General features: G+C 35.2%; 14 protein-coding genes, 2 long non-coding RNA genes, 2 other non-coding genes and 3 pseudogenes across 25 annotated transcripts in view; 12 read left to right on the top strand and 9 right to left on the bottom strand.

Moving 5' to 3' along the window:
- Window positions 1–3587: 3587 nt before the first annotated feature.
- Window positions 3588–4360, bottom strand: LOC125221357 (uncharacterized). Its single transcript, XM_048123477.2, has one exon. It carries the CDS (start codon window positions 4334–4336, stop codon window positions 3764–3766), a length of 573 nt encoding a protein of 190 aa, XP_047979434.2. The 5' UTR covers window positions 4337–4360; the 3' UTR covers window positions 3588–3763.
- Window positions 4361–7932: 3572 nt separating this feature from the next.
- LOC125219051 (uncharacterized) lies at window positions 7933–9344 on the bottom strand. The gene is made up of 2 exons (XM_048120909.2): window positions 8267–9344; window positions 7933–8176 (listed from the first exon to the last, which is right to left on the bottom strand). Exon 1 carries the CDS (start codon window positions 9306–9308, stop codon window positions 8283–8285), a length of 1026 nt encoding a protein of 341 aa, XP_047976866.2. The 5' UTR covers window positions 9309–9344; the 3' UTR covers window positions 7933–8176; window positions 8267–8282.
- A 19005-nt stretch (window positions 9345–28349) lies between these two features.
- Window positions 28350–29150, top strand: LOC125219676 (uncharacterized). Its single transcript, XR_007176177.2, has 3 exons — window positions 28350–28544; window positions 28661–28739; window positions 28855–29150. It is a non-coding gene; the product is annotated as an uncharacterized LOC125219676 (long non-coding RNA).
- Window positions 29151–31146: 1996 nt separating this feature from the next.
- On the top strand, window positions 31147–39489 carry LOC125221563 (PH, RCC1 and FYVE domains-containing protein 1-like). Of its 2 annotated transcripts, XM_048123699.2 has the most exons (9): window positions 31147–31709; window positions 32612–32698; window positions 34555–34644; window positions 34797–34883; window positions 34960–35079; window positions 35786–37885; window positions 37980–38126; window positions 38498–39045; window positions 39120–39489. In XM_048123699.2, the coding sequence occupies exons 1-9, from the start codon at window positions 31662–31664 to the stop codon at window positions 39277–39279; spliced, it is 3387 nt and encodes a 1128-aa protein (XP_047979656.1). In that variant the 5' UTR covers window positions 31147–31661; the 3' UTR covers window positions 39280–39489. The 2 variants fall into 2 exon arrangements, with proteins under 2 accessions (XP_047979656.1, XP_047979657.1); XM_048123700.2 differs by lacking the exons at window positions 31147–31709; window positions 32612–32698; window positions 34555–34644; window positions 34797–34883 and having other exon boundaries at window positions 34981–35079; window positions 35786–35827; window positions 35928–37885.
- An 8183-nt stretch (window positions 39490–47672) lies between these two features.
- Window positions 47673–49198, top strand: LOC125219114 (U-box domain-containing protein 28 pseudogene; annotated as a pseudogene).
- Window positions 49199–50896: 1698 nt separating this feature from the next.
- Window positions 50897–52541, top strand: LOC125218152 (protein MITOFERRINLIKE 1, chloroplastic pseudogene; annotated as a pseudogene).
- Window positions 52542–53300: 759 nt separating this feature from the next.
- Window positions 53301–55422, top strand: LOC125221358 (L-type lectin-domain containing receptor kinase S.6-like). The gene has a single exon (XM_048123478.2). The coding sequence runs from the start codon at window positions 53301–53303 to the stop codon at window positions 55368–55370; it is 2070 nt and encodes a 689-aa protein (XP_047979435.2). The 3' UTR covers window positions 55371–55422.
- Window positions 55423–55789: 367 nt separating this feature from the next.
- LOC125219362 (uncharacterized) lies at window positions 55790–56890 on the top strand. The gene is made up of 2 exons (XR_007176119.2): window positions 55790–56600; window positions 56759–56890. It is a non-coding gene; the product is annotated as an uncharacterized LOC125219362 (long non-coding RNA).
- Window positions 56891–60939: 4049 nt separating this feature from the next.
- LOC125222885 (protein BYPASS1-LIKE-like) lies at window positions 60940–62760 on the top strand. 2 transcript variants are annotated; one of them, XM_048125752.2, is made up of 2 exons: window positions 60940–61167; window positions 61377–62760. In XM_048125752.2, exons 1-2 carry the CDS (start codon window positions 61164–61166, stop codon window positions 62534–62536), a joined length of 1164 nt encoding a protein of 387 aa, XP_047981709.1. In that variant the 5' UTR covers window positions 60940–61163; the 3' UTR covers window positions 62537–62760. The 2 variants fall into 2 exon arrangements, with proteins under 2 accessions (XP_047981709.1, XP_047981704.1); XM_048125747.2 differs by having other exon boundaries at window positions 61362–62760.
- Window positions 62761–67291: 4531 nt separating this feature from the next.
- On the bottom strand, window positions 67292–69071 carry LOC148933185 (putative late blight resistance protein homolog R1B-14; annotated as a pseudogene).
- Window positions 69072–71763: 2692 nt separating this feature from the next.
- LOC125221359 (uncharacterized) lies at window positions 71764–74838 on the top strand (the record flags this gene model as incomplete). The annotated part of the gene is made up of 6 exons (XM_089059420.1): window positions 71764–71779; window positions 71938–72053; window positions 72674–72774; window positions 72924–72983; window positions 73118–73715; window positions 74020–74838. Coding segments are annotated over 5 exons (381 nt in total), but the record flags the coding sequence as incomplete, so codon positions are not given.
- Window positions 74839–75953: 1115 nt separating this feature from the next.
- QQT2 (P-loop containing nucleoside triphosphate hydrolases superfamily protein) lies at window positions 75954–79742 on the bottom strand. Its single transcript, XM_048126331.2, has 7 exons — window positions 79556–79742; window positions 78868–78951; window positions 78654–78765; window positions 78325–78551; window positions 76981–77271; window positions 76526–76731; window positions 75954–76445 (listed from the first exon to the last, which is right to left on the bottom strand). Exons 2-7 carry the CDS (start codon window positions 78916–78918, stop codon window positions 76202–76204), a joined length of 1131 nt encoding a protein of 376 aa, XP_047982288.1. The 5' UTR covers window positions 78919–78951; window positions 79556–79742; the 3' UTR covers window positions 75954–76201.
- A 2310-nt stretch (window positions 79743–82052) lies between these two features.
- Window positions 82053–84269, bottom strand: LOC125219760 (Cupredoxin superfamily protein). Its single transcript, XM_048121814.2, has 4 exons — window positions 83906–84269; window positions 83706–83821; window positions 83276–83635; window positions 82053–82255 (listed from the first exon to the last, which is right to left on the bottom strand). The coding sequence occupies exons 1-4, from the start codon at window positions 84033–84035 to the stop codon at window positions 82199–82201; spliced, it is 663 nt and encodes a 220-aa protein (XP_047977771.2). The 5' UTR covers window positions 84036–84269; the 3' UTR covers window positions 82053–82198.
- A 3269-nt stretch (window positions 84270–87538) lies between these two features.
- On the bottom strand, window positions 87539–87611 carry TRNAE-CUC (transfer RNA glutamic acid (anticodon CUC)). Its single transcript has one exon. It is a non-coding gene; the product is annotated as a tRNA-Glu (tRNA).
- Window positions 87612–87885: 274 nt separating this feature from the next.
- Window positions 87886–90365, bottom strand: LOC125185613 (Sphingomyelin synthetase family protein). The gene is made up of 4 exons (XM_048082172.2): window positions 89983–90365; window positions 88783–89177; window positions 88514–88710; window positions 87886–88422 (listed from the first exon to the last, which is right to left on the bottom strand). Exons 1-4 carry the CDS (start codon window positions 90297–90299, stop codon window positions 88018–88020), a joined length of 1314 nt encoding a protein of 437 aa, XP_047938129.2. The 5' UTR covers window positions 90300–90365; the 3' UTR covers window positions 87886–88017.
- Window positions 90366–91677: 1312 nt separating this feature from the next.
- Window positions 91678–95648, top strand: LOC125223113 (protein LAZ1 homolog 1-like). Of its 2 annotated transcripts, XM_048126100.2 has the most exons (9): window positions 91678–91980; window positions 92424–92657; window positions 92804–92860; window positions 93023–93131; window positions 93549–93733; window positions 93808–93896; window positions 93998–94253; window positions 94868–95116; window positions 95212–95648. In XM_048126100.2, exons 2-9 carry the CDS (start codon window positions 92442–92444, stop codon window positions 95404–95406), a joined length of 1356 nt encoding a protein of 451 aa, XP_047982057.2. In that variant the 5' UTR covers window positions 91678–91980; window positions 92424–92441; the 3' UTR covers window positions 95407–95648. The 2 variants fall into 2 exon arrangements, with proteins under 2 accessions (XP_047982057.2, XP_088918654.1); XM_089062528.1 differs by having other exon boundaries at window positions 91679–92657.
- Window positions 95649–95664: 16 nt separating this feature from the next.
- UGT80B1 (UDP-Glycosyltransferase superfamily protein) lies at window positions 95665–101500 on the bottom strand. 2 transcript variants are annotated; one of them, XM_048126096.2, is made up of 15 exons: window positions 101102–101500; window positions 100261–100620; window positions 99962–100107; window positions 99357–99599; window positions 98938–99049; window positions 98567–98737; window positions 98292–98355; window positions 97930–97987; window positions 97670–97847; window positions 97137–97267; window positions 96825–96927; window positions 96496–96572; window positions 96353–96400; window positions 96123–96272; window positions 95665–96036 (listed from the first exon to the last, which is right to left on the bottom strand). In XM_048126096.2, the coding sequence occupies exons 2-15, from the start codon at window positions 100577–100579 to the stop codon at window positions 95830–95832; spliced, it is 2007 nt and encodes a 668-aa protein (XP_047982053.1). In that variant the 5' UTR covers window positions 100580–100620; window positions 101102–101500; the 3' UTR covers window positions 95665–95829. The 2 variants fall into 2 exon arrangements, with proteins under 2 accessions (XP_047982053.1, XP_047982054.1); XM_048126097.2 differs by having other exon boundaries at window positions 100261–100603.
- A 4619-nt stretch (window positions 101501–106119) lies between these two features.
- Window positions 106120–107849, top strand: LOC125219731 (putative mediator of RNA polymerase II transcription subunit 26c). Of its 2 annotated transcripts, XM_048121781.2 has the most exons (8): window positions 106120–106611; window positions 106685–106753; window positions 106830–106912; window positions 106988–107067; window positions 107142–107173; window positions 107244–107304; window positions 107411–107498; window positions 107612–107849. In XM_048121781.2, coding segments are annotated over exons 1-8 (690 nt in total). In that variant the 5' UTR covers window positions 106120–106335; the 3' UTR covers window positions 107613–107849. The 2 variants fall into 2 exon arrangements, with proteins under 2 accessions (XP_047977738.1, XP_088914552.1); XM_089058426.1 differs by having other exon boundaries at window positions 107411–107849.
- Window positions 107850–109130: 1281 nt separating this feature from the next.
- TRNAH-GUG (transfer RNA histidin (anticodon GUG)) lies at window positions 109131–109202 on the top strand. The gene has a single exon. It is a non-coding gene; the product is annotated as a tRNA-His (tRNA).
- Window positions 109203–120245: 11043 nt separating this feature from the next.
- Window positions 120246–126165, top strand: LOC125221846 (cellulose synthase A catalytic subunit 2 [UDP-forming]-like). Its single transcript, XM_048124139.2, has 14 exons — window positions 120246–120584; window positions 120902–121097; window positions 121197–121408; window positions 121498–121594; window positions 121672–121846; window positions 122648–122914; window positions 123000–123345; window positions 123499–123636; window positions 123721–123846; window positions 123935–124147; window positions 124238–124508; window positions 124650–124846; window positions 124932–125282; window positions 125367–126165. Exons 1-14 carry the CDS (start codon window positions 120504–120506, stop codon window positions 125946–125948), a joined length of 3252 nt encoding a protein of 1083 aa, XP_047980096.2. The 5' UTR covers window positions 120246–120503; the 3' UTR covers window positions 125949–126165.
- A 64-nt stretch (window positions 126166–126229) lies between these two features.
- Window positions 126230–133807, bottom strand: part of LOC125221845 (uncharacterized) — a 9429-nt gene continuing 1851 nt past the window's right edge. Inside the window, exons 2-14 of one of the 3 annotated variants that reach the window (XM_089066421.1) lie at window positions 133124–133807; window positions 132867–133034; window positions 132244–132777; window positions 131766–131927; window positions 131424–131648; window positions 131152–131355; window positions 129554–131068; window positions 128878–129183; window positions 127964–128494; window positions 127822–127875; window positions 127435–127731; window positions 126766–127341; window positions 126230–126597 (exon numbers count right to left, since the gene is read on the bottom strand). The exon at window positions 133124–133807 is cut by the window's right edge and continues 1537 nt beyond it. In XM_089066421.1, the coding sequence (XP_088922547.1) occupies window positions 126377–126597; window positions 126766–127341; window positions 127435–127731; window positions 127822–127875; window positions 127964–128494; window positions 128878–129183; window positions 129554–131068; window positions 131152–131355; window positions 131424–131648; window positions 131766–131927; window positions 132244–132777; window positions 132867–133034; window positions 133124–133807 (5477 nt within the window). In that variant the 3' untranslated portion in view covers window positions 126230–126376. The remainder of the gene's footprint in view (window positions 126598–126765; window positions 127342–127434; window positions 127732–127821; window positions 127876–127963; window positions 128495–128877; window positions 129184–129553; window positions 131069–131151; window positions 131356–131423; window positions 131649–131765; window positions 131928–132243; window positions 132778–132866; window positions 133035–133123) is intronic. The other 2 variants (XM_089066422.1, XM_048124137.2) reach the window with 2 other exon arrangements.

The raw sequence follows: 133807 nt of genomic DNA, 5'->3' as shown, positions 1-133807 counted from the left end.
AAAGATGATAGCTGCTCTTTCTTCTTTACTTACCCCAAAATTTTCGATAGCACAAATGCAACCAAGTTGTTAGGATATTTCTCCATCTTAACTAAAAAAATTTAAAACTATACTAAAACATTAACAAATTAAATTAGAGAAGATATTGGAAACAAATTAACAAGTCTTCTCAATGAATTTTATTTTGTAATTATAATATCCCAATTTGTTTAGATTTTTTTAACTGCACATGTACTCTTAACACATTTTTTATTGTTATTACCGAAATAATTATGAATGTATAGTTATAACATTCTTGATATATCGTATAAACACATACTCATTGTGTCATTTTAAAACTCGTTAGTCAATAAAATTGTTTTGTAATTGTAATATCCACGGGATTTCTCTTTCTTGTGGAATAAGAATAACTTTATTTCAAAATAGTTAGTCAATAAAATTGACAATCCGAAGTTATACTACTATAAATTTCAACACGGTTATATTTGTATATTTATACATATTTGTTATTTAGTCTTTTTTCTCCATGAACATTAATTGTCATGCAATAGGTCCACGTAGTCGATGTAGACTGTAGTCCAAATATTTAATATTTTACCAAACAAACTATTACTATTATTCAACATACACTACAAATTACTCCTATTGATTATGACTCAAATTAACTCCTGCAACAAGTCTTTTAGCTGGACTTTAATGTCTCGTCGCTTACTGGTAATATTGTGAGCTTAGTTAGTCATCACATCTAACTTCCATAAATCTTTGCTTCTTCAATGGCGTAACTAGGGGTGACAAATCGTGCGTGTTGTGTCGTTATCGTGTCGACACGATAACGACACGACACGATAACAACAAACACGAACACGACTCGTTAAGAAAACTCCAAACACGAACACGAACACGAGCCGCTACCCTCAGACACGAACACGACACGAACACATTAACAACATGAACCACTTCGGGTCAACACGACACGATAACAACACATACACGACACAACACGATAACAAAACAATAATAATAATATTATAATATATTAATATTATTTCTAATATGAAAATTTTAATTTTAATTTTAAATTTTAAAATTTTAAAATAAATAAAAATAAAATTAATATTATATATACTTAACGTGTAACACGAACACGACACGAAATAATATTATAGTATACTTAACGTGTAACACGAACACGACACGAAATTTTCGTGTCCTTATCGTGTCGACACGATAAGGACACGAACTCAATAAGCTTTGATACATACCCATTAATTTCGTGCGGGTTCGTGTCGTGTTATCGTGTCGTGCCAAAAATTGTCAGCCCTAAGCGTAACGGTTTCAACATCACATCACTTATAGTTCATACTGAGAGTTCCAAGAAGGATCTTGGAAAGAATGACTCATTTTACTATTTTAGAACAATCGCGGGTTAAAATTTTCTTTATTTTTTATTTTTTCATTTTTGATAAGCAAATTCAAATTCCATTAAATCACTATACTCATATTCTATTATCAAACTAAAATATAAAAGTGAGATCCTCATTCCATTAACTTTTTATAGCCATTTTTCTTTATAGAGTCACAATTTCTTAAAACTCGTGATGAGTCAAAACATATCTTTAAATCGTGGATGAAGAGTATTATACATCATAAATATCAATTACAATTGTTTAAAAAATAGACGGAACATCTTTTAAGGTCCACGAACTTTGCCAAAGTATCATTTTAAGTCCGTGAACTTTGAAAATATCATTTTAGGTCCGTCAACTACAAGTTAATATCATTTAAAGTATTTTGAACTTTTCTGGACGAAAATACTCTTAATGCCTTCAAAGGGCAATTTGGACAATTCTTTCGCCACTCGTTTTGCATCAAAGACCTAGAGTCCAACAATTTTTTCTACTACTATTTAATTCAATTGCCATCCAAATTGAATTTAAATATAATTAAATTTGCCGTAAAAAATCTGTGTTAGTTTTTCAATTATTAGATGACCAATTATTCAGGGATAGTGAATTGAGACTTGATTTTTTATTTTATTTTTTCAATCTAAACTGCATTTTAAGAACTTACGTACTATAGGTGATTTGTCAATTACATTTGGTTTATTTGTATTGAAATTAGATAGCTATTAATTTGGATTGTCATTCGGAGTATTAATTATATGAATTTCAGAATGGAGATTAATTACCATCCAAATTGAATTTAAATATAAAAAATTGCCATTAAAAATTGTTGGACTCTAAGTCTCTGACGCAAGATGAGTGGCGAAAAAATTGTCCAAATTGCCCTTTGAAGGCCTTAAGGGCATTTTCGTTCGGAAAAAGTTCAAAATACCTCAAATGATATTAACTTGTAGTTGACGGATCTAAAATGATATTTTCAAAATTCACGGACCTAAAATGATACTTTGGCAAAGTTCGTGGATCTAAAAAAAATGTTTCTTTCAAATATGCGTTATTGTGGATATGACAAATCTTTGGCTATTTTGTTGTTTGTACGGATGTAGTCACTATATCAGTGCCTTCGGCAATTTTTGCTTTTGTATTTTGTCTAGTTTGTTGTTTTACCATCGATTCCTTGGTTCTCCATAGACATATTTTACTGAGCAACTTTTGTTACATAAAAGAGTAATTATAGTCCCAATTCTTTTACTCATTTTCTAGTTTACAATGTCATTTATTAATTTTGAATAAAAAACAAGACCTTAGTTAGCTACATTTGGTTTTTTGAATTACAATTGACTGTGGTACATAGGAAGTTAAAACAATTGCAACGACATTGTTTAAAGTGGCCGGATCAGCTTTAATTTAATTGAAAATATATTAGAAAAAATGCAACGGCGATGGCCGACCGTGTAGTTTATATCAACTTTAATTTAATTAAAAATTGACTGATCGATCTTGTTATTACACTGATTTTAAAAGTCATGTTATAAACTAGACAATGCGTAAAAATGATATTGTTATATTGAATTAATCTTCAATATAGTATTCCTTAATTGCTTTGAATATTCAATATGATGGGTGTAGAAGGTTTACAAGTGGATTTGAACTAATGAGAGGTGAATATTTCTTCTTTTTGATCGTGTGACAAATTTCACCCTGCTTTCGAGAATTGAATCAAGTACTCCCGTATATTTAAAAGGTTTTCATCGGCAACTAAAAACAATGTGCTATAAAAATTGTAACACCCGTACATTTAATTTATGGGTAATTAATCGTACTTTTCATGAAAGTTACATAATAGTACGATTAATTACCTATAAATTAAATGTACGGGTGTTACAATTTTTATGGGTAACTTTCATGAAAAAAAAATCCCTAATATGTAACTTTCATGAAAAAAAATCCCTGAAAATAACATCCATGCATGCCTTTTAACAGCCGTTATGTAATTATCTAGGAACCGTCATCTATATATAGTTCGAGAATAAAATTCCAAGTTACATTTATGCTTAGTAAATTCATCTAAATTAACTAGGAACCCTCATATAAATTACATCGATGGTCCTTATTTAATAGGAGTAGTAGGATAAAATTATTTTTATATGAGCCAGACCCTATAATACTAAGTAACTAGAAAAAAGATGACATGAAATTATATTTATTCAGGAATATGATCATGCATGAAAAACATTACAATAACAACAGCTCACACAAAAGAAACACACCATGCAACAACACTACATTACATATGAAATAAAAAGTGTCCCTTATTTTCACAAAACATATTAAGTAAAATTCCAATGTATCTCCCTCACTGCCTAGTAGTGAGGCGGCGGTGGGGACTTGTACTTGTAAACTGGTGGTGGTGGCGGAGGGGATTTGTATTTGTAAACCGGTGGTGGCGGTGGTGGAGGGGACTTGTATTTGTAAACTGGTGGTGGTGGTGGTGGAGGGGACTTGTAAACGTATGGTTTCTTAGGAGGTGGTGGAGGAGGACGTGATTTGTACTCATAGTGCTTCTTTGGTGGTGGTGGAGGTGGTGGTGATTTGTATTCGTATTGCTTCTTAGGAGGCGGTGGAGGTGGTGGTGATTTGTACTCGTAGTGTTTTTTAGGAGGCGGTGGTGGAGGAGGTGATTTGTATACGTAGGGTTTCTTGGGAGGTGGCGGTGGAGGAGGTGATTTGTAGTAGTAGGGTTTCTTTGGCGGTGGTGGAGGTGGTGGTGATTTGTAGACGTAGGGTTTCTTTGGAGGCGGGGGCGAGTATTTCTTCACCGGTGGCGGTGGAGAAGCATACTTATAATCATCGGCTGTGGTTTGGGAAGGGAAGCTAATTAGAGACACTAATACCACTAAAAGAGTGGTGATTAGTGAGGCCATTCTCTTCTCCATTTTTAATTTGGTTGTAATGAAATTTAACTTAGATTTCACCTCTTTAAATAGATTTAGATTTCACCTCTTTAACTCAAGCCTACGTCAATAAATTGCCTACATAACATACATTTTTCAACATTTGGAAAAAAGTACTACTACATATTTTAATATTAATCGGTGTGGAATGACTTAGTATACAAATTAAACAGGGAAACATTAATTCTATGGGTTTTTTTCTCACACGCATCAAAATCAACCGGCAACTTTGTCAACAATTAGCAATAATTGGAAATCTTGGGGTAGATCTTGATTAATTTAGGCTGATGTTTTTTTTTTTTACAGTTTAGAATTGTTCAAACGTCTTTTTAAATCAAGTAATTTGTTATGCAGGAAAAAAAAACATAATAATTGAAATTATGCTAATCGTGAACTATTCATAAAATTTAGTGGTATTTTATTTTGTTAAGTTTCTCTTGATATGAAGTAAATTATATATTCTTCGTTAATAACACTCCAATAATTTCTTGTTTGATCATTTTTGAATCAAAGCACGTAATATATCAACAACCAAGATATATAGTTGGTATTTGACAAAATAAGTAATATGAGTATTAAAACATAAGTTAAATATCGATTTGTTTACGTTGCGCATAGGTAACAAAATAAGCTTGGATTTAGAATTGATAAAAAACAACACAGAAAGAAAAAACTCACAAACTTTAGTAATTAATCATATAAAATCAATTAAACTAAGTAAGTACGTACATATGAACTTGAATTGATCATAATATTATAAATAACAAAACTAATTAACTGTAGTTATCCTACTTGCCAGTTTTATAGTGTCGTCCACTTTCAAAATTGCTGGTAGTTGACAGAATAAGTAATAGGAGTATTAAAACTTAAATTTTAAATATTAAATTGTTTGCGTTGTGTAGGTAATATATTAAGTTTGGATTTTAGAATTCGATAAAGAATAAAATTTGAATAAAAAACTCAACAAACTTGATTAATTATCATAAATTCAGTAAAACTAATTTTTGTGCCTGAATATTTTATTAAAATAAAATATAATTTGATAAAAACTAGTAGTACTTAATAATATTCCTAGACGGTAAAATTATTAACTATGTATATACAGTATGATATTGATATGGGATACTATAATATTAAAAATAGTAGTACCAAGATTTTTTTTTTCTCTATATAAACGTACCTGTAGTGCTGGTGACTTGAAGTCAACAAAGAATACCTAATCTCAGTAGAATAATTCAATTTGTTAAAGGTGCAGTCTATTTACGTACCTTTATTTCTGTCATGTAATTTAATGCATTTTTATTTTCGCTATATATTTTTTTGAATTTTAATTTTACTAATTCTTATCTCATCTAGAATATTTTTGTTCGGTGGCATCAAAGCTTGACTACGATAATTATTAATCAAAATTTCCGAGATCAAAGTAATGTATTTGAAAGTGTAAATTACTGTCATAAAGATAATTTGAGAAGCTTTGCAACTTGTATGTTTTATAATAGGAACCGCGCGTTTATATTGGAATCTTTAAATTTTATCAAAATTCATTTCGCTGTGTCTGATTATTTAATCATAGGTAGTAAAACTGGCTATATTATCATGATCCAATCAGAAGCTAGTTGCCCAAATAATTTCTTCTTCTCGATATAATTGAGTCAATTGACACTTTCAATTAAAATAGTTGTGTCAGCAGACAATTTCAGCAAGGTCACTTTTCTAATTGACAATTTCCTTAATTAGGTACGCATTCTATTAATTTATTTTGGGAAAAGGAGGGAAAATAAAACTCGCACTTATACTTAATTTGAGTTCCACCTTTATTTTATCTCCTTATCTTTAAACAAGAAATTTCATTGGTTTTTGTTTGATGTTTCTTATTTTCACTCCCATAAGAACAAATTATATGGAGTAGTATATAATTTTTTCTCTACGAATAAGAGAGGAGATCAAACTGTATATTTGTAGACGTTTTATTTCATTAATTTTAGTCCATGATTTTCATTTCATTGGGAGAATATGTTGTTAAAATATATAAAAAACTTTTTGTGTTTGTTCTATTTACTTGTATTCATATAAAATAATTGAAACTTTGTGATGGATCCATGAAATGAAATATGAAAAGTTAGAAATGAAAATAGAAATGTAAAGTTACCAATGACACACATCCACACCCACACAATGACATCCAACCAACTCGTAGATTTTCATGATCAAAGAGCTAAAACTGTTTCGATATCTTAAAATAGAAATTAGTACTTCGTGTATATTTATTCAATAGAATAAAATTATCTTGGAAACACTTTAATGATTATTTTAAAGTGGATGGGTAAACTACTCTGTATTGATATTTGTTTTATATTATATAGCACTATTCAGGAGTATCTAATTTTCAGTCAATAATTTCCCACCGTTAGTTTTCATATCCTCCAATTTAAATCATCTTGTATTTATTTAGCCAATTGATATTTCATTATTGTCGTACTTTTGGGAAATATCCTTATTAGCTTCTTTGATAACAATAATCCAAGCTAATTTTCAGTTAATTTTAAACTTATGTACCTTCTTATTCTTTAAATTTTTTATTTTATATTTACTTGTCTCACTTCAATTTTGCATCATTTGATAGTATTATATTTATAATTAGCTAGATCTCACAGTTTATTAACACATTCCATAATTTACTACATTTGTTATAAAACTAGTAGTAATATATAAAATGGATACTCATATTAATTTTATTAATTTGTTTGCTAACTATTCTTCATATGTGTAGCATGTATCGATTCAAATTGGACATTTAATGCGAGGAAGTAATTTGTATGGAGTACTACTATTTAATTTATTTATCCCTTATTTGTTTTCCACTTGATGACCAAGGAGGGGACTGCTCATTCTATCAGGAAATTTTATTATTTCCACGTGTACAAGTGGACTGAGTAATTTAAAGAATAAATTAAACGTTGACGATGTGTTCATTAACAAGCCATGAAGCCATAATAATGATATTATGGAGCCGGCTTGCAAACAAGCCACTTGAATCAAATTTTAACAAAAATTCTAGTGTATGTAAAGAAGCTTATATATTAATGAAACCAGTTTAGTCTATATATTTATTACTCCATGAAAGTAACGTAATTCAATATTTATGTTATTTGTCAATTTTTTAAATATATTTCAAATATATATAAAATTTAAAATTCCTATAAATTAGATTTATGATTTATTAATAGCTGTGGACTTAGTACTACTACTACTTAATAGACAAAATTTGAAGTTCTGTTTATTTCATCACTGCTAGTAATATATATGGAGCAACTTTTTTTACGATATACGGTACGTATGTAAACTGTAATCCACTAAAATCAGAAGAAAAGGCTTCGTAATATTGAAAATTGTGAATTAACTTTATACTCGTCTTCCACCGATATATCTGTTATTCTAATGTCTAATATTTTCATCATTATAATTTAGCTTCGTATATTTATGGATTAGACGTTTATTAATTTTCACTGATCAGTACTATTTAATACTAATAGAAATCGATTTAATAGAGAGAGAGAGAGAGGGGGGGGATTGAGAAAAGTAGAAAAGGAACACCTTTTATAGAATTGATGAACAATATAGCAAAATATGAAATTACAGAAAGATGGGAACATTTTGCGCTAAACATCAAACAAACACACAAAATAAAATCTGGAAAGAGCGTCTGCCTTTGGCTTATTTTCTAATAATATAATTTTCCTCATTTAATTTTTCTTCTCCTCATGCATGGATCCATCTCTTTCAGTCCACAGCCACGTTGTCTTATTCAGACATTCCCATTTCCTGCATAGGTAATAAATTAATCCTTTCTTAAAACATCAGCTTTTTTAAAGATATACTCTATTATCTTAATTTATGGTAAAAGCAACTTACATTGGAAATGCGCTGATCAGTAGTGGTGAGGAGGAGGTGGAGATGAGTAGTAGTATGGCTTGTGCTCCGGCGGAGGAGGAGATTTGTACTTGTAGACCGGGGTTGGCGGTGGTGGTGACTTGTATTTGTATACAGGTGTTGGTGGTGGTGGTGATTTGTACTTGTAAACTGGAGTTGGTGGAGGAGGAGACTTGTATTTGTACACTGGGGTTGGGGGTGGGGGTGACTTGTACTTGTAGACGGGTGTTGGTGGAGGAGGGGACTTGTACTTGTAGACGGGTGTTGGTGGAGGAGGGGACTTGTACTTGTAGACGGGAGTTGGGGGAGGAGGAGACTTGTACTTGTACACCGGGGTTGGGGGCGGGGGTGACTTGTACTTGTAGACGGGTGTTGGTGGTGGTGGTGATTTGTACTTGTAGACTGGAGTTGGGGGAGGAGGAGACTTGTACTTGTACACCGGGGTTGGGGGCGGGGGTGACTTGTACTTGTAGACGGGTGTTGGTGGAGGAGGGGACTTGTACTTGTAGACTGGAGTTGGGGGAGGAGGAGACTTGTACTTGTACACCGGGGTTGGGGGTGGGGGTGACTTGTACTTGTAAACTGGGGTTGGTGGTGGTGGTGATTTGTATTTGTACACCGGAGTTGGGGGTGGTGGTGATTTGTACTTGTACACGGGTGTTGGTGGGGGAGGAGATTTGTACTTGTACACGGGTGTTGGTGGTGGTGGTGACTTGTACACGTAAGGGTGCTTAGGTGGCGGTGGGGATGAGTAGTGGTATGGAGGTGGAGGGGAGTGCACTGGCGGTGGCGGGGACGAGTAGTGGTAAGGAGGCGGGGGAGAGTGCACTGGTGGCGGTGGGGACGAGTAGTGGTATGGTGGTGGGGGAGAGTGCACCGGCGGTGGCGGGGATGAGTAGTGGTATGGTGGTGGAGGAGAAGTGTAGTAGTAGTTAGCATTGGCTATTGCCGGCAAGAAGATGGCAAGAGCTGCCACCACCAAAGTGGTGGTGAGAGAAGAAGCCATTTTTGCCTTTGTTCCCATCTTTAGGATTTTGGAGTTTGTTGGTGTTTCTACTTCACCACTTCCACCCCTTTTTATAGCTTCGGTTTAACCATTGTTAATTTTATTTTTATTAGGTGAATTGAGAAAATCTGGGTGATACTTTATTTAATTGTTTAAGTTAATTTATTGATTGGCTGTCGATAAATTATTTTATAAATTGACTAGGAATAGTTTATGAAAGTTCCTTGCGTTTGTTTGTTAGTTAGTGACATTTCCAATAATTCACACGGAAAAGTCTTCACATTCTTCTTTTTATACATATATCACTTGCTCTATTTTATTTTCTTTATTATGCATATTCGGAGTATGTACTAGTACTACTATATTATGAGATTAGATATTCATAGTTGAGCATATACATCGTTGAAAATAAAATTGAAGGGAAATTTGGCTGATCATGTAATTTAACTAAATATGTGGGAAGGGGGACCAAATTGCCAGTGGGTCGTGCTATTCATATTTGCAGGAATTTTCTCCATGGAATAATGAGAAAAAAGTTTAAATTTAAACAGCTTTGTACTTCCATTTCTTTTTATCAATATTAATTAGCGGAATAATTCATTTCGGGATTATTCTCAAAATCATCCTTGCTTAAAAGATATGTATATTGATAATTATAACCCTATACTAATTTTTAGTATTGTCATAGAGCAATCAATATACTAGCTATATATTGAGTGAAATTGATCATATATAGATTTTTTTTATGCATAAAGAGTCGGCTCAAGCCATCTTGGCGAGCAAGAAGTCCAAAACAAAAACAGAGCTGAAAAATAGACAAAAGATACAAACAAAGAAGCTAATCTAATCTAAAGGAAAAGCCAACAAAACTAACCTACCAGAAAGCTAACATGAGCAGCCCCTATCACAGAAGCAAACCACCATGCAAAATGAGCCAAGACTCATCACAAGCAGCTACAAAAAGAACAGAAAGCAAAATACCCACAAAAACATTTGTAGGAGGAAAATCAAAAACCAAGCCAAAGTTAAAAGAGTCATGCTCTGTACCTCAATCTCTGATTATTCCTTGCACTCGTCCACTCCCTTATATCACCCAGGTTATAAAACAAATATCCCGACGACAATGCAAAATCTGGGCACCATCCTTTATAGCCCACTTCCAAGGTGCCAAAAAAATCTTTCTCTTTTCTCAAACTCCCAATTGGGTTCAACATCATGGAACACAATCTTGTTTCTTATTCCCCACATAACCCACAAGACAACGTAGAACATGGAAATCCAAATTGTCTTATCAAATCCTCTAAAGGGAGTATCACACCAAGATTAAAAAAAAAACACGTCATCGGCTCTTTGGGTATGCAAAAGGACATACTCCATCGATTGTAGCAGTAATGCCATAGTCCACACCGAAAGAATAAATGTTCAGTGGTCTCTAGTTCTTTTTTGCAAAAGGCACATCGATTGTCACCAAGAGTTTCTCTTTAGTGTTGAGTCTTCCTTGCAGGATGAATAAGTGCAGTTGTGCTCATTGTGAACCATAAATGCCTTGGAATATCAAAAGGCAAACGTGTTTTTCTTGAATTTCTAGTGTTGGTAGTTTTTCTACAATTAATTAAAGTAAGCTTTTACATTTCAAGAATTAGTTAAGTTAATATTAGAATTATGTCGTCTTTTAGAATCCATTATTAGATAAAGTGAAAGTGGAATGCTTTTTCTTTTGATATAAATATACGATTTGTCTCCTTTAGAGTTTTTGTGGCCAAACATAATGTACTACATACATGAAAAAAATTGGTCTTGTTACATGTCCGCGTTATTCTTTTCATATTTCTTTAATACATTTATTGAGTTATTGGTATTAATTATTTTCCGCATGTAATCTACATAAATGTGGAAACAAAGCGATCAAAATAAAATCACATATTTCAAATTTATATATGCAATAACTGTTCGAGCATAAAATCATTCTAGTTCTAGTTTGGTTTCAAACCTTCATTTTTAGTTTATGTTTCTTATGGTCGAAATGAGAATGTGTTTGCACAAATTTTTAATTTAAAAAAAAGTTGTGCTTAGTGATTTACTAATAAGGTGGGGTGGCTTTTCTAAATTTGGGGGTGATGCGACGGAAAAAAATAGTGTTTATAGTTTCCTTACTATTGTATGAGGCTTAAAACTCTAAAATAAAAGAAAATAATAAAATGGAAATATGAAATAAAAGATTTTAAAATACAATAACAAAATTCGGAAAACAGTAAAATGACGTTCTCGGAGTGTTCAGTTCTACCCTTTAACCTGTTTTGCAAGTCACGTGCGAATTTAAAGTAATTTAGAGTGTTCAGTTCTATTCTTTAACCTGTTTTGCATGTCACTTGCGAATTTGAAGTGATTTTAAGGTTGTAACCTTTTCAACTTCGTCGACTCGAAAAACTAATTACAAATTGATTAGTTGGTCATATAGGTCCTATGGATAATTGGGATGCTTGGAATCTTGAATGCCGGTTAATATTATATTCTCACACTTTCATGACATTCGATTTAACTAAGATATAAGGCTATTGATCAATATTGATATCATTACAAAGATTAGGTGTATTATGTACCAAATCATATTAAGCTTCTCACTCCCGCAATAAAATAATAATAAGGTCAAAGCTTGATTAATAAACTACGCTTACAATAATAACCGAACATATCCCATGCTTGACTAATTAATCATAAAATAGTAGAATAGCGTTTGATAATGTATTGAATGTTCTACTGCAATTTATATTATATACGTAATTAAGTCTTACATAGTGAAAATATTTTGACTGTGACGCATATTTGGAATTCATGGGTGAAATTTCCACATATGACAGAACTGATATGCTAGCTAATTAGTTGTAGATTAAATGATTAAATAAACAAGGTGATGTATTGAATGACGTTGAAAGCAGCCCTTTTTTTCTAATTAGAAGAATGCAAATGATATTAGAGTAGGAAAACAGTTTCACTAAAACAATCAATTTTATCGACAGATCATTTTTTACGATAAATCGCAAAAATCCATTAGCTTTTTATCAACAGATTATTCGGTCAGCAAAATTCTACCCTGTAATAGTTAATACAGTGTCCGATTGGTGCCAACATATTATCAACAGAAATTTCCATTGGCAAATTTCATATAATCATATTTTAAAAAGTTTAATTGAGGAAATATATTTCCCTCACTAAACTCAAAGGTGAATTTGACGCGAAACATAAACACTAGCGTTTGTCGGAGATCTGTTAGAAAGTTTACCAATAGACAATCTGTCGAACACTGAAAAATGTATATGATTGAATGGTTGAAAAAAGGACATTGAAGAAGATTTGTGTGTTAGGTTCTAATTTACGAAATAAATGGTGTAATTGTGTTTTTAATTGGAATATTTGCACGTTCATCCAAAAACATCCCTTTTTGTAACATGATTGCATTCAATAGTCAATGCTTATTAGATCATGTATGCACGTTAAATTTAATTTTATGAGAGCAAGATATTTTTCTAATTAAATGTGATAATCCTAAGAAGAGGGTGTGTGAGTTGTAAAAAAAATATCTTCATACTATTCTGTAAAAGAATTAGGGCACTTAATAAGCTCACATGGATCTTTTTAATTTGAGAAGATTTTCTAAATTTGAAAAGATTTATGTAAATTATGTGTGTGTAATATTATTTATTTGTAGTCATTTGTTGATATCATACAGAATATACAAACTTCATACTGCGTAGTTTGTTGTAATGTGGTACTCCTACAATGGAAATAGCATAGTAATATTACAAAAGCAATTACTTCACCTTACTTAAATACTATGTCTGCATATGAAAATGGGAAAACTTAAATCATAATATTTCGTTTAGTAAACCCACACTCTACCAATTTACCAATAATACTCAATAATGATAATGTTTTTTCGAATTTTAATTCGATTGTATACTATGCATACATGGTAGATCTCGTGTGAATAGAGGGGGTTTGCTCTTAAGCCATTATTTTTGACCAATTTTAATAGTATTCATTTTCACTAATTAACTAGCCGCTGATTGTAATTCAGATATGTACGCTACAAAAAGTTTATCTATTAAAGAACACAAAAAATTGAGACGCAATTACTTGCGTTTGAAAATTTTAAAAATAACAATAATTTAGGACGCAACAGAAAGCATTTCTAAACTAATAACAATTTAATTTAACATTTTTCTTTTTATGATGCTTCTATTTGCGTTCTCTAATTTTAGTTGGGAGACTAACAATAAAAGTATTTTTTTAAGCGTTTGGGGTATATTTGAAAACACGAATTAACGTTCTTAATAGCATTTAAAACGTCCTTAACGATATTTTCTGTTGTGGTGATAAATTGTTTAAGATTTAAAAAATAATTCATTCTCATTTATCAATGTGACTGATTGTTTATAGTTGGAGTTTACAATTATTAGAATTGAATTTGATTTCTGCATTGACTGATTACATTAATTACGCTTGATTTAATTTCTTCATGTTTCTTTGCTTTGATCCAACACAAATATCAGTCTACATTCATTCTTTAAAATAATCTTAGTAACATAACATAAATCAGAACAATTAAGTAGTACAAGTGCACGAGATCTTTCGACAGCTAATCGATACTCCAGGATCGAGGCATTAGTCATCTACTTCAGGTAGATAAGATAAGTGAGAGTGCACGATCTGTTGCTGCCTAAGCATTTATATCAATAGAGCTTTGGCTCTCGTCTTGTAAAAAAAGAAAAGAAAAAAAAGTAGTATAAGGGCACCATAATTAAATATGTAATTAGCAGTGTATTGCTGAAGAAGTAATTGATTAGTGAATTGAAGATGAAAGCGAAAGATCCAAACATCGACTTTTTAGCAGTATATGTGTATGTAGAGCTGTAATTAAGACAAAATATGAAAACATTAAAGTAATTAAACATCAATCACTTTTACAAGGATTAACACGAAATTTAATTTCCTCCGTTTGACAAAATAAAGCATCCAAGAAAAAAGGACATTGATTCTTGTACAAGTAATAAAGCATCATCGACCGACAGGCTCTTCAATTTAATTTAGATTCTGCATTCTTTTTTAGTACTTAATTGATATTGGATCCAATAAAACTTCTAAATATGCCATTATAAAAAATTTTAAAAATTTATATGAACACGATGTATATATTTTACTTGCCTCATTGTGCTTGTATTGTCACTCCACTTGAATCTATATATATCGATAACTAATTGTTGAAATTCAGTCAAATTCTAATTAGATAATGAAATTTGGTAAAATTCTCTCATATCATAGTACGTTTAAAAAAATTGTATTGTAAATGATGAAGTGATAAAATTAAAATTTAGTCAAATTCTAATTAGATAATGAAATTTGGTAAAATTCTCTCATACACGTTAAAAAAATTGAATTGTAAATGATGAAGTGACAAAATTATTTAACTATCCAACAACTAATTACGAGCAAACGTAGAAGTGTACAATTTTGGCGACGTGAATGAAATAGTGGTACAAATGTGTTAATGTCTCAATATAAATAACTAAATGACGTTACAAAATAAAAACTATGCTGTAATAAATAAATAAATTCATTTCTCCACACTATAATAACCTATATGTTGTCGGTTGTCTCCTCCATGCTCCATGTTGCTACCTACCCACCGCTTCACTGACGGACCCAGGTGGGGTCGGGTGGGGTCGGTCGACCCCACCGTCGTCCGCCGAGAGCTGCCGGAGACTCCATTAAAGGACCTTCGATGCGCAACTCAACCTTCGACCCTCGGAGCTCCGCCTTGACGCCAAGAGACATAGCTCCACCGCAATTCTTCATCTTTTGAAATAAAAGAGAGAGATAGGTGAGAATAACAAAGAGATGGAGAGGAAGAGGGAGGGGTTGCCACTGTGGAAAGGAGCGATGGTGAAAAAGTGTTCTAAAGTAATTCTTACTTTTGAATGAAATGGGCTGAATAATTGAGTCTACTCTTAAAAGTGATAGTTATAGATTAATTAGAGTAATTATAATTATAATTATAATTATAATTATAATGTTCATTTTATTAATGACAATTTCATCATATTTTTTATTTATTTATTTTTTTGTAAAATTATTGATAAATATCAATAAGATTATTAGTTTTAAAATTAAAGATAACTTAAAAAATTAAGTCAGAAAATAAACTATTTAAAGTAAATATTGTCTTAAAAAATAATTATTTAAATATCATATTTATTATTATTTTCTAGTGTATTCGATCCCACGAGTTTTAATTCCTGCATCCGTCATTGCACCGCTTTCATGAATTTTTTTTTCTATCAACGCAACTTCAATTTTCTTAGATTTGGATGAAGGAAAATTGGAAAATTTTAAAGTTCAAATTTATCATTTAAAATTATCAAAAGTTGTAAAATAAATTGAAAAATAACTTAGTTTTTGTGATTTTATACTTAACTCAGTTTTTAATAATATCAGCGTTAGATTGCCTTAATTAAATATTTATATTTCTAGATGCAAGGATAAAGACTATGGAAGCCCTAAAGCCGTAATTGACTATTTAGGGTAAGTTAGGCAAATGTTTAATTAGAGATATCATAACTTTACATGATAAATTAAATTGAAATTGCAAAAGTTGAAAGAGAAAGAAAAGGATGGATGATCCACCAAATCCACTTTTTTTCACGAATTCATGAAGTGATTTCACACGTACTCCATTTTTTTCATTTTAAAGTACAATTAAATGATGGGAGAGTACTCGTAATTTATTTTTTTCAAAAAATTGAAATTGATGATGATAATGATGAGTACTTTAGCGAGTAATGATTTTATGTCGAATAAAAAATGATTTTTCACATTAAATCCCTAAAATCTGTACATCATTAGAATTACAAGTTGAAGATCATTACTATATCTTTAAGACAAATTATATAAGATGTGAGCCATGTAGTAGACAGTATGTATATTGCCCATAAATCGTCCAAGTTCAATCATTTTTTTTATCAATCTGAGAATTTTAAAAGATACTAGTAGTCAACTAGTATATCATAATTTTCACATTAATATTGTTTAAACAGCTGAGCATTTTATCTAGTATACTTATTTTTGCACTTATCACATCATACATAACTCCCCCATATCCAAGATTAGAAGACATTTAAGAAAAAAGTATCAAAATTATGATATAATCAATCATTGTTGAAACTTATGAAAATGATTAAATATTGAATAACTTAATGATTTTCTGATTGCCTAAATATTATTTATGACATTAGAATGGTCAGTCTAAAATTATAAACTTTCCAAATACTATTGATGAGATGGTTGTCCTCTTAATTACCATTTGTTAGTCCACCTTCAGTTCTCTTATTTATTCACAAGTTAAAGAATTAATTAAAGACTTCTCTAACAAACATGACAATATTAGTAAATAATTGCAAATATTCGAGTTGTGTTTTAGCATAACATGGGCGATGATAAACTTAAATCGTGGAGATGGAATACTGTTTAATGGTAATTTTATACTATAAATTGCGGAAAATTGGTCGACATTGAGAGCGACCAAATTCAAGGTTTGTTAGGTGCAAAAAAGGAGCTATCATCAATGATGTAGTTTGTCTCTCTATATAATTCAACTAATTAACACATTTAAATAGCTAATTAACCTACTAGCAAGATTATATTTAAAATTCGAATTTTAAGGAGTATTTGAATTCAACTATGCGTGCATACCTTTGTATAAACATTTTTTTCACATATTACTATCATATAAGTCGAGATTGAGGGCATCCGCGTCACGCCCCCCTTGAACGTAATGCTCGTAGAACGCGTTGCAAGCTCTTGGGGTACGGGCACTTAGGCATCACTAATGCAATTAATAAAAATTTTAGAAATGAGATCCGTGAATGAAAACATCATTATCATGAAAAATGAGATCCATGAATGAATACATTATTATCTCATAGTACTTTAATTAGTGTTTTTTTTATTATAGGCTCTCTCAATTTTACTAATAAAATAAAACTGCGTAAAATCTTATGCTGAATAGAAAATGTTTCATCTAAAGTGGGACATAGTACTTAAATAATGTCGATTTTAATGTAATAGACCATCATTTTCAATCAAGTATTAAGAATTTTCGTCTTGTTTTGCAGCCTGGAAATTTTCATTGACCTTAAGGTTTAATTAATTTTGTCACAATTATTTATATCGGCGAAACAAAAAAGAAAATAGAGGTAAGTATATTTTCTTTTTTATTGAATATATTTGCTCTCAGTGGTTTCCACGTACTCTAAGAAAATAGACAGATTTTATTTTTTTGTCACTGAATATGATATATTGCATTTAAAGATGGAAGGATAATGTCTAATTATTGTTGCATATGCGTTGAAGTTACCTAATTTTTTTTGAATATGATTGATTAATATCATGTGGGGCTTATGATGAGACTTTAATTTATAGGTATTAACTTTATTAATTATATAAAATAAATAGGGTTTTAATTGTTGTAAAATTTATAAAATTAATGATGTTAATGATAATTTTTAAGTTATCTGTATCACACTAAATATTTAAAACAAAAACAAATAGTATCAATATGAACTTGCGGATATTGCTAGCTCACATAGTATTGCCTAATACTCCATTAATCTATAATTATATACGGAGTATTACAGAAAATTAATTTTTCTCGTTCTAATATTATCCTATAATTATATACGGTGTACTTGGATGTAATTTAATTATATTATGTTAGTACATAGTAATTTACTTTTTCTCCACAATCCGCTAATATCCCTTTTTTATGTTTGAGACTCATTAAATTTCAGAAGCATGCATCTATTGAAAAAATTATAGTAATGAATTATTATGAACTTTTTGATGGTCCAAACAATGGAAGAAAATAAATCTCTAGATTTTACCTCTAACTTTACACATTGGAAAAGTAACAAAGCGCCTTACTTTTTTATTTTTCTGCATGCAGGTTAATTAGAATAATTGTGTACTACTTGAGACTTCTAAGTCTTAAACTGTTTCTGATTGATTGACGAGTAGTACATGATAATTTTCAACAATTTACTAATAATTGGTGATTACTGATTAGGTATATTCAAAGGCTAGTTGATTATTACTCGATTTTGTTGATGATGAAAGCACCTAATAAAAAAAATATAAACATTATTAAAAATATAATTGTTTTAATTCATGTTCAAACGCATCGTTAATCATGATCAGTCATGTAGAGACTTAATATTGTGATTTGTATCTATAAATATGTCACGGAATATGTCTACAATATGGACGACAGTATAAATGGAACTATTTATATATTTTATTTCATATTTATCCTCCACAATTCAAAATCTAGGTAAAACATAATATTTCAGGTCATTATAGAAGAACTACTCCAATTTACTCTTTAAATTAGTACTCCATATAAATGGTCTTACATTAATGTAAGACGAAAACATCAAGAATATTCGCTTAATTTACTCTTTAGTTATTATTAAAATCGGGAAATATCTTTACAGTTATAATTCTTTACTAATATATATAGAGTAGTGATATAGGACAATCACTACTTAAATACGTAATTAAAGAACACAAATTTAGTTCACTATAAAAGCAATTTAGTTCACTAGCTATAAGACATTTTTGTTCACAACCCAATTTTGAAAACACAAAGTGAACCAAAATGCCATTATAGTGAACTAAATATGTCACGGAGTAAATATTTCACTATAAATTATAATGAACTAAATCTCTCTTATAGTGAACAAAAACAATTATTATAGTGAACTAAATCCGTGTTAGTTATGCATTTAAGATTAGTTATACTTTTATCTATCTCGTATATATTTTATTCTAATTAAAATATCTTCCAAAGTCAGTAGATCTACTCATCTACTTACCATACCGCGTGCTATACATAAAATTAAAATTAATAAAACAACATCATTTCTTTAAAACAATAAAATAAACTACTACTAGTCATCTTGAAAGAAATAGATACAAACTTTCTTATAACAATAAATCATGTAGTATGTATTTTTTAAAAGTGTTTCATGTCTGATTTGATTCCTTCCAAAGTCTATGATTAATTACACGAATATTTCAAGTGTGGGAAGCCACCACCAACATGCAGATCATACACATTTCCTCACAATTTCCCCTCGTCAAAAATATGGAATATGTCACTGAGATTCTGCATTGTATTAATTATTATCATACTATAAACATAACAATATATATTAATAACAAATGTTTTTAAGACTCTCGAACACGTAGTAATCTCTATGTGACTCAAATCTTCGATCTAGAGGAAAAACGTATTACCATGACTGAGTTGTGCTTCGTTGCTAATTCATTTAGTTGCTATTATTCCATAAGTTTGCCTAGCAAATTAGCCAGCGTGAAATTATTTGTTTCTAGGATCCAAGTTGAGAAATTTAATTCAATTTTTGAATATCTATTTCTTAAGGCAATTATTTTGTATATTATAAAAAAATAGAAAACCCGAATTTAGAATGTGACAATCACGTTGGTATCGTATTCCAATGTGCATTGCAGTTGAGAGGAGACTTCAGACTTGTAGGTTGTAGCCACATTCTAATAAATCGTAATTAAATAATTAATAAGTTAAATTGTTAATGAATTAAGTAAATGATTTGAGAGGTTATCACATTTGGTCCTTTTTATTTAAGAAAAATGTTCCTCACCCTTTTCTATATTTCAACCTTCCAAACTGTGCTTATTTATCCAAAAATTACTCCATTTTTTTTCTAGGTACAGGGAATAATATGTTTCTGCTAAAGAGAACAGTGCCGACTTTACCCACATAAATGACTATTGATCCAAATCCATTTGGATTAATGGGTTTGAAACAGTTGGATTTGATGAGATTATCAATTTAGGTAAAGATTTTATTATTTCTTCCTGTTTTTAGGCCTATTAATTTGGATTCGGATTTTAATGAGCTTTACATTGAATTTAGCCCAAATGTAGAGATGTACATATTACATATTGGGCCACACAATTCTTTGAATATTCTTGATTTTTGTGTAATTGATTTCAGACTCAATTAGGGTCAAGTCCATTGCTATCTGGTAAATAGGTTGTTAGATAACGTTAAGTTGTGTGTTGTTTATTTATTTCTGATTTTTGGGGTTCATGAAATCTATACATTGATCGTATTGTTATTTAATTTTGTCCCGAACTGGTTGGTTATTGGTATATAATGCTACTTTGTTGCTTATCAATTTTAGGCACTAAAAAATGTTTATACAAAAAGGGCTAATTATTTTGTGACAAATAGTCAAAAATTAATTTGGTAATTTTCTATTTGTTTTGATCTTTTAGCTACTGAAATTCTCAGATAATGTTACTACATTACTTGTTAGAACATGTGACCCATTTGGCAAGTCGTCACTGCTATATATCGCAATTAATGGGATAACGATAGGTTGTTGGTAAGTAATTCACTCCTATATTTAATTATATTACACAACTGATCGACATTATTTTAGAATATAGTGAAATGATTTTTATATTTATTTTTTTCAATGGAGATAATATTTTATTTTAACGTATTTTGGCTAGCTATTTTTCGGATGCCTAAATAATATATATAGTCCTAAATATAATAAACTAAGTGGTGACAGACATATATAACAACATTTGATTTGATTGAGATTTTAGAATATAAACTTTTATTATTAAAAATGTAACAGCATCGCATGAACTGTACGTTGCATGTGTCGTATTAATTCATATACATGTAAAATTAATATCTACTATTGTAATTAAATACTATCATAATTGCGTGACAGCTTAAGTGGCATGAGCACAACATAGATGTAAATATTTGGGGCAATAATTGTACGTGGATGGAATAAATGGGACAATAAATGTACCAAGGATTATATGTGCATAGATTAACAAAAGTATTTTAATAATTTTTTAAAAGGAGAAAAAAATTTAATTTATTTACTTACACCTCCGGAGGCTAAGGTTGTTGGACTAAAGGATGATAGTGTTCGGAGTTTCCTTTAGCCCAGATAAATGTGCAAATATGTGATGACTTGCTTAAAGTTAGAAGATGAATGTTATATAGAAGAACCAATTAGCTATGTGGCATTTTTTGCATCTTCTTCCATTTTGCAAGTTTTTACTTTGAAGATTCTGATGAGGGTTTATTTTGTTTTAACTCTTATGTTTTGTTTGGAGGGTATCTCTTTTGGACTTGTTCGTTTGGCTACATTCTGATTAGTTTTGTTTGGTTTGCTTTGATTTTTCATCACCGTATCTTTGTTCTTGTACGTCTAATCTTTTACTAAATTTCGTTTTTCTTTGATTATCGTCTTCAAAATGGAAGGAGACTCTCTTTTTTATAAAAGAAATGTCTAATATGGAGTAGTTAATTAACCAATAGATAATTCGTTTGCATATTTAGGAAAGCACACTTACACAAATAAACATAGTGGGGCAATATAGTTGGTAATGTCATTTCAAAAATCCCTTTCGAACTTTAAAATTTGGCTTCTTTCTCCAACAAAGTTAGTCTTTGTGTATGTCTTTAGATTGCTTTCTTCTTTACATTTCTTTACTTTTTCTCTTTCTTTTTCATCACATATAGACATATAGTGTTATTTTGTCTCTGGTTTTCTGTTTATTAATCATTTCGGCTATTTTTCGCACTTTATATATATAGCTCTCTTTCATTACTCATGCACAAATCACAATGATTGCAGAAACACAAGGCAAAGGCGGCTTTCAAATGAGGGATAATTATATAATGACAACTATGATTGCCTTATGCTATCATTTACTTAAATCCCTTTCCCATTATATTGACATGTAACTTTTCATCATTATATTTTTATATAATATACTTGAACAGTTGAATGTGTTTAGTAATTTTCTATCGTGAAAAATAGAAAGTAGAAATACCATAAAGATTGAATTGAATGTGGAAAATCATTTCATTCGTAATGAAATTAAATGCATTTGAAATAGTAATTTAAAATGAAATTTCACTGTTCATGGGTTTCAGACCGGCGATCTATGCACTATACTCATCAAGTGAAGAGACACATCATACATCAACCTTATATTTTCACAATTAAAGAATATCTTTTTAAGTTTCTATAAATGCAACACATTAAAAATATAAATTTTATTTTTATTAGCTAGTCTCTTAATAATTGATTTTATGCGTTTGTTTGTGGATTTTATATGTTTGTTTGTCATTCGTTGATATCATCAATAGATTGATCCGGTACAAACCTTTTCCCTACGTATGTAAATTATAGTAGTAATACACAATGTGGTATGATATAGATTTATATAATGTACGGAATAATTTATAAAATGCATATTTTGATAAAGATTGTAAATGATTACATATGAAAAGAAAAATTTTATTTATCTTCTACAATATCAGTTCTTAACTTCTTATATTCACGAATAACTATGAATTATAATAACATACTAGTAGTATTTATCTTGAAGAGAATATAAGTTGGAAAAACAACGTTAAGTCCATTTATTTTAATATAACTATCACACACAGGAAGTATTATTATGTTCCTCAGTTCCACTTTATATTTACAATATAATAAAATTTAATTAATAGTATACATATTTTGGTACCTTAAAGCATCAACCAAAAGGTAGTCTAAAATTAAAGCAAAGATTATTGCTAGGAATTTCAAGGTACGTATTATGCTTTAAAAGCGTCGATATATATACTTCTATTAATAAATAAAAACCAAAGATAATATTTTTATTCCGAAAGCTGCATTTTCTTGTTCTATGATTATTCTTTTTCTCAAGCAATTAGTTAGTGGCTACACTTTTGTATTCGAGTACTTTAAAATTTATGTCAAAAGTTACAAACTCCCTTTATTTGGTCCAACACTTTTGTGAGATGGTTTTTCCCATTTCATGAACAAAAGTGAGTGCTCTAATTAACCTCCTCGAGTTCAAATATTCATCAGATGTAACCAACAAGGTCAAACAAAAAAATCAGTGTCACACTGACAATCCATAAGTTAAAAAATCAACGGCAAGATAATAACCCACAAAGTAAAAATCAACAGTAAGTTTTGGACATCCCAGATAGGGCATGATACAATATAACACATAGGGATCCAAATCGCTTGTCAAAATCTCTAAAGGTGTACTACACCAAGAGAAAATACATGTCTTCGGTTTATTAGAAAGACATATGGATATATTCCATCGTTTGAAACAAGAGTACCGAGAGTTTTTGATATATTTTAAGTGAAAAGAGATGTTCGATAGTTTCTGGTTCCTCCTTGCACAACACACATCAATCATCATCAATATATATCCGAAATACTCCATACATTTGTAGCATGTTTTTAGTATTGAGTCTTCCTTGAAGAATAAACTACATTTGAAGTTGCGCTCGTGGTATCTATGCAAATTTTTCTAGTGTGGTAAAGAACTAATGATCTCCCGATAGCAGTTAGCATGCAAAATGACGTAGTAGGAGATGAAGAAAATAACACCAAGTTTATCATCACATCAAATCCCCGCATCAGCATTTTTAATTCATAATTTTAAAAGTTGGAAGAGAGGATGGTGGAGATTGTAACTTTAATCTGGCCATCAATACATAGAATATTCATATTTGGATATCCTAAAAGTGACTGTGATATCTTTAATTTAAAAGTTGCATTGAAGAGTATCTGAAAAACCATTAGTAAAAATTAGATATTTAACCTTTTGACCACAGATTATTCACACGAAGTCATTTCCTTGGTGATTTACTACTATAATTATAGTATATCTAAAAACATTTCAAAATCAGATATTTCGACTATTCCAAAAATTGAGAAATAAAATTCAAATATAAATATATTAAATAAATTAATAAAATCAAATCAAAAATAAAAAGTCAACCAAATATGCGGCTTAGATTTCATAGCATTTAAAGAATATTGGAACTTCCTGTCTTCAAGAAGTTCACATTATAGGCCCTATCTGAAGAATGGTGTTTTATAGCTACGCTGTTCCCTCACCTACCAAATCCTAACACTCTGACACAATTGTTTAATCATGTTCATAATATTATGTGGCATTTTCAATATTAACTTCTTGTTCACAATTTTAGGAACTTTGCCAAGTTCATTCATATCTAGTGCATTTGATTTGAATTTATACCATATGAGAAAGTCATTTTATGTTTGGGTACAGTTCATACTATTAGATGCATAATTTGTTTTTTAAAACAAAATTTTCCTTAATTTAACTTGTGAGTGTGTTTAGTGTAATTTTTGTTTTCGTCATTTTCTTCAAATATAATTGATAGAATAGTGTTTATGTTGGAATCTATGCCCGGTCAATGGACTTTGACCAATTATAATTTCAACGAGACATTTAATTTTGTGAAATTAAATGATATAGCGTCGATCTACGTTCGGAGTAGATGACCGTGGTATATTCATTTTCTCAAATCCGATTCCCGGTGAGTGAGAAATAAGGGATTAAAGTTGTGCAAAATTGCAAACTTAATGAGCTATGAGAGAAGCTTAGGGAATAATTAAGAGAGTTAATTATCCCACATTGGAAGTTACAACCTTATTAAACTAGTATTTAATAAGAAGGATTATTACATGGAATAATTATAGTGGACTAAGATGGGCTGTAGAGCCCACATGCGCGCGCCCCCCCCTCCCCCGCCGCGAGCCTGCGCCCTTGTCCTTGTCCTTCGGCTGTTCTTTGGGCTTAGTTGTGGGCTTGGCCCAAGGCTAGTGGGTCTAGTTCTTTTTAGACCACCACCGTTTCCACGTCAGCGAGCCAAGCGGGATGCCACCCCGTCAGTATGACGCGGTAAGCCAACGTGGCTGACACGTGATAGTCCACGTCATGAACGAATCTAGAAGCTTCTAGATTCAGACTCTCAGCTCTGTAACGTTTTGTAACGCTACGTAACCGACGACCGTTACGGTCTAGCATGACAGTCATTATAGGCCCTATCTGAAGAATAGTGTTTTATATGCTACAACATTATAGGCCCTAAGCCATTCTAGCATTCTACACTCATAAACTAGAATCCACACTTTGCATCATACACTCTCTCCTCTCTCTGCATTGTTCTTCTTTCGAAGCTCTGCCCTCTCCTCCATCCAGTTCGCCGGAGCTCTGTTGATAGCGGTGCTGCTTCACCAGAGACGCAGCCGTTTTATCTTTGGGGACGAAACGCCAATCCGAAGAGCACTACCGGGGCGTATCTCGTCTTGCGGAAAGAGGCCTCCTCGACTCGGCTAAATTCCTTTTCAGTTTACTTGTTTCGAATCTTCCTTGGTAATTTCGATTCAGTTAGTTCTTTGTATTCCTTCTTTTGGGTTGTATTACACCCGGCTTATATCTTGTAAATCCAGAAACCAACTGTTTATACACGACTTCAATGTTCCTATATTTCTAGGGGGTGGTGTGGTGCGATTGTTGGACCTTCTGAGAAGTGATGGCGGAAGTAAATGGTGTAAGGGAGGCAATGAAGCTCACATGGTCTTGAGGCTCTAACACGATAATTTCAAATATTACATGTTTCTATCTATGTAAACTAACAATGCAAATTGACAGACAACCGATCAAAAGGATCAACAATCCTAGATATGCTCTTAGAAATTCAAAAATATATGTTTATAGATCTTCTCTTTGTAGATGAGAACATGCAACACAAATCTTCTAGCCACTTCCTTTATTTTAGGTTTGAATAATGTGTCTACAACATTCTATCAGATCCTAAGTTTATGAAAAAAGAAAATGTCACAATTAAAAAAAAAAAGAGAGATGAGAGATTGAAAGCCTGCAAGGTAGTAGGAGCATCAATTTTTGTGGGTGCAATACTACCCTACTTATAGAATATTGATGAGCTTGGACTATAGATCTGAGGAGATTTTAGACTCGACCTTCTTTAATGATTTATAACTTTATAAATTGAGCTCAATTGAACTAAAGTTCATTAAGACATTAATGTTAATATAGTATTTAATATTGACTTACTTTCAAAACTGAATTTCCAATAATCTAGACTCTTTTTGATTTACTTCATTTATCATGTTTAAGATAGGGCGGGGGAAAAATATCGAAATACCGAAATGTTGGCCTTATCGTACCGAAAAATACCAAAAATATCGAATTTTTGGTATACTGTGACTTTCGGTACGGTATGATACCTTACCGAAAGATTCCGGTAAGGTAACGGCGTGAATTTTAAAATACCGTGGTATACCGGTGCATACCGAAAATTAAGATATATACCGTAAACTAAGGTATATACCACAAAAATATAAATACAATTATATATAAAATATATTTTATATATTTTTAAAGTATAAAATCTATTGTGAAATATACATATAATTATGAATAAATTATATTTAATAATATTCTAAAAACTCTGATTTTCTATTTTAATTGATGTTGAAAGTCAGGTATACCGCAAAAGTAAGGTATACCAAACTTCAGTACGGTATACCGAAAATGAGGTACGATATCGGCATGAAAATTCGTCATACCGAAAATAAGGTATACCGAAGTTCGGTATACCGAAAACTTTGGTAAGATAAATACATGACTTTTTCGCATACTGTATTATCGGTAAGGTATACGTATGGTGGTTTCGGTAAGATATACCGTACCTTCCCACCCTAGTTTAAGATATTCTATATCTATTAATTTTTTTCTAAGAGTATTAAGCTTTTGAAGTTTTGATTATTATATTACATTCCATGTTTCCAACTAACTATGCTTCGTGTAATAAATTTGTTTCCAAAACATCTATTGTAGATATTATAAACTCTATTGTACTGCGATACGATTCTACAAAGTATTCCGTCCGTTTCACTCAAGGTGTCCACATTCTTGAGTGACATGAGATTTTAGGAAGAGTTGTTAGGTGGAATAAGTAGGGAGAAAAAAGACAGTTAAATATTTTAATAAAGAGAGAGGAGAGGTGATTTATTTCCAAATATAGAAAGTGGACGTCTTGAGTAGGACAAACTAAAAATGAAAGGTGGATATCTTGTATGGGACAAAGGGAGTAATAATATTAGCCTTTCTCGAATACTCTACTATCTAATATACCAAGAATATTGGGTTACAAAAATCTACGCCCTCTAATATATCATAGTAGTGCATAATCAGTACTATATATTTAAGATTATTTATATAGATTTTAGAAATAAGGTATTGATAAAAAAAAAAAAAAACTAAATTTATCTAGATGTCAAGTCTCAACCATTTCATAAAAAATGAAAGTATGAGATTAATTAATAACATGGAGATCATGTTGAGATCCATTTAGTTCATATAAGGGGTATGTATAAACTAAAATAATATAAAAATTACCTCCGTGTTATGAACGAAGTCGATTTAAAATCATTTGATTGGTATCTAAAAATGATATAGTTTGTGTTTTGTTATTTAGTTATGCATTAGTATTTGTTTTTTTTAACACCATGTATCCTTTAGAAATAAATATTAAATAATTCAATTTAATGATATACCACCAATATCGATGAAATTAAAATAACTAAAAAACATTTGTTGATTACAATTTAGGAATCAAATTGCAATTTATAGTTTGCCCCAACACTCTACAATGCTACCACGTTTGAGACCGCACCGTCCGGCATGCCTGATTTCATGCCACAAATGCGGTCCTAGGACCCTTGCATCCCACAATGCACAAGGTTGGAACCCACTGCAAATTTTGAGGTTTAGCCCCATTAATTTGGAGCTTGTGTTACTACTGTCTTTAAGCAAAATTATATGTGAGGGCAAAATTAGTACGTACGATTTCCTTCTTTAAATCTACTAATCCAAAAACATTAAGGAGTCGTTTGCTTTCTGTGAAATAGGGAGTTAGTGAATTTTATCCGTGGATTGCATGTGTTTGGTTTTCCATCATTTATTACTCATTGGCACAAGAATTGGGAGTAGGTCCGTGGTAATTGTATAGATAGTTGTTGTTTACATATCTTAGAGTGAGGCTCCGATGTGTAAATTGTCTCGTTCTCCACACCCAACAAAGAAGCTAAAATTCTTATTTTATCCCTTAATTATTGTCTTCACCATTACATTCGTTGTTTAGCTTCTTCAACGCTGCTTTCCTTCTTCGACCATTGATTATTCACCAACACTTTTTCATCGGCGTTGAAAATTTGGAATTCGAAAATTCATTCTTTGCTCCACATCAATTTCGAGGTCAGTTCCCTACTCCACGAGAATTTTGAGTTCTGTAAAATTTCAAAAATTTCGAGATCTGTAAAATTGATTGGATTGTTTATGTTACAAAATTTGTCATGCAATATGGACCACAGATTATTCACCAACATTTCTTCATCGGCGTTGAAGATCTGAAATTCAAAAATTCATTTATTGTTCCACATCAATTTCGAGGTCAGTTCCCTACTCCATGAGAATTTGGAGTTATGTAAAATTTAGAGATATGTAAAATTTCAAAATTTTGGTTGTAAAACAAAACCATCTAACCTACATGTCAGTGTGCACACAGTGACGGTAATAACCAAACCGGGAAACTACCAGATGACGAAAACTACCCAAATAAAATGAAGAACAAAATGTGGAAACGGCTGAACAGGAAGCCCGAGAAGCACTTACTCAAGGGTTTGCAGTGACTTGCAATTTTCTCTATAGTTTGTTGAAGGTAGTGAGAACAAGAATGAGAGAATTTCCTTTTATATTTTGACTCCTAGAGCGTGAAAGGTTATAAGCATCGTTTCCTGAATTGAAGGAAGACAAATTCGTCATTGTAATAATTTATCGGTTATTAAACATGTCAAACCAAACATGTGCTGCTGTAATACATAATTTAGTTCATGGAAACCAAACAGCTGACGCGAAAAATGGAACAATAGTTTGGTCAATTATTTTTACTGCCATTGTCTTAACTTATAATTGGGTTTCACCAAAATCAAACGACTCCTAAGTCAAAGAGAAAAAAATAAACTCAACTAACTCACAAACTTGACACTTTGGATGTGTGCAAAATCAGCGTCATGACGTTCGACTTGTCCACGCAATTTCTCCGAATGTGATTTTCATTCATTTATTCGTTTTAGAAATTTAGGTGCTGTCCTTCTAGATCATTTATATTTATTTCCATTTTTTAATCATGATTGATGTCAAATTTCTGACTATTATTCATTGACAACAGAAGTTCGAAACCGACCCTCAACCGTCAGAATTGATTGATCTATTAATATTATTAATTACTACTAATTCATCTTCGAATCAATCTATTTAGGGTATTAGCAATAAGGATCTTTCTCCGGAGCCCATCTCAAAGCCTATCTCTATTTTTTTCTGCCAACGTTAGTAGGCTCATCCTAGAGCCTATCTCCATACAATGAAGAGCCCATTCTAGCTAGAGCCTATCTAATTTCATTTCAAAAACAAAAAAAAAAGCATAAATATCTAAATAATATAAATAAATCACATAATAAATTCATTCTTCGAAGTATTACAATATTGGAAAGCAGAATACAACGAGAAACGAATTTAAATAAAAATTGTGGGTGAAATTAAACATTTGGACAATGATGGGGTTGCTCGCCAACGTCGGAATCCGAATCCGAATTCGAATTGTGGGTGAAATTAAATATTTATAGTGAGAAAAATTGTGAAGTAAAGCATGTGGGTGTGTGAAATGAAGAGGATTAAGGTATTTATATAGAAGAAGAAAATTAAAAAATTAATTAAAAAAAAAGGAAAATCGGCTCCGCCATCGGCTCGAGCCTCCGCAATGAAGGCCTATCGCGGGTCGATGCGGTGCCGATAGGGGCATCGATTTGGCTGATTTATCAGCGGAAGGGCGGAGGCGAAGGGGAAGGGAGATGGGCTCCCTTCCCACAATAGTGACCCATGGGAGGCGATGGGGGTCCCGATCTATCAGCTCTGGGGATTGCCCCCGGTGCTAATACTTATAGCCCACTTGATATTAGTGAAAAGAAACATATGTAAATAAATTGTGGAGCTATGAAATATCCGTTACAAGTTAAAAGTATGGAAAACATGAATATGAATCTTTGATATTGATAAAATTTGACATATGGTGTTTCTTATTTCAAAATTCAAATCATGATTGGCCTACTAATTAAGTAAATGTTTATTATCTAAAGGATCGCACTTGACAGTTAAAAATCAAATCCCGGACTGGTCAAATAAAGGAATTTTTAAAAATTTTGACACATAAGTAAGACAAGAATTTTTAATTTGGGAAACATAATCAAATGTAGTAAGATCTACTGAATATTTCACATCCAACTAACATTAGGCATACATTCTTAGGAAAAAAACCTAATAGAATAAGGTCATATAATTTTAATTTTGGTAAAAAGATCAACTTTATCCAATTATTGTGGCATTTATTTAAAAATCTAAGCAATTACTATTAGTATTCATTTTGAATAAAATGTTCTGTAATAAAATTTGGTGGTGGGAGTATCATTGTTTTGATTAAAAATACATTCCTTAATGTCTATATGACAATCGTGTGTGGTGTGAAATTTCAAATAAAAATGTTGGAACGTATATTTTCAATTGCTAGAAAGATATCTTGAACATTGGAAATTTTTATGGGATAATTTATTTTTTAAAAAACAATTGATATTAAATGATTATCCAAATAATCCTATTAATTTTTATTACAAACAAATTAATAATTTTAGCGTAATAAATAGGATCACTTTTCATTAAAATTCCTAAATTTATTATCAATCGTAATAAAAGTTAAAAAAAAAAAAAAGAGTTAAGAGAGATGCAGGAAAGCAGTGGTACATCTTCCCACATATGATCAGAGCTTAAATTTCTCGATTCTCAGGCAAAGTTTTGGAATTGCTGCGTTTCTCCCTCTGCTTTTTCCTCATCTTTGACTCATATCTCTCTCTCTCTCTCTACGCCAACATTTATTTCTCATTTCCTTTTATAGTTTTATTCTCTTCACACGTCATCTTCACCGGCTTAATTCCGGCGGTGGACGGAGTTTTCCGTATCGCCGACTTACTCAATCGGACTCCGTCGGGAGGAGGTAAGACTTATTTTGACTTCGGAGAAACTGAGGAGCGTTGTTTTTGGGGGAAAAGTTATCCAGATCTGCAGGAGAGAGAAGGCGAGGGTTTTATTGTTGGATCGTTGAAGGCTTTGCTTTACTTAATTCGGAGGGGGAGGTAGGGAAGTTGGTTGGCGGTGTGGATGGTAGTGCGCGGAGGAGGAAGAGGTGGCGGAGTGGTGGCATGATAATGAGTGGAGTGGGATGGTGGTGGCGGTGGTGCTGGTGTGGAGGTGAGTGCTTCACATGGAATGGCAGATCTTGTTAGCTATAGTAATGCCGACCGTGACATCGAGCAGGTATACTTGCTCTTTCATTTGTCTATCTACCTCTGTATTTATCGTGCTTTTGTTCAGGAGGTGTGATTCTTAGGGTAATTCGTGTTTTGCTTCATATTTTGGCGATCAAAGTTGATTTGTTTTGTTAATCCGTTTTAGGAGAATTCTGTTTGTTTGCCAGTTAATTGATAATTTACGTGCATAATTACATATATGTAAATGCGTGTGTGTGTGTATTTCATTTGCCAATTGAGTTTGTTCTATTCTTTTGCACATCCCGTCTTTAGCATTTGTTGATAATTTAAAACACGTGGCTCCAAAGTTGGAATTGTGATATTTCTGTATGCGAATGTGCAGTTCTGAGCAGGGCTTTTCTTCATACACGGATAGGCTTAATTCGGAGCACTTAATCTTGTTTTTATTTGCAGTGGATGTCATATTCCAGTAGAGATTTCGAGTCTTATCTATATTCTTGCGTTTGAGGTGTCACTTCTTGTACTTTTTTTTGTTCTTTCTGAATGTTTGGTCATTCTCACATTATAAAAATCTGACAAACCATTTAACATGTGGGTAACTGAGTATAACTTGAGTATTTGCTTTTCATACCCTCTCTCGTTTCCTGTCACTCTCTCCTCCCCAATTTTTGATCTGTTGGAGAAAAATGTGATTAATGTCTGGATTTAAACCTGGAAGTGCTAAACGTAATGGTTGGGGAGTAAGGGAAACCTTTGGTAGGATGGTCACAGTATTTCCTCCTCAGTACATCACCCTCCATTTCTTAACATCTATGCTTCTCAATTCACACTGAATTTGGCTGGTTAATTGTTGATTTAGAGTGTTCTGAAACTTGCATAGTCAAGCTCTATAATGTGTTTGTTTAAATGCCGATATATGTTTTGACAATTCATTTTCACTTTGTGTAGGCGTTGGTGGCTCTAAAGAAGGGAGCTCAACTACTTAAATATGGCCGTAAGGGAAAGCCGAAATGCTATCCGTTTAGACTATCCAGCGTAAGACTAACATGCCTTATAAAGCCTTATCCTACTTTTTACTACCTTATATGATCTTGCAAGATTTGCTTTGCCATTATCATTCTGCAGTTGCAAATCTTTTTTTTTTCTTTTTATGGAGTTGAGTTTCTTTGTGAATTGATTATTATATCTAGGCATCATTAATGCTATAAAAGAGGACAAGTGGTGCTTGATTCTTACTTTGCTTACCGTTGCTTGTGCTTTAATATTGCATTCAGTGCAAAGAAGTTGCATTGTTCTAAGCTTACATTTGTCTTGCCTTTCAACTTTCTTTTTATGAGTTTGCAATTCTGATATTCAGGACTGATATATGTTTAGGTACGTAATCCATAGTACTCCCTCCGTCCCTCTGCAGCAGAGGCGTTTCTTTTCGGCAAGGGATTTAAGAAAAGTTGTGTTATGTGAATTAAGTAAATGAATCTTAAAGTAGGAAAGGAAAAAGGTAGAGAGATGAAGAGAGAATAAAGTAAGAGAGAAGAAAAGTTGTTACTTTTTGCCAAAAAAGGAAACGACTCCGCTACAGTCGGACAACCCAAAAAGGAATACGACTCAGCTACAGAGGGAGTATTTGGTATCACATATAGATGTAGTTAATTACAAGTACATATTTTAAAGATCTGCATTTCACGCTCATGTTTGCAGTTTTTGCTTTGAATTGTTGTTCGAGGTTTGCTGCTATCTCATTCCTTTCTGGGATATTGCATATAGTTGATCTGTTAGCCATTCTTTGTAGTAAACTCTCAAGCTTCATTTGGCAAAAAGCAATTTTCTGGAACATTACAAAAATACATTGAGTAAACTGGTTATAATTCGGAATAATAGCATAATTTGTTGATATGTCTACACCTTTGTATCTAGCTTTACATACAAGCCTACACTTCTGAAGAATCAGGACTGCCTGTTGCCCCATGCTTTGAATGGAGTGTGGATCTATCTTGTTCATCTGTTAGCTCATGTTGATTGCATATCTTAATATCAAGTACCACTTGTAAAAGTGTCTTAGCATCATATACTTCTGTCATGAGGCAATTCAAACACATGTTAAAATTCAAGAGATTATTGAGATGCATTAGTGGAGGGCCAGGAAACTTGCCTTCACTCAAAACGCCTGATTCCTTTCCTACAAGTAGATTTAGATAAATGATCATGATTTTAAGTTGCCAAACTATTTATGTTTCAACTACAAGATACTATATGATAAAAACTCTGATCAAAATGAGCACTCCTGAATGATCTATTTATCCAAGAATGATTAATCACTGGTACAATGAGATAGTAATTACTATCAGATTATGAATAGTAAGTAAAGGGAATCATAAATTTAAAACAAACTGATAATAAAACAAAATTGATCTAAGCTGAGATTATACAATAATTGCAGCAATTAATTAAAACCACTTTTAAGTATGACCATCTAAAAATTAATATCAGAAATATATCAAGCGAGTTAAAACTTGTTTCCCTCAAAGAACTGTGATTTGAAATTTAAGATTGCTTATATCGTTGGTGGTTGATAAAACTCCTAATGGACTTCAGGGTGGCCTGTACTGTAATTTGAAATCTCAAGGATGGAGTCCTCACATTACTATCACCCTCTCTCATAGACAATTTGTGAAATTTCATTGAAGTTGAAATATTGTAGTCGTTCTGTTAAAGCCCACCAGAATTCATCATATTTCAAAGATTAGTTGTAAAGTGGAGAGACGGGATGTTATATTTAACTGTTATATTGGTTACCAAAATAGTTCAAGATTTTTCAACATTACTCCCTTTTACAAAGTCTATTATTCTTGTGCTATTTACTTCCATTTTAATGGTTGTTAACTTTTTTGCAGGACGAAACAACATTAATTTGGATTTCTAGTAGTGGTGATAGGAGTTTGAAGTTAGCTTCAGTTTCAAGGATTATCCCGGGACAAAGAACTGTAATATTTTAAGGAATTTGTTTCACTCCATTAATCTGCTTTATCTTGCTTGTATTCATTTTGGTTCCTTTATTACTGATTGTGTTTTCCCCATATGTTGGATATTTTATCTAGATTTTGATTTTAGAGATTGCCTTGAACTTGTTCTCCAGGCTGTTTTTCAAAGATATCTACGCCCTGAAAAGGAGTACTTATCCTTTTCTCTCATATATAACAACGGGAAAAGATCTCTCGACCTGGTTAGTGATGAGCTAAAATTCCTTGATTCTTTTTAAGTGGGCTGTTTGCTCATTTTATTGCATATTACTCCACTAGATCTGCAAGGATAAAGTTGAGGCAGAAAATTGGATAGCTGGACTCAAGGCATTGATAACATCAGGACAAGCTGGGCGCTCAAAAATTGATGGCTGGGGTGATGGAGGCCTCTACTTTGATGTGAGTTTTACAACCTTGTATGATCACTTTGTCGTCCTCCACTGCTGTTATTTGCTTAGTTTTAGCACCAGCTTTCTTGCTTCGTCCAGTTATTGGTTTCAGTATTGATTTATATTATCTATCTCGCCATTTGAAACAGTTAACAAATGATTTGTACATCTGTGACAAACTTTTCTTGAAAAACACCTTTTTTAACTAGAATTTTCTTGAACCTAGTTTCAAGTTGGTATTTGGTAATTATCTGGGAACTTAGTCTTGGATTCACAAGTACTATAAGAAAGATTGCCGTGAAGATATATGATAATTGTCAAAGCCACTCTTGGTGGAGTATGAGTCAAAAAGGAATTGATTGCAAGAACTGCAGAAGTAACCTTTCCTTGATGAAGTGCTTGACTGATGACTTTTGGTGACTAGCTTTCATTTGTTAGTTTCTGATGGGTAGCTGATTTAATTTTGTGGCTGATGACTCTTAGGTTCTCTACTACACTGCATTTTCCAAGTAACAACTTATCATTTCGAGATAGATTCATCCTCTTTCCAACTTGATATATTGCTCATATTCAAATTCATCGATATACCATCTATCTTCAACTTAATATAGTTGCTAATATTCAAATTCATCCAAGTGAAATGTGATTAGTTATATGGTGCCATTTCTGAACCTGTTTCAAACTTTCAATCATATTCATTGACTAAATGTTTCCAGGAAAATAGAGATTTGACGTCAAATAGTCCAAGTAACAGTTCTGTAAGTGCTACACGGGAAGTTAGCTCACCTGAGGCTTCCGTTAGTTCAAACATAATTGCTTCTCCTAAGAGCTATCGACCTGATAATTTTGTCTATTCAGAAAGGTCACATGTAGCTTTGGATCAAACAAATATGCAAGTGAAAGGATCTGGATCAGATGCTTTTCGGGTTAGTGTATCTAGTGCCCCAAGCACATCAAGTCATGGTTCTGCACCAGATGATTGTGATGCACTAGGGGATGTGTATATTTGGGGTGAAGTTATATGTGATAATGTTATCAAGGTTGGGCCGGAGAAGAATGCTAGTTCAATTAGTACCAGAGCTGACGTTCTTCTACCCAGGCCATTGGAATCAAATGTAGTTCTGGATGTGCATTATATAGCATGTGGGGTACGACATGCTGCTCTGGTCACTAGGCAGGGTGAAGTCTTCAGCTGGGGTGAAGAATCTGGTGGGCGGCTTGGTCATGGAGTCAGGAAAGATGTCACTGAACCTTGTCTAGTGGAATCATTAACGTTTTGCAGCGTTGATTTTGTCGCATGTGGTGAGTTTCACACTTGTGCAGTTACAATGGCTGGTGAACTTTACACGTGGGGTGATGGTACACATTATGCTGGGCTATTGGGTCACGGCACTGATGTCAGCCATTGGATACCAAAGAGAATTGCTGGCCCTCTTGAGGGACTTCAAATTGCAACTGTGACATGTGGTCCATGGCATACTGCATTGATATCATCAACTGGACAGCTTTTCACTTTTGGAGATGGAACTTTTGGTGTCTTGGGCCATGGCAATAGAGAAAATGTTTCATACCCAAGAGAGGTTGAATCTCTAGCAGGTTTGAGGACGATTGCTGTTGCATGTGGAGTGTGGCATACTGCTGCCGTGGTTGAAGTGATTGTAACCCAGTCCAGTGCAAGTTTTTCATCTGGAAAATTGTTCACTTGGGGAGATGGTGACAAAAACCGCCTTGGACATGGTGATAAAGAACCAAGACTGAAACCTACCTGTGTGCCTGCACTTATTGATTACAATTTTCACAAAATCGCCTGTGGGCACAGTTTAACTGTTGGCCTGACTACATCCGGGCGTGTTTTCACAATGGGAAGTACTGTGTATGGTCAACTTGGAAATCCTCAGTCCGATGGAAAGGTACCTTGTTTGGTGGAAGACAAGCTTGCAGCTGAATCTGTTGAGGAAATCTCTTGCGGTGCATATCATGTGGCTGTGTTGACATCCAAAAACGAGGTTTACACTTGGGGCAAAGGAGCTAATGGGAGGTTGGGCCTTGGTGATATAGAAGACAGGAAAGCACCCACTCTAGTTGAAGCTTTAAAGGATAGACATGTTAAATTTATTGCTTGTGGCTCAAATTATACAGCTGCCATATGTCTTCATAAATGGGTCTCTAGTGCTGAACAGTCCCAGTGCTCCGCTTGTAGACAAGCTTTTGGCTTCACAAGAAAGAGACATAATTGCTACAACTGTGGATTAGTTCATTGCCATTCTTGCAGTTCCAGAAAAGCACTACGGGCTGCATTATCACCCAATCCCAGTAAACCATATCGTGTGTGTGATTCATGTTTTGTGAAGCTATCTAAGGTGGCAGAAGCTGGAGCTAACAACCGGAGAAATTCTGGACCACGGCTTTCAGGAGAAAACAAGGATAGACTGGACAAGGCTGACCTTAGATTGGTCAAGTCAGCCATGCCATCTAACTTCGATTTGATCAAACAATTGGATACAAAAGCAGCTAAACAAGGAAGAAAAGCTGATACATTCTCTTTAGGTCGCTCCTCTCAAGTATCTTTATCGCAGCTGCGAGATGCTGTTATGTCTACTGCTGTTGATGTACGTCGAACTGTTCCTAAGCCAATTCTCACAACCTCGAGTGTTAGTTCAAGGTCTGTATCACCTTTTTCGAGGAAGCCTAGCCCCCCAAGGTCTGCAACACCAGTTCCCACTACATCAGGTTTATCTTTCTCCAAGAGCATTACTGATAGTCTAAAGAAGACAAATGAGCTTCTGAATCAGGAAGTGCATAAGTTACGGGGGCAGGTATATCACTAAATTCAGTCTGTCCCCTTTTTTTGTTCTAAGGTATTGGGTGAGTTACTGGGTTCCTAATTTTTGTTATCATAAACTTGTTCAGGTAGAAATCCTTAAAAACCGGTGTGAATTGCAAGAACTGGAGCTCCAGCAATCAGCTAAAAAAGCTCAGGAAGCAATGGCATTAGCTGCAGACGAATCTGCTAAATGTAAAGCTGCAAAAGAAGTTATCAAATCACTTGCAGCACAGGTTATGTTTGGCTCCTACGTTTATGCTTACGTTACATATATTTGTCAATTTCTTTATCCAAGTTATTGTTACTCCTTATGTAAGGAGTCAAAATACAATATGTTCTCTTAATAAATTGACTTTGCAACCTACGAGAATTTTTTTCACATGGTGGGTCATTACGTATCTGATTCGTGTTCGTCACATGGTGGATCATTACATATCTGATTACTTTCTTATGTTAGCCTTTTGTAACATGGTGGGTCATTAGATACCTGATTTGTCACATGATGAGTCAAGTTCTGTTTTGTTTTTCTGTCTGATGTTTCTAAAGAAATTTTTATTAACTGCCAATTCATTTGTTGTTGATTTGAGCAATTTTGTATGTCCAGCTTAAAGATATGGCAGAAAGGTTGCCGCCTGGGGCTTATGACCCTGAAAGTCTCAAACTAGTTTACTTGCCAAATGGTTCGGAATCAAATGGTGTACACTATTCGGGTGCAAACGGAGAAAGGAACTCAAGATCAGATGATATCAACAGCTTATACTCTGCTTCTCACCCTGACACAGACCAAGGTGTGCAAAATGGAGTGCAAGGTCCATCTCAATTGCTCCGAGATCCTACTGGAAGCATTGGAAGTGTCTTAGATGCTCAAAGACTTGAACATGGCTCCTCAAATGGAACAAATGATCGTCTGGTTGCTCGACTTCCTAATGGTGGGGGAGCTCTTCATTCCTACAGGAGCAGCGTGTCTGAAAGTCTCAATGGGCAAGAATCAACAACTAACAGTGAAGCTGGCTCAAAATCTAGAAACTTAGCAGTCCCAGGCAATGCCAGCCAAATCGAAGCTGAATGGATTGAACAGTACGAACCGGGTGTGTATATAACACTGGTAGCCCTTCGAGATGGAACAAGAGATCTCAAGCGTGTACGCTTCAGGTATTTGCTACCCTCTCATCTTGTTATAATCGATGTTCCCTTCTTTGGGAGATCTCATATGGTTTTGTTGACAGCCGGAGAAGATTCGGGGAACACCAAGCAGAGATGTGGTGGTCGGAGAACCGAGAAAAAGTTTACGAGAAATACAATGTGAGAGGATCAGACAAGTCATCGGTCAGTGGGCAGGTGGCCAGAAGATCGGAGGGAGGACTTTCACCTTCTTCGCAGATATAGGTAAAAACAGAGGTTAAGGGAGAAGATGAGCATGATGTGAAAGACATCCTGAGTTTTGGCCCTTTGCTTTTATTTATTCTTTGTTATTATTATTTTGTTTTATTTAAATATTTTGGTCGATTTGATCTGCAGGGAAGGCCATACATCTGCTTTTATGCTCATATTGTGTATATATTAAGCTCTCAAGTTATTATAATTATATTCATGTCAGGATTCTCGTTTCTTTATTAGTTTTATAATTGAATTTTGCGTGATATTCGTCTGTATATGACTTGATACTATACAACGAAATACAAACACATCGTGTACTCCTATTTTGAAACTATATAAACAATAAACTAACACAAAGATCTGGCGGCCGTCTCCTCGGAACAGAGTTACTGACTCATCGGAAGAAGCGCGCAAATCGTATGGTTCGAGTTCATTACGATATGGTCGAACCAGTAATAAAAGAATAATGCGCATCTACAACCGGTTGGAGAATGGTTGCAAGAGTTTTATTTGATGACGATTCTCAAGCCGTCAGTTAACTTTTTTCTACGTAGTTGATACTTTCATCTACCCCATACCATTATTGAAATTTCAAACCAATCCCCAAATATTTTGCAATTTTTTTCTGTATTTTTTCATTTTAATTTAATCTTATAATTATCGTGTTTTACGTCAATATAATATTGAGGGCGTAAATTTAAGAGTAGTTTAGCCATCAATATTACCTGAGTAGTTTCAGAAAATTAATAGTATGAAATTCTTAATTGACCTTCGCATAAACAATTTAACTGGGAAAACTTGGAGATTTCAAACAACGAAAGTTGACTTAAAATAAGACAAAAGACAACTAATTTGAAAGTGGTTCAAGGGATTTGGTAATAATGTTTGAATTTATAGAGATGAGGTGGAAAGAACATGTTTTCATTTTATTTTAGGGCTATTCTAACATTGACGACAACAGAACCATATTAGGATGGCAGCTTAGTTAAAGTAGGTGAACTTGTGATCGAAATGTCACTAATATAAGTCCCATTTTAGACTATTGATATTGAACTCATAGTACAAGATCGTTGTTTAATTGTAATTTCTCTCTTTGGTCCATATTATTTAATCAAACTCGCAAGTTTTAAAAAAGATTAGTTTACATATATGCTCACTCCGTCCCACAATAAAAAGTCATATTTTGTCATTTCAGCCATTCCACAATAAGAATCACATTTCACTTTTACCATAAATAAATGGTAAGTAGGTTACACATTCCACTAACTATTCTACTAATTTTTCTAGCTCATTATTATTTATATTTTTTAAAACTCGTGCTCACACCAAATGTGACTCCTATTATGGGACGGAGGGAGTATATCCTATCTATTAATTACTTTATTGAATACGATTTGAATTTTCAGTAATTGAAGCAATACATTTTCTTAGCTGCTTCAAATTGCTTGTGTTCTCTACGTCTCTACTTTGGTCAATTCTCTGTCCAAGTATTTCGAAAGAAGTATTAATAGTACTTTAATTATTAATGTTGGTTATATTGAATATCATTTAAAATTAAATGTGTAGTTCCATATTCATTCCCCTATTTAATTTTTCAAATAGTTATAAAGTCTCACAGTGTAAAACAATAATTGATTCGCGGCATGCAACTGCTCGTCATCCTCAATTATCACTCTTTTGTTTTAAATTGGTTGACAAAAACTTTAAAATATTGATTTTATAATCATATACTTACTAGTATAATTTACTCAAATATTTTCATGAGATATTCGGTTCCAGAATATAATAACTTTTTGCCTTTTCGAAAAGTCAACTTTTCTTAAAACAAGCTCTTAACTTTCATATTTAATTAATAAATAGGTGGAAAAAGAAAAATTTGTCATTTTACCACAAGAAATATGGTAGAAGAATTTTTTGATTGCCCTACAAGCAATGAATGCTAATAATACTATAAAATGTGCCGGAAATAGAAAGATTAAAGAAAAGTTGTATATGACAAAATGAGTAGCTAAACATCCATTTAATTAGAGTTTGATTATTGTTATTATTATACATACATATTTACATTACATCGTCATGCAATTATGTAGCTATGTATATAATCAAAACATGCTACAATGAATCCAAATCTACATAAATAAACTTTCTTCTCTAATAAAGGAAAAATAAATATTACTACATCCGTCCCCCAAAATTTGCTACACTTTGACCCGACACGGGTTTTAAGAAATGTAATGGAAAGTGAGTTGAAAAAGTTGGTGGGATGTGGGTCCTACTTTTAAAGTATTAGTTTTATAATAAATGTGAGTAGGAATGAGTTAGTGGAATATGGGGTCCACTACCAAAAATGGTAAAAGTGAAGTGTATCAAATTTTCAGGGACGGACCAAAATAGTAAACTGTATCAAATTTTCAGGGACAGAGGTAGTATCATCTTTAGTGCCATAAATGAAGTTGGCCCGAAAAATCGATCAAAACCCTAAAAAAATACTAGTATTCATCTCTAGTCCCAAAATCGTCATCTATCATCAAGAAGATATATGTACCTCCAAGACTTTGAGATGATTGATGATAATGAAGAATTTCAACGAAGGCCGCCTTCGCCATCCAAGCCAATGCTATTATGCCTTCGGGAGGGGGCGGACGGCGGTATAGGTACGCCTTTCGGAAGAAACCCGAAGAAAGTAGTCATCTGCGGTGGAGAACGCTGTTGGGGCCTCACTTTGAGAAAGTGTGTATGCCTAACTCCATTTGCATCATCAACACAAAATAAGATGCAAAACACTAGTATAATTATTGGGTGCTGCATTTTCCTCATCATAACAAGAAAAATCTCAAGATTTTGGAGAGAAGGTTGAAAAGGGTGGTTGAAATATAAGTATGTGTTGTGTTAGTTGGGGAAGAGAAGGTTTTTGTAGTTGATGTTTGAATTAGATATATATATTAGTAGTAGTATCATTTATAAACAAGAGGAAAAGTTTTATGTCTATGAGGCTTTGACTAAATCCTTCCCATGATTTTGCACTAATTCTATTAGATTTAATGAATCCTCTTTTTATTCATATGGAGCTATAAGAGGTGAATACACTATTTATAAGAATTTTACCACCTTATATTTATTTTGGGATTTTATTGTTTGTATAGTTATAAGATGTGACAATTCTCATTTTGATCACTAACGTGCGGCCCATGAATTGAAATGTAAACGCTCGTACCCCATAAAGATACTATATCTTGAATTGTCGATACATCTATATATTTAGAGATATTTTAATTGGATGAAATTGAGAAATATGGTAACATGATAGTACACGAGAAAAAGTGAGTGTTGCATGGTTAGGTGGCGACATAGGTCCCATTAAGCTAAGTACTAGTACAAATTTAGTAGTTCTGACAGTATAACATAATGAGTACAAGTAATTAATAATTATAGATATATTTTTTTGAAAAAAAGGAGAGAATATTTTTATAATTATAATTGTTTGGATACACAGCTTGGTAATATGTCTAGACCACTAAATTTTTATCCCCGTCAAACTGATTACCAGCCAGGGGCAAATTTGTCACATATGCCCCTTCCTATAATTACACTTCAAGTCCCTTTCTTCTTTCGCAATCACAAAATCTATATCTACTTCAATATTGCATAATGATGGACGACCTTTTCATCATGGGGAAATAATTTACTAAAATTGTCGGCTAGTTATTTTTAATGTAATTTTCTAGATATTATAAGGTAGAGTATGTCAAAATATGGAGTAGTATATTAGTGAACTGTCACATGTAATAATGACAACACTATGACATGAGATTAGTTGAAAATTTACAAGCCTTTCTTAGGATGTAGGTTTATTTTTTTAAAACCCCACGAATTTATTGATATTTCACAAAATAAACACAATTAGCATCACTAAAATAGGACTTGTTCAATCAAGAAAATATTATAAGTGATAAATGTGTATATCAAATAAAGGATAGGTGTGTTCGTGAGAGATGTGACATAAAAGATAAAACAATCGACCCACTCAATTAAAGTTTTTTTGTCACAATGAACATACTATCATGAAAAGAAATCGACGCAAATAATTTCTCCAATAGGGTATTTTTGGAAAATTTACTAAATTAAGCATATGAGATTAAGATAATTCTGGACCAAAATTCATAAAATAGGGTCAAAAGAAAATTGAAAAAGTAACACAAAAAAACAAGGTGGAAATGAAAGGTACATCAGATCCATGCGTGAAATATATGTCTCAGGTAAAAAATTTTACAAATCATGTACCATGAGAATACTTGTAGTCACGGTATATTAAAGTCAATCATAACTGGGATATAGATCTCAAATAAAAAATATTACAAATCATGTATCACGAATATTAAGATCAATCATAACTGGGATATAGATCTCAAATAAAAAATATTACAAATCATGTATCACGAGAATACTTGCAGTACAACAATATGTCAAGATCATTCTCAAAGTAACTCTCAATCCAAAAAAGGAAAAGAAACCAAAATATCTAAAAATATAAAATTGCAAATAGCAAAAATAAAAATAAAAATAAAAATGGACTGTACTATAGGATTGGAGAGGTTTATCATGAAAATTAGAATTTTACGAATACTTCATAAATTCAATTGGAAAATACACCTTAAACAATAGTATAAAGTTCAATTAATTTATCAATCATATCATGCAAAATTCTAAAAGTATCCCCTCAATTTCTGCACATGCACATTTCAAATCAAATAACATAAAGATTTACAATTACGGATATATATTGGGCCTGTTCAAATTTTGGGGTGGTCATTATTTTCATTAATCAGTTCAGCTACCAAATAATGCCACTGGGTAGATCTGACTAATAGACTTGTAATTTTAGTAAACATATATGGATTAAATTAAATTAGTAAGGCCCAAGAGATAAAAGCTAAAAATAAAAATTTAAATTAGAATTGATTTTTAAGTTTTTGGTTGAATGAAAATGAGAAGATTAAGAAACAAAGATTAATACTAATTAACAATACTGCCACACCCAAACACTAATCAACTGAAATCAACACTAGTCGTTCAAACCCAAATACCAATTGGCCAAAATCAACACCAATCAGCCAAATCAAACCTAATCAATAAAGATTGTGATTTCTAAAATTTATTTCAAAGTATATTTTTGGATGATTTAGAACATTTATTGGGACTTTTACACAATATTCTACATTAAACATGCATTATAAATTTCAAAATTTTATAAAAGAAAAAACTTTAAAAAATAACTTTATTCAGGACTTTCGCCCCTTCTCACTTCCAAATGCTCATTCTGTTTGACTCTTATTGGTAATAGATTTATGTGATTTTATATCCTTTTTTTATTCAAAAAGATCAACATAAAAAATTATTTTCCTTCCGATCAGAAAATGATAAGAACAACGAATCACTTAATAATCTTCCATGAGACATTTATAAATATGAATAGCTTATTAATATTTTAAATGGAAGTGTGATCTTATCGAACTTATAATTTATATTGAATGAGAAATACTACATTCTACCTAAGTAATCAAATTAAAAATACTTAGGTTAGGTCGGTGCGACATTATTGAAAAATTGGAATATTTAATATACTCCCGTTACCCCATTTAGACTACAATCTACATCGAATATTTTAAAAAAGCTAATGACTTCTATTATTATAAATAAGCCAACTCAAAAAAGGTAAAAGAAGTAGAAACAAAAATAAAAAGAAGAGCCGTGTTCGTTTTTACTTGTTTTTTTAATTTTTCTTCATCACGATAATGTATTCGTCTTGATTAATTTGAGAGTCACACACGCATCAAACACACATCTATATATTCAAACTTTCAAGTTTTGACTCGTGTTATTTGCTACCTGCCTACTTTTGTTAGGTCAAACTATAACAACAATAATGACAAAACTATAGTGGTCCGTCTCATTTTGCTGATCTAAACAAACTGAAAAATGGATGAAATGATAAAATCATGTATTTATATAAATCAGTGGCAGACCTAGACGGAAAATTGGTGCGGAATGACCGCTGCTAATAAAAATTGTCTTTCGATGTCACAAAACACGTTTTAAAAGAAAATACCAAAAGCAATATTCCCTCCTCCATCTGTGAATAAAAGTCCTATTTTTCTATTTCTATTTTTCTATTTCGATCCATCCGCAAATAGAAATCCTAGTTCATTTTTACTATAAATGGTATTAGGGTTTCAAATTCCAATAACCTATTCAAATCACATTAAATTCAAAACTAATACACACAGATGAGCTCCATATGCCACTAACTCATATTAAATCTTAAGAGAAAAAAATGATATTCCTATTCAAGGATTAAGGGAGCATGTGTCATATGTAAATATATTATACGGTGTATACTTTTTATTTGAGCATGATGCTTATTACAAGCAGGGCATTATAGTACTGCAACTATTAATCGCTATCTTCTTCCTCGGAGCAGCACTGAAGCCCAGAGAGGGGACGACTCTGGCAACTTTTTGGCAGGGTAAGGAGAAATCGGCCGGAGGGTCAGCCGCCCTATCTCGCCCCCGCATCCACTATTGATAGAAAAGTTTTTACTGTACTATTTATTTAGTTTTCTAATAATGACAAGTAAAATAGTAGTATCATGTATTTGAGCCTTTTTTTTTTAAAAAGAAGAAGAAGAAAAAAAAAGCAACAATTGTGTTAGGTTATGACATCAAAGAATTTTAATTTTTTAAAATTTGCTATTAATGGTTGAGTAACGAGCATTGATTTGGCCATCCAACCATAAGTGCTAGAGAGGGATAAGCAAAGTTCCACACTTTGTCTATCCTTCCGATTTCATTTCATATTATTCTATTAATTCAAATTCGGTTTCAAGTGTATATTTCTTGATGGACGATTAGTTAGGACCGTGTGACCTAATTTTAACGATATAATACATGTTTTTTCAATTTATTTTTTTCAAACAATGTAAAATTGTTGATAAATTCTACATTAATAAAGTTGAAGTGGCGCCATCGAAGGAAGAGCATAAAGTTGACTGCAAATCTGCTATGTCATGCATAAATTAAGTCGGCGACATCGAGATGAAATGGACATATATGGCTCATAAATATCTTCCTATATCATGTTACATTTCTTATTACCTATCTCATATCATTACTTATGTTGAGAGATATAGTATCTTTGGGTATCTTGTAATTTAATTTAGATAAATAGATGTCGACTTCATTAATGTGAGAGGAGAAGAAAATTAATCAAAACCTACTCTCTACGTCTCACACATGTTTCTAGCTCTTCACGCTATTGTGGGTTGTCTTCTCGCAACTATCCTACATTCGTTGCTTTAATTCGCAACAATCACATGTTTGATTAATTATATTATAATTATTCTGTTTAAATGGGATATTTTTTTTTATAGTGCGCACTACAATAAGGTCAACTTGAATATGTTCTTCAAAATTACTCACTTTAGCAAAAGCTTTGCCTTTGCCTACGTAAAATCAACTCACAAACGCTTCATAGATCATTCATGCTATTCTACCTATAATTACCCTACCACAATATGTTTTGTTTCAACGAATCTCTCTTTCTCTCTCTCCAAATAACCGACCTATCATAATAATGAAACGTATGTTCTCTATAAATGTAGAGTTTTATGAGTATATTCATTCTCAATTATTTTGTCTTTTGTATTATTTTGTCGGTTTTGAGTTTTGGTAGCTAGGATAAAATCTTAAAATTTCTACATTTAAGATCCCTCAAAAACCTAAACCATTTCTTTTTTTATGAAATGAAAGGCTCAAGCAACAATTAGTGATTGAAAGATCAAAATAAGTTGAGCAATCAAGCTCTAAAAAACAGCACCAACTAGTAACTTACCACCATTAACTAGATTACAGTAACCTCATCATCTAAAGTTACAATAAGCAACCTGAAACAGTAACAAATGACATAACTAACCAAAACAAAGATCATGGAGTAATAAACAAAACTGCCTAGTTTTTGTACTTTTTAGAAAAAAAAAGTCCTAGTTTATATATTTGAATATGATCATACTCAATATTTAAAATCTCAAGTTATGTGTTTATAAATATTATTATAATTTTTACTGCCTCTATGAGGTGATTGGATTCTTCCACTACACAAATCCAGATCTTTTTAGGCCTAACAATAATTAATTGTCCCACTTGTTAATAATTTAATGGAAAATCATTGAAAAATAAAGAATAAACATAGAAATTAGCGAACACAAGATTTTGACTTTACCTAAACCCATACAAAAATTTCATCAAAATATCCAATCAAATTCTTCAACGCGTGGCCCCCACCACCTTCCTTTTGTCTCATCCCTGTATAAATACTCCATATATTGCCGTTTCAAACTTCCAATTTTAAGAACTTTATTATCGAATAAATTTTTCCATTTCTGGTTTACTTAAATCGCACTCCGTTTCTGGACTTTTGACCGAAACGACGTCACTCTGACCCTCTCAATCCTCTCTCTTTAATAACCACAATTTAGAAAGCAGAGATTTGAGCGAAAATGGCGAGGGAAAAGCCGAGGGAGGAACTGTACGTCACTGTACCTAATCTCTTCCGCTGCCCAATCTCCATGGACGTCATGAAGTCGCCGGTGAGTCTCTGCACCGGCGTCACGTACGACCGGAGCTCCATCGAGAAGTGGCTGGCGCTCGGCCATAAAACCTGTCCGGCGACCATGCAAACCCTGCCTTCCACGCTCACCACGCCGAATCTCACCCTCCGCCGCCTAATTCAGCTCTGGCTCTCCCATGCCGACGCCGCGCGCGCGCCGCTGTGTGCTGTCTCCAAGCAGGAAGCGGCGGCGATCATCAAAGGCGAGCTCGACGCTCCTTCCTTGGAGAAATTGATCAATTTCATGAAGGCGTCGGAGGGGAATCTGAAGTTCGTCGCGCTGTCTAGCAGCGCGATTTCGAGATTCGTTGAATTCTTCGTTGATTCCGACGAAATTCGGATTCGCGAACTGATTGTTGAGGTTTTCGATCTGATCTCGTCGGAGAGTGGCGTAAGAGAAAGGTTAAATGACCTCGTTTTGAACTGCAGTGACGGAAGAGACTGTTTATCGCCGTTCGCGGCGGTTTTGCGGAAAGGAAACACCGAATCGAAGGTGAAATCCGCGAAGATTTTGGAGCTAATATCAATAAATCCTGAATCGCAGCACAAAATCTCCGATCAACCAGGTCTATTAGAGAATCTATACACCCTAACCACCGCAGAGAGCGATTACTCGGCCGTGGAAGCCGGATTATCGGCTCTGTTAGCAATCGCAACCACTAGGGCGGCGAAGAAGGAGCTGATCCGGCTCGGAATCGTCCGAACCGCGGGGCGGATCCTCTCCGGATCGGATCCGGATCGCGGCTTGATAGAGAGAGCGGCGGCGATGCTGGAAAGCGTGGCATCGTGTACGGAGGGGCGGGGCGCGATCGGAGGGGATAGGGAGTGTGTGGCGGGGACGGTGAGGAGGCTGATGAAGTGCTCTGGCGCGGCGACGGAGCACGGGATAGCGGTGCTGTGGAGCGTGTGCTGCTTAGCGAGGGACGAGTCGGCGCAGGAAACGGCGGCGGAGGAGAATGGATTGACGAAGGTACTACTGGTGATGCAGAGCGGCTGCTCGTCGAGTACAAGCATGATGTGCAGGGAATTGGTCAAAGTTTTGAGGGCCAAGAGTGGTAAGTCCAATTTGGCTCCTTATTATCAAACTAGGACAACTCACATTGCGCCTTGTTGAATTTAACATACAATTAATCTAATTTTTATTTAGGTAGATGCATTAAAAATTCAAATCTGTAAATGTTTTCACAGGGAATGATGATATATACAAAGATACTCATATTACTGAAAGATACTAGTAACAAATTTCGACTGTCGTTCTCCTTTAAAATTGTGGAGTAATGTATTTTATTTTTTACAAAATTGAAATCATATTGCAAAGGCCCAATTGAAATCGGTTCGTACTCGCCGCATCATAACTTCAACTATATCAAGCTTCGTTTATTCTCATTTGAATTTAATGAATTTAATTTAATATTCTTTACTTCATGTCAATAGTCCTAGGCTTAGCTGTGAATGGGAGTTCTAGTGTAAAATTGAGAAAAATAATAGTAGAGAAAATAAATAAATGAATCATTCTAAATTCAAGGTGAATAATTTAAGAAAGAGAGCAAATGTAGAAAAGAAGGGCGAAAAAGTAATGGTCCTTGTTATTTCAAAATATCAAAGAGAGACTAATAGTAAGTAATACTTCATTCATTTCATAGTAATTGAGTCATTTTATCATTTTGGTACGTTTCATAGTAATAGAGTCATTTCTCTTTTTAGTAAAAGTCAACACATTTTTCCTCACCTACTTTACTCTCTCTTACTTTTTTTTTTCTTCATCTCTCTACCTTTTTCATTTTCTACTTTATTCTTTCTTTACTTAACTAACCTAACACAATTTTACTATGAAATGGAGGGAGTAATATAATGAGCCCCTGTTTCAGGTTTGATATCGATATTTCCCTGTTTCAGGTTTGATATCGATATTTGTTCATTGATAAATGTTATTACCTCCGTCCGTGAAAATTTGTCTCATTTTTCCAGTTTCGTCCGTCCCTCAAGATTTGTCCCATTTCACTTTTACCATTTTTAGTAGTGAACCTCATATTCCACTAACTTATCCCTACTCATATTTTATTATAAAATTAATATATAAAAGTAGGACTTACAATCCACTAACTTTTTCAACTCATTTTTTATTACAATTCTTAAAATTCGTGCCGAGTCAAAATGGGACAAATTTGAGGAATGGAGGTAATAATACCCATGTGTAGGAAATTGATTGCAATAAATACAAAGTAAATGTGTTATAGTTGAGGTCGCTGAATAATAATTGTTGAATGCATGACTTTAAGTTTTCATTTATTTAGCGACGAACTTTTTACCGAGCACATCTAGCTCTAATTCCGTTTTACAAACACCAAAATATTCGATAAACATCACTTAATTTCTTTGGTGGCATCCTATCCCGAGCTTCTTTTATGTGAATAAGAGCATTTCCAACCATTTACGCTAAACTCAAATCCATTTTAGTGTAAATGTCATATCAAATATAATTTTACTCTAACCATTTATACTAAACTCAAACTTAAAAGAATATTCTTTATATTATGCTATATTTACTCACAAAATTTGAAATATTTTTGGGTTTAGTTTAGTGAGAACCTAAAGATAAGTATTTTTTTCTAAAAAACAAAAAATGAGATTGATTTTGGAGTACTATTGAAACTAATTACCTATCTTATTTTAAGTTTTAATTCACCCTTGGAGATGGTCTAACTGCTAAATGCTTACTGAAAAAATTAAAATGAGAAATCAAATTCTACAGTAATAATAAATATATTTAATTATTTATGCTTTGATTTGATTTATATTTTTTTACTATAAATCAAACCAAAACCTAGTAGTAATAGTTTTTGCAAAAAAAAAAACCAAACCATTTCTTCATATCTTAAAATTAATAATTATGAAGTGCAAAAATTTCCGAATTTTAGAATACACTCCGTATAAGTATACGGCTCCGTAGTTTAAAAGTTGCAAATTTGTACAAATAAGAAAAGATAATTGTAGTAATAAATAATGAAAAAAAAAAGATACCCATGCCCTAAAAACCATCTACCTACCCCAACGCTGCAAAATTTGGAAGCATCAAACATCTGTGTCAATGGAAACTTCTACCGGCAATGCTCTCATCCTTCTCTCCCCAAATCCACGCACTCACGCTGATTTCAACTCCTCCTTCAACCATCTCAGCACCCTCATTTCCTCCTCACCTTCCGACTCACACAGCTTCAATCCCACCGCAGCCGCACGGAAGGTGTTCGCTAAAATCCCCAAACCAAAATTGAGCTTCTCATCCACCACACTTTCTAATCAGGAGCTCACAAAAGGTCCAAAAAAACATAACTGGCTCAAGCCGGCTGCTAGAGGGTCTCCAGCGGCTCAAGCCCTGTTGAAGAATCTCTCCACTCTTGAACGGGCGCTCATCGGCGCCGCTTCTGGTGGAATCGCCGGTGCATTCTCTTATGTCTGTCTTCATCCGCTCGATACGGTCAAAACCAAGCTGCAGACAAAGGGGGCATCGGAAATTTACAAAGGCGCCTTTGATGTGATTGCGAAGACTTTCCAGAGTAAAGGGATTCTTGGATTCTACAGCGGCGTTTCCGCTGTTATCGTCGGCTCGACGTTTTCTTCTGCGGTTTACTTCGGAACGTGTGAGTTTGGGAAGTCATTTTTGTCGAAATGTGGGAGCTTTCCGCCTCTGTTGATCCCTCCTACAGCTGGTGCAATGGGGAACATCGTGTCTTCTACGATCATGGTGCCGAAGGAATTGATCAAGCAGAGGATGCAGGCGGGCGCCAAGGGCCGATCGTGGGAGGTTCTGTTGAGGATTTTGGAGAAAGATGGGATCTTGGGGCTGTATGCTGGATATAGTGCCACATTGCTTAGAAATCTTCCTGCTGGTGTTCTGAGTTACTCCTCGTTCGAGTATCTGAAAGCTGCGGTCTTGAGGGAGACGAAGCAGCCAAATTTGGAGCCGTATCAGAGCGTTGCATGTGGGGCTTTGGCCGGGGCAATATCCGCCTCTTTGACAACTCCTTTGGATGTCGTGAAGACGAGGTTGATGACACAGGGCCATAGGGAGGCTGTGAACAAGGTTTCTGCTGCCATGTATTCGGGGGTGAGGGATACAGTCAAGCAGATACTTCAGGAAGAAGGGTGGGTTGGATTCACTCATGGGATGGGGCCTCGGGTTTTCTATAGCGCGTGCTTTTCTGCTATAGGGTACTTTGCGTTTGAGACTGCTCGTCTAACTGTATTGAATGAGTATATAAGGAGAAAGGAGCGCGAGGATGCTGCAGTTCCTGCCTTTGCAGTAGTTGATGAAAGTGGCTGAGATATTGAGAGCAGTAACAACTCTGTCTTGTGGATTTACCTAATAATATGTTGTGCTACAACTTTCTTTAACTGCTTGTAGAGAGTGTTGTATCGAATTTTAGCTGCTCTTTTGCTGGATATTGTTAGAGTTAGATCGTATTTGTGTGAAGAGTTCTGTTAAGATACCAAGTGTTTTAAGATGTTAGGGGTGCTAAGTTGATGGCAATATAACTGAGTTCGTGGAAAAGAAAGATTGTTGTGTGACAATTTGATTGTTGAAAATATTGACATGTTTAATTTGCGTCGAATGTACAGAGGGTGTTAAATTTGCAGAGTTTGATAGTTATTTGATTAAATTAACAAGTTGTTTATAGAGTAGTTTGAAGCTTGGGTTTCTTGGAATTGCTGGTTGTGACAGATCAACTATGAACATCAGGATAGTTTCATTGAGTAAAAGGTTATTTGAATTGTAATTTCGTTTATGTATTGTAAGTTCTGATATTTAATAGATCAAATTATGTATTCACCTAAGTCAAATAATTTTGTGCAACTTGTTATTCAAAATATTTCTCAGAAAACCTTTTACTTATAACATGAGAGATTTGTAACATCTATCATGTCGTTTTTATCACGACAAATCAAATGAAAAACATGGTGTAGAATATAAATTATAGTACATGGAAAATTGTCTAAAATACAATGCATTTTGATCAAATTTAAATTTGTACTAAGCTTAAAATTTGGATTTGTTCGTAATTCTCGTATAGAGATTTTTTTGATGAAATTGTATTCGATACTATGATAGTTGGAAAATTATATGCGGACTTCAACACAGCCGAAAACATATAGACAATCTAAAACTAGAATGACTAGAATAAAATTTGTCAAGAATTCATTATTTTTCAGATAATTTTCCCATAAAACCACAACTTGATAGAGGAAGAGGAATTTGGTTTCATTATTTACTTTCTCACCTCACAGCCCCCAGTCAAGTAAAAGAAGCAGAGTAAAACACCAAGAAAAACCCCTTATGATTTTCCCTCCAAAATCCCACCGGAAATTCAAGAATGCAGCCTCCTCCTCCCAATCTCCTCCGCGCCCTCTCCCTCCTCCTCATCTTCTTCACCCCATCCATCTCAACCGCTTTCTCCCCCGCCCACAACGTCACCCTCTTCGAAGACGCCTTCTGGAGCAGCCCCCACCGCGACTCCATTTCCCTCACTAAACACAAAGACTGCACCGCCCCGCCCCCGCCCCCGCCCCCGCCGCCGCCTCCTTTCGGCGTGGGCCGAGCATTCTACTCGAAGCCAGTCCGCTTCCTCGACCACTCCACCAGAGCCACCGCCTCCTTCTCCTGCCGCTTCTCCTTCACCGCCACCACCCTCCCCAGCTCCTGCCCCTCCGGCGACGGCATCGCTTTCCTCATCACCTCCACCACCGCCGCCTCCATCCTCATCGATTTCCCCCCTCAAGATTCCTACCTCGCCGTCGAATTCGACACCAACGACAACCACATCGCCATCTCCGTCGACAATTCCATCACCCCGGTCTCCTCCTCCGCCGCCGGAATCAGCCTCAAAGACGGAAAAGAGGTAACCTCGTGGATCGAATACCGCCACTCCGACGCCATGATCAGGGTCTGGATCAGCCATTCCAACCGAATTAGGCCCCGGAACCCCATCCTCGTCACCAAAATCGATCTCTCCGATCGCTTCAAAGAGTTCATGAGCGTCGGATTCACCGCCGCAAATGTCAGAGGCTCCTCCGCCTACACCGTCGAGCGCTGGCGATTCAAGACCTTTCTTGGAAATATCCCTCCCACAATCGCCATGGACGCCGTCAAAACAGGGGATTGCTCTGTCTGCTCCCAATTCGACACCAGCATCGAATTCGGCTCCTTCGCCAATAACCCTCCCTTGAGAAAGGAGATTCTCATCTTGCTTGTTGTTCTAGCTTCCTTCGCCGCGCTCACAGTCTTATTCGCCGCCGCCATTGTTGCCTGCGTCTGCGTTGTTCGTCGCCCGGGAGGGCAGAAACAGAGCCAGCCGTATCGATTTCAGAACGGGAAGATGGTGCCGATGATGCTATCTCTCAGTGAAATCAGATCAGCCACGAATGGATTCAACCACGATCAGATCATCGGAGAAGGCGGCTCAGCTGTTGTGTACGCCGGCAAAATCCCTCATTGTGGGACTGTGGCGATCAAGCGTTTCAACCAAGACGATAATCACTACGATTCATCGCTCTCACAAGTCCCTTTCAACACCGAGTTTGCTACAATGGCGGGTTGCTTGAAGCATAAAAATCTACTGCAGCTGCAGGGGTGGTGTTGTGAGAGGAATGAGCTTGTTCTTGTCTACGAATACATGGCTAATGGCAGCCTCGACAAGATCCTCCACGGCCGGGATCCTTGCTCGTCTCGCCTCTTGACGTGGGAGAAGCGCCTCAGCATCATCCATGGCGTTGCGGCCGCGCTGATCTACCTCCACGAGGAGTGCGAGAGCCAGATCATCCACCGAGACGTCAAGACTTGCAACGTACTCCTCGATGCAGAGTTGAATCCGAAGCTTGGCGATTTCGGGCTTGCTGAGGTCCACCGGCATAGTATGAGGGGTCGGGAAATGGCGAGAGCTACGTTCCCGGCTGGGACAATGGGGTATCTTGCTCCCGAGTACGCCTTCTCGGGCATCCCCACAGTGAAGACGGACGTATACAGCTTCGGGGTCGTGGTGCTCGAGGTGGCCACAGGGAGGCTCCCCGTGGACCAGGGGGGTTGCCTTTTGATTGATCATGTGTGGGGACTGTGGGAGACGGGGGTGCTGGTTGATGCGGCTGATCCGAAGCTCATGGGGCGGTTCGGGAAGGGGGAGATGGAGAGGATGCTTGTGGTCGGGTTGGCGTGCGTGCACCCTAACGGTGATATGAGGCCGAGGATGAGGGAGGCTGCGCGGATGCTGAAAGGGGAGGCGCTGCTCCCGGCCTTGCCAACGAAGAGGCCGGCTGTGATGGTTCAGTCTGTTGTGGTGCCTCAGTCAGCTGAGGAAATGGTGGTGACTGGTGAGGAGACTGATACACCATGGTCTACTCCTAGAACACACTTCAGCAAGAATCAGTACCATCCTGATAATATTGCTTGAGACTACTTGATTTGATTTGAGTTGAGACAATATTCTACACTTCCACACTAGTTTCATGTAGTAGTCAATATGAAGATTAATGATAGACTTCTATTCAACTTCATGTTATCTTGAGATCAATTTCTTGTTATGTTATGTTTATGTTATAGTGTGGTAGGCACAAGCAAGTTTGTTAAGGCACATTGCACCCTTCTAATTTTATTCTTCTAATGAGGGATTGGTTAAACTTAAGTTGGATTAATATATGTACCATAGAATTTGGTTGGGATTCTAGATTTACACAAGTTTTTCTTTTGTTTGAATAGATTTGGTGATAATACTAATGGATGCGTTTGGGCCCTATTTTAATTCTGATCGGCCCAAGTAGGCCTATATAAAAAGCCCCAATCTCAGGTTAACCCTAGCGTCGAAACCCTAGATCAGTTTTAAGTTTTAACGCACGAATCCAAGACTCAATTCATGTCTGCAGTTTTTCCTTTTTCCTCCTTTATGCCTCTCTTTCTTCTCAGATTGCGTTCAGTTTCATCTAAAGATTTTGCAGCGATTTGAACTAAATTTTGTTTATTTATTTTCTAACATAATGCCCGATGATGGAAAACTTTAAACATTGAATTGGCGTGATGATGGATCTGGATTCATCAGTGGCCTTCGTGTTGCCTGGATAGTCTGCCGCCTCTGCCTCCACCTCCACCACCACCACCACTTCAAAATCAAGCACTCGCACACGTGCACGCGGAGGTTGGTAGATTGTCCTTGGTGGCGCGTGAGGCTCCTGATGAATCTGGTCCATTTTTCCTCGCCGCTTATGATTCATAAGCTATGAGATCTGAGGGCTTAGTTTTATGAATATGCAATTCTATTCATTTTATAATTTATTTCACATTTTATAGAATTTTTGTTTTGCTAATCCTTTGATTTTGTGACTAGTTTCCGTTTTCGATTTGTAAGTATTTTTGTATGTGTGTGTTGTGTTAAACCCAGTGATGTTAAATCTGAAATGGAGAATGTTGCTTTGGTTTCCATCGGTAGCCTCCCCGCCCCCTTCACTGTAACAAGGCTTTTCCTTCATCGTCATCATCATTATCGTCTTCTTCATCATCACCACCACCTTCGTCGTTGTCAATTAGCTGCTGCTGCTGCTGCTGCTTCTCTTACTATTACTCCCTCGTCCTTGTTAAGTATGCGAGGCAAAAACTTGTTTGCATTTGGGGCCAAGGACTGGCTTTGCTGGTATCACTCAACACTTCTGCATATTTGGATTCTGAGGGCATTAACTTATCTTTTTCCTTTTGCTTTCGATTCATCTGCATTTTCATTTTCTTTGTCCCAAAAATTCAATTTCAAATCGGCATACTAATTTCAATACTACTGGTGTTTGTCCTCTGCAGGTAGCAATGATACTATTGTTGTGTATCTTGGTCTACTTCAAGTTTTGATTGTTTTTCCAAAATTTTTAAGCTAATCATTGGATGATTGAAATTTTACTTTTATCATATATATCATATAGAATTTTTATATAATTTTCATCTGGATCATGGTCTCTCGTTACAATGACTCAAAACTCTAGAACATCCAATAAATGATATTTTGATTTATAATTATGATAATGGCACTCTGTATTATTATTGAGCAAAATGAGCTTATGCAACATAATATGCCAAATTTCAAACAATTGTCAGTTCTAATTATGCTCTAGAATGCAAGTAGAAAAAAATTATTTTAAACTATGTATTGGAAATAAATTTGATTGTATGTAGAAAGAATTACAGGCCTTGATTATGTTTTTTAAATATAAATAAATTCTACTACTCTAAATAAACTCTTAATTGTAATTCTGTTAATTTTGATGCCCTATTATTCATTTGTGATTAAGTTGAAATTTAATATCATGAATCAAACGAAGTACGTATTTAATTCCAAGATATGATTTTATAAATTGAACATTCCTAAAAGGTATGAAATCAATCATGAATCAAAAGATGAAGATATTATTTAAAAGTTCAGTTTATTTATAAAAACACTCAATGTAGGATCAATTTGAGTTAAAAAAAGTTTGAATTTGATAAAACTGTGGCTCTCTTTTCACTCTTCTCCCTTTTCAATTCTAGTTATCAGTAAAGTAGCTCAATGTACATTTTTTGGAATATTGCAACAACATACAGAAGTAATAATTACTTGGAAAATAGTTCATGGAGGCAATGTTGTATCTCTTTGTTTATATTGTATAAGTATGCCATTCTTTCTCGACTGGATGTTGGCAAGTGTATCGATCTTGTGATTAGATTGAGAGAGTTCATGAAGTGTTCTTCATTCTTGTTCCATTTGTGATCAATCTTGTGTGATAATGGAAGGAATTTCATCTGATTTTCCTGTTGATGTAGGCATTGCTAGCTTTCTCATTTTTCTTGTCATCCCCATTACTCAACAAATTGTGTTTCAAGATCCACATTTTTTTTCTTTTTCTTAAAAATATTAGGAACAACTGTGGTCATTCATTCAGCCATGTTTGTCAAAGCTGAAATGGGATTTAACATTTAGATCAGCTACACCATTTAGCCATATTTGGACTAGCGAGTAATTTTGTTGGTTTAGCGAGCTTTTTAGTATTCGGACGTCCTGATTAAGGATTACTTTATGATGATCTTTGATCATTGAGGTAGTATATTTTCCTTTTCCATTTATTGTCATAAAAAATTACTATTACTTGCTTATGGTGACAAATTCTCTTTATCTGACTAATTCACCAAATTATCACGTGTTTAATTACGATTGCCTACATTTGTCATGAAATCAAGGGAAAAGGATGAATTATCTAGGTTTTATTTGAGTAATTACTTTTAGTCAAATTTCTAAAAGTGGACTTTTTGATGTTTCAGACCGTGACCAAATTGTCCAAATCAAATAATTGAATTCCCTAGTCGTTAGTTTTCGACTTTTGGTGGTTTCTAAACAGAATAAATGAAAAAAAACAAGATTGATAAACTTTTAATATGACGTTATTTTCTTTGAAAATGTGCATTATTGAGTCAAATTGTAATAACTAGATTTAGGGTGATTAACATTTTTCGAATCTTATTTGATAAGTACTATTGATTAATTCATCATAACTTTATTGAGTCAAATTGTAATAACTAGATTATTTAGATGTTTTATAAATGAAAGATCATTTCAATTGCAATTTGCAAAGGCTTCTTTGTTTCGCGAAATAATACATTGTTATACTTTTAATTAATAATACTACTATTTTTGACCAATATGTATATAGAAGTTGACAAAACTTACCGTTTTGTTAATTTCACTTTCGGTTATTGATATAAAATAAGGGAAGAATGTTTTCTAATCAAAGTTTTACTATCATAATTAGGAGGGAGCATTCCTTATGTTATTAGTATTTGATTAATTAATTAATTTAAAAAATAATTTTGATTTAGTTACGGTTAATTGTTTTATAAATTTTTCGTTTATCAATTATTACTGATAATCAATCTAGAAAACTATAAAAATACTAGTACTAGTATGCAAACCTTTGTGTGTGTGGAAAGATATTTTATTTTTCCAATAATGATCGATATCCAATGCAAGAAAAAATATCCTCAAGGCCCTTTTGCGTAAGCAGTGATCTCACGTACATTGGTTCTCACCACATTTATTTTTATTTATTTATATTATATGATTAAATTTAATGTTTAATTAGCCTAATAAATTGTAGCTAATTGGGTTGATAAACTCTAACAAAATTTTAAAAAAAATCTATTTCGAAATTATAAATAATAGAGAGTTGAGTGGGGTCAACCTCCACTTCCATAATGTTGATATCACATGTTCTCCCATATTGTAGTAATGTGCTATGTTTCTATTCAATTTCAACCTCAATTTAATCAAACACAACGTGCTATTAATAATAAAATTTAAATATATAAGTTGGTTGGCACTTGGCACTTTTGGGGAAATTCAAGATGTAAATTAATTGGGTGGTGAGATTTACTTCCAATTACCTAATTTGTTGACTGAAATTAAGTCATTGATTCTCGAGATAGAGATATGACTCCCTCTATTGTTATGATGACTAGAAAACTATATTACATGTTTAGACAGTCGTTTAATTACTTGTTAATTTAACTGGTTAGTCGGTTTAGACTTTATTTTGTAGATAAAGTTTGACTATCTTCGGCTTCGCTACAGTAATTATTGTCCATCATTACACGTTAATGATAAATTTTGTAAATAAACTAACGAAGCAACGATAATTATATTGCCAAGTGTCAAATTTGTCAATAATTTTATTATAAAAGTAATTTTCGAAGTGATAATTATAATCATTTTCCTAAATATTATATGACAACAATGACGTTAGGTTGTAAAATTACAATGATATTATAAAGAGTTAAGTTAGGTGTATCTACATTTTTAATTAATAAATAGTCCTTTGGTTCCCTATAAAATATTTATAAACACTATTATAATTATTAATTAATCGGAGTTGCACCTTTTCTCTGAGCATTTGGACCAACCTACAGCAACTCCCTTGACCATATTAATGCGATATATGACAAACTTCTAGAACTACACTACTAATTTATTTGAATAAGCACATTAACAAGTCCGTGGCTCTAGAAGGACAGTATTTACTAATAATTAAGATAAATTATAAGAAATTATGAATTTTGGTCAGATTTTGGTTTAATTTGTTACAGCATTTTAAGATCTATCCTAAAAACGAGACTGCTAATAAATCTTACTGCTATTATTTTTCAAAATACGCTTAACAAACAATTCAATCATATCAATTAATGACCAAATCAGCAACATATTATAAATATAAAATCAATATTTCATCACGGATAAATTGAGAACTGAATTACCAGCGCTTGCAATTATATTACTAGTATTTAGTCACTAAAGTCAAAATTATGTTATGGATTTACAACTACATCTTTCCTCTCATTATAAATGTAGGTAAATTGCATTTCCTTGACATGCTTATTTAAGTAAATGAATAGTAGTACTCCTCTTGTACCGGAATACATATCTCATGTATTGAATTGGAATAGATATTATGAAATTATTAGACTAAAAGAAAATGATATAGTAAAAATGAGTGGAATTTGATTCTTATTTTTATATACAGCATTAACTTAGTAGTATAAAGAAAGATAAATAAAAGTTAGTATAAAGGAAAATAAATAATAACAAAATAACTTAATAAAATATGGAGTACGTAACATCATAAAAGTAAAATGGAACATTTTAATAACACTGATTGATGTATTTAATAACTAATCATCGAAAATGAAAAAATCTCTTTTTTATGAAGGATCCATTTGAGGAAATATGAATGACCGGAGGATTAAACTGCAAAAAAAGTAACAAAAATAAAGCCAAAAAAACATTCCTTCCGCCCATTTCGGTTTCAATTTTCATCAAAAGAAACGAATACTATTAATTATAAGCATTTAATAATTAAGGAGATTAATTAGTACTACTAATTACAGCACTGCATTATGTACTAATCCCTTCTTCATCCATTATTTAACGTTTGTTAATATCAGTGAAGCTTTGAATATCTGAACATTCTCCCCCATAATACGCGGTCCAAATCGCCCCCAATATAAGGCCTCTCTCCTCCTTTTAGGGTTTCCAACGCCCCTCTCCCTTCTCCACATTCCACGCTCCACCGGCAATCACCTCCAATTCTGTTCAATTTCTCTGCTACTGATTTATTGATTTCTCAATTTTGAGTTTTATCGGCATCTCTTTTGCGATTCAGCTGCCTTCGATTTTGTTTTCTGGTGAATGAGTGAGATTCGGATTCTTATACTTCTGCAATTTTGTGTTTTCTATCTGGTTTTGATATTTTTCATTCAATTTGAATTGAATTGCGGTTTCGAATAGGGAAAAAGAGAGTGTGAAATTTCAATTGGGGGAAATCGGAGATGCATTCCTGACGGTTTCAATTTGATAATCTGACATTTGTGTTACAATTAATTGAAGAAATGCCGTCAACAGATCTTCAGGAATCATCCTCATCCCCATCCCCATCCACCTTCAGCTTCTCGATCCTGAGCCGCCGCCGCGATCAGGTCCACTCGACGGATTCCCCGCTCGAATCCAACGGCCAGGAATCCGAATCGGAAGCCTTCCAGCGCACGGTGGCGGAGCGCTTCCAAGACGTGGCGGCGGCGCCCTCGGAGGAGCTACTCTCGATCCCATGGATCCATAAGCTTCTGGAGACATTCCTGAGCGTCCATGAAGAATTCAAAGCGATCGTCTTCAACAACAGGAGCAGCCTCGCGAAACCCCCCATGGACAAGCACATTAACGATTTCTTCGATCGCAGCGTCAAAGCCCTCGACGTCTGCAACGCCATCCGCGACGGAATCGAGCACATTCGCCACTGGCAGAAGCAGCTCGAGATCGTCCTCTCCGCCCTCGACAGCAACCAGCGCAGCATCGGCGAAGGCCAGTTCCGCCGCGCCAAGAAGGCCTTGATCGACCTCACCATCGCAATGCTCGACGACAGAGACTCCAGCGCCACCGTCTCCCACCGCAACCGCTCCTTTGGCCGCCAGAGCAACCACCAGCCCCGCTCCATGGCCAACTTCCGGTCCCTATCTTGGAGCGTCTCCCGGACCTGGTCGGCCGCGAGACAGCTGCAGGCGATCAGCAGCAACCTGGCTCCACCCCGTGGCAACGAGACCTCCGCCACCAATGGCCTCAATGTGGGCGTCTTCGCCATGAGCTACGTCCTTTTATTCGTGATGTGGACGCTCGTTGCAGCCATACCTTGCCAGGACAGGGGCCTCCCCACGCAGGTCTTCATGAGGCAGTTTGCGTGGGCGGCCCCCATAGGCTCCCTCTACGAGCGGATCATGGAGGAGTCGAAGAGGAGGGACCGGAGGAACAGCTGTGGATTGATGAGGGAGATTTATGAGATTGAGAAATGTGTGAGGCTTATGAATGAGCTGACTGACTGTGTCGAATTCCCATTGACGGAGGAGAGGGAGAGGCAGGTGAAGGAGAGGGTTCAGGAGATCGGGAAGATATACGAGGCGATCAAGGAGGGTTTGGATCCGTTGGAGCGCCTCGTGAGGGATGTGTTTCGGAGGATTGTGAGGAGCAGGACCGAGGGGCTCGACTCCATAGCCCGAGCTAACGCTCCGGAGTGATCATCAAGTTTGGAAGGGAGATCAACAGTCGTTTGTATGTATTAGAGAAATGTGATTATGTATTAGATGGGAGGCATCTTGTGTTTTTCATTGTTCTTGTTTTGTTTGAGGGTATATTTGAGCTTCACATTGTACCAATTTTGTGTATATTCAGACAGGAAGTTGCAAGTTTTGGGAAGTTGATATTGAGACAGAGGAAAGTGGAGATGAGTTGTTGTCATGAATCTCAATGTTGATTTTGCTAAAGACGAAGAGTCGTATTGAAAAAGACATGAATCAGTAATAATCTCTTTACTTGGCATAGTTTTGTGCCAATTATTTAGTGATTTACCAGCATTTACATATTTGAATCTTGTTTGCCTGCACGTGTTCCTTAACATGATTTTGGAATAAGATTGAAATGCAAAAATTTTGTAGAATAAAATAAAATTGGTAAAATATTTTTAAGTATGTCTGTAAAGGCTGTAATGTAATGAATGGGTTTATTGAATCAAAGAAGCATATATTTTGCAGTTAAAAAAGCTGTACCGATATATTGGGATATTTGGAACTTGGTTATTAGAAAGAGAGAGGGAAATTCCTCCGTAAATAGGATACGTGAATGGTATTTAAACTTTAAAAATATCGTAGGTAATCCATGAACTAAGGTGTAATCACATTTTTTTTATACTTGTTCACTATTATTCATCACAGTTTAAACTACGTGCAACAATCATTGCACGTATCTTTATTATACGTGAATGGTATTTAAACTTTAAAAATAACGTAAATGGTATTTAAACTTTATTATACGCAAATGGTATTTAAACTTTAAAAATATCGTAGGTAATCCATGAACTAAGGTGTAATCACATTTTTTTTATACTTGTTCACTATTATTCATCATAGTTTTGCACCAAAAATGCTCCCCAAGGCATGAAGGACAATTTTAGACTTTCATATCTAAGTAATGGATTCGATATTTTTTTCTCTCTCGCCCGTCCCTATAAACAAAATTTAATTCAGGTTGAATTAATAAAATTTTATGAGAGAATAATTTAGGTCATTAGTTGGTTACTGAGTATAAAAATAAAATAAAGGTGAAAAGCTAGTTTATAGGCCCAAGACTAATTCAAAATTTGAAGCCCATATATTTCCTAACATAGGAAAGTAGTTGGTCTCCCTCCGTTCCACAATCAGTATAAAAGATAATATTTTAAAATCTTAATTTTATTTATTACACAATTATAAAAGATCATATTTTAAAATTTTAATTTTATTTATGTAGTATATTATAAAAAAGTGATTGAGCCTAGCCAAACAAAGTACTTTAGTCCAACTAACACCAAACTTAATTTTAAGGGTTCGTTTGCTTCTATGGAAAGTCTAGGATAGAGCTTGTTTTCTAGCTTTTTTTCTGTGTTTGCTACTCTTTTTGACTTCCTCACAGGACCGGGATACATGTACAACTAACATAATTACAGCTAATACAAAACTTAATTCTAAAGCAAATTAAGAAAAAACAACATTTTCTAAATTATTTAACTAAATAGATATATTGATATTCTCCTATTGATTTTCTTCCTCCGCAGTCTCTCTTGACTTGCCTGCTTTGACTCATCCTAAATGAATTAGAGAATAAGTTTGTTGACCTTCTCTTCTATCCTTTGTCTCTCTTTCTCTTCATATTTCATCCGTTCTTCTTCCTCCCACTCCTTCATCTTTCGATAATGGAGGATCGAAAGACCAAGGAGGTGGAGGAAGAAGAGAGAAATATGATAGAAGAGAAAGAGAAAAGAGAAACAAAATCACAATCCTTATCATGTTTCTTAGTATCAGTGGCAAACGGAATTAAGAACATGGGGGGATGATTGTACCCAAAACTATGAATAGCCTAGTGGTAAATTGCTCCCTTGTGCAAGGCGTGAGATTGATTCCTTATAGCGCCTTTTTGGCCTTATTATTTGTTCTCATGTTTGTTGTTACACATAAATTATGCTCATATTTGAAATTTTATAAAAAAGATATATATTTTGTTTTATTTTGAACATTGAAAACTGTTTTAAGCTAAAATAAACTTTCTACCTCGTCTTGCAGAGAGATAGATGGATACCTCGACTCGACTTGAAGAAGACTAAAGTTTGCATCTTGAGCGCAAGAGGATGTTCATTGAAGAAGACTAAAGTTTGCATCTTGAGTGCAAGAGGATGTTCATTGAAGAAGACTATATAGTTTGCATCTTGAGCGCTTAGAGGATGTCCAAAGCAGTCCTCGGCGCTTGCGGTCTTGTTTAACGCTATGTTGCCTTCCCTTAAGATGCTGCTCAAACGAGTCTTGGTTCATGCAAGAAACTACGCACACCACACAGATTATAGGCGCTTTCGACGATTTCTGCCCACCCCTATATTATTTGTTATCATGTTTGTTGTTACACATAAAAAGACTATATGGTTGGAAATTATGCTTATATTTGAAATTTTATAGAAAAGATGATATATTTTGTTTTATTTTGCACTATATGCTACATCCCTTATTGATTCTTTATCAGGAAAATGATTGAGATTCAATTGCAAGACAACAGCTTTGTCGTGGATGGGTACAATTTGATATTTAACAGGAGGAGTGAAGTAAGGTTTGTTGCAGGGATTGCAGAGCTTCATAAGCCATACTAGTGTACGCAGCCAATTTGTTAAACTAAAATGATGATGGCTTGAGATTCGTGCCACCAATCTTCCACTAGTAATGATTAGAAAAAGTTATGAAAATGTGGGATCCATTGTTAAAAGTGGAAAAAGTAAATAAATCTACAATAATTCTGTTTTTACCGGTACACAGTTCAATTCGAGAAACGTTCTGAACTGATGCTCTACTTCTTTACAATACAAATATACTGTTGGAATCTATGCCGATCAATGGACTTTGACCAAATTATAATTTCAACGAGACATTTAATTTTGTGAAATTAAATGATATAGCGTCGATCTATGTTCGGAGTAGATGACCGTGGTATATTCATTTTCTCAAATCCGATTCCCGGAGAGTGAGAAATAATGGATTAAAGTTGTGAAAAATTGCAAACTTAATGAGTTATAAGAGAAGCTTAGGGAATAATTAAGAGAGTTAATTATCCACATTGGAAGTTACAACCTTATTAAACTAGTATTTAATAAAAAAGATTATTGCATGTAATAATTATAGTGGACTAAGATGGGCTGTAAGAGCCCACACGCGCGCACACGCGCCGCCCGCCCCGCTGCGAGCCTCGAGCCCGAGCCCTTGGACTTGGACTTGGACTTGGATCTTGGCAGTGGTAAGCCAACGTGGCTGACACATGACAGTCCACGTCATGATCAAATCTAGAAGCTTCTAGATCCAGTCTCTCAGCTCTGTAACGTTTTGTAACGCTTCGTAACATTGATGACAGCCATCATGGCTGTTGACCCCCTGCAGTGGACCGAGCCTATAAATAGGCTAGCCATTCCATGCATTCCACACATATCAAACACTAGAAAGCATTTTGCATCATAAGCTCTCTCCCTCTCTACATTGTTTTTCTGTCGAAAGCTCTGCCCTCTCCTACATCCAGTTCACCGGAGCTCTGCTGATAGCGGTGCTGCTTCACCAGAGACGTAGCCGTTTTATCTTTGGGGACGAAACGCCAATCCGAAGAGAACTACGGGGCGTATCTTGTCTTGCGGAAAGAAGCCTCCTCGACTCGGCTAATTCCTTCACGGTCTATTTGTTTCGATCTTTTTTCAAGTTGTAATTTCAGTTTTCCACTTGTATTTCTTCTTGGGTTGTATTACGCCCGACTAGTGTTTATCTCTTGTTATTCCATAAAACCAACAATCGCTAGACGAGATAACTTGCCTTTGAAGGAATTTTGACATAACTGAACCTAAAACTTTCGAAACTTAACACCTTTTCTTGGAGATGTCGACTGAATCAAATACCGTGGCTGCCACCACTCCGGCCACCACCACCGCCATCATTTCATCCACTATGGCATCCACCACGATGATGCCAACTCCCGGCTTATATCCATCTTCATCAACAACCCCTTGGGTAACACCCATGGGCTCACTGGTGGATCCACCTCGAGTGGGTTGGTTGGCTCCACTTTTAGTGGGTCCATCAGATCCTTTAATGGATCGAGTGTTGGGGCCTTCGGGTCTCACACGAATGCTGGGACCTTCGAGTCTCACGCGACTGTTGGGGCCTTCGGGTCTCATGCGAGTGTTGGAACCTTCGGGTTCAACACGGGTATTGGCTCCTTCGGGACCAGTGTGACCATGACGGGCTCTATGCTCAACATGAATGGTAGGGGCCCTAGGCCCAACCATGTTGTTGGCTCCTTCGGGGGCAACATGAATGGTTCCTTCCAAGGACCAAGTGCGGCACCTTTGGCACCTAGAATGATGCCACCCGCGCCAAGTGATCAAGAGACGAGGCTCGAGATCTTGGCGGACTATGAAGCATGGCGCAAAGGAGATTATCTTAAAAATTTTATTTTAAGTGCATTAGATGATAGTTTGTACAATGTATACTCCCTTGTAACCACATCCAAAGAGATGTGGGAAAGCCTAGAGAAGAAATACAGTATCGATAATGGTGCAGGTACTGAACATGTTGTAGTATCCAAATTTACGGACTACAAGATGGTCGACTCTAGACCGGTCATGGAACAAGTTCAAGAGTTCCAAATGATCATCCACGGACTCGTGGCTGAAGGGATGATTTTGCCCGACAACTTTATACGGTGCATACTCATCGAGAAGCTTCCTCTTAGCTGGAAGGATTTCAAGCACTATCTCAAGCACAAGCGAAAGAAGATGAGTCTTGAAGACTTGATGGTGAAGTTCTGTACAGAGCCTTTGGGCCTATACCCTCTTTGCGGGATGCATATAATAGAAGTGGTGCATGAGCTATTCGTAGAGTCTTTAAGATGTAGATCATGCCAACTAACACTTACACGGTGATAGTTTTGGAGGACTTGTGGAAGAAAATGCCATCTTAAGATAGGAGTAGGGAAGTAGTCCAAAACAGAAAGAAGGGTCTTCTCTTGCCCGACCTGTCTTACACAAAAATCCCTCACCAAACTATGCAGCCTGCAACTTTTGATTTTTCCATCACTTTTCCGGCTAGTGACCAAAACTAGACTTTGCTTGATCATATCCTCCAAGCACTCCTCTGCCACCATTTCTTCGCTTTCAGATTCATTTCGCCATTCCATAAAGCCCTCAGCCACCCAAAGTTTGATGAGTTCAGAAGCATGGATCTCATAATCTTGAGGGAAGCCTGCCATATACAAGAAACACTTCCTCAAATGTGTAGGCAAGATGTTGTAACTGAAAGATAATATTGATCCCAGTTGCCCATCATTTACTTCAATTTGCTGCCACAACTTGGGAGTTCTCGGAATTTTGGATAAAAGTTCTGCCACAGTAACAATTGAGAGGGGCAGCCCTCCACATCCTTTCACAATTTTTTCCCCAACACTTTGTAGCTCATTGGGACAGTCTTGATCTCTGAAAACCTTGCGGTGGAACAAATGCCAACTTTGTTCGTCATCCAAGAAATGCATTATATGAATGTTCCACGAAACATAAGTAGCCACATCCAAAAGCCTTGTGGTTAATATGATCCGGCCTCCATTATTATTGTCTGGAAATAGCCTCTTCACGTGATCCCAAGCTTCCACACTCCAGATGTCGTCCATTACTATGAGATACCTTCTCCCTGATAAGATTTTGTAAATTTTAAGCTTCTCTGCTTCCATTCCTTCCATCGAATCCCTTCCAACTGGATCTACTTTTCCATTGAACGAAGCTAGTAATTGTAAGAGAATACTTGGTAAACTATAATCTTGTGATACTGTGACCCAAGCTTGAATATCAAAATGGTTTGTGATACTGTGAGAGAATACTTGGTAAACTATAATCTTGTGATACTGTAAACATAGGTCTTGATGATGATGCAACAGCAGCAGAATCATTGAGAGCACCATCAAAACCAGCCGCAGCATCTTTGGTCGTGAGTGGAGGTGAATCACTCGGATCTTCATCTGCTAATTCTCTGCCAATTTTGTCTGCTAATCTCCTCAACCTGTTTGCAATTGCATATATTGCAAGCAGCTCAACTGGGAGATGTTCAACTTGACTCTTGAGTGCAGATCTTAATGATGAACCAACAGCAGAAGAATCAGTGACTGAGTCGCCCTTGCTGTTGCAGTAGTCAACCACATATCCAACAGTTGGGTCGAGCTCCTCAGCCAATTGCCCCAACTGATCTGAAAGTCTGACAGTTGGGTCTATGGATCCAAAATCAGATATATTTTGTGTGAAGAAGAGAGAGTGAATAATCTCTTCAGTTGCATTTGCTACTCCCTTATTGTTTCTTCATCTGGAAATCGTTTGAGATTAAACTGTAACACAACAGGTTTGTGGTGGATGGATACAATCTGTTGCTTAACAGCAGGAATGATGACATGATCATCGTGGCATTGAAGGATTAGGAGTAAGGTTTGTTGCAGGGACTCCACAGCTTCATAAGCCATATCAAGTTTTATCAAAGTAACTGCTTATCAGTTTGGATCGGAATTAGCAATCCCATTCCCTCCCATTATTGGGATACAATTATACAAATGAAAACGGACAAAATATTTTAATATGTAATGGAGTACTTAATATTGATAGTATCGTAAGACCAACTAACCTGTCTCCAGCAAATAATGTACCACTAAGATCAGCATATGCGAGAGAGAGAGATCGCCGCTGGATTGATTATATGGGGAAGACTCTCCCATTTCTGCCGTTTTTTTCAAACTACGCATTATAATATAAGAGCATCCGCAATGGTCGGCTAGCGACCGGCTAGCCGATTCGTCGCGCTGGCCGATCGGCTAGCCGAACCATTGCAATCGGCCAGCGCAAAATCGGCGAGCGGATCGGCGTGGGCTCGCCGATCGCTCGTCGCTGGCCGAAACGCTAGCCGATCGGCTAGCCGCCATTGTGGAGGCCCGATCGGCCAGCGCCGATTTTCGATTTTTTTTTTTTTTTTTTAAAAAACCTATATAAACGCGATTTTCGTTTCATTTCATTTGCACCACTTGTTTTAACTCTCTCTCTCTAACTTTCTGTACAAGAGCATCATCGAGTGATGGATCACAACAACGAGTCCAGTCCGGCGACGAGCGGCTCTCAGACTCCCACAGTACCCGTGGGATCTGGATGGGGGCAGATGGGCCCGGGATTTAACATCCCTTGGAATCAGATGATGAGGATGATGGCTGGTGCGCCGCGGGGGGGGGGGGGGGGTGATGGGGGGGAACCAGGGGGGTATGCCGGGGGGGATGCCGGGCGGCGGGCAGGGGAGCGGCGGGCAGTCAGCGCCCGGGTGGGGGGGTATGCTCCAGATGCAGCAGCAGATGATGCTGCAGCAGATGATGGGGATGATGTGGCCGGGGGGATACCGGGGGGGATGCTGCACGGCATGTATCCCGGGATGCCGGGGGGGGGGGTGTGCAGGGGTCACCGGGAGGGGACGCGGTATATCGGCCCTCGCTTGATTTTTTGACGGCTTCGTCTCACACGTCGACCCCGGTGGAGACGCAGTTCTCTGGCGATGACCTTCTGTCATTGCATGATATGGGGATCGATCTCGAGGTCGATGATACTCCCGTTCGAGCGACGCCGGCCGCGCCGAGGAAGAAGACGAGGGGGAAGGGAAAGGGCTAGGCGGTCGGCGAGTCATCGCAGCCCACTGCCACCGGCCGGAGGAAGTGGACGGATGATGAGTACGCCGCGGTGGCCAAGAGGTGGTTGGAGGTGTGCGACGATCCACTGGTTGCGAACAACCAGCGGGTCGTCAACATGTGGGCGAAGATCAGTGCTGCTTATAAGAGGCACTGCCCGCACGGGAAGGACTTCAGCAACGAGGAGGTCCGGAAGGGGTGGGAGCGCACCAGGGCCGCAGTGGGCCGTTTTGCGAATTTGTACGCCAACGCCCTCCGTCAGCTCAAAAGTGGGCAGACTGAGGACGACGCCCGGAGGATAGCTGCGAGTCAGTTCCCCTTGGAGGGGAAGTATAAGGAGTTCACCTTCTGGGAGTGCTTCTTGTTGCTGAAGGACTCGGAGAAGTTCCGGGCGGGGTGCGACGCTGGGTGGCCGAAGAAGCAGCGACTTAACTATAGCGGCGACTACAGCGGCAGCAGCGGCGGATCCCACGACCTCCCCCCGGATGCTGAGGAGTTTCCATCCCCTCCTTCATTTACTGGTCGCCCCCGCCCGGTTGGACAGAAGCGGGCGCAGCGGGCTGCGAGGGGCGGATCCCCCCTATCGCCCCGCGAGGTCCAGTCCTCCGCCCTCCCAACCGCCCCACTCGAGTACACTCTCCATTCGCGTAACCAAACGCGGGCTCAGATGTTACAGGTCTTCCGAGAGTGGAAGAACGCCACTGACTCCACGGAGAAGAGGATTCTTTTCGAGATGCTCGAGAGCATGCGTGCTGATTTAGAGATCGCGAGGTCACGGCTGGGGGGTTCCGACGTGGGCTCAGATACCACGGGTGGCGGCAGCGGCGGCGGCGACGAGGAGGGCGACGGCGACGGCGATGAGGAGTAGAGAGTGGCGGGGCTCGGGTGTTGAAGCCCTTTTTTAAAAAAAAAAAAATCATGAACTTTTTTTTTAAAATCTTTGTACTTTTTTTTAATGGAATGGATTATTTTTCCCGTATATGTGTCGTAAATTTAATTCCGTATATCGCAATTTTAATTCCGTAAATGTAGTATATTTTGAATTGTTTTTATTGCGGCTGGCCTATGGCTGGCCTAAATCTGACGTGGCATGTGGTTTTTTTAGTGTTGCTGACGTGGCAGAGGAGAGAATGGCTGGTCTATGGCTGACCTATTAACCATTGCGGATGCTCTAAATGTTTATTTTTGGAATAATTATTGTGTTTTTTCCTTTTTACTATACGTTGGCATCTTCACCATGTCACCACCGGTCATCGCTACTAAAGTCTCTACACTCAGCAGAACCACCACCTCAACTCTCCCGACCCGAAATCACCTCGATATCGCGCCTCTTCTCAATCGGCATCTGTACTTGTCATTTTCTCTATTTCATTCGACACATTTCTCACAAACATACACGTATGCTTCAATTGTATGTCAATTTTTTTTTTGTTTTTCAACTGCGATTAGCAGGACCCAAGGAGTGGCTTAAGGAGCAGAAGAAGAAGTCGTTTAAATTTCTGTTAGCTCCGGTTGATGCCTCACGCAACATCCTCCACTCCGCCTACCTTTTGCTCACTACCTTTTTTTTCTCAATTATCTTTTCTGCTAATGCCTATTTAGTTCATTATCTTTTCTGCTCAATTTTCTATTTCTCTAATAATACGAATTGTGATTTTAACTGATGTAGTGAAAAGTGAAGGTGAATTGGCCGAGGTTCAGAATTTGTTAGTTTCTGCAGCTAGAGATTGTGTTCCTCGTGATACAAGTTCTTTCGTTGAATTACAAGCCAATACTGGAGTAGAGGTATTACATTATTTGCTTGCGCTTTTCCTTGTCATTTGTTTCGCCTATTGGATTCTGAGAAATTAGGCTGAAAATTGTAGCAGATCAACTGTTTGAGAAAATGGTTAAGTAGAGTTTAACTTGCTCTTGTTCAGTTGAAACAGTTCATCCTGTCATTAGTTTGATTAAATGATTAAGTGGGGCTGGAATTTCTTGTCATTGCTGAATCCTCATTTGAGCTAATTCAGCCCATGTTAATCTGAATTAGTCTTCCTGAACAAGATGTCATGTTTTCGATCAAATTTTGTTTAGCTTCAGCCTAAGCTGGAAAACCAGAGGTTTTAGCTAGTATTTATGCGTTATGTGAATACATGAGGTGTGCCAGTAATTGTTTCCTGGAAATAGTAGGATTAACATGACATTTAGACGTGAACTTCGAAAATAGTCTCCATGCTATCAAACTCATTACTGGAAATTTTCAAGTAGGATTTATTCTGCATTTCTGAAGCACTCTTCATAGAGCTAAATTAGTGACGACAAAGTAGATCAATGATGCAAATGGATAAGGGGAAGTAATATGTTAATTTACTTGATTTTGAAGAGTTTGAAATTAACTTCCAGAGTCTAAATTCTACATTTAGGTCTGCACATTCCGGTTGATTGTGAAAAATGCAGCGTCCTTGCTTGACGACAACGACCCCCTCAAATTAGAAGCTGAATCCAAGCTCAATGATCTCCTAAGGTATGTTTACTTGGTTAGTCAATGGGTCTTGCTTAATGTTGATGCTACAAATCATGTGATCCTATGTAATATGCTTAGAAGACAACAAGCTGCACGTTGATAATCTAGTATCAGCAAATTCATTCTAATGTTTTTCTTGCTGACTGCAGATCATTTTCTTCTCTTAGTGGCATGGCTCAGGAAGAAAGTGTTCGACTTACTTTGAACAGGTTCAATAACCAACTGATTCGATAATCTACCATGCCCCCTTAACTAGCACTCAAATTAATGCCACTAACCAACTTCTCACGTAATCATTTATATATATTTGACAGTGAATATGGTCTGTTCATCTATTGTGCAGGAAGCAAAGAGTTGTAGATGCACTTAAGGATACCATATCTTCACTAAACAACTTTGAGCAGGGTATCAAGGACTGTCTCCAAGTTTGATCATTCCACCTCTTGCTAAATGTTCTTAGCACGACTTCTTTTCAATGTAAACTAGTACATCCAGGTGGTTTGTTTACAATTTTAACACCAACACTGTCTATTGCAATAGTTATGTACTGTTTTAAATATCAGCAAAATGTAGCTTGGGCATATGGACAACCAAATCAAGGTAAAGTAACTAATTAAGCACCAGTAGTTTGTTTTAGTTGATTAACCTCGAATAGAAGATGACAGAACCAAGTTTGATCTCATAAAACCATCTTTTGTCTTCTATAGATTACTAGCAATATGTGATTGGAGTTATTAAGGGTGTTTATTCCATATTTGGCTATCATCTTAGAAATTGTTGTTGTGCCAGCTTACTTGATCTTATGGAAAGAATTTATCCAGTTGAAAGTCGTGTGCCACTTGCGGAGTCTGCAGTAAATTTAGTCATTCATTTTGATTATACTGACGGTCACCGCTAAGATGCTACAAATTGAAGCCAAGGAAACTCATCAAAAAGTACAGGTAAAAAAAAGATTAAGAGCAGTGTTTGGTTATCTATTCTAGGAAATGATGCTTTTGGCTTTAAATACTCTACATAACTGTTGATGTATTAAAACGTTATCACATGCTAGCGAATATGAGGCCAAGAACCTAGTTGGGAACAAGGAGTTCCTGATTATAATGCAAATTGCTAATACCAGATCTTCTGACAGAGCTAGAACTGCAATTTCATCACTGACTAAGCCTGTAAATAATACTAGCAAGAAATGGTGCCTATTCATATACTATAAAGTGAAACTCTGATACGTATAGCTTATTACAACAGGAACTCATGAGCTCATTTGATTGGGCGAACCAGAAGCTTGTAACAAATACAAGTGACCGCAGGGTGTGCCATCATCTGGGTGAGTTTGAATTGATCTAGGCAAGCCGCGTAGCTTGTTGAACAGATTCAGTGGATCCTGCAATAATCCGAAATGGGCATCTGAATCGCCAATCTGTGAGAGCGTAACATCAGCAAAACCTAGAGATGGAAGTAGTTCATCTGGCCAGTCACAATAGAAAAGGAAGGTGGAGCTGGATAATGCCGTTGCCTGTTTATTCATGAAGTCGGCTAACAGCACAGTCTTGGTAAGATTGCATTTTTCTGCAATGATTTTAAGTACTTTCATGGCATTGGTTTGCGAGAGATAGTACAGGATTCCCTCCAAGATCCAGACTGTACTCTTGCTTGGCTGAAATCCTGATGTTTCGAGCTTTTCAAGCCAGTCATCTTCCGTTAGGTCAGCTGCTACTCTAGTCAATGACATTGCTGTAACGATTGGATGATGATGCTTGTCTCTTGAAGTTGCTGCTGCCTCCAGAATAGTGGCTTTTGCGTGCAGAACCTCAGGAAAATCAACCTCAAAAACGCTGCTTTCTTTCAAACAGCTTAGGCGGTGCGATCTTACATCCATACCTGCAGGTAGACAAAATATCTTTTTTAAAAAATGAAGTGCCTGTTTCTATTTCTCACTTCTTGTATTAGTTAGAAATACATCAAAAAATTGTGTGTTTGTGACATTTTAAAGGGAAATGGTTTCTCAAATTTTTTTAAACTTCTAAGGTAAGTACAGAGTGAATATATTTCTTTGGCAAAGTATTATATACGGAGTACATATTTTGGAGATTCATTTATACAATACTGCAATCTATGTTTAATGTATTGTCATTTTCTTATTTGAACGAAAAGCAAAAAAAAAAAAAAAGGTTTTGAGCATTGTCACATACCTGCACCTAGGAGAACAACCTGTGCCCCTCCCCCATCATGTGAGCTCAGAGCCGCCTCAAGCTTTGAATCGAACCAAAGCGTCCTAACAGCAAGAATAACCCCAGAAATCTCCCTGGCATTGTTAAGCCGGTCTTTCTTGATCTTCTCATAACGAGACAATTAAATTATAAGTAAAATAGTGGAGAACTACATTTGTACCATTATAGTTGAGGAGTTTTATGTGGTGAAGGATATTTATAAATTCTCCGCATAAGTTAAGAAATACTCATATTACTTTATCTGCTTGTGAAAAGTATGAACATTTAGTTTGGCACGGGTTTTAATAGTATATATTTGATAGAGCAAGATAGTGTTAATGGAAAATGAACTCCACGTCATTAGTAGTGTAGTATAATGTAATATAAAAATTGGTGTAGTATGATGTAATATAAAAATTGTAAATAAAATTATGTATAGAAGTAAAGTGTTGTTTAACTATTCTAAAATTAGAAAGTACATGGTAGTACTTTTTTTAGGGATGGGGTAATAAGAAAATAGTTCATATTTTTCGCGAATTGATTGAGTAATAAAGTGGAAGAGATACATAAAATAAATGAAAAGACAGGGAGTAATATGTTACCGGTACTAGTTTTATTTTATGTTTCAATCTCAAATAAAGGTTAAAAAAGAGAGAAATACTCCATATTTTAGACAAATTAAATACTAACCACTAGTAAATGAATCCATATTTGTATGAACAGAAATTGTGGCAAGTCACTGGAACACAAGATGATAATAGTAGTTTGTAAATGAAATCAATTTCAACGGTAAAATTACCATTTGAACAATACCAATTTATAGCAACGATCTGCTGGGTGGTGAAATTAATAAACACAGTTGAGCAGTAGAAGATGACTAATGTAGCTCTGGGACGGGCCGAGCTTTTCGTTTATCTTACCTACGAAACGATGGATTTCATCCATGATAAATCGCTTAAGTACCGAAAGATGGGTTTCGTCCATGATTAATTTTATCATGGGATAAACTCAACTAGTACTAATTAAAGTTCATAACAACTAAGGCGATTTAAAGCATAACTTCCACAGCTAGTACTATCTTTTTATACAAATGAGACCACTTTAGTCAATTTCACCACACCAGAGGAAATAAACGACTCCAACTTCATGTACACCAAAGTTTACTTAGTAGATTTTTTGTGGACTCGTGCCTCAATCCGAAAAAAAAACTGGCTACCCCTTCATCCTCTCGCTAGATCTTCATCCTCGTCATCATCATCTTCGTAATCTTCTTCACTGATCATGTCCTCGTCCTCTATCTCTTCATCCTCTTCATCTTCCACAAGTCTGTCCTTCAACCCCGTGCTCAATATCACAGTTTCCCCCCTGGACTTCTCCATATCCTTCCGGAGCTTCTCCATGTTCTCTTTTTTGCGTTCTTCTTCTAATCGCTCCTTCTCTGCTCGTCTCTTGTCAAGATCAGCCCTGAAAAAAAGTGATTAGGGTGAAGCACGGAAATATTTACCAGCATATGAAATGGTTTGGGTTGGTAGATTAAGAAGTACCTGTACGTTTCCATGTACTCTTCTGCACTGGCTTCAATAGTCTTAAAGAAGGCATCCATCCCTGAACCAGTGATTGCAGACACTCCAACTGATCTCAGATGACTATAGAACTCCTCCAGTGATAGGGAGAGACTACGGGTCAGGGTCGATGTATAAGAATGATCGGAATCTAGTGCCGCGTGAAATACCTCAAAATCTTTCATCCACTGCATTTACAGTCAAACATATAATAAGCCAAAGCTAGTGTACAAACTCAAACTTAAAAATAGAAAATATTAAGTGATGCCATATAGTGGAATACTTCAGTTGTCGGGAAGGGAAAACATGAAGGTAGAAACAACAGGGTAGCCATAAGCAATTCTAAGGTGCAAATATACAGGCCTGAAATAAGTTAAAGAGGAATGCAGCGGTGTGTGCATGGAAAGGAGTAAGGGCAGATAACACGTAAGATATACCTCCAATGCGAACTCATGTTGTGCCACATCTGTCTTGTTGAACACCAAAACCAGTGGCAACCGTGTCTTGTAGAGGATGCTACATGCATACAGCATATTGCTCATGAAGGTAGCTGGGCTAGCTGAACGTGGCGTATCAACAACATAAGCTATAACGGTGGGAAATGTTGACGCAAAAGCTTCTGTTATAATAGCTCCAGATGCAGACCAAGTGAAAATCTCGATTTGGCCGGGAGTGTCCACCAGCACATAGTCAAGCTCATCTGCTCGTCTCTCAATCATTGATATGACCTACAGTTCCAAATAAGCAATTAAAGCAACACCATCCCTCTCCTAATTGAAGATTTGATAACCAAAATTACAGTGCATAGCAAACTGCATTTGCTAAATACTGAAATCAACAAAATAGACCATTATAGGAATTTTATCACTTTAATGGTGCCGTTGACTAAGCAGACACTTTGTATTCAGTATTCACCAATCACCGCAGAGCAAGCTGGTTTAAACTTCATTGGAAACTCATGAGTTTGTTAATTGAGCTTTACTTGGCTGAATTAAGGTTTCTGATTAAGTCACGATGTATGGAATCTATTGCATGAATGTTCTCACACTAACCCCTAGGACACATTTTAGCATGCATGGGCTGGCAATTGCCTAAACTGAGCTGAGTTCAAGCATCGATGAAAACCTGGAAGAAACTCCGAGGCCTTTGATGGATATTGACTCAAGTAGGTCAAGAACACAGCAAAACAAAATGAAATAAAAGTCACATGGTAGGGATGTTCATAGATTCAAATAATTTGATTGCACTTCTGTAAACATTCCCAATGTTAAGACCTATTCAAATTGATCACTTTTCTCAAATGACTTCATCTAAAATCAGAAGTACAGTGGAAGGACATGTAGCAATCACTTCCATATATCATATATGCCTACAGTAAGCTTACCAATGCAATAATTTACATTATCAACACATACCATACAAGTTTTCTGATGAGATCTAAAGGCAATAGTTGAACTGATGCAAGATTCAGTGAGCAAGAGAAACTAACAAATAATTGGTACAGCCAATAAATTTTAATCAAACAAATATTGCTTGTTTCAATTCACAAATAGCAAAGCCACTAAATACACAAGTTTGAGTTTTCAGAATAACTGCTTGCTAGACGAGCTGGTGAATGGTATCAAAAAAACTGGGTTGTAAAGAATAAGCTGTAGAAATTTATATTTTCATGTTAAGAACATCCCCTAAGGCATATTGTATACTGATTATCATAAGACATGTGGCGCAAAAGACCCACAGTTACAAGTTAAAACATTAAAGGAACTTCATGAAATTTTTACCTCGTCAAACTTTGTAGCAAACAGATTAAGTGAAGTCAAAATTCCTCCATTTGGCCCAAGATTGAACTGCTTCATGACATCCTTGTATCGAACAGTATCTCTGATGTCAATGTTCGCACCATAAGGAAGTGTCAGGATGGCAGGATCAAGATTCATAACATAGCCTCGAATGTTTGATGCCATAGTGTGGCTGACTAGCCGGTGAAGAAATGTAGTCTTTCCACATCCTAGACAATATGATGATGAATATTCAGAGTATAGTCGTGGTAGTGAAAGGAAAAGATAAATAGGTGAATGAGCGGATTTTTTCTTTACAAGCCATCTAATACCTGCCATTCCCACAACTATAATGATAACAGGTTTCTTCTTGAAGCTAGAGGATGGTTCTACAATATTCAGCTGCTCCATTGTTTTGGATATGTTGTCAGCAGCATCTTTAATCTTTTAAACACACAAATTGATCACATGTCATTTAACGAGTAAAGAATTAAGATATAGAGGATACAGATGAAGAATACACAGAATCACAAATAAAGTATTTACCTGTGTATCAACTGATGCAGCATTTTCAGGTGCTTTTGAGTCGATGTCCATATCTCGTGATTTTATAAAACTCTGAAGCTCAACCTAGAAGAAACATTGTTTAGGTCAGTGACGTAAACCACAACCTATACATAATTCTATCAAAGAGTCACAATATGCAAGATAAAAGCATCTTCATGCTCCCAATCCCACAAGATTGCTCACCATAAGACATAAAAATAAAATGAACCTAAAGGCAATCATGCGCCCAAAGAACAGCCACGATCACAATATAGTGCTAGCCACTGTACTGAGTATATGTTAGTAATAAGATGGAAGCCATCTACATATGCCAAAAACTAATTGAACTATCATCTATGAATTGTACAAAAAACGCATCACCAAAAATCAGCAAACAGAAGGGGACTCAAACCTAAAAATGCATTTGAAGAATACTTTTCCAGTCCTGTTTGAGCTCAGCTTATCAAAAACTTGAGAACACATAACTCGAGCTCAAGTAACCGTTCCCAGAAAAAAAGAAATTACAGACCGAGAACTTCACATGAACCAAAGCAACGCTATTCAACTCATACAGGTGTTGAAATTAAGTCAGAACACGGAAATCATCTGTTCCAATCCTTTCTGAAATGCATAAACCCTATAAAAAATGACCTGATTTTAGGGCATTTTTGTGGAAGCGAAAACCAACCTTAACCGAGGAGCGGTGGCCAACGAGTCGAAAGCGTTCCTAGAATGCAAGGGAGGAAAAGAGCTGAGGATAAGCGGAACCGGCGAGGTGTGGCGGCCGCGGCGGGATGAAGCGGCAGCGGAGCGTGTGGGGAAGAAGGGTTCTTTCAATTATGTGGTGTTTGGGGGTTTTGGAGGCTTTCTATTCTTTTTATAGTATAAAAAAAGTGTTAGCCTCTACTATGGGAAATTGGTCTCTAAAACCATGAACTTTGCTTAAAATTTGGTATTTCCCATGAACTTTGAAATTGGTATATAATATCACGAACTTTGCATTTTGTTTGGTATTTCCCACGGCATGTTTATTGCTATATTTGACTAACTTACGAGGCTTTTTTATCATACTTGACACAATTAAATCAACGTAGTTTTCAACGTGACTTTTTATGCTACGTGTTATGAACTTAAAAAGTGGTTTCAAATATTATAAAACATATCAAGGTTGCCTATATTAAATAAGATTTTGATGAAAATATCTTATTTGAGTGAGTTTGGGAAATACCAAACAAAATGCAAAGTTTGTGATATTATATACCAATTTCAAAGTTCATGGGAAATACCAAATTTTAGGCAAAGTTCATGATTTTAGAGACCAATTTCCCTAAGTGTATTTGTAGGAGTATTTACTATTTAAGAACCTACATTTTAAATAGTGAAAAATTTTCAAGTAATAACACTAAAAGTAATCTATTCTTTATCTAGTAGTATTTGTTTCTACTCCTATTTCATAGGAGTACTATATTTTAGATTTAACCCATTCTTTCATCTAAGAGCCTCAATTATTATCTAGGAGTAATAATTTTTTCTACTCTTATTTCATTAGTATATTTTAGATTTATTCCATTCGAAGAGTATCAATATTATCTAGTAATTTTTTTCTAGTCTTATTCCATAAATACATTTTTTTCTAGTTTTATTCCAATTTTCTGTCTAATACTATGTTTTTTTTTCTAGTTTTTATTCCATTCTTCCCCAGCCAATAATTATCAAATCATCTACTCACTTAGCTTATGCTCATCTCTTATATCAACCCAAAAAAGTATATTCTGTTACCATTCGTCATATGTTTATATAGTACTTATATTTTTTTTTATTACATGTTTCTAGTTAAATACGGGTAAAATTTGATGATTAATTTATATCAAAATGGGCATAATGTTGGAATAAAATTCATCTTTAAATATTAATCCGTGTCCAACTGTTTTTGAATGCATTATTTACTTGGTTTAATTAAAAAGCAACTTGTTATGGATTATTATTGTGTAATATGTTTATAAAGTGAAAATAAGTCGAAACCAGATAAAGAAACTTGAACAAGATAATAATAATAATATGATACTCTGTATAATGGAACACATAAAACAATTAACAAGATAATATATTCGAAAAGGCCACACATCCAAAGATGCAACAAAATGACTTGCTTATCAAATGCAATTGATCAAATCAAAATTATATCAAGACACTCCATCACTTTTAAGCTAGATTTTAAATTCAGATGTGTATGGGTTACCCAAATATGAATTGAAATGGAATGCAGAGTGGAAGAACAATTTTAAGTTAGTTTTTATATTGTGGCTCAATTCTTGAACAAAACACATTCGCATGTAAGATGAATTCCATAATAATGTTGAATTTGTATTACACCCTACATAATGACTAATCAATAATTTAAAAAAAAATTGTTACAAATTATCCTAAGAAAATGATGAATCATCTATATAGCACAACAAAAAAATAAAAATAAAAAATCGGAGATTACCGGTGGGACGACTTACCCAAATTATTTGAGTTGTGGCTTGAACCTTATCTGAGGAGTGGGCTCGTTTTAATAAATTGTTGGTGAGGTAAGTTTTTTTTTTTTGGTAGTAAATTTATATCAAACTAACTATTATGCTCTTTTAAATCACTAACTTACAGACAGTTCACGTTTTATCCATGAATTTTAAAAATGGTGATTAATACTCTAATTTTGAGTTTGTAGATAATTCAGATTTTGTTAGTACTCAATTTCATTTCGGAATATATTAATCCAAAACCCGATTGACCCGACATATTGTCTCAAAACTCAAAAATATAGACTTAGGATTGACAATTTATAATCCGACAAAATTATAACTCAAATCACCCTTAATAAAAACCCAATAATCTAATATGATTGATCCGAACATCAAGGAATTAACCAGATTGATATCCCTAGTTCTTGTGACACTGGCATCGAAAAATTCTCAATTGTTATCAACAAATTACAATGACTTAGTCCCAAATGTCAAAATAGTAACCTCAATCACAATCTCGCCTCTCATAAAGCCATTTTAATCTCTTCAAAGACAACTACTATTATAATATCGCACCATGTAAACTACTATTTGTCTAGTTCTATATAGATTTGTGTTATCTAGGAGTAGTATATCATCTATATGCATCCCAGTTAAACCAAATCAGATTAAAGAAAAAAGTAAGAAGAAATAATTGGTTGCTTTGCCAAAACTAAAAAAGATTAAAGAACAAAGTGGCAATGATTCCAAAGTAGGGTCAAGGACAGCAATATTACATATGGTATAATCATCACCCTTAAAGCTACTTTAGTTTCAAAATTCTCTCTCTAAAACATCATTAGTAGCAAAATTACACAGCTAACTGCTTTCTCAACTCCCACCACCTGCATTTTCCCCACACAAAAAATTTTAGTCACCAATACTAAAATCAACATGTTATCATTGCACAACTACATGCCAAAAAAATAAATAAATGCATAACAATATTTACAGCAAAACAATAGTTAACTTACAGAGTAATCATTAGATAAAGTCGTCTACATATGAAAAGGGGCATATGATTAAAAACTGTAGGCCATTCCAAATTCAAAGTATCTTTTATTTTCCTGTATTTTGATAAATAGGACTACAATAATAGGAGTAATATTTTGATAACTAAAAGGAAAGGGGCACTTGTGTCCATATTCCCTTTCATCCTGGTCCCCAATTGTCACAAAATAATGTCAGATAAATTGAAAATTCATAAGTCACAGAAGTATAGAGACCAAGTTAATAAATGAGTTTGATAACCATAATAATAGTGAAATGGAGAAATCACGTGCATGTCAATAAATGCTCACCCAAATTTCATGTCATCCAAAAACACTTTGTAACTTGCTTTAATATTATGCGTACATAAAATCGTTCGCTTAAATATTATTTGATGTTGTCACATTAAAATGTGAGTATTAATAGTATATATTGCCCAAAAAAAAGTTACTAGTGTTGCGTGCTGCAACAGTAGCAAAAGGTAACAGAAAAGGGAAAGCAAAAGGATAAAAGAGATTAAAACTTAACAAATTTGTTAAAAATGATTTCCATCTTGATCTTTTTTATTACTACTACTATTTTAAGAAAAATGATATTGTTTCATTGGAAAAATATTACTCATAATATATGGAGTATATGCAACAATCTGATTATTTCACTAAATTTATTTTAAATGAATAATATAACTAGATTTTAACCAAATTCATAATTTTTCTTTCATAAAATAAATGGTACTCCGTACTACTATTAACATAATTCAAATTCATATATTTCATTTATAAAAACAAATAATCACTTCAGTTATCAATGTAATTAAAACTAGTCAAATCTTTTTAGCAAACACAAGAATTTAAAATTCCAAGAAAATTAAAAACCTGTTTGGAGCGAAGGACTCCAGAAGTAGGAACAGGGCGGATGGTGGCGGAGTCAACTTCGCCGGTGGGCAGAGGCACCGCCGGATTACTATTAATAAACGGGATTCCTTCCCTCTCCGGCGCCACCGGCCCTATGCTCAGCCCCGGGGCGGGGCTAGGCGAGTCCCCCTCCCGCGGCTGAAACGGCCAGGGAAACGCCGGCGACGAAGCCACATTCCCCCCGCCCCCGGATATAGGCGGCGCCGCCTCCGGTGCGGCGGCGCCACGCACCTCAACGGCGAGCTTCTGCCCCTCCAAGCACGCCGTGCTCGACCCGTTGTAGAAGGCGAAGTAGAAGAATCCAGCCCTTGAAGTGCGCCACTGCAATTTTTTGTCAAGATTCAATTTTTTGTCCAATTTTCTGAATGAAAAATGAAAATGTGTGACTTACTGTGTAAATTGAGGAGTTTGGGTTTCTCAAGATTGTAGCTTTAGTGAAGTTGCAGTGAGAGAAGGCTTCTTGGTTCTTGAAAATGAAGAGGGTGTAGTGATATTTGTGCTGGAAAACTGAGAAAATTCATAAATCCTAATGTTAGATTTCATTAGCATGAAATTCAGAGGATAAAGAAAGAGTTTTGGAAGCAGACTTACTGACAGAATCTCCTATTTGAAGCTGGGGATTTTTCCACTGTGAAACTCCATCAACCACAACTGTTGCAGACTGTGAGAATTGAAGCAGTTGCAGAGAAAATATGAGGATCAAAATGTAGGTGGAAACCATAGTTTAGTTCAATGGTAGGAGCAAAGCAATGCAGCTACTAAATTCTTGAATTTTGTAGGATTGAAATAGTGGGATTTATTCACAAAGAAGTGTGTGTGTTTTGGGTGTGTGTGAGTTGTCAGATGTGTTGGGCTTTTCAGAGCAAAGGGATTTTGAATGGAGCAGAGTGATGGGATGGCAACAATATTTGCCACGGTAAAAGTTGGAGAAATGGTTTGTTGAAACATGAAAGTGAAAAATAAATGTGAATAAAGAATGAAGGAAAGGGCATTTTATTTGTGGTGGGATTTGATAGTGATGATGGGCATTATCATTCTAAAATGATTCCTGTTGTGATTATCAACATATTGTATATTGTAATAAAAGTTCCATACTAAATGTAAGCTTTTGGTGGTGGAGGAATCCCATTTTTAGTCCCTTTTGGCATTCTTTTGATGTAATAACATAGTTTTTCTTCTTCTTTATGTTATAGTAGAGTAATATGTAGACAGCAGGATTGAAGATTCTTGCAAAATTATTTGGTTGACAAAGGATTTTTTCTTACTTTGAAAAGTTACTACAACTCTAATTTAGTTGGTCCTATATATTTTGGTGCACTGACATTAAAAGAGGTCAAATTGATTATATTTGAAAAAGAAAAAGTAAAGAATGAATAAATAATTAAGAGTGAACTACATAAATGGTACCTGATCTTTATTTTATATCGTTTTTGATACCTATAAATCACATTTTTGGTACCTGATGCAATTTTCTTCCGACAATGCCCTTTAAACAAATATATTTTCTCATTTATGTCATAGAGGGTATTTTGGACATACAAAAATTAGTACCAAAAGTGATATTATGATATCTTCTCTCATTCTCCTATTCTTTATACTATTATTATTAATCAATATTAATATTATTATTTTGATGTTATAAATTAATAATTAATTCATTTTTAATATCGTTCAAATATACTTAAATATAATTATAATTATAATTATAATTATATTTAATTATTATAATAATATTATTTTTATAATACTAAAAATCGATGGTAATTAATAAATAATTGTAGTATAATTATATAAATTATAATCACATAATATTATGCTATAATAATTATTAAAAATATTGTTGTTATTATTAGTATTATTTTACATTAAATTAGCAACTAATCAATATTCAATATAGTCTTAATGAAAATTTAACATTGTGAATTTTATTCATAATGATATAAAAAGTTGAATATTTTTAGTTAGGTGTTTCAACCTTAAAATGAGTATAAAATAATTTAATAAAAAATATTCAATTGATTTAATTAATTTAAATAATTAATTTATTAGGTATTTTATTTTTTTATTTATATTATGAATGCAATTAGATGTATGTATAAAACACTAAAAAGAAAGAAGAAAAAGAAGAAAAAAAAGAAGAAGGAAGAAGAAACATAAACTAAGATGTAGTATGTATAAAACACTAAAAAGAAAGAAGAAAATGAAGAAAAAATGAAAAGAAGAAAAAGAGAAATAAGAAAGGAAGAAAAAATAATCACATATTTACTATTATTTAATTGAAATTTCCAAAAATATCCTCCATGAAAAAGAATCACATATTTGGTACCTAGGGTTATTTTTGTCACTGGGTACCAAAAATGATATAAAATAAAGATCAGATACCATTTACGTACGAAAATGAAAAAGATCAGGTACCATTTATGTAGTTCACTCAGTAAAAAGATGGGAAAAGGAGGGAAATGAGGGTTTGTAAAATATAAAGGTAAAATATGTGTTGACTATGTAAGACAAGAAGCAAAATTACTTGGTAGAAGGCACCAAAAACAAATTTACATAGACTTGGAAATGTCATGTGACGAAACAACCGCTATAAAACAAAATTTATTTATCCTTTTCATACCATTCTTTTACTAAAAAAATATTTTCTACATCGTTGAAGAATAATACTTGTAAGTTAATAGAAGAATCATATATGCAAAAGTAAAATAGAGTTTAGTGAAATGTTGGTTTTATATGTGTTGTCCGTTTCCTCTCCTCTCTGACTCGCGTGCGGCCAAATCACCAATCGAGGTAACATATTTTTGAATTTTCAATTCACTTTCCTAATTCTGGCTATGTATGTTTAAAATTTAAATTGTTGACATTTTGGGTTAGATATATCAAAGATAGTAGTATGATGTTTATCAGTTCAATTTTTTATTTAAATCATTAGGCTTCGGTTGCTGTTTTTATCTAATTACATTACTCCTATTATTAAGATTTTGACTGCCTCTTGGTTTATTATTGGGTTATTAGTTCTTTACTAATTAATCAGTAGTAAAACTTATTTTTCAATTTCACTAATGTGTTGTTTTATAGTATATATGCGTGCAATATTGATGTTTTTGAAGTGACTCTGTAGGGATCAGACTAGGGACGGATTCACTAATTATCAAGACCTTTTTGTTCTTCATTAAGGAGTTCAGTCAAACTCCAACCACGCGACTGATATGTCTCAAAGATTACAAACAAATCCCTCACAACTATTACAATTACAGTAACTAGTTCTAGCTAGGGTTCTTGTGTAATCTTGACTTCTTGGTACACCTGCACACTCAAGTAGCTTGTTATTATACCAACACAAGATCCTTGAAGACCTTAAACAATTACTAACAAGAGAAAACAAAGCAAAGCAGAATAGATCACAAAATATGGCTCAGAACCCGCTACATAGCCCAGATCTATTCAACTAGAACCGAATCCAAGGGAGCAACGATGAATCGACTGGAGTCTACCCTCACACCGCCACTACCTTCACCGCACCGCCCCTTCACACCGGATTAGCTCACCACACACAACTCAGAGAAGAAACCCTAGTTCTCACGAACACTAAGCAACCGAAGAAGTTGCCTTCTCAACAACTCACACTAGATTAATCACACAAGAATGGTGAAGAATCTCAAGGAATCAACCGGAGAAGCCATCGGTGAAGCAGAGAGAAAACCGAGAGTCTCAGAGAGTAGAGAGAGAAAGAGAGGAGTGTAGAATGAGAGAATAAAACGGCTCATACTCTCACATAACAAACACAACATCCAAAAAACCTTCAATCCAACGGCCGGACAGCAGGATCCAAGTGAAGAGGCACGTGGCAGCCATCCAGGTGAGAAGGGTGATCAGCTGGGCTTCTGGGCCAAGTCCAGTAAAGACAAAAGGCCTAGACACAAATTAAATCAGGCCCAAACAATAATAGTCTACATATATTCAACAGACTCTTTTATTATTCTCTTTGTCCCGTCTTATTAACTGAGAACTGAGAGGGTTCTTTTGTCACAATAATTAAAAAATGTATTTAGTGAGTTAAATTGTGAGATTAAATAATAGAGAAAAGAAAAGGTAGATTAGGAGAGAAATAAAGTAGTACTCCCTACTCTATAAGAGAGAATATAGTTCTATTTTTGTAAAAAAGGATATCAGTTAATTAACCTAGGACAGTCTACTGACATTAATAAAAAAAATCTCAAAAAATTCCGTTGCCGGGACTTGAACCCGGGTCTCTCGGGTGAGAGCCGAGTATCCTAACCAACTAGACTACAACGGATCAATTGATAGCAGGCGTAATGTATAAATTGATATATGGTATTTATCAAAAATATTGGCGTAATGTATAAATTGATATATGGTATTTATCAAAAATATTCATATGTATCCAAATTACTACAGAAATAAAAGTGTGGGTGATCAAAAAGACTATATACATTATAAATACTCTTAATTATAGTATGTTTGTCTCACACATTGATAAAGTCTTTATTTATTTATTTTCGGTTTAACTAAAGTCTTTATTATTTAAAATAGACTAATAGAAGACAACATTAAAACCAACAGGCAACAGCAATGCCTGAATTCTTGAAAGTTCAAACATACAACAAAAATTTTCATCTCCATACAACAACAACAATGAACATGTCACATCTCCATTCAACAACAATTGAAAGTAAGTAAAATCAGCCGTCGCTAGTCAATGTGAAGGCAAGAATGACTACCACTAATGCAAACAGCATGGTTGCACCAGAAAACACCCACAAAGCTTTGCTACTCGATTCCTGCCTCACCTGACTCACCTGACCGCTCACCTCAACCTCTTTTAGAAGTTCCCGAACTCGATCCATGTCTGAGTCTTTGGCCGCTTGTACAAGCCTGCTCTCAATTTTTTCCAGTTTATCCAGCCGCTTGGATCTCGAACTATCCTTGATTGGCCAGAATACACCTACCATCTTCCACAAGAAGATGCCCATGTAGATGGCTAGAATGCAATCCACGCTGTAATGGTGGCGCTCTCGGATTTCACGTTGGGCACTGTGAGCCACCAGCATCCATATAATGGCTGATGTAAACCCTCCATAGGCTTCCTGCAATAATTTCAATATGATTTCCATGAATGCCATTGTATATATCTGTGTAGAGGGAAGGGGGTGGAGTTTTATTTAACTCTATACGTACTGTCCATGCCATAGCTGTTAAGACAGCAACGAGCATGTGCCCGCTGTATATTAGGTCGTTGCACCCGCCACCAGCTTTCTTCAGAAGACTGTACCACGGTGAAGCTCCTTCGGAAGCTGTAGGTCGCAGAAAGTCAGCAAGAAAGTTCATCGAGCCCCAGTTTGGTATGAATTCAGCTTCATAATCTCCTGTAACAGCTGAGAGCAAATACAAGTTAGTCCGATGGTTGCAACATCTTTGACATCATGGAAGCAAAATTCGATATATACCATATGCAAAATCATGATGAATAATATGGCGTATAGCACTAGAATCTTTGGCGTATGGAACATAATATTTCTGCACCCAAGGATGCGGGTGTGCAGGCACTTGGAATCTAGCTGAAGCACACCATGGCCGCGCTGAGGGAAGGATGGTAGATACAAAAGCTATTGCACGAAGAAGCCGCCCAACACCCATGGTGAACATATATCTTGCTCCCAGGCCTAGCCCAGGAGCTTCAACTGAATTAAACAATACTGAGAATCCAAGCATAATAAACAACATCAAAAAATGGTGCAACCCAATGATTCGAGCCCTCAGGATATCCACCATTACTTGAGGTAGCTTCTCGTTCAACGCTAGCAGCAACCACTGGCCAACATCAGGGAGAGGTGGTGTTTCACTGTCCAACCATTATAAAAGCCCATCATACATCAAATTACAGAATTCTTATCTGAAAACATGCAGATAGGTTTTCAACTCTATCAGCACAGAAAACTAGATTGCAGGGAGATATTGATCAAATTGGCAGGGAATCAAATTTCTAGAAGTTTCCATTTACCAAGGTGTCCATCCAAAGAAGACCATATACATATATATACACAGAACTGCAATAAAATTACTCAAAGAAAACATATCATTAATTGGAGACTTGAAAGCTCAAAGAACTACTGAAGCACATACAACCAAGTTATTTAGAAACAAGGTCATAAGATCCAAGTAAGAAATTTAGCCAACGCCTGCTGATAGATATAAATCATCTCATTTTGGTATGTTCAAGATTACAAATGCAAAAATACTAGTGTTCTGCCGCAATTGACACCTTAATTTGAAACACAGAAAACAGCAGAGTCAAAAATGGAAGTTTACTTATGAACTTGCCATATTAAAATTTAGAGAATTTGTACAGAAACAATTTAATTCTGCTCTGTCCAAAGAATTAAATGTCCCAGCTCAGATTATAATTACTGAATCTATCATCTGAGACCTTCTAATAGTTATCGAAATACACAGAAAAAGGAATATGAAAACAGCAAAACATATATAAATAGAATCTGATTTCAGAATCATAAATCTGAGTGCAATTGACAAAATCCCCATTCCCTGCGACGGCAACAATGTCGACAAGTAGACCACAACACAACCCCCAAAAATAAAGGCCAGAACCCTAAATCTACGATAGCAAAAGTAGGTTTTGGTATACATACTTGTGCCAGTTTAGACCTAGAACAGCGGTGACAGAGCGAACCGAAATTGCTTCAAACAGCAGAGCTGAAAGCATGAAAAGTATGGAGAGAATGAAGGGTATTGCCGCCCGAAGCTCCAGCGACCAGTGCTTGTAAAATGGGACGCGAACTAGGGCGGCGATCGCAAGAGCCACCCAGAGAAGTGGCTGCAGGCGCTCGTGCCACAGCGGCGAGAGGTGGCGGAGGTAGTCTACGCCTACGTAGGCTATTGCTGCGATCCCCAACCCAGAGGAGCTTACCCAGCGGCGGCGGCGCTGAGAGATCGGCGGTGACCGCATTTTGCGGTTTAGAGAGTTGGGGGGAAAGAGACTTGAAGATTAGAGCTACTACTTCCCAAATTTTACTTAACTTCCAACCTACCTCCAAATTTAACTTCCAAATTTGATTAAGTTAGATAGAGACTCCAAATTTGATTAAGTTAGATTGATAGTAAAATAAAATAACTATTACTATAAAAGAGAAAAAATTAACGAGACAGAGGAAAGAGGAAAAAATAGATAAAATATAAAAATAACATTTTCAAAAAAATTATTTTTAGCATGCGACTAATTTTGGGACTATTTTTTCTAGACTAGAATATATTTGTTTTTTTCTTATATATATCACCAAACTTGTTTTTAAAATTTTGATAAGTTCATGAAAAAGATTCTTTTTATTTTTTAAAATTGGAAACACACCAAATTTAATGGCATGTTCAATGATTAAGTCACGCGTTTCAAACACGCTGAATGAAATAACATTTCTTTTCGACTGTTGTTTTGCGAAAATGGAGTAATAAATAGTTAGAGTGAAGAGAAAGTATAGTACTCCCTCCATCCCATGTTACTTGCACTGTTGTTTTTCGGCTCGTCACAAACTCCTTACACTATTTATAGTTTAAATTATAATTAATGCATTTAATTAATACGTTAGATTAAGTTAAGAGGTCCTTTATTAAGTGATGTCTCATTACACTTAAAATTCTAATTTAATTATATTTACTTTACTTCCTCTCTATTCTAACTATTTATTATCGTTTTTGCAAAACAACATTTGAATTGAAGCACCTCACTTGTAGTGGGAAGGAGGGAGTATTGTTTTGTAACGTAAATCCATTTCGATAATCACTGATCAATCCATGTTGGACTCCTCTACCGGTGACTGAGCGAGGCTTCAATTCGAAGGTGTTGTTGCCCTGCATTGTAAGTTGTAACCATGTGGGACTCCTTGTCGATATGGCGGAGAATATTTGGTAAACTATCATGATAGTCACAAGCTAAAATAGAATTTAAACTATCATGTTACCAATCTATCATGTTCATGTTACCAGGAGTATTAAATAATGTCAATGGTATTGACATTTGTTTTTTAAAATATAGTACCAAATTTAATATTCATCCCAAGTTAATTGAGATGTTTCATGACAAATAATTTTTGATATGAAAGCACTAATTTCACTCGTAAGTGTCCAAAAAAAAATACAAATAGATTAAACGAGAAAGAAGAGAATACATGGAGAAAAACAATTTTCATTATGATCATTATATGTTTGATAAACTATTTTTAATCTAAATTATACACCAAACAAGAATCATTTCATACTGGATTATATCATGTGAGCAAACTTGAAGAACTATCTCTATATAGAGAGATAAGAGATTAGCATTTGTATTTTGGCGTACACAAATATTTTAACACTAAATCATTTAAGTTTTTTTTAGACATGCAATAGGTACCAGTAAATACACTGACATTGGAATATATATACATACACTTTTAAAATTGGGATGCATTTAGAATTCTTCGGTTCGAGATGAGTTGTGCAATTGATTTTGTTTCGAGCCGTTCAAGCGAAGATAGACCGATTACATTCCTAAAGAAGCATTTTATTCAGCTCAGATTCATGCATTCTGAAATGAGAGGAATGGAATTCTATACTTTAGGCAATTTTTAATCAGATTTGTGGAGCTATATATCAAGGTTTTATCCTGCCCTAAAATTATCATCCATTTTTTTATTGTTTTCTCTAATTTCTTTGATTTTTGTGTGCTAATGCACATTATTAATTTATTATCAAGACAATTTGGGGATGTTCTGGTGAAATACGGCATCCATTTTATTTTATTTTTTGTTTCTTAATCATACATGCGGAAATAAATTCGGAATCAATTTGGTTTTAATGTAAAAAAGACTGCATTTTTAGGGCATTTTATTTTCTGTGAACAGAAAAATTGGTATTGCTTGCCTTAAATAGTTGGAAGATATTGATGATTTTGGAGCAACGTGGAGAATAATTTCACCGTGCAACCTTAGTTTAGCAGATTTTAATGAGGTGGTTTGGAAGGAGTTTAGGTTCTTTATTGATCAAACAGTTCAATCTAGTCCCTCTTATCTATGAAAAGCATATCACTTGATTTTTTCAGAAGGTTGTATGATGTGCAATGGGGTGGAAGGTGGTTTTACTCTCATTGTTACATATTGCCACTGTGGTTGATGCTATGAGCCGGTCGGAGAGATTTTTGTCCTTGGGTATGTATGTAGGAACTTCCGCCATTCGCAATTGGGTGGTTAGCAGCGCAGCCATATTTGTGTTGGTGGCTGTCATTCTGTCCATGTACTTGATCTTTGATCATTTGATTGCCTACAACCAGCCAGAGGTTCGTCCCATTTTCAAGATAGGTGCCTGGTTGGTTAGCTGATCGTATTGTTGTTGGTTGATACTAGTGTTCATGACTGTTTATCACAGCCACCAAGAGTCTTCTTTCGCGCCTTTAATAATGTAGTTGGTTATGTTTTATTTCAGGAGCAGAAGTTCTTGGTGCCCATTATTCTAATGGTTCCCGTATATTCTGTGGAATCGGTAATGATGTCTGGTGAATATCATTATACGCATTTAACTTCCAACATTAGGGGCACTGTTATTATGATAGATAATAACAACTTAAGATGAGCCGCTCTGAATTTATTTTCTTTGGACCAGGGCTTATTCTGTTTCTTGTTGATTGTTTGGTAATGTGAACAGTTTCTATCACTGTTAAACTCTGAGGTTGCCTTCAATTGTCAAATTCTGCGAGATTGTTATGAAGCTTTTGCATTGTATTGCTTCGAGAGATATCTCATAGCCTGCTTAGGTATGTCGATTTTCCCTTTACCTGTAATATTTTTCAATTAAAATCTTTCTTCGAAGACCATCCCAATTTCTAAATCTAGTACTCCACTTGTCTAGTTAGTCTTGCATTACTTTTTTTTTTTTTTCCTTCTTCCTGCATCAGTTCAACTCCATAATGTAAATATTCTCAAATTCAAAATTCATCAGTGGGCTTAGTGTTAAAAATATGAGAAGTTATAGGGTTCTAACCAGATAATGCATATAGTAGTGTCAAATTTCATGTGTCAGATACAAATTATGAAATTTCAGTTGATCACGTACAATTTGATGGTAGTCTCCCTTCTCATAAATGTCAATTGTCTGCATTCTTTTCGAATGTGTTTTCCTCCAACAGAACTATTGCACTATATCGAAAATCATGCAAGATCATGTCTTGCAGGTGGAGAGGAAAGTACCATTAAATTTATGGAAGACCAAAGCTTGGTTACCTCTTATACACCTCTTGTAGATGAAGTTTATGCTTATGGCATTGTTCAACATCCTTTTCCATTGAGTTGCTTTTTAAGAGACTGGAAGCTTGGTGCTGAATTCTATCAAGCTGTAAAAATTGGTGTTGTGCAATATGTATGTAGACTTTCATGGAAATTGGCAATCTGATGTTTTCCGTTTGTTATTAACCTAAGTCTCTGATGCAACAGATGACACTGAAGATGATATGTGCATTACTTGCAGTGCTTTTTGAATCTTTGGGCGTTTATGGGGAAGGAAAGTTTGACTGGGGATATGCGTAAGTTACTATTGTACAACTTGCTCAAGTTTAGCTTTCACTTTTCTAGCTTGGTTTCTGTGTTGTTGTGATTGAGTTAAAAGCTTGTGATCTGCTTGCAGTTATCCCTATTTAGCGGTAGTACTAAATTTCAGCCAAACCTGGGCCTTATATTGCCTTGTGCAGTTTTATTCTGTTACCAAGAATAAATTGGCACCAATTAAACCCTTGGCCAAGTTTTTGACATTCAAGTCAATCGTCTTCATGACATGGTGGCAAGGTGTTGCTCTTGCCTTTATTTTCTCATTTGGAGCTTTTAAGGGGTCACTGGTACAGGTTCTGGAAGCCCGTATACAAGACTACTTCATATGTTTAGAGGTGTGTTGAAAATTACCTCAAGTTCCTTTTAATGTTGCTGAGTATATAATTCAAATGACCATATATCATTATAGTATATCATGCATCAATAATCAAATCTGTCTTTTTGTTTCTTTAATGTGACGGAATTGAATTCTTGTGCTTTTTGTACCTAGTTTTCCAATCAGTATCGTATTCCTATTGGTTGGAGTCTTTATAGTTTATAGCATGCTGATTTCCACATCGAATATAGACGTATCCTTCACAAAATTGCTCCTACCATTTTCTTGCAATTGGAAATTGGAACCTTGACTGGAGAGAGCAGAGTTCTGTATCTTAATTTCACAGAATAAGGAATATTGAGGCTTCTGTTTCAACACTTTAGGCACATCCTCTTTGTTTACATTTTCCGAAGTTTTGTTCAATGCAAACACACACATAGTAATGTACTACTACTATATTTTAGTTGTAGATCATACATGTTGTCCTCGAATATTCTCAAGGCTCTTCATTAAATGATAGATAGATAGTATGACTCTTCGTTAGGATTCTAGTTTTAAAAGCTCTTGCAATAATATTAGGAGTTTTATTGGATTCAATGTTGTGACGGATGAATTTGGATGTTGGTGAGTCAGATGGGTGTGGCTGCTGTGATACATATCCATGTTTTCCCTGCTGAACCCTACAAACGCGGAGAGAGATGTGAGCGAAATGTTGCTGTCATGGCTGATTACGCAGCCTTAGAAACTCCACCAGATGCCGAAGAGGTTCAAGACTGCGAAAGATCTCCCACAATACCTGTTTCGATGATTACAGAGGGAGAAGAAACCCACCCGAAAATCCACCAAAGTGTCTGTGACGTGCTCCTTGGAAGCGGTGGGATTGTAAGACACGTCTCTTTCTCCTTTCTCTTAATCAAATTCACCATACCTTCTGCATTGTTATTTTACATATTTGTGGATGGTTCGTGTTTTCGCAGATGGTTGATGACGTGAAGTTTACTGTGTCCCATGTTGTCGAACCAGTTGAAAGAGGACTGTGTAAACTGAATAGAACTTTTCGCCATATATCTGAAAACATGAAAAAACATGGGGAATGCAAGAATGATTGCTGCCTAGTCCCATTGAACTCGTCCCCGAAAGAAATCGCTAGCACAAGCGACAACGATCATTAACCGGTTATATCAAAATACAGAGATACGCAGGTCTGTAATGCAGTGCCCCGAAATTGCAGATGAAACCATTTCTGGAATCTCAACTATTCAGGGAATCTTTCTTTCTTTTTTTTAATAGGTACAGGAGATCTGCATTTTAGTGTTATTATAATTGTTAGTTTTAGAAGAAAAAAGAAAATTACAGCAGTGTACTATTATTATTATTGTAGTTGGTATTTTACTAGTAATACTCTTGTGGGATAGAGGGAGACAGAGTACTAATCAATTACCAACTCAATAAAATAATAATCAAATATATGCTACCTACTATTACAACACTCACAAGCAACGTACAAGATTTAATAATCAAATGCCAACTCAAAAAAATAAATGAATAATTACCTAATAAATAGCTTATGTACAAATGAGACATCATAACTAAATCTAAGAGCCGCAAGGTAAGCAGCAGATCCTGCCAATCTGAGTGAAAAACCACTGTAGAGGATTTGGGCCGTCATCCTTCTCTGGAGGTGGTGATGGCGGCGGCAACGGAACCTCAGCTGGTAAGTGGCGGTGGAATGCATCGACAGCAGCTCCGACGCCATCTTCTTTTTCGATACGAGCTGCTACTTCCATTGCTCGAGATTTCACCTGGAAGAACGTAGAGACAGTGAGTGAGCTTGTGACTAAAACCAATACATGAACTTTTTCGAAGTGTTCTTGATACGTTTTCGTACCTCTGGCTGCAGCATGAATCTTATAGCTTCTGTGAGGGATTCAGCAGTTAGCTGTGATATGGGAATCGGAGCAGGACCGAGTCCTTTCTGGTAGATTATCTCACCCCAGAAAAACTGATCCCCGAAGAATGGAACAATGGTCGTTGGACACTGCAAGGCACGCGTAGATTAGAAAACGCATTACATTTTGCACGTTCGAATGCAGAATGTTTATAGGAAGATTACGTTACCCCTGCTTTTAGTCCAGTTGCTGTAGTCCCAGCTCCACCATGATGAACCTACAAATCCATTATGTTTCTTATGTTTGAATAAGGAAGTGATCATTACATGTCTGCAGTTATTATGTAGAGCGAAACGGCAGCTACAAACTTACCACAGCAGAACATTGAGGAAACAACCAGTCATGAGGGCAATCCACAATCACGAAAACATTGTCAGGCATATTTGAATCTGAAAGGGAAAAAAGCTCCTTAGAAGACAGGAAAATGGTGTCCGTTTGTTTTGTGGCAACACGAATGTCAAACTAAATAGCAGTCTCTATGGTGGTTTGAGCGGTTGGAGGTTTTGGATTTTGGAACCATTGGTAGAATGAATACATTCTTCTTTATTTGCTACTCAGCATAAATTTTGTGAAAAGGTGAGGATCAGATGGAGGATGCAGAAAGAAACACCAAGAGATCGAACCAGCAAAATGATACGTACATTTACCAAGGTCTCCCCAGCCTCGATCAACTATTCCTCTTTGCCCGGTAATCTCTAAAGCTTCCAAGATGGTCTTTGTAGTTTTGTTTGAATCATCCAGAGGCTTATCAAGCAGAGCAAACATATTATTAATGAATTCCTCTGTGTTTGTATTTGGAAAAAGAATTTGTTTATTCTCTGAAGGGAACATGTTTTGCAAACAAAAGTTGTAGAACAGATGCAGTTATTCAAATCACGAGTAAGTTCTATTTCAAGACAGTGAATGCAAGATAGTAGTATGAATTGGATTATACTAATACCATTACCACCTACCATGCTTCCAAACCCAATATAAATCGGTGGAGATCCGTTTTGTATCCATTCTGCAAATTCTTCAGATGGTTGATACTTTGATCCAAGGTTCATAAAGCAATACCCGACAACATCGACCTGGTTCCCCCAGTCTGCCATGGAGTAATGACATCAGTTGTAAGATTTGACATTTAAAAAAAAACATCCAACTACAACGAAGTTGCATACACATGCAAAAAAGGTCACATTTGACAAACGTGATGTGGATGCTATAGTGATAGTAGATATAGATTGCTTTGAAGTTATAAGCTTTGAAAGTTCAGATCAATCAGCCGGATAAACCCATACGAGCAATTTTACAAAAGGAGTTCGGAACTAACATTCTTAGGTGGCTACAAGTTATCGAGCATTATTAGCCAAATGAACTCAATGAAGAAGTGTGCCAAAAAAAATGTGAGAATTTGGAGAATCATATCAACACAAACCTAGTTATTTACACAATAAATCTGAGGTATGAAATAAAGAAATCTCAAGCAACTGAAAGATGGCCTTACCGTCTGGCTTGGGTACAACATGGGGACTCCACATGTAGCCTGTCGGTAGATGAGAAATCGAGCCATGGTATGAGCTGAAGTATGCAATAGGGGGAAGCTTCAGTTTATTTCTCCTGAACTCATTAATAAGTCCTCTGATGCCCCACCATATAAGTAAGTCCACAAGAATATACGAGAGCTGGATCAATTAAAGAATTATTCATTTACAATCCGGATTTATCAAATTTAAGAAGAGAGCAGCTCAAGATGATTGCACATACCCAGTATCCTGCACTTTGAGGTACACGTGCTAATGGGTGAGGAAATGCATATGTAGGCCTGTAATTTCAACCCATGATTATAAGTTTCCTTAACCATTTCTAACAAAGAGAGATACATTATCCAAAAACAGAGTGCAAGTTTTAAACACTAAAGAAATTTGTTAACAAATACAAAATTGTGTAAAAAAACAAGCCCCACCGCCACCTCAAAAAGGAAAGGAAGAATTCTGATAACATAATCATGAAAGGTCATGCTGACTACTCGGCTTGTAATGACAAATTTTACATGTTATGAGATTCATATTTAAGCAGGATGAATTAATCATCAATCAAAAAAAGGGTGAGCAGTAATTTTCGCTTACGTCCATGGCATTGTGAAGAAAATGTGCAAGGGAACACCAAGAGCTTCAGCCACGTGTGCGTGTCCTGATAACAAGAACATCATCTCAATGGCATGTAAACTATCAGCACTAGATGATTATATCTCAATGGCATGTATGTTCAAGAATTTCTCAAAACAACATCAAGAAAGTTAGATTGAGCATATTAACTAATAAAATATAAAATGTAAAATTTTGCACAAAAATCTTAATTAAACTTCTAAAATGTGGTATGGGAGTACTTTGCAACAACTTACCATAAGCAGGAGGGTTTGCAATAATTGCCTGAGCTCTGAAAGGTTCCCCAGTTATTAGATCTGGTTCTGTGCAAGCCGGAAGCAGAGATTCAATAATGGCCTTTATTTGTTTACGTTGTATAGCAATTTCTCCTGGTGCCGATGGAATAAGACCTTTATTTCTGGCCATATCTGCAATCACATGTAATTGATTTAGTCAGGAAATGCTCAAAAACGTCACTTGGAAAAGTTAGAACTATGAACTGCATCAAAAACCAATAGCAGCACGGCCATGAAGAACTGCGGAAGAAAAAGCATACAACCTGTATGGTACATTAATTCGAAATATTCTAGAATTTTATGAATGCATATTCAGGTTGAGGACCTCTTACATCCAGCCAAAACACGAGGATCACCACCAAGTGGGTAAAAGTCCACCCCAGCTGACTTTACAAATCCACGGAAATTAGAATGAGTTGCCAACCTTACATGATGGCCATATGCCTGTTTTCATTTAGAATAAGCAATTAGATAATGAGGTATATAGAACTATTGGAAAGTGCTTCACAAGCAAAAAAAAATGGAAACACAAAACAAAACATAACGATGACAATCACTGTTACCAGTTCGCAACTGTAAATAACAACTCTTCAACAATAATAAAACTATCAGGCATAGAGAAGCTAAGATCACACCTCAGGGAGATAACAAAGACAATTTTAGAGTTGGGAAACTAATTTTGACAAACAAGAGGTGAGAAAACACTGGAAACGGGACGAAACTACCATAAGCTCAAGCACCTATGCCTTACCTGAAGTCTCCTTGCAACAGCAAGGAATGGCTGTACATCTCCTCTTGTTCCAACTACAAGCACTGCAATCTTTAGTTTGGGAACTGATTTATTATGATCGGTAAAAATATAATCAACAGCAGAAGGCATTCTATCGAACTGATGGAGCTCTAATAACTCTGAAGCTACAGGAGAATCCTTAGTGAGATCAACCTCCACAGTTCCATCACTCTGTATCTTCACTATCTCGACAATTAACTTTTTCTGTACCAAACAACACAAAAGTACAAAATCAACATAAAAAGAGATCCATAATATTAGTCCTAGTAGTGAGGGAAAATGTACGATAACTATTATGTTATGCCTCAGAAACTTGAGTGCCTATTGATAAGAGTTTTGGAAACATGAGCAATAATTTTCTAAGGCCAACATCAAGCTATGAGATAAGGAGTTAAGGACGGAGGTATTCCCCACAGCCGTAGAAAGCATAAATGCTACAGGGGAATCACCTATACCAGAATGCTTAAAAAGTAAAATAGAAGCCGATATGTATAACCCACACCTATCTGTATACACAAAGAAGCATGTTGAGAATTAATTCAAGACATTTATGCAATGAGTCTAACCTTCTCACGTTCTGAGAGTCTATCCAGCTTTAGAGCAGACAACGGACTACCCACCCTCTTCTCAGTCATAGACCGAGAAAATGCAAGCTCTTCCTTTTCAAGGAAAAGATTTCTCTGCACAGGTGCTGTAATGCAATGGTCCAACCCTTAAGATTCAAAGAAAATGTTCAAGTAAGAAAACTTCATCAATCCAACAGTTAAACAGTAGAAAAAACACATGAACATGCAGAATTTCAGCTTAATTGATTCCAGGTCTTGTAATCAATGCTTGTTGGTGCATTGAGAAGTATGAGTCTAACCTTTGTACACCCGAGGTGATGGACTACCACTGAGATCTTTTACCGAAGACGCCTCTACCATAGATGATGACTTTAACAAGTTTGATTGTCGAATGTTGGCCTGAGGTGTCGAAGGCAGATCAAACTCGCCATCTATAGACCGATTATCTGGTTGCCCGTCAAAACTTCCATGGATGCCGTCTCCCTCGCCTTGTCTTTCTCTCAATTTACATTTCACATCAGGGTCATGAATTTGATTTGTACTATTAGACTCCTCTTGGCTTCTCTCCAACCCAGTTTCTAAAACTTCTCTATCATTATCAATTCCGTTTCCATCCATTTGTACTCCAACAAAACCGAATGCCTTCAGCAAATACAAAACTGTTTTTGCTGAATATCACAGGTTGAGAAACTATGCAAACCAAATGCGGACAAGTGCAATCACAAGATTAAAAAACAGACCACCACTCTACAGCATATCAAATAGCAGCAACTACAGCTAGAACACTCAAACTTCCCAAATATTTAGGCACAAAAATGGGAACTTTCCTTAAAAACAGTAAAAAGCTTGCAACTTTACACACACAGCTATTTCCAAACACTCACCATACAATTCCACGTGCTCACTACTAAAACAAGGAATGCAATTAAGTGGAAGGAACTCACTCACACCTTACATGCCATCCAGTTAAATCAAACACACACAGAGACAAGCCTAACAGAAAGAATTGGGCTTTCCAGCATCGCATAAAACGCGTGACAATCTGAATTACTAGCATAAACAAAAAAATCCTATGCATCATTTCCCACCTCTGGAAAAACCCTGAAAAAAGAAGATAAAAGCAGAGATTCAATAGCAAACCTTCTTAGGAATTTGTGCAAGCAGCTTCAAGCTATGCTAATTGTCGAATAAATGCAAGCGAATTCAACAATATTGGGGAAAAAGGTTGTGCCTTTAATTTACAAAAAATGAGACCAATGGTCATAGGCGTAGAAAGCTTAATGACAGGTAGAAATATGGTATATTACACTCATTTCCAGCAAAGGCTGCTTCTATTTACTGTGACAAAATCGAGAAAACAGCGTAAATAATTTCATGGAAAAATAGCAATTCCTTCCAAATTAAGGAGGTGGTGGTTACGTTAAACCCCACTAAATAAATAAAGATTAGGGTTTAAAAAAAAGGGAATGATAATGGGAATTGGGAATGATAAAGGTGGTAGTTACTGTTAGTTATGGAGGTTGGCTGTGATTTAGGGCTCGAGAGATTCTCAATAATAATGCTGTAGAATATTCAGAATTTGTTTTCGAAAAAAACTCACAATTTTTATTTTCTCTTTTTATGGAGTATTTTTTAAATTTGTGAATCAAATCCCAAAGTTTGGACATAATTTCAAATTAGATATAATATATTCAAAAATTGTTAAAGAACATCCACCACAATATATATTCTCTTTTTATAGATTACTTATAAATTTGTAAATCTAATCCCAACGTTTGGACATTATTGCGAATTAGAGCTAATAATATCTATACTCATATTTTAGGATTAATGATCCAATTTATCTTATCTTAGTGATACTATAAATTTAACTTAATACTACGTATAAATTGACAATTTAAAGTTTTGTCTAAAAATGGTTATTCTTATTATGTTGTTATTTCATTATTATGCTTATAAATAAATTGAGGACATTTGAAAAATTGTAGTCTCGGATTGTCCGATGAATCAATTTATTTTATGTAACGCTTTACTAATTGTTTTTAATAAGAGGCCAGCTTAGATTAGGTAGAAAGTAGTCTTTTTAACGTCATTGATTATGTGTTTATTCACTCATTATATTTGATCGTTGACCAATTAATTGTTTTTTAGTATTTGTTTGATTAGAAATTCAAAACCTAATTCGTATATAAAATTTAAAATCCTAAGAGCATAGGAAAAAATAAAATCCTAATAAAAATAGAAATTGATATACTTATTTGTTATGATTTTTTATATTTTTTAACATAAAGTCATGATTAAATTATAAAAAAAAAGTAGACGTGTTTGAGTGGACGAAAATCACTACGAGGTTATATATTTTAATGAAAGTGGCCAAAAAAATTTGACGCGATTGTCTATTTATTTAGAGATATTTTTGTCCTAAAACTTTTAGAATGTGGTGTAACCAAAAAAATAGACACTATTCTCATTCTTTGTTTGAATTATTGTACATAGTAAAGTTTTAATATTTCCATGATAATGGTGTGCAATTCTTGTATAATGAAAAGGTTTTGGTCAATAATTTTATCATGATACAAACTAAATTAATAATATTATGGTATAACAGTGTATTTAGTTCCACCTGAATCGAATTTATTCCATTTGAGTTGTTACAATTAGAATCACACTATAATTTTAAATTACTACTACTATATCAAGATCTAGATCTACATAATATTTTAATAACAAAAAATCATTGTCAGAATTATCACCTAAAAGTTATGCTATTAATATTTATTTTAATGATGGGTCTTATCTTTACAGTGATAATAACATTTTAATAAATATACTTAACAATTGATAAAGAATATAAGTTGTCTTTTTTAACTCGAAAATTTTGACCAACGACATTTTTGTTATTTTGTTCAAGAGTTGGGTATTAAATTTGTATTTTACGCATGAGAAATTTTTAAGAAAAAGTTAAACATCGATACATTTTCAACATATAACAGAAGTACCTGAATCAATTTATGTAGACTTAAAATAATACTCTCAAAATTGATCAGAAAAATGAGACCATCATGAGCCGTATTAGTATGAAACTCACCTTCCGGACGATTGAAAGGCTCTAGTTGTTGATGGTCTTATATTACTATATGTCTATATCATATCCAATATATAGGATATGAACATATTTAATGGATTTTTCTAATAGTTTAGGTTAACCATTTCCAAAAAAAATATGGATGTCCAGTAATTGATACCAAATCAACCAATTTGTGTAAAGGGACATTGAAAAATGAAATAACTTCAAGTTTCATGAGTACATAACCAACAAATTAAAGGGTTAAAAAACTATACTTAAAGAGTAGGGACAGATAAGCAGAGTTTTATATATCATTCATAATATTATATAACTCACTTAATGATAAAAATAGACAAAAAAATTTGTCGCAGATAATTTATAATACTCCTTCCATTTCATTATAAGTTATACGTATTCATTTTTAGACCATCCCATCATAAGTAGAAAACATGCCAGGACTCATAAGAGAGAGCAGAAAATACATGAAAAAGATTAAGGGAGTAGTAAAGAGAATTATTTTACTTTTTAGTAGGGAAGAGGAGTAAGGGCATCCACTATAGGGGCGGCGCGACGGCCGTCCCGTTTGCGGCTTAGCCGCGGCGGGCTATAGCGGAGGAGGCGTCCGCCCCGGGGGCGGACGAATTTGCTGGGGCGGACGGGCATTCGCCGCGATTGCGGCGAGGACGGGCCGGAGGAGAGAGACGCGCGGCGGCCGCCGCGCCTATCTATTGTGCGGCGAAACCGGCGCGGCGGTCGCCGGTTTAAATTTTTTTTTTTTTTTTTTTTCGAATTTGTAATGGATTTTTTATAAATATTCCTCCCATTTTCATCTTCTCTCCACACACATCTTCACACACATTTCACTTTTTATCCAAATTTTCTATCTCTAAAAACTTTTCAATTATGGATGATTTGTGGAATCAAGCATGAGATTCTTTGATTCAAGAGGTGCAGAGGGAGGCCGACGAGGCGGCGGCGGCGATCCCTCGTGAGATTCGTCATCGTCGGACAATCCCACGAGACCATGTCGGAGCCGTTTTTCTCTAATTACTTTTAGTCCGATAATTTTAATTGTAATTGAATTAAAATATACAACAAATAAAATAAAGTGAAATATGGCTAAAAAAAATGTCCATTATTGCTGTGGACACTTTTTTTTGTGGCTGTGGACAAATAAAAAAGTTGTCCACCAAAAAGTGTCCACCTATAATGAATGCTCTAACATAGAAGAAGGGAAAATGAAAATAAACTTATTTATTTGGGTTGGGCTTATAGACAAATTGGGCTCGTGCATCAGATTTTTATCAAATACTACTACTAATCAATCTAAAAGGCTTGTTTTATATTCTCATGTGCTTACAGATTTTATAAGATTTAGAAAAAAAATTTATTATGTGATTCATAGATTCAAAGATATATGAAAACCTGTTTTTTAGTAGAATTTGTTCGATACACGGAGTCAGAATTAGAATTGAAATTGGAATTAGAATTTTATGAAATTAAATTAGAAGGAATTAATTCAATTCTAAATCATTTATTCGGAAAAAAATGATGTAGTATGGAAAGTTATATTGTGTGTGCATGTATTGTGTGTATTCAAGTGTATAGTGTGTTAAATTATCTAATGTTATAACTATTTAGAATATAATTATCTTTTTTTATATGGAATTTGAAATTGTGAATAATTGGGGTTATAATTTAAATTCAAATTGTTCAACACCATGGATTGAGTTTGCAAATTGGAATTGAAGTCTTTAATTTCAATTTTTTTTTTCAGTATCAAACATTAATTTGAAATTAAAGACTCTCATTCCAATTCTGCAAGCTCAATCCATGATACTGAACTGAGCTATAATACTTTTCTGACATTATGTAAAGTGTTTTTAAAATCGTTTCGTCATTGAATTATGCCTACGATGATTCATAAAACCAAAATAAAATCCCCCATTCCACTCTTAAAACTAAAATAAATGCAAAGTACTTATCTTCAAAAAATTCGACAGTTTAGAAAACAGTAATAACATTTTTGTATATGATTTATTTACAACTGGAATTAATTAATATCACCAACCTTAATTCAAGTAAACTTTATAGTCACTCCAATTAGCTAGCATCTTGGCTATTCACTCTTCAACAATTCAAAATTATTTTTGTTACACCTACGCTACTCCTCTCACGTTATGGAAATTTTATTCAATTTTCCAACTCAATTATGTTTCACATTCAATTCAGCATTTACAAAATTAATGCAAAACAGAGAAATAAAAACATCATAATCCATCTTTGTTCCATAAAAACGAGCATGCTTTGCTCATGTTTTTAGAGTCATCTAAGTGCAGTGGCGGATCGGGGGGCGGTCGCTCCCTCCGTGCGACTAATTTCCTCTTATCCGGATGTAAAATTACCATGTCCACCCCCTCCGTTTGCCCCGACGTCACCCCGAAAATAAATAAAAAAATTATCATTTTCGCCCTAAACCAACCTACTAATATATATTTCGCCCCCTCCATTTATGAATCATGGATTCGCCACTGTCTAAATGTGAATTTATTTCTAAAATGAATAAACATACACATAGACTTTGCTTGCATTTAAAATTTGAAATCAGATCATAGAGATTAATTGGCCTTATTAATAATAAGTACTTACTAGTTTTTTTATTTTATTTTAAATTAACTCCTTTATGAAATTACAAATAAACTCATAAGAAATGAGGAAATTACAACTGACGTTAAGAGGGCTCGAACTCCACATTTCATACATTGATGTCTAAACTCCTTGCCGCTAGTTATTACATTACATAATTTCCTTGTTAGTTTTCGTTACTATATTTTGTAAATAATTACGTAAATATCTAATGAATAAGTTATTATATTTTTTTTACTATATCTGCAGATATTTAAACTGCAGTTATAACCATGCAATGCGTATATTATTGTTGCATAACTAATTCCAAATATAATGACTCTATTACCTAAAATATTGTCGAGCGTTGAAACCGAAATAAAACAAGAGATTTTAATAAAGTATGGGCATTTGCGTCTTTTCACCCTGAAACGACACACTAATTAAGAAACAATGGAGATGAAGAAAAATGTGCATTAGAATGAAACCGCCATTGATATTTCTCCAATTCGATTGCAATTCAATTCATTTCCATAAATTCATCTTCCCAAAACCACTCTTCATTCCAACATCACTCATTCCGAAATGAAACCGGTTCTGCCAACACATTTTCGTGATTTGTTCCATTACTCCAGCTGCTTCTATCTCTTCTCCTCCACCCTTTAGTTGCAGAATTTTTGCTATGGATTTGAACAGCTTCCGATCCTTCATATCGGATTCCGGAATTGATGTCTGGACTTGCATCGACATGGCAATATCCGTGGCGTCTGCTGATCATGAAGTCGAGCTCCGGAATCGGAGAGACGGAATTGTCGAGAAGCTTTTCGCGCCGCCGTGTCAGAATTGTGTGGAGAAGAAGGATGAGATCGATCAGCAAAGTCTAGGTCTAATTGATGATGAGGCAGATGAGCAGAGGAAGATTCTGGAAATCAGGAATCTTCTAGATGATCATAGCCAGGTTTTTTCTGCTTCTGTTGCTTTGATTTTGACTTTTGTTTTTATTTATTTGACTAATTTGAAAAAAATTGCAGAATGAGAGATATTTGATTGAGATGCTTCAGAGGCTTTTGGAGATGAATACTAGTTTTATAACTCTCAAGGTGACATTTTCCTCCCATTCAAATTCACACTTGTATTTTTGGTGTTACAAATTTGTTGAGTTTATTTGTATTGAAGAATACTGAGATAGGAAGACATGTAACTAAACTGCGAAAGCATTCATCCAGTGAAGTTCGAAGACTGGTTAAAATTGTTATCAGGTCAGTGCAAAATAAAAAAAAAATCAGTCAAGAATTTCAGAAACAATATTATTGTAATTGCATTTCTGATTGCAGAAAATGGAAGGAGACTGTTGATGAGTGGGTGAAACAGAATACACCTATAGAAGAAGAAGAAGTAGCCACTGAATTCAATGGTAAAAATATAACAAGATTTTGTAGTTTAAATGTGGTATGATGAAACTTGTAACATCCTATTTATTTAATGAAGGTGATGCAAGAAGTCATCCAAATCCACCAAAGGTAGGAATTTCCGGACTTTGAAAACAATTTTACTTGATTTTCATTTGATTGGGTGATGGATTTAAAGCAGAGGAAGGCAAGGGATAATGGGGTGTTACTGAATCATGAAGGTTATCAAGAATCTCAATATGGTTAGGCTTGAATCTTAATCAAACCGTGATATCTTTTACCACTAAACAAGTTGGATTATGATTTATGATGTGATGCTTGTTTTGATGTGTGTATATGTGTATGCAGCCAAGAAACAAGTGAAGGATATTTCAAAACTCAAGAATTCGGTTGTTTCCAACAATGGAGGCAGAGGCAGTGTCCTTATCATCAACTGGTGAACTGTTTGACAACTCCATCTCTTCTTTGTTTGAGATTCCTCACTTTCATACTTATTGATTTTTCTAATTTTTTGGCTTTGTTTGTTTTTGTTTTTGTTTGTGTGTGCAGATTATAAAAAGAAAAATGCATTGATTCTTGTAATAGTTGGAGAAAGATTCAAAGAAGATAGAATAGAGAGAGAGAGAGAGAGAGAGAGAGAGAGAGAGAGAGTCCCATGTGATTTTGTAGAGGTGAATGAATGTGGTTTAATGGACAAATTGCTGCAACTGTACATGAATGAGTAACTCACATGAAATAAATTTAATGTCACACAATGTTGATGAGAGGACAAAAATTTCAGCTACAATTCTGTTTTTCAATTGTCATATCAATATTTCAAATTTCTGTCACACTAGTAACAACTTAGTCATAAAAACCCATTTTATAAAAATCTTCTACTAATTCGCTCAACTTTGTTATCAATTGGGAATTCGAGTAAGGTGATGTAACTATTTAAAAAAATTGCTGAGTGGGTCTCAAATACAAATATTCCCTTGCCCCAATTATGTACTATACCATTTACTTTTAGCACCACAAAATATTAGACAATTTTTTTGTAGACTAAAAATAAATAAAAAGTATAGTGATATATGATGAACATTCGGTAGTGGTGTGGTCAAAGAATAGTGTTACCACCTATTAGCTAAATGACAGCTTAGTCATGAAATGCTGAAAGAATATGTTTGCAATAAGACAGTAATAATAATGAATAGATTGACCTAGAATTGCAATTTAAGTGGATGGGGTATGGTGATCCCTTTATTCATAGACCTATCCCATAAACATCTGCACATGCCTATTCCATTGTGTTCCCTTCTCATTGGATATATCTAAAAAATATCACTTCTTCTAAACTTTATTCATTGTCATGAATTGGTTCATTTTTTACCCATTTTTTTTTTATCATTTTATCTCTCAAATAGTCAACCATATGTTTATCAATCTTTTATGGGAGTATTTAATAGATATGCTAGAGCAAGTTGAGAGCTCTTATCCAATATTAATTATATGTATGGGATGCATATTAACCTTAGTGAATGACTGTAAAATTTTTATGGTCTGAGAAAATCCATCTTGAAATTCATGTTTTAGTTTAGAAAATTAACCCACATTTTTGATAGATTACACTAACATTTTTGGAAATTGGACCTAGATAGTAGGATGAAATGACTAAGCTGCCCTTCATCTTCTCACTCATAAAATTTAACTTTCTATTCTATCTTTTGCATCAACGCATACATTAAAGATAAGATGAATTTTAACTAAACTACTAACCCCTAAACCCTAACAAGCTTACAAGCACAAACCATTATCTATCTAGCCGAAATATCTAGCAAATGAGCTAAGTAATATGTTTGCTATTTCTAAATTGATTTGAAATGCCATGATATTTTATCTGGGCCTTTGATACTGAAAATTATTGGGCTAGATTATTATGCTATGTAAGGCAAATGGGCTGAAAAAAGAAAAATTGAACGTTATTTTGTGGGCTTGCCACAGAATAATGTTCATCTAAGTAATGATGATTTTGTTTTTAATTAACAGATTGATAGATTATAATATATACAGTGATGAATGTTAACATCATGTGGCTGTAGTTTAGTGGTAAGAATTCCACGTTGTGGCCGTGGAGACCTGGGCTCGAATCCCAGCAGCCACATATTCCTTTTTTTTTTATTTATTACTATTACTATATACTAATTTGACAATTATTAATTACTACTATAATTTGCAGTTACCGAAACAGGGCCATCTTCTATTGCTTTTAGCATCATAATCCAAAATCAAGACCAAATCTACACCCTTAGATTTTAAAATGAGTGGATGGGATTAAATCTTACGAATCTCAATAAATAGTAGACAAAATATCAACAAAAGGGTAATATCGTCATTATGTTATCATATGATAATTTTCGTGAGTGTTTTTTTATATCAACATAGTGTATTACAAATATCAACAATATGACATAAGAATATCAACACTAGTACAAGAAAATATCAACACATATTTATTGAGAATTTTACATGGTTTTATTGAGATTTTATATGCATTATATTGAAATTTTTTGATGTATTTGTTGATAAAAATCTGGTTATCAACATTTACGAAAACTAAAATAAAAAATATCAAATTTCATCATCCGAACGTCGTTGGAATATATGCAATTGATATCTCGTTGGAATCCTTATAAAATTATCTTTAATTTGGTATATTTTTTGCGAAAAAATAATTTAATCGAGAGAGTTACGTAAATTTAAAGTTTTAAAATGATTTTAATGAGAGAGAATTGACATTAATACCCCTTATTTTATTTAATAATTTTTATAATTAAAAATATAATTCATGTGACATTATTTCAACCACTAGATCTCCTAATCTAATGGCTAACCTTTGATCTTAATTTGGAATTGCTAATTAGTTAGGAATTGATCACTCTCCTACCGAACCATGCTTATTTATAGTTTTATTATAGTGGATATATACTTTATTGGCATTCATGGTTAAATACTAGTACAACCTGTTTCGACACCACGACTAATTATTTTCTGTTTATTTCATTTTCTTTATTAAAAAAACGACTCAAAGTGAAAATAAAATAGCAAGCAAAAGAGTTCGATACAAACAACATCCAAAGCAAACACAACCAAAAGAATCAACAAAACACAACAACAGCAACATGGTAGCAACAGAATAAAAAACTCAAACCCAATCTAACTACAAATTGATTTTAGTATTTTGTTTTTATTTTGAACTTTTGCATGGCTTTTGTTTAGAGCTTGCCTTCAACAAGGCTAGTTAATTACGTTCCTATTTAGTACATACAGATAGTAGTTTTTTGGATGAAGTTTTATAGTACTCTTGTAATTGCACTATCGGTATGCCATAAACTGCACCCCTAATGAAAATGTAGAGAGATGCACCTAATATTCACTCAAGAAACCATTTTCTTATGTTTCAAACTAAATTTAACTAAGAAAAATTATTCCTAAGTGGGATTATTCTTAAATATAGATCTAAGATGAATTTTTTATTTTTTTAAAATTTTTAAATGCATGCAAAACCTAAAATGTGCAGCCCAACTCATTGAATGTCTGACTAATAAGTTAAAAAGATTTAAATAATTTAACCATTAAAATGAAACACGTTTCCAGAACTAGCACTAAACTTTGAAGTTTAGTCTATTTTCTACTTCATTAAAATTATTAAATTGACTTAGTATTCTATCGATAACTAATAATTTGAAGTTTGGTGATAGTAAAAAACTTGGAAGTTTGCAAAAATAGTTACTCCTAGCTTCTATGAATAGTTGAAGATTGGCCAATGCATAGAATTGGAATAAATAATTGGTTTTATTGACACAATTAAAATTGGGCCTAAGGAAAGCCCATACGTAATAACGCCAACGGTCCCTTACAAGTTAAATGAACTATAATGATATGTGGACAAAAGTGTCACATGTATACATTGGTGTTTGGGATTATAACATCAATAATCTAGTAGTAATATGTAATTTAAGAAAGTCCACACATGTTCATTTAACATTATTAGTTTATCTTCTTTATGGGTTTTCGTTTTCATTTTTAAATGAATTATTGCAACAATGGTTGTGGTGGTTATGATGAAAAATACTACTACTAGCATTTACCAAGAAGTTATTGTTTTCATGTACTTATCATTGTAAGTTGTCTTAGTTTTCGATATGTGGAAAGTCGGTGATTAAATTAATTAAACACATTAACAAATTCAGTGTGAGACAGTAGCCTTTATATACTCACGTTAAATTTCCGCATTTCTATTTAACCAACGCCGTTTACAAATGCTTTATCGGAATTAGCTCCCTTTTCCTTGTTTGTAGCAACTTAATTAAGTAATTAATCACTTTGGCCTAGTTATGGTTATTAACTTGTTTTCAAAAGAGTAGTAGTACTACTTTTTTAATTTTCGGTTGACATATTAGATAAATCATACCAACATTATTTATCTTAGGATAATTATGAATAAATTCAAATTTTATGATTTTTCCTTCTGTTTATTAAAGTTATGGGTTAAGTCAAAATTGACTTAATTCCGTGATTATTTTCCCCTGATTTAACCCTGTTTTTATTAATTTAATCTGTGGCCAAGTTCCCATACATATGGATATGGTGGTTGATTGGTTGTTATGTAGTAGTAATTGTTAATAATCTTACCACCAAAAATGTACTAATATATAAATAAAATGAAATAGAATGTAAGAACATGGTAAATATTAAATTGGAACACAGAAATTCAGTGCAGTTATGTTAGGATCGTGAATCTGGAGTAGGTGCAGAATCAACATGTTGAATTTTAGAATATTAAAACATGTCTACCTTCCCATTGCTCTTTTGGGCCAGATCATTAAATTTTTATTTACTACTACATGAATTATTGAGTTGAAGAAGCCTACAAATATACATTAATTGTTATTTTAATACATATATGTCGCATATTATGACATAACTCACTAGCTGTTGACTATTCAGTTTAATAGATTGTTCCCAACTAGACTTATTTAAAGTCCAAAACTTAATAAGTTGAGACTAAATTTTGATGTTTAGTATTTGTCCCCTAATTTAAAAAATCGGTCTGAAAATCATGATTTTTAAAAATTATTCAGATTATGCACGATGTTACTAGATTGATTATGTGGCTACATACATGTTAAATAAATTTTCAAACTGATAAGAATTCTAAATATGAAGATTCAGATGAAAATATTGCACTGAAATTTGACTATTTATGCGAATTTTTCCTGATAATATCCCGTAAGACAATTGCGCAATATTAAATTCAACTTTTTTTTAATGATTTTCCAAATTGTGAGACGCGTACCAAAAAATTGATTATTTTATGACATTTCAGCATTTCTTGTAATTTATCCTCCATAATAATGTTATTCTGAATATAAATAAAATAAATTATATCATCCATATCATTTTTTAGACTGTCGATCACGTGAGTGTCGGCAGAGGGAATTCGCACAAGCGGTAACCACAAATTTTGTCCCAAGATAAAATTTGATCCAATTATTTCCCAAATCTTTATATACCCAATTTAAAAGGCAACAACTTTCTTCAATTAATATAGAAAATTTGGATTTAGCACATCACACAAAATTCTTAACTGGTTGGTGTTTAATCGTATAGATTTGATATTTCTAAATTTGTGTTTAAATCGTGGTATTGAATTTCAAGCTTTCTTAAACGTAAATAATATAATAGGTGCTATAAATGATGATGGGTCAATTAAAATCATGTCAGTCAATTTGATGTTCAAGAAATAACACTCTATTAGAAAAAAAAGAAATTATACTATATGGAGAAATATATTTGGCACTGGAGAAAAACAGGAACCGGACAAAAATAAAAATTATTGTCATCTTGCAAAAATTATAGATTTAGATGGGATTTATAATGCGAAGTCTCTTATATAGTGTAATTACTTGTAGTAGTAATAAATAGTACCCTCTGCCTCATAATAGAAGTCACATTTAGTATAAACACGAGTTTTAACAAAGGTAAAAAAATAGTAAATTAAAAAAGTTAATGGAATATATATGTGATCTATTTTTTATATTAATTTTATGATAAAATGTAAATGAAGTAAGTTAGTAAAATGTGTGACATACTTACTATTTACTATATTAAAAGTGAAACGTGACTCTTATTATGAGACGATGTAATATGATAAAATATGACTTTTATTGTGCTGCGACGCGTAGTATTAAATTTATTGTCACATAATTATTAGTTAGAGTGGTTGTTTCATTAGTACATACGTTTAATCACAGTATATTAATCCTTATTATTCATCAACTTTAAATTTATTGTCATATAATAGTTAGAGTGGTTGTTTGACTAAGATACGAATATGTATCACTGAGTTGCGTTAGTGTGCTAACTAATTTACAGTAATAACTAATAATTTTTAATTTTATGTATTAAAATTATTAATACAAAGATATAATTATATCAATACAACATGTAAATTTAAATATCAACACAAAGATATAAATTTATACAAGTTTATCAACACAAGAAGATTGATAAATTTATATCTTTGTGTTGATATTTTTAACATACAAAATTGATATTAGTTATTAGTTATTACTGTAATTTAGTTAGTATTTGATCACACGCATGCATATTGAGTAAAGTAAATGACGAAATACAATAAAGATTGTAAAATGTTTGTTTAGATGTTTGAAAAAAAAGAAATAACTCAACTTAATTAAGATATTTTAAAAAAATAATACGACCCAACTTAGTTCATTTTATTCAAATAAATAAATAAAATGAGTAGTAGTACTTCCCTCCGTGCCGTTCCAATGAGTAAAAAAATTTGGATACGAAAATTGAGAAATTATGTTGAAAAGTAAGATAGAAGTATAAATTGAGTAAAGTAAATGATGAAATAAAGTAAAGATTATAAAATGTTTGTTTAGATGTTTGAAAAAAAAATAAGTCAATTTAATTAAGATATTTTGAAAAAATAATATGATCCAATTTAGTTGGAACGGAGGGGAAGTACTCATTTCATTCCAATAAATATGAAACGTTTATTTTGTAGCACGTGATTTTATTAAGCAAGATGAAAAGTAGAAATAATGTTATTTTTATTTATATAAATGTTTTATTTTTGATGAAATTGTAAAACAAAATTGTTTGGAGTACTTTTTATTTCAAGGAAAAAAAGAACAGTTGCGACAGCTAATGACAACGACAGAGCACCTCGTGTTTTCAGTTAGCTGTATCGTGGCCCATCTGTCGGCACGTGGCCGTTTCTGAAACGTCGATCTGGAAGATTGATATTTGTCGGCGGAGGTGGCGCAGTGCGCACTTTAGCGTGGTGTGCGCCCTAAATATTTCCACCGACGCGCGTGGGTATCAAGCGGGTAGGTAGGTCGCGTGGCTTTCTCTGGTAACGTGTTTATAATAATCTATTGTTATTCTTTTGACCATTTTACAAGTGTAAATTTGTACTCCAATATAGTTAGTAGTTAGTACTATATCACCTAAAAAACTTTAAATAAGTTATTATAATAAAATGCAAACTTATATATTGTACAAACTCAAAAATCCTCAACACAGCTTCAACACAGTTTCAATACAATATCAGTACAGTGTAAAATTTTAAGATTTTAATGTTAACACAGTATCAACACAATATCAACACAACATCAATCATTCACCACCGTTGAAATTCTGTTGACATTTTCCTGTTGTTGCTTTTTTGTGATCTGTTGACATTTTTCAATGGTCCAGATCATAGTTTTGAGTTTGTACAATATTTAGAGTTTTTATTTGATCACATCCAATACGAATATGTCTAATCTTTTAAAAGATAAGACAATAAATAAAATTAAAATGCTTTGCAGTATGTATTTACAAGTATTCTGAAACTCAGTATTGATAAAATATTAAATTAGTTTAAATAAAGAGGGAAACCGAAGGTTATTGAATTAGCAAATGCAAACAAAAAGAAGTCCAACCCAAAAATTGCAAAATTTAGGTTTTCGTGTATTCAAATGGAGTTGACTAAGAATTTTAACGTGGCAGGTTCAAATATACTCCCTTCGTCTTACAATAAGAGTCTTGTTTTATAATCTTAGTCCATCCAATAATAAGAGTTCTATTCTATTTTTACCAATAAACCTGCTCCACATGCCACCAATATATTGTACTCACTTTTTGTTATAAAACTAAACCTTTTGTTGTAAAACTAATATATATACGCAAGACTCATATTCTACTAACTTATTTAACTCATTTTTCTTTATATTTTTTAAAACATATGCCATAACTAATTCAATAGTACTTCTATTCCGAGACGGAAGGATTATACTCTAAGTAGATATGCTAGTTTAATCTGAAATTTGAGGATCAGTTCAAATTAGTCAACTAAATTTAGAGGATTAGAATTCAAAATTCTAGTTCAAATTAGTCAACTAAATTTAGAGGATTAGAATTCAAAATTCTAATTCAGTATAAATTTTTAGACCGATTGTCCTAGTAGAGCTAATCTAAATCTTGATGGATTAAATATTTAAATGTGTGTGGAGCTATTGATATCTATTCTTTCGTTGTTATTTTGGCAATTCATTCATTAGTCCAATACCAATAGTATTTGATATGAGTAATTGTACAAAATAAAATATAAATAACACTTCATTTTATTTTGGTTAAATATGAAATATGGTTATTTTAGTGAAAGAAGATTTTTAATAATTCAAATATAGAAGTGGATTACACTTTCTTACAAAAATATTGAAGTACTGTCTTAATAGTACAATTTTTATTCCCATGAGTTAGAGGCAACATGGATCATCTATATACACTGTTCCACTACTCTCTCCGTTATATGGTAAAGAAAGTGTTCTTTTCGTTACGTGATTTAAAAATTATATTCCATTAAATAAATTAAGTAAAAGAATAATAGAGTAAAAATAAAAAAAATATATAGATGAATATAGAATAAAATAAGAGAGAGTAAAGTAAGTGAAAAAAAAATATAGACTTTTACATAAAAAAAAGAGAAATGACTCCACTGAAATATAGGAATATTTATTTGACAAATTAATAATAAAATAATGATATTATTATTTGAGATTGTCGTTGGTATTATATTATTACCGACTACGAAATACACATATTGACAAATGCTACTAAGTATCTCGGTACTTGAATGGAAGCAACATATGCTATATTGCTATGGAACTGTTCATGCTCTATTTGTTTTCTTTTGTCTAGTATTTCATCTTTTTTGTTTTGGTAGATTTTAATAACTTTTGTCCTTTAACTACAGGAAAAAATTACATAGATTATCGAAACAAAAAAATCTAAATAACTTTGTTTTATCTATAATAACTGATAAATCACAAGTTTCATTGTTGATATGCTTTTTTTTATGTAAAACCAAGAGCTAACAATTATGAATGAGTGAATGAATTAAAATCAAATTTATAGAGTACTTAAGAAGTAGTTGGAACTTGTGTATCGTAGTCATGTCAAATAGCTATTGGAATTTAACTATATAATCGTTTTTTATTATTTGTATGATGGAGTACCATTTTATTTCTTTCATCCCTACCAGAACAAAGATAGGTATATTGAAAGTTGAACAACTTTCCATTCAATTATAATTTGCTGTTGTTTGAAATATAATTATTTTAATTGGCGGCGTTTGTTGGGGCTGCTTATTTAATTTTGATGTTATATGTCTCTATTTTCTGGCCCTTCTTGATATTTTACTTTATTAAGTAGATGATTTAATAATTTACATGTTTAGAAAAGTACTAGGAGTACTACTTTATTATGGTGAATCTGAATAAGGCTGGTCTTTCAATTGGTGTCATTCATCCACCCACTCATTTTAGGAGTATATTAGTATAAAATTAAATGTTAAGAAAGACAAAAATATCCACTAATTATTAATCAGTTTGTAGTTAATAATGACATGTAATATTATTTGAAATTTGCGAACACTACTACTCATTTGGTTTCCAAATACATAAAATAAAATAGAAAATGGAAGTATGATCATGCATGTAATTGAGTGAATCCGTATGATTTTAATTTGTTTATCTTAAAATTATGCGTCACAACTCACATGTATAACGATGATAATAGATTCATCTTTTTGAAATAAAATTTATTTCTTTGAGAAAAATTATAAGAATATTCCAAAATAGATAACTCATTGTAGTCAACTACTAATGTTTCACGAGTCACGCACGCCTAGCTCTAATTCTACTATAGAGAGGATGGTGAAGCGTCATATCGATGATAATAAATCCATTTTCCCAAAACATATTTACTATGGATCCACTATAAATATGGAAGGCTTTTAAACCTTTTAAAACATGAGAACGAAGATATATTATTTGAAAAAATTTCTTTGAGGAAGTATATGAGTACAACATATATTATTGGTCCATTAAGTTAATCCAATCGTCCAAATAAACTTATTTCAAATATGGATACTGATAAACTCTATATATTGTACAAATAACGATTCACTTATTCTTATTCATACTCTTGACACGATCTCTCCACCTTCTCTCCCCGCTCATGCCCCATCTCGTAGTAATTTTGAGGATGAATGGATGAATTAACACGTACATGATATAAATCATAATTATGGCTAGTGCCTAGTACGTTCAAGAAATTAATTAATTGCCATAAAATTTGATTAATATTCATTTAACTGTTTTTTCAATGGGGAAAGATTCATGTCACTGTTAAGAGGCAAATAATAGATGGAAAAGGTATGCAAGTAGATCTAACTCTTCTTTTTCACATGGCAATATGTGTGTTTGAAGCATTGAATGTGTGTGAGAGTGTGCATGACTTCAGTTCTTTTATAATTATTAGTACAATTTGTGTATTTAGTTTTTTTTTTTGTTTTTTGCATTTAGTTATTTTATTAGAGTCCCCTTTATCATGTTAATTTGATGTCTAAGTTGATTTTTTTAAAAAAGGAGTAAATTTTGCCTATGGAAAGTTGGAAACTGTCCCTTAATTAATGCCAATACCATGCAAGAATAATCGAACTAAAGGAGAATTCAAAGAATCTTTTGATTTAAAGAAACATGTGATATTTATATGAAGTCCAGAAAATCAAAAATATTAAAAAGGTAAAAACAGAAAATACCAAAAATAAAATAAAATTCAGAAAACAATAAAATGATGTTTTTCTCCTCTCAAACGACCTCTGTTGGCTAAATTCTCATCATAGATCGCAGACAGGGGCGGACACATGTATAACAAGGGTGGGGCTAGACCTGCCCAAGGTTTACCAAACCGGCGGTTACAGTTCCGAACCGAAACCGTGAGAATTTACCCGAACCGAAACCATCGATTTTTGAACCATGGTTCGGTTCAGGTTCAAAAATTTTCGAACCGAAACCATGCCGGAACCGCGAAAAACCGTCAAAAAATTGTGAAATCAAGTCGGAACCGCAAAAAACTGCAAAAAAACCGACGGTTCGGAACCGTGAAAACCATAAAAAATCCGCCAAAAAACCGCTGGTTTGGAACCGAAACCGAAACCGGTGGTTTTGGAACTGGAATCGTCACCGCAAAACACCCTCGCGGTTCGGTTCCGGTTCAACAATTTCCAAAACCGGAACCGGCGGTTTCGAACCGTAACCGTCGGTTCCTGAACCGCGGGCACCTCTAGGTGGGGCTAAAGCCCTTAATAAATTTATCTTCAAACATTTTTTTTTGTAAAGTTTTTAAATTTATCCAAGTTTAACACAAATTATTATGTAAAAGCCCTGATAAATATTCTATAATACCCAAAAATATACTTTAAAATAAAATTTATAAATTTTAGTCCTTACCATTATTTATTTCTGCGTCCGCCCCTGATCGCAGAGCTCGGTTCATCACGCCCTTCTGCATGTTCATGCAAATTTTAAATCATTCTAAGAATATGATTTTCTCAATTTCGTTTGAACGACCTCACCTAGGAAGAGAGAATTATAAACTTTTGAACCACTACCTTCAATTTCGTTTGAGCAAATGTTTATTGGAGTAAACTTTAAGAAACTAGATATCGTATGATGTTTGTATGTCGAGCTTGTGTTCCATTAAGAATGCAAATACAACTCCTACTATTGTTTATGTGTACTATTATTACATGTCAGAAAAAGATTTTAATGTGCTCCATATTTATGCACCAACGACTCTTGTACTAAAAGCTCAATTAAAATAAATATTGGTGCGGCCACGTTGTCATATTCTATTACATTACTATTATTTGTTTGGACCCAATATTTTAACTAAATTTTAACTTTATGTTTGGGAATATTTGACAAATGTTGTTGCAATTTAATTTTTTTTTGCATTTAGTAGGACTTGTTGGCCTAAGATATCATACCTTTATGTCGCTCCTAAATGGGTATCTAAAATTCGATTTTTTCACTGTGAGATTTATTCCATTTTAATTTGTTAGTATTTTTAGCAACTTTGATTAAAATAACAACTTTAATAACATCAAAAAGATGAAGGTCGAGTTCATTTATTTACATGAATTTTACCCCAAACTCAATGTTGCCCTTTAGAATTTTCATATTGATATTTAGATTTGCTCGTAATGATTATAGGCAGTTTACTGTACTTAACTTCAAATGTTATTTATTTTTGGTTCAGGCGTAGTTGTGATATTAGTCATAGATAATACTTGAACAAACTTCAAATAACTATTCCAAATTAAACCCTAACAATCTTTATTTTTTATAAATAAAAAAATGAATATAACTATTAATTGATAGTAGTATTTGCAATAATTTCACTCGATTTTGATGTACTATAAATGCTGTACATTTTTGTCCAAAAATCCCATATTCGCCATATTCTGATGATACCAATGGATTAACGTTTCCTGCAGATTGGTAAAAGGGACATTTGATTGTTTTCGACAAAATAATAAAAATATCTCAAAATTTTATAGTTGATAAAAATATCAAAATAAAGTTTTTCTATAATATCAAACTAATAACCGGTACTCTTTTTATCCCACCATGAAGGAGATGTTTTTTAGCACACAATTTTAAAAATCAATATACATCACAATGGGAACAATCTATTACAGCTCAGCTTATATCATTTGCAGAGGGTCTCTCTCAAGAAAAGAATCAAGAAAACACCAAAAACCTTTCTCTCTCTACATTTATTTTATGTTAAACCGACACTCCTCTAGTCTTCACCGAGAGTGCAATAATACTTTTCTGTGTATTTCTGTGTGCATCTGTTAATCCGTCCTTGTCAGCTCTCATTGTTAATTGGAAGGGGGCTTAGTATTTAAGTAGCAAGGGAAAACAACACACACATTTCCTTCTTGCTTTGCTGTGTGTGGCGCTAATGGGACTTGCAAAACACAATCTTTCTCTCTCTTTCTATTGATTCAACCTCAGAGAGAGAGAAGCTTCGATTCATGGATACTAAAGGCAGGCTCGTTGCTGGCTCGCATAACAGGAATGAGTTTGTTCTCATCAATGCTGATGACATTGGAAGAGTAATTCCCCTCTCTTTGAGTTTTTCTTGTTAAAGTTCTCATCTTTATGCAAATGGGACGATGTTTTGAAGTTTGACAATCTGAAAACCGACTTCTTTCCTATTTTCATTATAATCGATCATTTTTGTTTAACTGTTTTTTTCCCGATTTAGTTTCTCTTTGCTCTTTTTGAGCTTTTCTAGATTTATGGGCCATTCCACGTTCTTGTCATTAGTTCTCACTCAACTTAAATCTTTGCTTCCAATCAAGTTTCGTCTTTCTTGAAATTTGGCCACATCTCGATCTACTCCAAATTTATTGATTTCCCTGTTTGACAGGTGACTTCTGTGAAAGAGTTGACCGGCCAGATTTGCCAGATTTGTGGTGATGAGATTGAATTCAGTGTAGATGGAGAGCCCTTTGTTGCTTGCAATGAATGTGCATTCCCTGTTTGTAGACCTTGCTATGAGTATGAGAGAAGGGAAGGGAATCAAGCCTGCCCTCAATGCAAAACTAGATACAAGCGTATAAAAGGTTATTTCTTTGCCCTTTTTCTTTAACTCATCCCACCTCTTGAATCCAGTGGTTGAAATGATTTTACTGATTTTCTTCAACTTTTCTTGAATTTTTCAGGGAGTCCCAGAGTAGATGGGGATGAAGATGAGGATGAGTTTGATGATTTGGAGCATGAATTTGATTATAATGAGTATGAGCAGCAGCACATGGCCGGAGCAGCGTTTTCGACCCGCGGCATTGGCCGGACTGCCTCCGGCATCACCACTCACTCGGAGATGGATCCCTCTGGCGTTAACTCAGAGATCCCTCTCCTCACTTATGGTCAAGAGGTAGTAGATGTTATATATATTGTGTTTCTTCATTATTGATAGTGTTTTTTACTGATAAAGTTTGCATCTTGATTTGATTCTTGATGAAGGATGACACGATTTCAGCTGATAAGCATGCTCTAATTATCCCCCCTTTTCGAGGGAAGCGAATCCATCCTATGCCCTCTTCTGATTCATCCATGACATGTGAGTGTTTTGTGGTGTGATTGTTGATGCCTTTTATGTTCAATGATGGTGTTCTTGATAACAAGTTTAATGTGTAGTTCCACCACGGCCGATGGATCCAAAGAAGGACTTGGCTGTGTATGGCTACGGCACTGTGGCATGGAAGGAGAGAATGGAAGAGTGGAAGAGGAAGCAGAATGAGAAGCTTCAAGTTGTGAAACATCAAGGAGGCAAAGGGAGTGGAGATGAGCTGGATGATGCTGATTTACCAAAGTAGGTCCACCGTTTTCCAGTTCTGTGTTTTCTTCCTTTATTTCATGTGGTTCATCGAGTGTCGGTGGCCTCACATTTATTGGCTTTATTCATACACTTTTAATACTACTCCTTGTTATGAAATTTGGTACTGGTTGACTTGTAGCTTTTGCAACCACTGCTTTTTAGCCGTTGCTAACTTCGATTTTTGATTTGATCAGCTACCGTATAAAGTAGGTCTTGCTTAGCAAGAAAAGGAAATATGGCTCTAAAGTCGACTTATAGCTGAGTATGCCGAGAAACTCAGGTGTTAAGGCGAATTTCAGAAAGCCCTATAAGTAACATGATAATTCTTGAATCGTGGACACGTATTGAGAACCGGTCATTGATATGATTAAACTGTCATTTTTATTATCTAGAATGTCTGTGAATCTTGATAAAGAGACAGAACAAGAAATTTTGGACGATTGAGATTAATGAAACTTGAACTGATGTGGAATACTTAAGACAGCTAATTTATGTCTTTGTGTGTAGTTATCAGTGATTCCATATACCATTTCAAGATAAAGCTAATAGAGAGGAGAAGAAGCATGGCAACTTATCTTAAAATATTCTTTTTAGAGTGTTAGTTATTTTAGTTATGCAACTTATTTGTATGACAATCTCTTTAGATTCATTTATAATCTACTTTCCAAAACCTTAAAGTTGTTCCTAAAGTGGTAAATGTATTGGTATTTCCCATTTATGTTTATTCTAGAAGAAAGAATGTCCTTTCTTGTTTCCTTTCTGATATATTTGAATATTTACAATTTTTGCCAACAGGATGGATGAAGGCCGACAACCACTTTCGAGGAAGATACCGATTCCTTCGAGCAAGATAAGTCCATACAGAATCGTCATTTTGCTGCGTATGGCAATTCTTGGATTGTTCTTTCATTATAGAATCCGTCACCCCGTCAATGATGCATATGGATTGTGGCTAACATCAATTATATGCGAGATATGGTTCGCTATCTCCTGGATCTTCGATCAGTTCCCAAAGTGGTTTCCAATCAAGCGAGAAACATACCTCGATAGACTCTCATTAAGGTACACTCCACATTTTATCCTTTCATCTCTCTCTCTCATGTTCATGCTTCTGACCACTGACATGCATGTCAAATTTCTCTACCAGGTATGAGAAAGAGGGCAAACCCTCTGAGCTAGCTCCCATAGACATATTTGTGAGTACGGTGGATCCTTTGAAGGAACCTCCGCTAATTACGGCCAACACTGTTCTTTCTATCCTTGCTGTGGATTACCCCATAGACAAGGTTGCCTGCTATGTGTCTGATGATGGTGCTGCAATGCTTACCTTCGAAGCTCTGTCAGAGACGTCTGAGTTCGCCAGGAAGTGGGTCCCATTCTGCAAAAAGTTCAAAATAGAACCTCGTGCTCCTGAATGGTACTTTGCCCTGAAGGTTGACTATCTGAGAGACAAGGTGGAACCCACATTTGTTAGGGAACGTCGTGCAATGAAGGTATCCCCTCTCTCTTTGTTTCTATCTCGTATTATTTGTATTGGTTTGCAAGAAGTAGGTCTTTACTGATCATAAACTATTCTAATGTGAAAATGATATGTAAACTCATGTTCTTTTCATTCAAGAAAACAATTAAAACTGTGTTTGATGCAGAGAGAGTATGAAGAGTTTAAAGTTCGCATAAATGCGCTGGTTGCAATGGCGCAAAAGGTTCCCGAGGATGGTTGGACGATGCAAGACGGTACTCCATGGCCAGGAAACAATGTCAGGGATCATCCCGGCATGATACAGGTATATTCGACTCTCTGTTTTCCTCCCGTCTGTGTCTGCACAATGAACTGCTCAAGTATAACTTTATTTATATCTGCTTGGTAGGTATTCCTGGGTCAAAATGGTGTTCGGGATATTGAAGGTAACGAACTGCCTCGTCTTATATACGTTTCTCGTGAGAAGAGGCCTGGATATGAGCATCATAAGAAAGCCGGTGCTATGAATTCTTTGGTAACTACCTTTCCTTATATTTTCCTTTTATTGAATTTTTTGTAATGATAAGTTATCTGACCCGGTTTGTTGCTTTTCCTAATTGAAGATACGGGTGTCTGCTGTCATCTCGAATGCTCCTTACCTACTCAATGTTGATTGTGATCACTACATAAATAACAGTAAGGCTCTCAGAGAAGCTATGTGTTTCATGATGGATCCACAAGCCGGCAAGAAAATATGCTACGTGCAGTTTCCTCAAAGGTTTGATGGAATTGATAGGCACGACAGATACTCGAACCGTAACGTTGTCTTCTTTGATGTATGTATAAGAAGCTTTCCTCATTTAACAGCGTCTGAGTTGTGGTTTATATTCAAGAATGAATGAATTTAACCTTGTTGTTGGCAACAGATTAATATGAAAGGGCTTGACGGGATCCAAGGTCCAATTTATGTCGGAACTGGATGCGTCTTTAGGAGGCAAGCTCTTTATGGATATGACGCCCCCAAGAAAGCAAAACCACCGGGCAAAACGTGCAACTGCTGGCCAAAATGGTGTTGCTGCTGCTTTGGATCTAGAAAGAAGACTAAGAAAGGGAAATCGAAGGACAATAAGAAAAAGACGAAGAACAGGGAAGCGACACAAATCCATGCTCTTGAAAACATTGAGGAAGGAATTGAAGGTGAGGAAATATTATAAATCATCATCTAACCAGTATAATATTATTCTCTGGAATAGTGATAATAATAACAACACAATGACAAAAATGTAAATGGTTTATTCTCTTTCTATCATATTTTGACATTTTTATGTTGTGTGGCAGGAGTTGACAGTGAGAAGTCAGCCTTGATGCCCCAAGTAAAATTCGAGAAAAAATTTGGACAATCACCAGTTTTCATTGCATCAGCTCTCCTAGAAAATGGTGGTGTCCCAGCAGGAGCAACATCTGCATCTCTCTTGAAAGAAGCTATTCATGTGATCAGTTGTGGCTATGAAGATAAAACCGAATGGGGGAAAGAGGTACATATGCACTGCTCGAGAGCCTTTGTTTCCTCCTACGGTTTCTAATTCCGGCATCACTTCTCACAATCTTATGTATTGCCAGGTTGGGTGGATTTATGGTTCGGTTACTGAAGATATCTTGACCGGGTTCAAGATGCATTGCCACGGCTGGCGGTCAGTCTACTGTATGCCCAAAAGACCAGCATTCAAAGGGTCTGCCCCTATCAATCTTTCTGATCGTCTCCACCAGGTTCTCCGATGGGCCTTGGGATCAGTCGAGATCTTATTGAGCAGGCACTGCCCCATTTGGTACGGATACGGATGTGGTCTGAAACCACTGGAGAGATTCTCGTACATAAACTCGGTTGTCTATCCATTGACTTCACTTCCATTGCTTGCTTACTGTGCCTTACCAGCCGTCTGCCTGCTTACAGGCAAATTTATTGTCCCAGAGGTGAATGCTCCTTCCTCTCTAAACACTATATTCGATCATTTTTCAACCGAGCATATATCAAGTTGTTTTTCTTTGTATCTACAGATCAGTAACTACGCCAGTATCATCTTTATGGGGATGTTCATATCCATCGCTGTGACTAGCGTGTTGGAGATGCAGTGGGGTGGCGTTGGGATCGACGACCTGTGGAGAAACGAGCAGTTTTGGGTGATCGGAGGAGTCTCGTCTCACTTCTTTGCTCTAATCCAAGGTCTCCTCAAAGTTCTGGCTGGTGTGAACACAAACTTCACTGTCACCTCAAAAGCAGCTGATGATGGAGAATTCTCAGATCTCTACCTCTTTAAGTGGACGTCTCTGTTGATCCCGCCCATGACACTGATGATCATCAACATCATCGGAGTCGTGGTTGGAGTCTCGGACGCCATCAACAACGGGTATGAATCGTGGGGACCTCTCTTCGGAAGGCTCTTTTTCGCCCTCTGGGTGATCGTCCATCTGTACCCATTCCTCAAAGGTTTCATGGGGCGCCAAGACCGCCTCCCGACCATCATCGTGGTGTGGTCGATTCTTTTGGCTTCCATTTTCTCGCTGCTGTGGGTTCGTATCAACCCCTTCTTGTCGAGGGATGGCATCGTCTTAGAAGTTTGTGGCTTGGACTGTAATTAGATACAAATGGTAAAAAACTTTAGGTGGTGTCTGAGTTTATATGTAGGAAAAAGAAGCTGCGAAACCGAGATAAATGTCGGGGTAAACAACGTCGGCAAACATGGAAGAAACTGCAGCTCTCCGGTGGCTCTCTTTGTCTATGTAGATAAAACGATGCGAGATCACACATTTTTATTTGTTGTGCAAAAAGTTTTTTATAAATGTATTCTTTGGATCATGTTGTGTTCTGTAAACTCAAATATATTTTCTTACCAATAAAAGGACTTGATGCAACAATGTGCTTTTACCCTTTACAAACATCAAATATTGTCTATTAATCAATTCAGAATCTGAGATTACATGAGAAATGTTTCATAAATATCTATTTGCATGAGATATGCATAAGGCAGCAGCCTTACAACACCAAATAAGTAGAAAATAAGACGAATTTATTTCCCTTGAAGATCCTGCAAGGGTCTCCTTTTTGCTGGTCTGGCTGCTGTGATATAACCTATGTTCGAGCGCTTCTGGTTCAGCTCATTCTCCTTCATGTCTGCAGCAATAAGCTTACCTGGGGTCCCATGGATCAAAATGGTTCTAGCATTCTTCCTCATGGTCGAACAGGCCGTAATGTGTCCATCTTCAACAGCATCAAGCTTAATAGTGTTGCCTAAGAGACCAACAAAATTTAAGGTTGTTAAACAGGTCTACTGCAGAAGACAAGATATGAAGGAAAATGCAATGTCTTTAGTTATATAGCAGGTTTCTGTAACAGCATTGAGTAAACCTAGGGATATGCAACCAAGAGAAAACTTAGATATCAATGGTAATAGCATACCTTCATCAATGCGTTCAGGGGAATTTGCTGCTTTCTCCGAGACTTGAGCAGGTCTGATTGACAGTGTGTCTTCCTCTTGTTCTGTATTGAGGCACTCAAGTGATGGCACAGTATCTTCATCCTTGGAGGAGTGAGATGATATCTCCATCATTGGAGTTAGGCAGTCACGCCTAGCAGCAATGTCCTTTTCGTAAATGGACATGGCTGATATTTCACTAGCAACCGCTTCATCAGTATCTGCCAACATGTCACTCGGAAGGCTGGCACCAGAATTTTCAAAGATCACAGGCAGAGAAGATTCAGAATCAATGTACTCTTTAATTGTATCTGCAACATCACTTTCCCTTAAAATCCCATCAGATCCAGAGGCTGGTGAATTTGAGAGTGCGATAGTATAATTCTTGAAGTCTTCCACATTCTTCTCAAAATGACGCTCAACGGGAAACTGAACCATTTGAGTAGTTAAAGTCTCAGCCTCTTCAATGTCCTTCATGCTATTGTCTCCCTTTAAACTGTCACTTTTTTCATCTCTTGCATGGAGAAGCAGTTCTGCACCACAAATAGAAGAACCGTGGTCTGTAACATGACATAATAAAATAATCAGTTATTGGTTTTGGTAAGAGCATTGAACAATTTCAGCAAATTAGAATGGAGAAGGCAAGTTCTGACCTCTAGGACCAACACCTTTGTTAAGATCCTGTGTCGCTGTGCCTGCCTCATTTATCTCCAGGGATGTTCTCTCAAGTTCAAGACTGCAAGCACGCCCAGCATCCTCAGTCTGGTCGTTACTATCTGAAAGGCTTTTTAGAATGGCCACTTCACTGTTGGTATGCGACTCATCAGACACATCTTGAGAGGATTTTCCTTTCGTATCTACCTCATCGCAAATCATAACTCCACAAATTTTGTTTTGTGTAAGTTCATCAGAGACAGGGGAGGCCTCTGAAGATAGAGGCAGATAGGTACCTACAAAAACCAAGAATAAGAGAGCCATCATTCATAAAATTGACAAGTTCAGAAAGTTAAGCCCCCCAACAGAAAAAACAAAAAAAGTACAGTAGTTCCTTTCCAGCACCACGAGCAGTTGGAAACATGATTCTTGGTCATAACCTTTCAATCATAAGATTTCATATTTTAGCATCAGAATGCTGCATAAGACCTCCCCCAAAGCCCCTAAAAACAAACAAACTCGACCTACCTTCATCTATGACATTCTGACTGTTCTTAGAAATGTTAGACTTTTGTAGATCAGCATCAGATAACTCATCTTCAACTTCACTACCTTGTATAATTTCCTGCTCGGATTTATAATCAGCTATACTCTTACGAATGACGCTTTCTGACAGAGCATTATCAAATAACATGTCTTGGCAGCCTCCATTTATATCCAAATTCTTTGGTGTGCCAGACAAGATGTTAAGATATTCCTCTGTCAATTCATTGCTACTGTCTGTTTCTGGAGAAGTGACCCTTTCTTCATTGTCTTCTGGGATGAAGCTAGCTCCTTTCTGGCACTCCTCTGTGTTCTCAGGCAACTGCTCCTCCTCATCGTTCATCTTTCCACAAGTGTCTTCTCCGCCATCATCTGACAATAAATCTCCAACGCATGAGCTGTTTTCAAGTTCAAATCCAGCATCTTGCACCTTTTCCTCATCTAATTTAAGAACAGGCTCTCCAGTTTCTAACTTTTTATCACCTCCAGATGCCCTGCAGGCAAATGATCCATGCTCTGTTGCAAAGATGAAACAATTAAGTCAATGCCATATTCAAGCTAAAATCCTAAAATTATTCGACACCTACAGTATAAGACCTTCAACAATTGCAATATACTCCCTCCGTCCAACAATAGGAGTCCCATTTCTTATCGGTGCGGGTTTTAAGAAATGTTAAGAAAAGTGAGTGGAAGAAAGTTAGTGGAATAGGGGTCCCACTTGTATATATTAGTTTTAAATGATATGTGAGTGGAATGGGTTGGTGGAATGTGGGGCCTCTTTACCATTTATGGTAATTATGAACCGGGACTCCTATTCGTGGACGGACCAAAATGGAAAAACGGGACTCCTATTCACGGACGGAGGGAGTAATAGATAAACCATATACAAGCTGTTCAACCTGCAACTGCATCTGTGTTATTTAATGTCTGTGTGGTCGTTTCCATCCCTTTGGCCTCCTTACTTATGCTGTCAAGTTCATCAGAACTTACAAGCTGCTCCAGTTCCTGACTGTTATTGTAACCAATTGAAACATTTCCCTGAATTGCCACTTCACTGGTGGTATGCAATTCGTCAGAAATATCCTGGGAGCACTTTGGATTTCCATCTTGCTCATCCAATTTCTTGGCTTCATATTGATCATCACTCCCTAGTATTGATTCTTCACAATCAGGAGAGACCTTCAAAGAAATCAGGGAAGATATACCTACAAAATATGAGAAGAATAACTGGGCAATATCAGCAAGAAGCATCCTAAAAATGATTTGCAATATCCAACTTAAAAACCAGAAAAACTGACCCTTCACTTTCTATCACCCCCATAAAACATTATAAGTACAGAATTCTAAGCCCCCCATATGAAAAATCCAAATTTAAATCCCTTTTTAGAATGACTAGTGCATTAAAAGAACAATTGGAATTATTGTCGAGCCTTCAAAAAGTTCAGCTAAGTTCTGCATCATCATAGTTCAATCTTAGATGTAGCATTAAAGCGCAAAGCTCATTACAGCTAAATATTGTCATGAACAAATAGTGAAATTCATATTTACTATACATGACAATCAAATTAATGCTACCTCTATTGGAGCTGCCAATATTTTCCACTTCTGGTTCATTGGAAGTCTTGATCGATGTTTCCCTTAAATTGTAATGATCATTAGTGCAGGCAGCAGGAAGATGGCTGTTCTCAGGAACCTCAGATTTCTGAAGATTGGCATCAGATAATTCAGATGTAGTACTTTGAGTCATTTCCCCCTTAAACTTATTATGAGCTTCACTCTTACAACTACGTGATTCTGACATAAGTTCATATAAATCCCGTGGTGACCCAGATACGCTTATAATACTTTTCTCTGTTTCTTCGTCATTAAGACAGGATTCTGCTAGAGGAATGGCATGCTCTTCTATGTCTTCTTCTGTTATTGAATTACTTTCTAGAAGGCACTCCTCTTTGCTATGGGTCAACTGATCCTCCAAAGCTTCACAACCGTCATATTCAGCTTCAAAAAGAACTCCAGTGAAAGTATTCAGCAATTCAACACTCTCAACCTCGTTTACATCTTCAAAAATGGCATCTCCGCCATTATTTGATAAAGCAACTCCAGTGCCTAAGTTGCTCTCAACCTCATATCCTGCATTATGTGCCTTTTCATTGGTTGCAACTCCTGTAGCAACATTTTCCTTCATTGCCTCTGAGTATTCCTGAATCGATGTCACACTTCCATCCAATACTCTCTCAACCTCATTTACATCTTCGCAAATGTCATCCCCACCATTATCTGATAATGCAGCTCCAGTGCCTAAGTTGCCCCCAATCTCATATCCAGCAGTATTTTCCTTTTCATTGGACGTAACGTCTGTAGCAACATTTTCCTTCATTGCCTCTGAGCATTCCTGAATCGATGTCACACTTCCATCCAATACCCTCTCAACCTCGTTTACATCTTTCCAAATGTCATCCCCACCATTATCTGATAATAATGCAGCTCCAGTGCCTAAGTTGCCCTCAATCTCATATCCAGCAGTATTTTCCTTTTCATTGGACGTAACGTCTGTAGCAACATTTTCCTTCATTGCCTCTGAGCATTCCTGAATCGATGTCACACTTCCATCCAATACCCTCTCAACCTTGTTTACATCTTCGCAAATGTCATCCCCACCATTATCTGATAATGCAGCTCCAGTGCCTAAGTTGCCCCCAATCTCATATCCAGCAGTATTTTCCTTTTCATTGGACGTAACGTCTGTAGCAACATTTTCCTTCATTGCCTCTGACCATTCCTGAATCGATGTTGCACTTCCGTCCAATACTCTGTCAAAACTCTCAACCTCATTTACATCTTCGCAAATGCCATCTCCACCATGACTTGGTAATGCAGCTCCAGTGCCTAAGTTGTTCTCAATCTCATATCCAGCATTCTGAGCCTTTTCATTGGACGTAACTCCTGTAGGAACATTTCCCTTCATTGTCACCGACCCTTCCTGAACCGACATCACACTTCCGTCCAATATACTGCCATGAGAATAGGTTTCTTCTGTCTTGCAGGGAGTAATCTTTACTGGTGTTGCAAACAGAGATTCTAGCGCATTTCCTACAGTGATGATCATATGAATAACAATCAGAAGCATAATTTCAACAATAAGACTAAGTAATTTAATGGTGAATATGTACTACCATAGATGTTAGCATCACTCTCGATACCACTTTCTTCATCCATCTCTTTTTCCGGCTTCTCGGTCAAGATGCCACTAATGCTGGGAGTTGATTTGTTCTCTGACATTGTCATATTTGCTCGTTCAGATCCTTGACAGAAAGTGTCACTTAGACCAGGAGGAGCATATTCGTCCGAGGTTCCAAACAGATTCTGAAGTTCAGCTTCTGCAGTAGAACAAAGAAATTAGTTTTTACTAAGAATTGTATGTCAGTGAAAACAGTTCTCAACAAACCTGTCCAGATTTGCCTAGATGTCGCAAGACTAGCCTCTTCATCTGCATCTGACTCTGTCTTCCTTGCCACCAGGTTTTTGTGTTCATGTACAGTTTCCGCGGTGTCTTGAAACTTCACATCACCAAGACTTCCAGCCGCTATCTTGTTGACAGAGCAACTTTTGACATGTGAAATGCTTGCCTCGGCCGAAACCTCTTCATCTATGTCATAGTTTTCATCATTGACTACAAGAACAAACAACATATTACGCAATAAGTCCTTAAAAGTGCTAGCCATAAATAACATTTAGCACCATGAAGCTATTAGTGATATCTTATTGTGAAGGTTCATGTCCGACAAACCATCTTCATCAGCAATGAGGCCTCCAGCATCTTTCATCTCAGAACTCTTCAAGAAGCATACTGCATTTCCTGCCAGTTCACTTGCACTGCTCAAAGTTACCTGCCTCTTATTAGAGGGTGCAAGTTCATTGGAATTGGCCACTAGACTCTTTTGCTTCTCCGCTGAAGCAAAGTAATGTAAACCGATAAACATATTTGACAGAGAATATACAAGATTAAATAAATACAAACATAACTTCTGGTACTACTTCTTTGTATGTAGACTATTGTTTCGGGTGAAAGGAAAATTTTGCTTTTGAACACGAAATGACTTGTAGGTAGAAAAACTATCAGTTTCTGACAGTATACTTGCAGGTTACATTATTACTATGCAAAGCATCATACATTATTTGTGATGATGACAAATAAAATACTTGGATGAAAAGCACTATAAATTGACCTTAAGAGAATTTAAGCTAAATAAAAGTGAAATATCTACCTTGAGTTTCAGAAACACAAGAGGGGCTAGAAGGATCGGTTTCCTGTGAATTAGAGCTCTTATGATCTCCAGTGCTGTTGTACATGGTTGTGGGTGCTATAGAAGGGGAATCATGTTGTGACAGCCCTTGCTCATTAAAATCCTCGACTGAATGTTCACCAGAAAAGTTTTCCTTCTCTTGTGGTGTGATCCTGTATCTTCCTTCTTGATCAAATAACTTATCCACTTGAACATCATCATGACCTTTTTTTAAATTAACACCAGTGCTATCGGTACAAAGCTTATCAGGTGAGACTATTCCAGCATTTCTTTCACTATGACATAGCTCAGGCATATTGGATTCATTGAACTGGTCACTTGAATTACTTTGATCTTTTGAGCAACCTCCTTCATCAGCTTCAGCCGATTCTGAAGCTCTACTGTTATGGAAGAAGGTTTCAAATCCTTTGGCCACATCATCAACATGATGCACAGTCATGCCTAAAGATGGCACCTTCAGTTTTGAAGAACTCTTTGAGTAGGTATAATCGGTCCCTGATTTACACCAAATGAATCACAAGAGCTAAGAAAAAATGTCCCAAACATGAAAGCATAAATATGTATATTCTAGTACAACTAGTTACCACAAGACTTAAAGGCTCCAGGTGTTCGGGATGTATCTTCATTATTGATGTCCAGAATATTACTGGATGCTCCTAACTCTAAGTCATCTTGATCATTATGGTGATCAACCAAGCTGACACATGGTTGTACGTGTTCATCCACTTCAGTCTCTGCTACTTCTAGGTCAGCTGCACATGTATACATAATATGAATGTTGGCATATGCCAAGTACTTTAAAAGATAAAGACCACAGAAATATCTGGTTGGGAACGCTTACTCTTAACATCTGATTGATCACCATTCAAAAAGCTGTCAGCAGAAGAGCATGTCTCAGCAGAACCTTCCTCTTCGGGAACATTTAAGCCTTCTGCAAATACTTGGTCATTGATTTTGTTGTTGCATCCAGAATCTTCTGCTTGGCTATACATCCAAGCTTCTGAGCCATTCCTACCCACTTCTTTTATATTCTGCTCAACTGATTCATGGACATCAAACTCCCATAGTAACTTGCCCTCTTTCACTTCCACAATGCTGCTGTTACAAATTTGATCCTCAGAAGCTGAGGACTCAGTGCCCCGAGCTGCACTCTTGGATGTGGATGCTGCATTTGCGTTTGAGTTCACCAACTTTCCTTCATTGGCCAAGTTCATACAAGAATTGTCAGCACTATCAGCAGCAGAGACCTCTTCCTTCATTTCATGAGTCTCTTTTATAGATGTCAGATCCACATCACTAATGATATTTTTGGAACACAAGTTGTTAGCACTTTCTGAATCTTTTGAAACGGACAGCTGAACATTCAAGAACAACGATACCCCAATTCCCGAAGAATCGTGATGAGATGAAGTGTCAAGTGTCTGGGGTTTGTCTAGTCTGTGTGGTTGGGTCATCTCATCAGAAAATTTGCCTTTGGCAGTTGGAGACACAACTTCCTCACTGCTTCTACCTTTCAATGACTGTT

This window comes from Salvia hispanica, chromosome 1, assembly GCF_029641045.1.
Source record: "Salvia hispanica isolate PSC_SH4W2 chromosome 1, Shi_PSC_v1, whole genome shotgun sequence".
Lineage (NCBI taxonomy): Eukaryota > Viridiplantae > Streptophyta > Magnoliopsida > Lamiales > Lamiaceae > Salvia > Salvia hispanica.
This window is presented reverse-complemented; position numbering and strand designations above follow the sequence as displayed.

Coding starts and splice junctions, on each gene's coding strand:
- QQT2 (XM_048126331.2), bottom strand. CDS start 78,918: ATGGACATCGACTCAAAAGCACCTGAAAATGCTGCATCAGTTGATACA. Junction 78,552..78,653: donor TATAGTTGTGGGAATGGCAG/GTATTAGATGGC, acceptor CATATTGTCTAG/GATGTGGAAAGACTACATTT. Junction 76,446..76,525: donor GAGTACATGGAAACGTACAG/GTACTTCTTAAT, acceptor ACTTTTTTTCAG/GGCTGATCTTGACAAGAGAC.
- LOC125219760 (XM_048121814.2), bottom strand. CDS start 84,035: ATGGTTTCCACCTACATTTTGATCCTCATATTTTCTCTGCAACTGCTT. Junction 83,822..83,905: donor TCAAATAGGAGATTCTGTCA/GTAAGTCTGCTT, acceptor GAATTTTCTCAG/TTTTCCAGCACAAATATCAC. Junction 82,256..83,275: donor GAGTCCTTCGCTCCAAACAG/GTTTTTAATTTT, acceptor GGGAAAATGCAG/GTGGTGGGAGTTGAGAAAGC.
- LOC125219051 (XM_048120909.2), bottom strand. CDS start 9,308: ATGGGAACAAAGGCAAAAATGGCTTCTTCTCTCACCACCACTTTGGTG.
- LOC125221357 (XM_048123477.2), bottom strand. CDS start 4,336: ATGGAGAAGAGAATGGCCTCACTAATCACCACTCTTTTAGTGGTATTA.
- LOC125185613 (XM_048082172.2), bottom strand. CDS start 90,299: ATGCGGTCACCGCCGATCTCTCAGCGCCGCCGCCGCTGGGTAAGCTCC. Junction 89,178..89,982: donor CTAGGTCTAAACTGGCACAA/GTATGTATACCA, acceptor ATGGTTGGACAG/TGAAACACCACCTCTCCCTG. Junction 88,711..88,782: donor TCATCATGATTTTGCATATG/GTATATATCGAA, acceptor ATTTGCTCTCAG/CTGTTACAGGAGATTATGAA.
- LOC125219731 (XM_089058426.1), top strand. CDS start 106,336: ATGGATTTGAACAGCTTCCGATCCTTCATATCGGATTCCGGAATTGAT. Junction 106,612..106,684: donor TTCTAGATGATCATAGCCAG/GTTTTTTCTGCT, acceptor AAAAAATTGCAG/AATGAGAGATATTTGATTGA. Junction 107,068..107,141: donor AGTAGCCACTGAATTCAATG/GTAAAAATATAA, acceptor TATTTAATGAAG/GTGATGCAAGAAGTCATCCA.
- LOC125221358 (XM_048123478.2), top strand. CDS start 53,301: ATGCAGCCTCCTCCTCCCAATCTCCTCCGCGCCCTCTCCCTCCTCCTC.
- LOC125221846 (XM_048124139.2), top strand. CDS start 120,504: ATGGATACTAAAGGCAGGCTCGTTGCTGGCTCGCATAACAGGAATGAG. Junction 121,847..122,647: donor GATGATGCTGATTTACCAAA/GTAGGTCCACCG, acceptor TTTTGCCAACAG/GATGGATGAAGGCCGACAAC. Junction 123,847..123,934: donor CCGGTGCTATGAATTCTTTG/GTAACTACCTTT, acceptor TCCTAATTGAAG/ATACGGGTGTCTGCTGTCAT.
- LOC125223113 (XM_048126100.2), top strand. CDS start 92,442: ATGGGGTGGAAGGTGGTTTTACTCTCATTGTTACATATTGCCACTGTG. Junction 93,897..93,997: donor AAGTTTGACTGGGGATATGC/GTAAGTTACTAT, acceptor ATCTGCTTGCAG/TTATCCCTATTTAGCGGTAG. Junction 94,254..94,867: donor ACTACTTCATATGTTTAGAG/GTGTGTTGAAAA, acceptor TTGGTGAGTCAG/ATGGGTGTGGCTGCTGTGAT.
- UGT80B1 (XM_048126096.2), bottom strand. CDS start 100,579: ATGGATGGAAACGGAATTGATAATGATAGAGAAGTTTTAGAAACTGGG. Junction 97,988..98,291: donor TTCTTCACAATGCCATGGAC/GTAAGCGAAAAT, acceptor TTGAAATTACAG/GCCTACATATGCATTTCCTC. Junction 96,573..96,824: donor CTGGGGAGACCTTGGTAAAT/GTACGTATCATT, acceptor TTTCCCTTTCAG/ATTCAAATATGCCTGACAAT.
- LOC125221563 (XM_048123699.2), top strand. CDS start 31,662: ATGGCAGATCTTGTTAGCTATAGTAATGCCGACCGTGACATCGAGCAG. Junction 34,645..34,796: donor TTATCCCGGGACAAAGAACT/GTAATATTTTAA, acceptor CTTGTTCTCCAG/GCTGTTTTTCAAAGATATCT. Junction 37,886..37,979: donor TGCATAAGTTACGGGGGCAG/GTATATCACTAA, acceptor AAACTTGTTCAG/GTAGAAATCCTTAAAAACCG.